Source organism: Entelurus aequoreus, linkage group LG04, assembly GCF_033978785.1.
Source record: "Entelurus aequoreus isolate RoL-2023_Sb linkage group LG04, RoL_Eaeq_v1.1, whole genome shotgun sequence".
Classification (NCBI taxonomy): domain Eukaryota; kingdom Metazoa; phylum Chordata; class Actinopteri; order Syngnathiformes; family Syngnathidae; genus Entelurus; species Entelurus aequoreus.
In genome coordinates this window covers 82,785,477-82,929,655 of record NC_084734.1, presented here as the reverse complement: position 1 = coordinate 82,929,655, position 144,179 = coordinate 82,785,477, and the positions used below count along the sequence as shown (strand labels likewise).

The window sequence follows — 144,179 nt, the reverse complement described above, 5'->3', positions numbered from 1 at the left end:
ATTGATGATACACCAATAGATTATGTTCAACAAAATGCATTCTTAGGAGTGGTAATAGATGAAAATATATCATGGAAGCCTCATATAAGTTACTTGAGGTTAAAGGTTGCTAAATGTGTTGGAATGATGAGGAGATCATGTCATTTATTGAACACCAATGCTCTGCTGTTATTGTACCATTCATTTATTATGTCGTATTTAAATTATTGTGTTGAAGTCTGGGGAAATTGTTATAGATCCCATCTACAGCCTTTAGTCACTCTGCAGAAAAAGGCCATTAGGATTGTGTCCAATGTTCACTACAGACATCATTCAAATCCACTATTCGTGGAGTTAAAGCAACTTAAACTGCACGATGTCATCAAATTTAAAACTGCTCAAATTATGTTTAGGGCATCCCAAAACTCTCTACCATCCAATATACAGAACCTATTCCAGGATAGGGATGCTCACCATAGGTACAGTCTAAGACAGGGGTCGGCAACCCGCGGCTCCGGAGCCGCATGCGGCTCCTTCACCACTCTGATGCGGCTCAGCTACATACATGCCAACCCCCCGATTTTCCCAGGAGACTTATGGATCTCAGTGTCTCTCATAGATTACTCCCAGGGAAAAATTAATCCTATTTACACTCTAATTACTAAATAAAGGGTGTGCCCTAATTGCACTGCAGTAATTGTCCTCTATAGCATTTACATACAGCGTGCCAGTCCAGCCACATGTTGCATGTTGTTATTACTTGCACACACAGGAGACAGCAAAGCATACTTACTCATCAGCCACACAGCTTACACTGACGGTAGCTGTATCAAACAACTTTAACATTGTTACGTTACAAATATGCGCCACACTGTGAACCCACACCAAAAAAGAATGAAAAACACATTTCTGGAGAACATCCCACCGTAACACAGCATAAACACAACACAACCATTACCCAGAATCCCATGCAGCCCTAACTCTTCCGGTCTACATTATACACCCCCGCTACCACCAAATCCCCCCACACATCAACCCCCCACCCCCCCACCCCCCTCTCCGTGCGTTGGTTGAGCGGAAGAGTTAGGGCTGCATGGGATTCTGGGTATTGGTACCGTCAGTGTAAGATGTGTGGCTGCTGAGTTAGTACGCCTTGCTGTCACTTACGTGAGCAAGCTGAAATTGCAATCTACGTGTGGTCGAGCAGGTACACTGTTAGGGCAGACTGTAGAGGGCGCCAAATGCAGTGTCACCACGCCCTGATATTCGGGAGTCTCCCGGGAAAAATGAGAGGGTTGGCAAGTATGACGCTATCAAGCGCCATTCATTCAAAACTCGCGGGCTGTGTGTGTGTGTGTGTGTGTGTGTGTGTGTGTGTGTGTGTGTGTGTGTGTGTGTGTGTGTGTGTGTGTGTGTGTGTGTGTGTGTGTGTGTGTGTGTGTGTGTGTGTGTGTGTGTGTGTGTGTGTGTGTGTGTGTGTGTGTGTGTGTGTGTGTGTGTGTGTGTGTGTGCGTGTGTGCGCGCGCGTGCGCGCGTGTGCGTGTTTGTTTTGTCTCGTCTTGTCTTGTCTGAAAGTAACAGTGGTACTATTGTATTGTTAGTGTACAGGAGCTTTTCTTGTTTTTGTTTGTATAGTATTGTTCTTGTATTATATTGTTTATGTTAAATGTGGAATGAGTGAGAGGGGTTGGGATATTATAAGCATCTGCTTCATCCAACCCCTTTTCAAGCCTTGCATAAATGTCTCTGCCAAAATGTAAAAAAAAAATGTAAAAAAAAATAAAATGTTTTGTTGTACTGTGCAGGTTTGAAATAAATACTTCAATTCAATTCAATAAATTAAGGAGCCTCAGTTGGACATTCGTATGTGGACCGGGTTATCCCTCTCTAGAGAAGAGGCAATAAATTCAGACTTCGGAATACAAAAGTGATAGCTCTATCCTGGAGGAGAGACTCCGTGTCTATCTTCACGTCAACATTTAAGTTACAAAGTGCTTCTTCACCATAGAGCAGGGGCCCATTTGGGGCCGCAAGCGCCTCCGAGATGGCCACCGAGAAAATATCTGTGTCTGTTGTAATATACTTTTCCAACACTTGTGGCAGTAATAACAATAACAAGCAAAAAGCGCAAAAAAATATGACTGAAGTGGTGAAGCTGTATTGTCGTTTGCACATAAATCTTCTTTACAGTTTATTTAAGAATCAAATATAGTGTTATTTATTATTAATTTAGCTAGACATTTTTTTTATTTTAGCACTGCGTAATTTTGTGCACATATTTTTTATAAATTTTTATGAGTTCCTTCTTTTGCTGTATATTTAAATAGTAGCTATTTTTTTTAATCAGTCTGACCTAAGCCTTGATAATAATCCCTGTGATTAACACATGTTTTCATATCATTTGACAAGGTTTATCCAGTTAAACTGTAAGTAAGTTAGATGTAATTATTAAATACCATTAAAATCAAGAGTAAGATGACCAAAATTCCTTGATAATATTTGAGTGGGCCCTGGGCCCTTCTGTAAGGGAAAAGTTGGGCCCCGTGGTCAAAAAGGTTAAGAACACCTGCACTACTGGATCATAACTTATTTTATTTTTATTCTATTCCATAAATAATGTATTCCTATTAACGTGTGCTATTTAGACTACTCTATATTATATTTTATTTAAATTACTTTGTACATACTATTGTTGTTGTGGTACTAATCGGGCTAAATCTGGGACATCGGGTACTAGATTTGGTTCCATCTCATGTGTCTCGTGTGCTGCTATTACAATAAAGTTTCTTGAATTCTTGTTTTGGGTAGCCTGCTCTTTCCAGAGTACACTGTAAACATTTTCATTGTAAATTTAGGGCTAATAATTGCATTACTCTAACAGTAACATTTACAGTAACTTACTGTGAAAAGTTAATTGCTATCGTAACCATGTGTTGTAATATTACACCGACAGTAAAGTTTAAATATATTACTTTACTGTAAAAAAATACTGTTAAATTATGTGAAAAAGTGGTATTTTTTAAAGTGTACCGTATTTCCTTGAATTGCCGCCGGGAATATAGTATTCGCCTGCCTAGAATTACAGCCGGGTCAAACTCATTTCGCAAAATAATTAGCGCATGCTTGGCACTTCCGCCGGGTCAAATATGAGTCATTAAATGACTCTCGCCTCCTGGTGGTAGAGGGCGCTAGTGATCCTTCTTGCGACTACCAGTACTGCAGAAGACCGGTGCTGCAGAAGAAGACAACAAGCAGCAAGCGTAAGCAGCAATCGTTTGCTTGCACTTTTACCATGGAGGATTACATATCTAAAATAAAACAGTTTTCTAAACTGGACTTTCAATCGAAGCAGGAGGTAATTATTAAAGGAAGATCTCCAGAGACTTTTAAAACTGAAGAAACATAAGGAAGACTGCCTTTGATCAGAAGCAGCTGCACATGGACATCATTTATAAGTAAAGGTAAGACCATAATAACGTTTTTTTTATTAAATGTGCTTTTCATGATAAGGTAAGCGCCGGAGTGAGAAGAGGTTTTAAAATAATTAGCGCATGCTTGCCCATCCCGCATGCTTTTGGTAAGCGCAGAAGTGAGAAGAGGTTTTAAATTAATTAGCGCCCCGGCGGCTATTCAAGGAAATACGGTATGTCAATTTGTTTTCACCGAACGATCAGCTTCAGTCTGGCTTTCACAATTTGATTCGATTCCGATTCTAGGGGTGATGATTTGATTCAGAATCAATTCTCGATGAAACTGATTCTCACAATTTATTATAAAAATGATAATATCAACCTTTTCAAAACAGTAGACAGGTTACAAAAGTTCATCTCGGCTAAAACACTTTTTCTTAATTGATAATCCCCCCCAAAAAAGTAATGTTTTTCAAGACTATGAATCAATTTAAAACCGGAATAAATAAGAATCGCAAATCGGACGTAAATCTATTTTTTTTCAACCCACCTACTATTTATTGATTCCGACATTGGGTTAAAAAAAAAGCAAAACACAAGCATTCCGGTGTGGACAGGGCCCCGGTATTAGCATAGGGCTATATAAATAAACATTGATTGATGATTGATTGATCTTCACTCATACCTAAACAATACACACGCCTACAGCTAGGGGGCAGCAGTGCTAAAAATAATCGCAGGCCAACCAGGAAATAGGAAAACGTAGATTGTTATAGTAACAATAGGTTAAACTTTGTCAGAGTGCCATGTGTTCTACCCAGTTTACCCTAGGGCAACAACATTAATATATGTTTTAATATTGTTTTTAATATTGTTGTGCAGCACTTTGGAAACATTTTGCTGTTTAAATGTGCTATATAAATAAAGTGGATTGGATTGGATTGGATTGGGTCCCATTTTTATTGTCTTTGGTATGACTCGGCCAGGGTTTGAACTCACAACCTACCGATTTCAGGGCGGATTAAGTATTGTTATCAAGTATTATTATCACTTTAGGACGGGGCTAAACATATACACGAAGAGAATGCCAGGAGCAGGCACGCTAATAGCTAAGCTAAGCCAGCTTTAAACGACACCAACAAATAAGTGCATAGGAAAGTGTAAGAATGCAGATGGAACCGTGTTACAGCAGAAAGTAAGCAGATATTAACAATAAATTAACAAGTAGATGATACAGATGATCTTTGACTAGCTTTTTTGCAGAAGATCCTTCAAAAGACAAGAGTGCCTGCAATACAGATTATCTTTGACTACCTTTTTTTTCAGAAGATCATTAAAAACACAAGAGTGCCTGCAATACAGATGATCTTTAACTAGCTTTTTTTGGGGAAGATCCTTAAAAACACAAGAGTGCCTGCAATACAGATGATCTTTGACTAGCTATTTTGCAGAAGCTCCTTAAAAACACAAGAGTGCCTGCAATGCAGATGATCTTTAACTAGCTTTATTTGCGGAAGATCCTTAAAAACACAAGAGTGCCTGCAATACAGATGATCTTTGACTAGCTATTTTGCAGAAGCTCCTTAAAAACACAAGAGTGCCTGCAATACAGAAGATCTTTGACTAGCTTTTTTGGCAGAATATCCTTACAAACAAGCGCCTGCAATACAGATGATCTTTGACTAGCTTTTTTTGCAGAAGATCCTTCAAAACACAAGAGTGCCTGCGATACAGATGATCTTTGACTAGCTTTTTTTTTGCAGTCGATCCTTAAAACCGCAAACGAATAGACTAAATTCAAATGTCTACTGTAGAGGACGCTGTCTCCCCGGAACATACAAAATGATAACGCGGCGCCCCAAAAACAATTCCGTCGAACACCCGGATCCACGCGGAAGAGAGGAAGGGGTGCGTGTCACCAAAATGTCATTACGGGAGCACGCTCACACGCGTGCACTCCCACGTGCACGCCCACAGTCGTGCCCGTGCGTCCGAGTGCGCCACTGAGTGTGTGTTTTGAATTCAAATGCAGACACAAGAGCAGGGCTGCAAATGCGGGGCTGAGAATCGCACGCATCTCCTCCACCACGACGATACATGCATCTACAATAAGATATTTGGAGAAGCATGCGCCTACCATGTTGACTTCAGACACCATGTCTATGCTGGATATGTCTATGTTCATGCCCACGGCCACGGGTGCACCTGCAAAGAGACAGGCGGCCATTAGGAGGAGAACAATACTTCATATCAATATAACATCTTCGTGACGCATCATTTTTTTCAACACCCGCGCGACAGCGGGATCGATCATCGTCTAATCGCGACTAAAAAAAAACACACACGTAAAAAAAAAAAAAAAAAAAAAAAAAGCAGATTCTTTTTTTTTTTTTTTTTTTTTTGGTTATATACCTCCAAAATCGGGCCTCAATCGAATATCGTATCCTTTCATCAGCCGGTCCACCGTTTCTTTGACCAGAGGCATGTTGCTGGGGTCTTTCAGATCTTTGACGCTAAGAAAAAAAAAAAAAAGAAAAAAAAAAAAAGACATAAAAGATGGTGTCATTTTTTTTTTTTTTTTAATGAAGGTTATGATGCCGAGCGTGGATTTAAAAAAAAAACACTTTACCTTTGAGTCCCGACAAAAGTCGCCAGTAGGGAGAAAGTCAAAATCCCAAAGTGGTTTTTCCTGATCCTCCCCATCTCAACAGTTTTTGAGGCGGTTTCGGGATGCGAGTGAGGAGCGCGCACATCCAACTTGCCGGAGACGGTGCAGAGGAGCCAATGAGCTGCGCATGCGCACTGCCTGTCCCCGAGATCAAAGCGCGGAGACGGCTGATGGTGCATGAACACCTTCCATTGCAGAGGAGGAAGATGTATGGCAGCCACGAGTGGACGCCACCACTTTCAGTCGGATTTTGGTTTTTGTCCACAACGAGGCAGAACAACACACATGATGTCAAACCTGCAGAATCTAACAGTTTTTGCTCAGATCCTGTCCCATTTCTGCAACCCACTGTCCTTTTACAATGAGACAGTCCTCCATCTTCAACATGCTCACAATAGTAAGTTTTGTACATTTCTGTACAAATTACAGTATTATACAAAACCCAAAACCAGTGAAGTTGGCAGATTGTGTAATTTGTAAATAAAAACATCCATCCATCTTCTTCCGCTTATCCGAGGTCGGGTCACGGGGGCAGCAGCCTAAGCAGGGAAGCCCAGACTTCCCTCTCCCCAGCCACTTCGTCCAGCTCCTCCCGAGGGATCCCGAGGCGTTCCCAGGCCCAGGGCTGGCCCGTGGCATAGGCCGTATAGCCAAATGCTAAGGGCGCCGTCCATCAGGGGGCGCCACGCCAGTGCCACAAATGTTGGAGGAAAAAAAAAAAGAAAAAAAATAAGTTGGTACTATTATTTCTAAATACATAAAATAATCCCACGTTAATTAAAATGCAAAGTAAAGCCTATTTAATAGAAATATTATTTGTTACAACATTACGCCCCCCCTCCCCCGGCACGGTGCGCCCCCTCCCTTCCCGTATCATGACTCTTTTTGGACGTCACCACAGATCTGTTGTGTAGGACTAAATGTTACAATCCCCTAATGCATACTTGAGACACCTATGCGACTTTGTGGGATGGTCAAGTGAGTGAAGGCATCCTCTGGGTTACCAAGTGGGCGCCCCCCATCCTCAGTGTTTCGCTGATAGGCCCACGACACCTCCAGAGGGTTCAGCAGTGAGTCCCCGCGTCCCAGGATCACTCCCTAGATGCCATCACTCACTTGAAAGCCCAGGTGGAGTCCCTTCGCTTGACCCACAGCCACTGACTCCCCTTTTCAGCGGCTTTTGAGAGGTCTTTCACTGCCTGCCGGTGGGCCTTCCCTCGCACTCCCATTTCCCTGAGGAGCCTGGATGTTGAGGTGGCCACGAATCCTCTGCAGCCTACTTCCACTGGGAGTACCCTCGCTTTCCAGCCTTGTTGTTGCGCATCGGCTGCAAGCTCAGTGTACCTCAACTTCTTGCGCTCGTAGGCCTCCTCCATTGCACTCTCCCAGGGCACCGTGAAAAATAAAAAAATCAACACAAGATGTCAAAACGGCCAAAACTGTCAGGTGCCCAGGGAAGAAAAAAGGGAAAAGAAGAGGAGAAACGAGAAAAAGACAGAGGTAGCAGGTAGACGAGTAACGTTAGCCTACATGAAATTATTTGTCTGTTACAGAATGTGATAGTAACCTGGCTTTTTAGCATTAAGCTAATGTTACATGATTCGGCAATTGCTAATCAATTAATAGCTAGTTCTGTTTTAACGTCGGGTTAATATTGTGGAGGGGGCTAAATTGTTATGGAAAATAACAATGTAACGTTAGGTAATTACAGTACTCCCTGGTGTACAGCAATTTGTAAGTCATTCTAGTTAATGCATTATTAAAAAGCACAAATAGAGAACTCTGTAGGATCCCCTTTTTTTGTAATATAGTTGTTAAAGTCATACTGGTTTGAAATCTTGTTTTGTGCAGTGCCTTATTTATATTGTATTTTTAATTTATTTTATGCAACTTGTTGACACGTTTTATTTTGTGTTTATGTATGTAAAAAATATTGTATTTCATATATTAATTTTTTATTTTTTGTATTCATTTATTTATCCATATTTTTTTTTATCTTGTTAACTATTCTGATTGTTAATTTGCTTTCTTTAAGTAAAAAAAAAAAAGGTCAAAGACAAAGCTATTCAGTTTCTTCTGAGTATATACACTTCACTGCCGATGTGGGGCGGGGGGGGGGGGGGGGGGGGTCGCCACCTAAAATCTTGCCTAGGGCGCCAGATTGGTTAGGGCCGGGCCTGCCCAGGCCAGCCGAGAGAGATAGTCTTCCCAACGTGTCCTGGGTCTTCCCCGTGGCCTCCTACCGGTTGGACGTGCCCTAAACACCTCCCTAGGGAGGCGTTCGGGTGGCATCCTGACCAGATGCCCGAACCACCTCATCTGGCTCCTCTCCATGTGGAGGAGCAGCGGCTTTACTTTGAGCTCCTCCCGGATGGCAGAGCTTCTCACCCTATCTCTAAGGGAGAGCCCCGCCACCCGGCGGAGGAAAATCATTTCGGCCGTGATCTTGTCCTTTCGGTCATAACCCAAAGATCATGACCATAGGTGAGGATGGGAACGTAGATCGACCGGTAAATCGAGAGCTTTGCCTTGGGGCTCAGCTCCTTCTTCACCACAACGGATCGATACAGCGTCCGCATTACTGAAGACGCCACAACGATCCGCCTGTCGACCTCACGATCCACTCTTCCCTCACTCGTGAACAAGACTCCGAGGTACTTGAACTCCTCCACTTGGGGCAGACTCTCCTCCGCAACCCGGCGATGGCACTCCACCCTTTTCCGGGCGAGAACCATGGACTCGGACTTGGAGGTGCTGATTCCCATCCCAGTCGCTTCACACTCGGCTGCGAACCGATCCAGTGAGAGCTGAAGATCTTGGCCAGATGAAGCCATCAGGACCACATCATCTGCAAATAGCCTAATCCTGCAGCCACCAAACCAGATACCCTCAACACCCGGACTACGCCTAGAAATTCTGTCCATAAAAGTTCTGAACAGAATCGATGACAAAAACAATGATTTGAAAATCCTTTTCAACTCATATTCAATTGAATAGACTGCATAGGCAAGATATTTAATGTTCGAACTGAGAAACTTAACAATTAACTTAGAATTTAATGGCAAAAAAGTTGGCACAGGGGCATGTTCACCACTGTGTTACATGGCCTTTCCTTTTAACAACACTCAGTAAACATTTGGGAACTGAGGAGACACATTTTTGAAGCTTTTCAGGTGGAATTATTTCCCATTCTTGCTTGATGTACAGCTTAAGTTGTTCAACAGTCCGGGACACATTTTCAATGGGAGACAGGTCTGGACTACAGGCAGGCCAGTTTAGTACCTGCACTCTTTTACTATGAAGCCACGCTGTTGTAACACGTGGCTTGGCATTGTCTCGCTTAAATAAGCAGGGGCGTCCATGATAACGTTGCTTGGATGGCAAACCTACTCAGTGGCTTAGAGTGTCCGCCCTGAGATTGGTAGGTTGTGAGTAGAGATGTCCGATATTATCGGACTGCCGATATTATCGGCCGATAAATGCTTTAAAATGTAATATCGGAAATTATCGGTATCGGTTTCAAAATTATCGGTATCGGTTTCAAAAAGTTAAATGTATGACTTTTTAAAAACGCCGCTGTGTACACGGACGTAGGGAGAAATACAGAGCGCAAATAAACCTTAAAGGCACTTCCTTTGCGTGCCGGCCCAGTCACATAATATCTACGGCTTTTCACACACACAAGTGAATGCAAGCTTACTTGGTCAACAGCCATACAGGTCACACTGAGGGTAGCCGTCTAAACAACTTTAACACTGTTACAAATATGCACCATACAGTGAACCCACACCAAACAAGAATGACAAACACATTTCGGGAGAACATCCGCACCGTAACACAACAGAACAAATACCCAGAACCCCTTGCAGCACTAACTCTTCCGGGACTCTACAATATACACTCCGCTACCCCGTCCTCCCACCTCAAACCCGCCCACCTCAACCTCCTCATGCTCTCTCAGGGAGAGCATGTCCCAAATTCCAAGCTGCTGTTTTGAGGCATGTAAAAAAAAATAATGCACTTTGTGACTTCAATAATAAATATGGCAGTGCCATGTTGCCATTTTTTTCCATAACTTGAGTTGATTTATTTTGGAAAACCTTGTTACATTGTTTAATGCATCCAGCGGGGCGTCACAACAAAATTAGGCATAATAATGTGTTAATTCCACGACTGTATATATCGGTATCGGTTGATATCGGTATCGGTAATTAAGAGTTGGACTATATCGGAAAATCGGATATCGGCAAAAAAGCCATTATCGGACATCCCTAGTTGTGAGTCATACCAAAGACAAAAAAAAATGTGACCCATAACCTCCCTGCTTGGCACTGAGCATCAAGGGTTGGAATTGGGGGTTAAATCACCAAAAATGATTCCTGGGCGCGGCCACCGCTGCTGCCCACTGCTCCCCTCACCATCCCAGGGGATGGGGGTGATGGGTCAAATGCAGAGGACAAATTTAACCACACCTAGTGTGTGTGTGTGTGTGTGACAATCATTGGTATTTTACTTTAACATTTGTTGCTCCAAAACCTGTATGTATCTTTCAGCATTAATGGCACCTTCACAGATGTGTAAGTTACCCATGTCTTGGGCACTAATACACCCCCATACCATCACACATGCTGGCTTTTACACTTTGCATCTATAACAATCCGGAGGGTTCTTTTCCTCTTTGGTCCGGAGGACACGACGTCCACAGTTTCCAAAAAAAATTTGAAATGTGGACTCGTCAGACCACAGAAACACTTTTCCACTTTGTATCAGTCCATCTTACATGAGCTCGGGCCCAGCGAATCCGGCGGCGTTTCTGGGTGTTGTTGATAAATGGCTTTCGCTTTGCATAGTAGAGTTTTAACTTGCACTTAAAGATGTAGCGACCAACTGTAGTTACTGACAGTGGTTTTCTGAAGTGTTCCTGAGCCCATGTGGTGATATCCTTTACACACTGATGTCGCTTTTTGATGCAGTACCGCCTGAGGGATCCAAGATCACGGACATTGCCGCTTACGTGCAGTGATTTCTCCAGATTCTCTGAACCTTTTGATGATGTTACGGAGCGTAGATGGTGAAATCCCTAAATTCCTTGCAATAGCTGGTTGAGAAATGTTGTTCTTAAAGGCCTACTGAAACCCACTACTACCGACCACGCAGTCTGATAGTTTATATATCAATGATGAAATCTTAACATTATAACACATGCCAATACGGCCGGGTTAACTTATAAAGTGACATTTTAAATTTGCCGCTAAACTTCCGGTTCGAAACGCCTCTGAGGATGACGTATGCGTGTGACGTAGCCCGGCGAACACGGGTATGCCTTCCACATTGAAGCCGATACGAAAAAGCTCTGTTTTCATTTCATAATTCCACAGTATTCTGGACATCTGTGTTCGTGAATCTGTTTCAATCATGTTCATTGCATTATGGAGAAGGAAGCCAAGCAAGCAAAGAAGAAAGTTGTCGGTGCGAAATGGACGTATTTTTCGAACGTAGTCAGCCACAACAGTACACAGCCGGCGCTTCTTTGTTTACATTCCCGAAAGATGCAGTCAAGATGGAAGAACTCGGATAACAGAGACTCTAACCAGGAGGACTTTTGATTTGGATACACAGACGCCTGTAGAGAACTGGGACAACACAGACTCTTACCAGGATTACTTTGATTTGGATGACAAAGACGCAGACGTGCTACTGTGAGTATGCAGCTTTGGCTTTTTTTTGCGTATGTACGTAACTTTTTTAAAATATATAAGCTTTATGAACCTTGGGTTAGGTGAACGGTCTTTTGGGCTGAGTGATTGTGTGTGTTGATCATGTGTTTGAATTGTATTGGCGTGTTCTATGGAGCTAGGAGCTAGCAGAGGAGCTAGGAGCTAGCATAACACATACCGTACCGTACGTGCGCGTCACGTACGTAACTTTTTAAAAATATATAAGCTTTATGAACCTTGGGTTAGGTGAACGGTCTTTTGGGCTGAGTGATTGTGTGTGTTGATCAGGTGTTTGAATTGTATTGGCGTGTTCTATGGAGCTAGGAGCTAGCAGAGGAGCTAGGAGCTAGCATAACAAACACGCAGGTGTTATTATGCAGGATTAATTTGTGGCATATTAAATATAAGCCTGGTTGTGTTGTGGCTAATAGAGTATATATATGTCTTGTGTTTATTTACTGTTGTAGTCATTCCCAGCTGAATATCAGGTACCGTGAGTATGCAGCCTTGGCTGCTAAACATTCGATAACTTGACCGTATGTGCGCGTCACGTACGTAACTTTTTAAAAATATATAAGCTTTATGAACCTTGGGTTAGGTAAACGGTCTTTTGGGCTGAGTGATTGTGTGTGTTGATCAGGTGTTTGAATTGTATTGGCGTGTTCTATGGAGCTAGGAGCTAGCAGAGGAGCTAGGAGCTAGCATAACAAACACGCAGGTGTTTTTATGCAGGATTAATTTGTGGCATATTAAATATAAGCCTGGTTGTGTTGTGGCTAATAGAGTATATATATGTCTTGTGTTTATTTACTGTTGTAGTCATTCCCAGCTGAATATCAGGTCACCCCCGGCTCTCACAGCATCTTCCCTATCTGAATAGCTTCAACTCCCCACTAGTCCTTCACTTGCACTTTACTCATCCACAAATCTTTCATCCTCGCTCAAATTAATGGGGAAATTGTCGCTTTCTCGGTCCGAAACTCTCTCACTTCATGCGGCCATCATTGTAAACAATAGGGAACTTTGCGTATATGTTCAACTGACTACGTCACGCTACTTCCGGTAGGTGCAAGCCTTTTTTTTATCAGATACCAAAAGTTGCAATCTTTATCGTCGTTGTTCTATACTAAATCCTTTCAGCAAAAATATGGCAATATCGCGAAATGATCAAGTATGACACATAGAATAGATCTGCTATCCCCGTTTAAATAAAAAAAATTCATTTCAGTAGGCCTTTAAACTGTTCGACAATTTACACGCATTTTTTCACAAAGTGGTGACCCTCGCCCCATCCTTGTTTGTGAATGACTGAGCATTTCACATTAGCCTGTTCACCTGTGGGATGTTCCAAATAAGTGTTTCTTCAACTTTCTCAGTCTTTTTTGCCACTTGTGCCAGCTTTTTCGAAACATGCTGCAGGCATCAAATTCCAAATGAGCTAATATTTGCAAAAAATAACAAAGTTTACCAGTTCAAACATTAAGTATCTTGTCTTTGCAGTCTATTCAATTGAATACAAGTTGAAAAGGATTTGCAAATCATTATATTATGTTTTTATTTACGGTTCACCCAACATGCCAACTTCACTGGTTTTGGGTTTTGTAATAAAACACGGGTTCTTAACCTTTTTGACATCGGGGCCCAACTTTTCCGCCATAGGGGCCCGGATCCCACTGAAATATTAACACAGCAGTAATCTTACTCTTGATTTTCAATCGTATTCAATAATTATATGCAACCTATTTACAGTTTACAATCATGTCAAATGACATGAAACCATGTGTTAATCACAAATATTTTTTACACATAAACCTAACTTAGGCTTAAGTCAGGCCGATTAAAACAGTAAGGACAAACCAAAAGTACTGCATGAAAAAGGGACTCATAAATAACTAACAAGAAAATAAATATACATACAATTACACTACCGTTCAAAAGTTTGGGGTCACCCAAACAATTTTGTGGAATAGCCTTCATTTCTAAGAACAAGAATAGACTATCAAGTTTCAGATGAAAGTTCTCTTTTTCTGGCCATTTTGAGCGTTTAATGTGATGCTCCAGAAACTCAATCTGCTCAAAGGAAGGTCAGTTTTGTAGCTTCTGTAACGAGCTAAACTGTTTTCAGATGTGTGAACATGATTGCACAAGGGTTTTCTAATCATCAATTAGCCTTCTGAGCCAATGAGCAAACACATTGTACCATTAGAACACTGGAGTGATAGTTGCTGGAAATGGGCCTCTATACACCTATGTAGATATTGCACCAAAAACCAGACATTTGCAGCTAGAATAGCCATTTACCACATTAGCAATGTATAGAGCAGGGGTCACCAACCTTTTTGAAACCAAGAGCTACTTCTTGGGTTCTGATTAATGCGAAGGGCTACCAGTTTGATACACACTTAAATAAGTTGCCAGAAATAGCCAATTTGCTCAATTTACCTTTAACTCTATGTTATTATTAATAATTAATGATATTTACACTTAATTGAACAGTTTAAAAGAGGAGAAAACATGAAAAAAATGACAATTAAATTTTGAAACATAGTTTATCTTCAATTTCGACTCTTTAAAATTCAAAATTCAACCGAAAAAAAGAAGAGAACAACTAGCTAATTCGAATCTTTTTGAAAAAATTAAAAAAAGAATTTATGGAACATCATTAGTAATTTTTCCTGATTAAGATTCATTTTAGAATTTTGATGACATGTTTTAAATAGGTTAAAATCCAATCTGCACTTTGTTAGAATATATAACAAATTGGACCAAGCTATATTTCTAACAAAGACAAATCATTATTTCTTCTAGATTTTCCAGAACAAAAATTTTAAAAGAAATTCAAAAGACTTTGAAATAAGATTTAAATTTGATTCTACAGATTTTCGAGAATAATTTTTTTAAATTTTAATCATAATAAGTTTGAAGAAATATTAATAACATTTATTTTATTAATAAAATATTAATAAAAAAATAAATGTACTTGAACATTGATTTAAATTGTCAGGAAAGAAGAGGAAGGAATTTAAAAGGTAAAAAGGTATATATGTTTAAAAATCCTAAAATCATTTTTAAGGTTGTATTTTTTCTCTAAAATTGTCTTTCTGAAAGTTATAAGAAGCAAAGTAAAAAAATTAATGAATTTATTTAAACAAGTGAAGACCGAGTCTTTAAAATATTTTTCTGGATTTTCAAATTCTATTTGAGTTTTGTCTCTCTTAGAATTAAAAATGTCGGGCAAAGCGAGACCAGCTTGCTGGTAAATAAATACAATTTAAAAAATAGAGGCAGCTCACTGGTAAGTGCTGCTATTTGAGCTATTTTTAGAACAGGCCAGCGGGCTACTCATCTGGTCCTTACGGGCTACCTGGTGCCCGCGGGCACCGCGTTGGTGACCCCTGGTATAGAGTGTATTTCTTTCAAGTTAAGACTAGTTTAAAGTTATCTTCATTGAAAAGTACAGTGCTTTTCCTTCAAAAATAAGGACATTTCAATGTGACCCCAAACTTTTGAACGGTAGTATAAAAACAAAAAGAATGATGAATACGTTTCTTAACTAAACTGTCTGTTACGGTTGGGTGGTCACGTGGTTATCGTTTCCCCAAGATGCAGACGGAACTCCGCAGGCAGTGTGCAGGTAGGACAATCATTTGTTATCCATAAATCAGGCAAAATACAAAAGTACAGGAAAGCGTGCCGATAGTACGGGAAGCTACGGAAAAAGCTTAGCATAGAAACAGGAATCAGAAGCTACAATTTACCAACGTAATGTTGCATGAAGCAAACAAAACAGCCAGACCAAGTGTGGCGAAAGGCAGGAATAAATAGCTTAAATTAGTGCCCGGCAGCAGGTGAGCGTCCCGAACACTGATCAGCAGACGTGGGTAGTACCGCGCTACATTTACTCCGCTACATATACGTGAATAACTTTTCGGATGAATTGTACTTCTAAGAGTAGTTTTAATGCGACATACTTTTACTTTTACTTGAGTATATTTATAGAGAAGAAACGCTACTTTTACTCCGCTCCATTTATCTACATTCAGCTCGCTACTCGCTACTGATTTTTATCGATCTGCGAATGCACGCTTTGTTTGTTTTGGTTTGTCAGACAGACCTTCAAAGTAGGATCTATCGCATGCCTGCGTTTCACCAATCAAATGCAGTCACTGGTGACGTTTGACTCCGTTTCACCAATCAAACAGAGCCAGGTGGTCACGTGATTAACTACACATAAAGTTTCAGCGGCAACAAGCTTAAGCTTACATGAACTCAACGTCAAATTTGAGGAAGCACATGGCGGTAAGTAACGTTAGTAGATATTTTGGCTGTCACCATAGGCTGATGTTAGCTTCCCTGCTATGAATCACTGTCAAATGTACATCGTGTGGGAACATTTATTAACGCACTGCTGCCTCATAGACACACACACACACACACACACACACACACACACACGCACAGTCGCACACACACACACACACACACACACACACACACACACACACACACACACACACACACACACACACACACGCATGCATAGAAACACCAATCAGTGTGTTCCCAGGTGCAGCCCACACCTATCAGTTTATGGTTTGCATAAAGGCTAACTTGTTATTTTCCTTTGTAATCTCTGCCTACTGAGCCTATGGTGCTGTTAAGTTATTGTGGCTCAATTTGCCTTAATTTTTTTATGTTAATGTATTATTATTTAATATATATTATTGTTTTAGTTGCTTAAGAGATATTCATGGCTCTGAATTTGCACATTGCTATTTTTATGTTTATGTGCATTATTTGTTGCCGTCATCATTAAACAAACAGGTTACTCATCAGTTACTCAGTACTTGAGTAGTTTTTTCACAACATACTTTTTACTTTTACTCAAGTAAATATTTGGGTGACTACTCCTTACTTTTACTTGAGTAATACATCTCTAAAGTAACAGTACTCTTACTTGAGTACAATTTCTGGCTACTCTACCCACCTCTGCTAATCAGACGCAGGTTAAAATAATCAGCACCCATGGCAACCAAGAAACACAAACCCAGGGGTGCTGGAACAGAACTACGACCGTTTTAAACTAAAACTGTCAATACAATTAAAGTGCAAATAAAAATACAGCTACACCACTTTAGTCATAATTTTTGCGCTTAAGAAACTTCTGTATGACTTTGGCTCCGGACTTTTTCTGTTTGTTTGATATTGTCATTACTGCCACAAGTGGTGGAAAAGTGAGTACCGCTGCAGCCCTACAGACCACAGCTGAGAAACAAATATTTTTTTGGCGCTCACGGCCCAACAATTGGTTAAGAGACACTCTTATCAAGGACATGCCACTGCTTTTGAAACTCTCTCAAAATAAACTTAAATGTCCGAATGTCCTTTGTTAAACTCGAAATCAACTTTTCAAAATGGGTATTGGACCATCTCAAAGTTCCGATGGCAAGGGCGACTCATTTGAGTAACAGGACTGAGAGTAACAGGAGTGAGCTTTTGGCATATACAATTAGCAAATACTTTTAAGTATTGCCACGTGGCATTTGTTCTAACGGCAACAAGCACATATGACCAATGTTCCCTCTAATTGTTCATGTTTCTGAGCAAACACAAAAACTCCCTGAGCACATGTGAGCAACATCAGACGTGGCAATACCAGCAGCACACCTGTCTCAAACCAATCTCTTATAATAACACTCAAATGAGAGGAGTCATTTTCATGAGATTATTTTGTAATATTAGTGATTTGGCCCACTTGTAATGAAAATAAAAGAAATCTTGTTTTTCATAAGCTATGGATTAGTATTGTACAATATGTCTGGGTGGGGGTCCTGCTTTGGAAATCATTTGTACCCCTTTCAGAGATCACATTTAGTTCCCCTTAAACATCCTCATGTTGCACAATGAAATGTAAGCATAGGATGAAGTGTGCATTCCTGTAACTTTCTCTAGTAACAGCATTCCATGATTAATATAAATACCGTAATTTCCGGACTATAAGCCGCTACTTTTTCCCCTCGTTCTGGTCCCTGCGGCTTATACAAGGGTGCGGCTTATTTACGGCCTGTTCTTCTCCGACACCGACGAAGAGGATTTCGGTGGTTTTAGTACGCAGGAGGAAGACGATGACACAATGATTAAAGACTGACTTTTATATATACCGGTAGGCTGGTTATTTTGGTAACGTACAGGCGAGCACTTTGTATTACTTTGCACCGTTGTATTATTTGTACTCTGCACGAATGCTGTTCGCCATGTCAAAGATGTGAAAGTTTGATTGAATGATTGAAAGATTTATTGTTAATAAATGGGACGCTTTGCGTTCCCAAACAGTCATCTCTGTCCCGACAATCCCCTCCGTGGTAGCAGGAACCCCTATATACTACGGTAATTACACATCAAAACCCTGCGGCTTACAGTCAGGTGCGGCTTATATATGGAGCAATCTGTATTTTCCCCTAAATTTAGCTGGTGCGGCTTATAGTCAGGTGCGGCTTATAGTCCGGAAATTACGGTAAATTAACATTACTAATAAATGACAGTAGAATAAGCACACGTATGACTGAGGAGTCATAGTGTAACTTTGTGTAGTGTTTGAGTTGTCCGACTTTTTGTGTGGCCATAAACGCACCAGTGGCTTAGTGGTATGTGTGTTGGTGACAGATGACATGTTGGTTTTGGCCTGGTTTGTACGGCAGAAAATGACTAGTTTTTCGAGATAGAAGTGTTTTACTCATGTTTTTGGTGTGGTTATGGCCGAATATAAACAGTTTTGCTCAATAAAGTGATCGATATAATTCCTGTCACTCTATTGGGGATAGGGCACAAGAGCCACCTTATCTGGCTACAGAAAGTTCAAGAAGAACAATACCCCTAGAGTCTGCGAGAGCAGGGGCGCAAGAAGACTCACAGGCTGATCTCCCGGTAACGACCCTTGGAATGGACACGACAATGAAAGGTAGTAGTAACACTCTTGAGAAACCAGCAGTTGGACATGTTCTTCAGACGTGTGTGTGTGGTTGGGCTAAAGTAACATCAACCCATGGTCTTAAAGTTCACCAAGGACGGAAGAAATGCCTGAAAACCCCTAACCCAGGGCCCCGCATTGACCGGCTTCTGTTAAGAAGAAGGTTAAATCAGTGGGATGAAACTCAGTGGCAGGAAGAAACCCACAGTCCGCAGAGCATCAGCACCCTGCAAGATGAGGGGGAAGCTTCAGGCAGAACCACCAGTCCAAGACCATACCCAGTACACCGCAAAAACGAAAACATGCAAGGACGTAAGCCATTGGTGAAATGGCCAAAGTCTAACAGCAAGGAGTGGGAAACGGAGGGTGTGGCATGGAGGGGGGTGTACCTGGGACGCTAGGTACACCGTTGAGCCCTCTGGAGACGTCGTGGGCTTCAATCAACGAAACGTGGATGAAGCAGGGTGCCCACCCGAAGACCCCAATGACATACTTACCCTCCCTTTCACCACTCCACGCCGACTGCTACCGTCAGGATTGTTCCTACTTACCAAGGGATTGAAACATCTAGTTCTATTTGCTTTACTGTCCTTGATGAAGCATCTCGATAGACGTTACAATAATTGAACGGTGTTCAATTGAACGGTGTTGACGGACACCGTTCGGGCTGCTTGTTGTCACTGTCACTCAGAGTTGCATTGCAAAATGACACAGAATAAATGTGTTTATTTGGTTTGGAATTCAGATGGGATTTGATTTGGTGCGCGGCATGTATTTGCTGTGCGCAGAGGACACTTGAGCAGTGCGCAATTGCGCAGGCGCGCACCTTAGAGGGAACGTTGCATATGACACAACAAATTGATCCAAAAATAGGTGTAAGACTGCACTGCAAAAATGTTACTAGGATTTCACAGCACTTAACAATATATTTTTACAGTAAAATGCTGTAATCAAAATTTACTGTAGTGAATAGTGTAGGAAGAAAAGCTCTGACTTGCTTGAGGACACATAGAATGGTGCCACCTGTTGGTTTGTATCTCTAAAGCCCAAATAGTTTTTTATATAGGTCATACAATTTTATTTGGGGGTTTGGTGAGTGCTTCCAGAAAAGCAATAAAACGACCGTTTTGAAAGAAATACTGTCTTCTATTCAGGCAAATACAGTAATTTAGGCTTGGACCAGAATGGAACCGCCCTTTTTTTTTTTTTACACACAAAATTGTCACATTTTTTGCCTTTTACACAGAACTCAGCAGACAGCACTTTAACATTCTGCAATCTGATAATGAGACTTATGACGATGTCAGCGTTAGTGTGAAGTGGAGTGACGGGTGTCAAACCTAACACTTCTTCTTCTGGCATTGCTGCATTCTCCCACCTCGGAAACTACGTGTGAAAGTGGAATATTGCGTGACTATTGCCACCCCCCCCCCCACCCCCCCACGCCCCCCTCAAATTCTGTCATTGGTGTTGATCCAGAACAAACTAAAGTGTAAAAGTGTCACCCTATGAAGCAGAAAGGAGTTTTATATATATATATATATATATATATATATATATATATATATATATATATATATATATATATATATATATATATATATATATATATATATATATATATATATATATATATATAGGGAGAGAGAGAGAGAGAGAAGACAAGATATTTAATGTTTGAACTGAGAAACTTAATTAATCATTTACTTAAAATTTCATGGCTGCAACACGTGCCAAAGTAGTTGGGAAAGGGCATGTTCACCACTGTGTTACATGGCCTTTCCTTTTAACAACACTCAGTAAAGGTTTGGGAACTGAGGAGACACATTTTTGAAGCTTCTCAGGTGGAATTCTTTCCCATTCTTGCTTGATGTACAGCTTAAGTTGTTCAACAGTCCGGGGGTCTCCCTTCTGCTATTTTAGGCTTCATAATGCGCCACACATTTTCAATGGGAGACAGGTCTGGACTACAGGCAGGCCAGTCTAGTACCCGCACTCTTTTACTATGAAGCCACGCTGTTGTAACACATGACTTGGCATTGTCTTGCTGAAATAAGCAGGGGCGTCCATGACAACGTTGCTTGGATGGCAACATATGTTGCTCCAAAACTTGTATGTACCTTTCAGCATTAATGGTGCCTTCACAGATGTGTAAGTTACCCATGTCTTGGGCACTAATACACCCCCATACCATCACAGATGCTGGCTTTTGAACTTTGCAACTAAAATAATCCGGATGGTTCTTTTCCTCTTTGGTCCGGAGGACACGACGTCTACAGTTTCCAAAAAACAATTTAAAATGTGGACTCGTCAGACCACAGAACACTTTTCCACTTTGCATCAGCCCATTTTAGATGAGCTCGGCCCCAGCGAAGCCGGCAGCGTTCCTGGGTGTTGTTGACAAATGGCTTTTGCTTTGCATAGTAGAGTTTTAAGTTGCACTTACAGATGTAGCGACCAACTGTAGTTACTGACAGTGGTTTTCTGAAGTGTTCCTGAGCCCATGTGGTGATATCCTTTTTTTTTTGTCCTGCCCAGCTTCTCAGGCAAATCATATAGCAGATGTAGATGCCCATATCGGCTGTTCAGATTTACTTTACAAAAGAGAAGTGTAGGATACTTCTCTTGTTGCCTTATTTGTATTTTGACTTTATTAAATGTATTTATATTATCATTTGGTGCAGCCGGGCCGGAGCAGGAGGGGATAGAAAGAGAAAAAAAGGAAGACAGAGGGGGGAATTGTGGGTACAAGAGGGGGATTAGACAGAGAGACAAAAACAACAACATGTGGTGATATCCTTTACACACTGATGTCGGTTGTTGATGTAGTACAGCCTGAGGGATGGAAGGTCACGGGTTTAGCTGCTTACATGCAGTGATTTCTCCAGATTCTCTGAACCTTTTGATGATATTACAGACCTCGGTTGGTGAAATCTCTAAATTCCTTGCAATAGCTCGTTGAGAAATGTTCTTAAACTGTTCGACAATTTGCTCACGCATTTGTTGACAAAGTGGTGACCCTCGCCCCATCCCATCCTTATTTGTGAACGACTGAGCATTTCATGGAATCTGCTTTTATACCCAATCATGGCACCCACCTGTTCCCAATTAGCCTGTTCACCTGTGGGATGTTCCAAATAAGTGTTTGATGAGCATTCCTCAACTTTCTCAGTCTTTTTCGCCACCTGTGCCAGCTTTTTTGAAACATGTTGCAGGCATCAAATTGCAAATGAGCTAATATTTGCCAAAAATTAAGTTTACCAGTTCAAACGTTAAGTATCTTGTCTTTGCAGTCTATTCAATTGAATATAGCTTGAAAAGGATTTGCAAATAATTGTATTCTGTTTTTAATTACCATTTACACAACGTGCCAACTTCACTGGTTTTGGGGTTTGCACATGATCGTCTCCTTTTACCAAATGCAGCCAATTTCCGGGGAGAAAGGGAAGACATGTCTCCTGCATTATTTAAAAAAAAAGTGGTTTACTTTTTACTAGGGATGGGTAGTTTTCACATTTGAATCAATACCGTACCAATTCATGGTCACGTGTTAATAAATGTTTTTTGTTATTTACCAGTGAGATGATAATGATAACTGTGCTGTCCATTTGTTATATCTTGTTTTCTTACATTTCTGAATCTCATTTGCAAGTATTATAGACTTTGCATGCAGTTGCAATTCCAAAACATTAGATGGCAGCAGTGTTTAGACTACAACAGGGGTCACCAACGCGGTGCCCGCGGGCACCAGGTAGCCCGTAAGGACCAGATGAGTAGCCCGCTGGCCTGTTCTAAAAATAGCTCAAATAGCAGCACTTACCAGTGAGCTGCCTCTATTTTTTAAATTTTATTTATTTACTAGCAAGCTGGTCTCGCTTTGCCCGACATTTTTAATTCTGAGAGAGACAAAACTCAAATAGAATTTGAAAATCCAAGAAAATATTTTAAAGACTTGGTCTTCACTTGTTTAAATAAATTCTTTTTTTTTTTTTTACTTTGCTTCTTATAACTTTCAGAAAGACAATTTTAGAGAAAAAATACAACCTTAAAAATGATTTTATGATTTTTAAACACATATACCTTTTTACCTTTTAAATTCCTTCCTCTTCTTTCCTGACAATTTAAATAAATGTTCAAGTAAATGTATTTTTTTTATTGTAAAGAATAATAAATGCATTTTAATTTAATTATTAATTTTAGCTTCTGTTTTTTCGACGAAAAATATTTGTGAAATATTTCTTTAAACTTGTTATGATTAAAATTCAAAAAAAAATATTCTGGCAAATCTAGAAAATCTGTAGAATCATATTTTAAATCTTATTTCAAAGTCTTTTGAATTTCTTTTAAAATTTTTGTTCTGGAAAACCTAGAAGAAATAATGATTTGTCTTTGTTAGAAATATAGTTTGGTCCAATTTGTTATATATTCTAACAAAGTGCAGATTGGATTTTAACCTATTTAAAACATGTCATCAAAATTCTAAAAGTAATCTTAATCAGGAAAAATTACTAATGATGTTCCATAAATTCTTTTTTTAATTTTTTCAAAAAGATTCGAATTAGCTAGTTTTTCTCTTCTTTTTTTCGGTTGAATTTTGAATTTTAAAGAGTCGAAATTGAAGATAAACTATGTTTCAAAATGTAATTGTCATTTTTTTCGTGTTTTCCCCTCTTTTAAACCGTTCAATTAAGTGTAAATATCATTCATTATGAATAATAACATAGAGTTAAAGGTAAATTGAGCAAATTGGCTATTTCTGGCAATTTATTTAAGTGTGTATCAAACTGGTAGCCCTTCGCATTAATCAGTACCCAAGAAGTAGCTCTTGGTTTCAAAAAGGTTGGTGACCCCTGGACTACAATGTGTTGCCTACTCAGGGAGAATTCTTTGCCATTAAGCCGAATCTTGTCTTTTGTTGCGCCCTAAAAGGTGTTTATACCGTAAGTATTGCGCGGATTAAATCACAAGGCGTTGAAATCACCATGTAAAATCGTTAATGCTAATTAGTAGCAGGTCTATGGCAAATCCACTGTGAATTAGTACTGAGCTAATACATTTTGACAAGTAGAGTCGTACCGTCTATTTGAGCGTTTTCTATTAAGCATTCTTGCTTTATTGGCGTAGAAAATTTAAACATTACCTACAGGCAGTTTGGCTGAGTCCAGGTGTTTGAGCAGAGATCTGCACCCGGACATGAAGTCATGAGCAACGAGGGTATAGAAATGTAGTACCATCTGATCTTACCTGACCTTAATTCTAGCCTGATTTGGCCATTCCTTTACCACTTTTGACGTGTGTTTGGGGTCATTGTCCTGTTGGAACACCCAACTGCGCCCAAGACCCAACCTCCGGTTGTCCTGAAGAATTTGGAGGTAATCCTCCTTTTTCATTGTCCCATTTAAAGCACCAGTTCCATTGGCAGCCAAACACGCCCAGAGTATAATATTACCACCACCATGCTTGACGGTGGGAATGGTGTTCCTGGGATTAAAGGCCTCGCCTTTTCTCCTACAAACATATTGCTGGGTATTGTGGCCAAACAGCTCAGTTTTTGTTTCATCTGACATCACATGGACAAAGATAAGAAGAAGGCCATTCTAAAACCTTAATTCTAGCCTGATTTAGCCATTCCTTTACCACTTTTGACGTGTGTTTGGGGGTCATTGTCCTGTTGGAACACCCAACTGCGCCCAAGACCCAACCTCCGGGCATACATGCCAACCCTGAGACCTCCGAATTCGGGAGATTGGGCGGGGTTAAGGGGGGAGGAGTATATTTATAGCTATTTACACATACACTACCGTTCAAAAGTTTGGGGTCACATTGAAACGTCCTTATTTTTGAAGGAAAAGCACTGTACTTTTCAATGAAGATAACTTTAAACTAGTCTTAACTTTAAAGAAATACACTCTATACATTGCTAATGTGGTAAATGACTACTCTAGCTGCAAATGTCTGGTTTTTGGTGCAATATCTACATAGGTGTATAGAGGCCCATTTCCAGCAACTATCACTCCAGTGTTCTAATGGTACAATGTGTTTGCTCATTGGCTCAGAAGGCTAATTGATGATTAGAAAACCCTTGTGCAATCATGTTCACACATCTGAAAACAGTTTAGCTCGTTACAGAAGCTACAAAACTGACCTTCCTTTGAGCAGATTGAGTTTCTGGAGCATCACATTAAACGCTCAAAATGGCCAGAAAAAGAGAACTTTCATCTGAAACTCGACAGTCTATTCTTGTTCTTAGAAATGAAGGCTATTCCACAAAATTGTTTGGGTGACCCCAAACTTTTGAACGGTAGTGTACATGTCCCTAAGGCAGTGTTTTTCAACCACTGTGCCGCGGCACACTAGTGTGCCGTGAGATATTGTCTGGTGTGCCGTGGGAAATTATGCAACTTCACCTAATTGGTCCAAAAAATATTTTTTGCAAATCAATAATTATAATAATGTGCCGTTGTCTAGTGCAGTGTTTTTCAACCTTTTTTGGTATGTAAAAGGTATGTAACGCTTAAACCAAAAATGAACAAAAGGCAAGTCCCGCTAGGAAAAGGCACTGAAGCATAGGGATGGCTATGCAAAACAAAAGTACAACTGAACTGGCTACAAAGTAAACAAAAACAGAATGCTGGACGACAGCAAAAACTTACAGCGTGTGGAGCAAAGACGGCGTCCACAAAGTACATCCGTACATGACATGACAATCAACAGTGTCCCCACAAAGAAGGATAGCGTACGCACAACTTAAATAATCTTGATTGCGGAAACAAAGCAGGTGCGGGCAATAGCGCTCAAAGGAAGGCGTGAAGCTGCTACAGGAGAACACCAACAAAACAGGAAGGGTCACCAAATTAACAGCGCAAGACAGACAAAATGTAAAACTGCACAAAGCCGCGGGCCAAGGTTGAACAAATGAACCTTTTAATAGGGACCCAAACAAGTTTTGCATTGAATATTGAACAAGCAAAGCTTATATAACTTTATAGTGACATGCAAAATCGAGTTTCAAATAATAATAATAATAATAATAATAATTAAAAAATATTAATGGCATATCAAATACAATTTAAACTAGAGCGCAATTTTGAGTTTTGGGGTTGGGTTTTTTTATTAGATCGCAATTTCCGCTAGTCCTGATGTGTGTAAAAAGTTTGGTGAGTTTTGAAGTATTTTAAGGGGGTCAAATTACAGCTCAAAGAGGCAAAAATGACTGTTTTTATGAAACTTTTGTTTTGAAGGGGTGATTGCCAACTTCCTGTTGATTTTTGCTGAAGGATGTTAGTGTATGAAATCTAGCTCTAAGTCAGACCTACATAGAGGTTTGTGTTTCATGTCTCTACGATATTCGTACTGGGAGTTAGAGGAAGTTGTGTCTGTGTTTTTTTCCTAGGTGCTGCGGCACAGTGGTTCTTTTCTTTGAAGGCTCGTAAAATCAAAACCGTAGCACTTATCCAAACTCTTTGAGTATCCTTCAATCAGAAGGGTTCAATCTCTCTCCTGTAGTAGCTTGAAGCCGAAACGACAAACGCTCTCAGAGGAAATAATGTTTGATGTTTGGTGACCGCTTTTTACAAAAATGTTGTTTTGAAGGGGGGATATCAAACTTCCCGTTGATTTTTGCTGAAGGGTGTCAATCTATGAAATGTAGGTCTAAGTGAGACCTACATAGAGGTTTTTGTTTCATGTCTCTACGATATTCGTACTGGGAGTTAGAGGAAGTTGTGTCTGTGTTTTTTTCCTAGGTGCTGCGGCACAGTGGTTCTTTTCTTTGAAGGCTCATAAAATCAAAACCGTAGCACTTATCCAAACTCTTTGAGTATCCTTCAATCAGAAGGGTTCAATCTCTCTCCTGTAGTAGTTTGAAGCCGAAATGACAAACGCGCTCAGAGGAAATAATGTTTGATGTTTGGTGACCGCTTTTTACAAAAATGTTGTTTTGAAGGGGGGATATCAAACTTCCTGTTGATTTTTGCTGAAGGGTGTCTATGAAATGTAGGTCTAAGTGAGACCTACATAGAAGTTTTTGTTTCATGTCTTTAAGACGTTCCTACCGGAAGTTACAAGCAGTTTTGTCTGTGTTTTCCTCTGAGGAGCAGTTTTGTCTCTGTTTTATTCAAAAATTGCTCTAGAGCACAATTTTGAGTTTTGGGGTTCGTTTTTTTATTAGATCGCAATTTCCACCAGTCCTGATGTGTGTGAAAAGTTTGGTGAGTTTTGAAGTATTTTAAGGTGGTCAAATTACAGGTCAAAGAGGCAAAAATGAGTGTTTTTAGTAATTTTTTGTCTTGAAGGGGAAATTGCCAACTTCCTGTTGGTTTTTGCCCGAGGATGTGAAATTATGACCTACATAGAGGTTTTTGTTTCATGTCTCTACGACCTTCCTAGTGGGAGTTACAGGCAGTTTGTTTTTTGTTTTTCCCTAGGGGGCGCTAGAGCGCAATTTTGATTTTTAAATACAATTTAAATAAAAATTGAATGCCTCTTTTCTATTTGCAGCCTTCTTAGGTGAATATCAACATTAACTTTTTCCACAGGCTAATAAATTTGAAACTAAAATAACAATGAACAAACCAACCATTCAGGACTTTAAACTGCTCAGTTTGCAACACACTGATCTAATCTGATGTGCCCAAGCCAGATACCTGCCATCTTTTCTTGGATGCTAGTTCATTAATGTCGGGGCTCAGGCTTTGAGCTGAGGCAACCTTCATTATCCAACAAAGGTGTTCATCAGTCTTGGGGGCGTGCCTTAAAGGCACTGCCTTTAACGTCTTCTACGAGCTGTCGTCACGTCCGCTTTTCATCCAGTCACAAGATATGTGCGGCTTCTGTACGCACACACACGTGAATGCAACGCATACTTGATCAACAGCGATACAGGTTACACTGAGAGTGGCCGTCCCGGAAGAGTTAGTGCTGCAAAGGGTTCTGGGTATGTGTTCTGTTGTGTTTATGTTGTGTTACGGTGCGGATGTTCTCCCGAAATGTGTTTGTCATTCTTGTTTGGTGTGGATTCACAGTGTGGCGCATATTTGTAACAGTGTTAAAGTTGTTTATACGGCTACCCTCAGTGTAGCCTGTATCGCCTTGCATTTACTTGTGTGTGTGTGCAGAAGCTGCACATATTATGTGACTGGGCCAGCACTCGTTGGACTGGATAAAAAGCGGTCGTGACGATTTTCGGGAGGGGCACTGAAATTTTGGAGTCCCCCCGGGAGGGTTGGCAAGTATGAGAATTAGCGGTGAATGTGGTGTTACCGCGCCACCGCCGCTGTATATAATCGACGGGCCAGCTCTAGTGTTAATTTGATATCAACTCAAGGGCCAAATGAAATTACAAATTTGGCCCGCGGGCCAGAGTTTGACACCCATGGTCTAGAACTACAATTGGTAAGGATCTAACAGTGTTTGAATGTAATCATCCAAATATGATCTGCAGCTTATGTGTATTTCTGGTCTTGTCATCCTCGTCCGGACAGAAGGGTGACACGGCAGTGCGGCTGGATCAAAAGAGACGTCGGAGACGCTTTACTGAACCAAAAGTTGCTTTATTACAAGCGAGCGTCATTATACAGGACTGCAGTTCCTGGAGGAGGTCAAGTCAAAAATGAAGCACTCCTAACTTGGAGGAGCCCAACCACAGTCTTATATTCCTTCTTTCTCTTTCTGGGTGTGTGTTAATTCAGGAGAGTACAACCTGACCATGTAAGGAGATGTTCGTGTGTAAGTGACCGTAAAACCACCTCTATATGTTTTAACTTAAATGTTGATGTGAAGATAGACAAGGAGTCTCTCCTCCAGGATAGAGCTATCACTTTTGTATTCCGAAGTCTGAATTCATTGCTTCTTCTCGTGAGAGAATTACCCCAATCCATATGCGAATGTCCAACTAGGGCTCCTTAATTTATTATGCGCTCAACCATTATTTACTTAAACCTGGTGGTTCGCTTTCTCCAAGTTGAATATAAACATTCCCCATATGTAGAACATCATGAATTACTTTATTCATTTCACAGCAAAACAGACAACGTCGTGGCGAACGAGAGTGAACGCAGGCGACAACAAGTAAGCTAGCTAGATGCTTCGCTAACTAGTGAGCTAGTTTCCGTGCACCTGATCGTCTCCCCGTCCTGCAACTCAGTGAGGCGTTCAGGCAAGGGGAACAGCGAGTACCTGTTCAACAAATTTAGTTTAAAAAAAATGTGTATGGATATTTCATCAGAAATATTTTACGGTAAATTTCTGGCCACTTCGATGCCATGGTTTTTTACAGTCAAAATCTATAGCCACTCCCCCTAGTGTAATATACCTACGCTTTTGTGACCTCTGTTTACAATCCACAATCTGTTAATTCAAAAATATACCTTCTGGCTGGCTACTAATAAATACTCTTGAACTACAATCGGTTAGGATCTAACAGTGTTTGGATTTTAATCATCCAAATATGATTAGCAGCAAAATAGACAGCGGTCAACGTTGTGGCGAACGAGAGTGAACGCAAGCGACAACAAGTAAGCTGGTGAAGTTAATTAACTCATATTATGTTTTGCATATGGTGAATGTTTATATTCATCTTGGAGAAAGCAAACCAGCAATTTAATTAAATAGTGGTATTTCAGTTTGAGCACGTAATAAGATAAGGCCCCTTAGTTTGATATTCGCAGGTGGATTGGATCAATTCTTGTAGGAAAGAGTCCCTAATTGGGACTTTGGAATGCAAAAGTGATAGCCCTAACCTTGAAAAGAGACTACCTGTCCGGCTCAACGCCAACATTTAAGTGATGACTTAAAGCAGATGTTTTCCAGACACTTACACACAAATATCTCCTTTTATGGTCAGGATGTGCTCTCCTGACTTAGCACACACACTTCTTCAAGTTAGGAGTGCCTCATTTTCTTGACCTGACCTCCTCCAGGAACTGCAGTCCCTGTATAATGACCCTCGCTTGTAATAAAGCCACTTTTGGTTCAGTAAAGCGTCTCCGACGTCTCTTTTGATCCAGCCGCACTGCCGTGTCACCCTTCTGTCCGGACGAGGAAGACAAGACCAGAAATACACATCACTAGCTAGTTTCCGTGTACCTGATCGTCTCCCCGTCCTGCAACTCAGTGTGGCGTTCAGGCAAGAGGAACAGCGAGTACCTGCGGCTGAGGCGAGCGTTCAACAAATTTTGCTTGGATGGAATTTTTATGGATATTTCATCAAAAAACATTTACGGTAAATTTCTGACGACTTAGCTGCCATGTTTTTACAGTTAAATCTACTGACTTTTTTTTCCAGGTACTTTTTTTTACATCAATGATTATACAGCTTGAAAGAGGTCAATCTAAACATTTCTTAAATTTGGTAGCCACCAAACAAAATGACACGACGGGGCAAATTTGTCAGGCAGGCCCCACTTGGGGCGTCCCTACCCTGCAGTGGCGTGCAGTCACTAGAGGCAGGGGAGGCACAGCCTCACCTGCCATCATGGAAAGAAAAAAAATGTAAAAAGAAAAAAAAATTAATTAAATTGTTGTTGTATGTATCCAGTGATTATACTAAAGTTATTTTCCATTTAACTTCACCAGTTTTAGATTATTTTTATTTTTACATTTGCCGTTCAAATACTGAGCAGCCAGTTGAGGCACGTCACTGCGTTGTGCCTCAACGTGGATTGTGCGCAATGACTCGGCTAACTGCTGACCTGCTGTGCAGTGAGACTGTATTGCTATATGAATTATATTATACATCTCCATAGTTTAGTTAGCAGAGGTATATAACGTCCAGTGTATTTTGTCAACAACCGTACGTGTGTAAAGTATTTCTTGTGCTGAGCGATCATAAAACTGCTGCGAAGACGCACTGTGAGAGGCTCGCCTCATAACCCCGCCTCCTGGTGCCAAGCACCTCCGCCGCAGAATGCACCGCCCGGCGGGAGCGCCACACCAACCAAAGCCCACACCCAAACCCTCCACGTGCAAGACCGAATCCACCCAAAAAAAAAGTCACTTAACAAGAAGCCAAAAAGTGCAAAAACAACAATGCACGCGCCGGAGGAGATGCGAACGACCGCAGGGACACAACATTAGGTACACCTGCAGACTGCAGTACGGATTTCATATTTCATTCATTTACAACTCCTCCAACACGAACACCACTGTTCCCGCACTTATAAGTAAAGGTAAGACCATAATAACGTTTTTTTTAGTAAATGTGCTTTTTTGTGTGCTACAGTTTCTATGTGTAAAGTTAAAGTACCAATGATTGTCACACACACACTAGGTGTGGTGAAATTTGTCCTCTGCATTTGACCCATCCCCTTGATCACCCCCTGGGAGGTGAGGGGAGCAGTGGGCAGCAGCGACGCCGTGCCCGGGAATCATTTTTGGTGATTTAACCCCCAATTCCAACCCTTGATGCTATGAGTGCCAAGCAGGGAAGAAGGCTGGTATGAGCTTTTAAACATAACCCGTTAACTGCTGCCAATCAAATGGTGAATAAGATACTATTTAGGGTTCATATGTTTGTAAATCTGACTGTGATGAAGTCAGTGCCTCACCTGACATGAACCTCACCGCACGTCACTGCTACCCTGTACCCTGCTCAGTGGCCTAGTGGTTAGAGTGTTCACATTTGGGAACTGAGGAGACACGTTTTTGAAGCTTTTCAGGTGGAATTCCTTCCCATTCTTGCTTGATGTACAGCTTAAGTTGTTCAACAGTCCGGGGGTCTCCGTTGTCGCTTCATATTGCGCCACACATTTTCAATGGGAGACAGGTCTGGACTACAGGCAGGCCAGTCTAGTACTCGCACTCTTTTACTATGAAGCCACGCTGTTGTAAGACATGGCTTGGCATTGTCTTGCTGAAATAAGCAGGGGCGTCCATGATAACGTTGCTTGGATGGCAAACCTACTCAGTGGCCTAGTGGTTAGAGTATCCGCCCTGAGATCGGTAGGTCGTGAGTTCAAACCAAAGACTATAAAATGGACAGGAAAGGACAGAGCAGGCTGTACTTCCTGAGGAGGCTGCACTCCTTCAACATCTGTAAAAAAACTCTTGTGGATGTACTACCAGTCTGTGGTTGCCAGTGTTCTGTACTACATCGTAGTGTGCTGGGGGGCAGCATATCTAAGAAGGACAGCTCCGGACTGGAGAAACTGATCAGACGGGCCGGTTCTACGATCGGAATAAAACTGGACTCACTGGTGACGGTGGCAGAGAAGAGGACTGTGGAAAAACTAGTGAGCATCCTGGATTATGCCAGTCACCCTCTGCATACCATTGTCAGTAGCCAGAGGAGCCTGTTCAGTGCTAGACTGCAGGACTAATAGACTCAAAAACTCCTTTGTCCCACACTCCATTAGACTGTACAACTCCAATGTTTTCCCACGGAAAGGATCCCAGCCGAGCCACTCGGGACACAAAGGGGGGGACGCGATGTCCACTCTCACTCTACATTTTCTGCGCTTTGAGCACATTTTTGAGGCGTGAGGAAGGATGGCAGCCTCCTCCAGTCATCTTTGATGTGCTTGCAGTGAGCCCTGCGCCTCTGTAGAGGGCGCCCTTCTGAAAGCGTTGGTTCACCCTTGCATCACAAAGCAGGTGCAGCCATCATAGATGATATCATCCGCTTCCTTTTTGATGTGTCTTGCGAGCTTTTCGGGGGCGGCGGGGGCGGGGGGGGCCTGTATCGCCCCCTGTCGTCATCTGGATTGAGGAGTGCAGGGATGTGAAAGCGACGGAGGGCCCGTGAAGGGCGGCTGTTCAGCGTACTGATCAGAACACAAGTGGGCAGCGGTCACAGCCTGTGAAATGAATAGATGTGCGGCGGGAGAATAAATGAGTTTCTGATTCATTTCCTCTGTCAGATGAGAGCAGAACAAATGCTGAGAGCTTCAGAGAGAGAGAGATGATGGGGGAGGGTGGTCTCTCTTCCTGCACGTGCCCTTTCCCCTGGTCCTCTTGCTTTTCATGAGGTTGGATCAAAATCCCCGCAAGACCAGCATACATACGTGCAACGGAAAAACACACAAACGCACGTGACAAGGCTCCTGCAGCAAAGTTATGCAGGGAAAATATGTAAAGATGTGATTCAGCGCTACTCCATTCTCACATCATCCGCCATACAAAACCACCACGGGGGGAAAAAACTAGTTCTCTGATAGGAACACGAGGAGCATGATGAGCAGATTTGCACTTCCCGGGCGTTACGTAACACAACGCTCCGCCTTCTCGTTCTTGGTTGCGTTGGAGAAGTGGCCCACTTATTATGAGGAGTCCCTCATTTATTTGCCCGTGTGGCCAAGGCCCCGTGGAGAAAGAGTTTCCATTGAAGTCTTTGGGGGGGGGCTCCGGTAGCCTTCAGGTAACCGTTACATAAAAGCATGGTGCATTCAATGGCCTGTGTGGAGGGAGAGTGTGACCAGCGCGCCTGCAGGAGCAAAAGTCACCGCCTCTGTCCATGGTGCTGAAGACAGAGCACCATCAGACGGGGGCGTGGCAGTGTTGACGGCGAGACACAGCTGGCAGGTGATTAGATTTCCCAGGTGGTACGAGTTGTCTAATCATCTGTTGTCTTTAAAGGCCTACTGAAATGAGATTTTCTTATTTAAACAGGGATAGCAGATCCATTCTATGTGTCATACTTGATCATTTCGCGATATTGCCATATTTTTGCTGAAAGGATTTAGTAGAGAACATCGACGATAAAGTTCGCAACTTTTGGTCGCTGATAAAAAAAGCCTTGCCTGTACCGGAAGTAGCGTGACGTCACAGGGTGTGGAGCTCCTCACATCTGCACATTGTTTTCAATCATGGACGCCAGCAGCGTGAGCGATTCGGACCGAGAAAGTGACGATTACCCCATTAATTTGAGCGAGGATGAAAGATTTGTGGATGAGGAAAGTGAAAGTGAAGGAATAGAGGGCAGTGGAAGCGATTCAGATAGGGAAGATGCTGTGAGAGGCGGGTGGGACCTAATATTCAGCTGGGAATGACTAAAACAGTAAATAAACACAAGACATATATATATATACTCTATTAGCCACAACACAACCAGGCTTATATTTAATATGCCACAAATTCATTGCGCATAACAAACACCTCCCCCCTCCCATCCATATAACCCGCCAATACAAATCAAACACCCGCACAACACACTCAATCCCACAGCCCAAAGTACCGTTCACTTCCGCAAAGTTCATACAGCACTTATATTTCCCCAAAGTTACGTACGTGACATGCACATAGCGGCACGCACGGACGGGCACGCGATCAAATGTTTGGAAGAAAGCTTCGTACTCATGGTAGCGCGTCTGCTATCCAACTCAAAGTCCTCCTGGTTGTGTTGCTGTAGCCAGCCGCTAATACACCGATCCCACCTACAGCTTTCTTCTTTGCTGTCTTCATTGTTCATTAAACAAATTGCAAAAGATTCACCAACACAGATGTCCAGAATACTGTGGAATTTTGCAATGAAAACAGAGCTGTGACTCTGTGACGTCACGCGCAAATGTCATCATACCTAGACGTTTTCAGCCGGATATTTCCCGGGAAATTTAAAATTGCACTTTATAAGTTAACCCGGCCGTATCGGCATGTGTTGCAATGTTAACATTTCATCATTGATATATAAACTATCAGACTGCCTGTTCGGTAGTAGTGGGTTTCAGTAGGCCTTTAACAGTAAGCGGCCGGGAGCAGAGAGGGAGAGAGGATACGGACGTGACTGAAAAGTCACGTTCTGAGAGAGAAAACTTTGGATAAAAACACATGATAATTAAAATTCTGTTGAAACCTGCACGCTGGGATTCTGTGAAGTGTCTGTCAGTGGGACCGCTAGGAAGCGACTTCCACAGCCTGTTTTTATGCTGTGAATCTATTCAGTCGTTTGTATCTCCAAACTGTCAAGCAAGTCATCACCGTGTCAGATATGGGCTTGAAACGGCACGTGGTTTCGCAATGCATTCTGGGAGCTGGGTAGTCATTGTCGCTGGACAAAGTTTTGGTTTGCATGGCTGTACTCAACCAGCGGTATTGGGAGAGAGCAACAAATTGGTTAAAATGGATCGTACGAAGGAAAAAAAAAAACTGTACCCAAACAAACTGGACCCACGTTTGCCACCTGAAAAATAAGTGAAATGGGTGGACTTGATCCTTATCAGCACGTCCAATAGACGAGATTTGAGCAAGCTGCCGAACGTGTTCTGTATCTCCTTCGTCAACCGAGTCGGTTTTTATACAGGCCAAACATTTCGGAATTCCCAGTCAGTAAAGGCTCACGAACAAAAGCAACTTTTTTGGGTATGTGCAAGACCTCGGAATTTTACATCAGAGTCCCTAATTTATTTGCCCGTGTGGCCAAGTCCCCTTAGAGAAAGAGAGTTTCCAATTCAAGCCTTTGGGTGGAGCTCTGGTAGCCTTCAGGTAACCGTTACATAAAAGCATGGTGCATTCAATGGCCTTTTTTTATGCTGTGAATCTATTGCAGTCGTTTGTATCGCCAAACTGTCAAGCAAGTCATCACCGTGTCAGATATGGGCTTGAAACAGCACGTGGTTTCGCAATGCATTCTGGGAGCTGGGTAGCCATTGTCGCAGGACAAGGTTTTGATTTGCATGGATGTACTCAACCAGCTGTATTGGGAGAGAGCAACAAAATGGTTAAAATGGATCGTACGAAGGAAAAACAAACTGGACCCACCTTTGCCACCTGAAAAATAAGTGAAATTGGTAGACTTGATCCTTATCAGCACGTCCAATAGACGAGATTTGAGCAAGCTGCCGAACGTGTTCTGTATCTCCTTCGTCAACCGAGTCGGTTTTTATACAGGAATTCACCAGTCAGTACAGGCTCACGAACAAAGCAACTTTGGGTATGTGCAAGAACTCGGAATTTTACATCAGGAAGAGAAGACCGTCGTCCCATTGAATGTTCTCATTCATCCAGGTCGTTGTCATCTCAGGGTGTTCAATCGTTCGCAACTGGACTGCTTGGTTTGTATAGTTTTGGTGGAAGCAGTTCATGAGGAGGTGCCCCCGTCCCTTTAAACACAATCTCCCCAGAAAAATGTTCTCCTCACAATAACAGCACTTTATTCATACTAAGTACATTTCCTTGACTTTCCGCGTTTGATTGTAGATTCCCTTTATATTGACCAACACCGTTATTCCGTTACATTCCGTGACCACGCAAACTGATTAGTAACACAACGAAAAAACATGATCTGAACAACACTTGTGCTCCGAACTGTCAGGTCAACCAAATGCTTAGGATTTTTTTTTTACTGAAATGGAGAACAACCATGTCAACAAACAGCTGTAGGTAAAAAACATTTCATCGCCCATTCTCCTTATGTCTCTGGCTAAAGTCATAAAGACATTACTATCCATTTTATTCAATGTTTTTTATATGCACACGTGGCCAAAAAGGATGGAAGTTACTTCCCAACTAGAAAGGGCAAATGTAGGGCCAGGTTAGCTTATTTAGCATTCTGGAAGTAGGTGCTCCCTGACTCGTGTTGGGGTTAAGCCGTCCCATCCGTCAACGCGGTGCCAATTTGCTCATGAATATTAGTGACCGGTCGCCGTTCCTGATCTCATCAGGCTCAAAGGCCAACTGACATGTCCGCTGCATGATACAATACACGTGCGGAATACAATAATGATCCGTTCATTTTCTGGCCATGATGTTAAACAATGGGAAATCTCTTAATCCGAGATCCCAAATCCCCTGAAAATCAACAACATGACACTGAGCTGTCAGTGTTTATACCAACCTTAACACGGCTGAGATCTTCCAGTACGGCATTTGACCAAAATGTTGACTCACGAAACCGCCATGCTGCATCAAGTCACTTGAAACCTTGGAATTTCAACCATTAAAGAATGAATTCTGTCTTTTTCTTTGGCTTTTGTGTGACACCAGCCTCAACCAGGGGACCAATATACCTGAATAAAAATATAAAAACAACTCTTGCGTTTTTACTCACATTTTCCTTTAGTTTTCCTTTACTACATACACAAAATACCCCTTCCTCTCAAATATTGTCACACAAATCTGTGTCAGTGAGCATTTCTTCTTTGTCAAGCTAATCCATCTCACCTCACATGTGTGGCATGTCAAGGTGCTGATTAAACAGCATGATTATTAGTCTCCTTGCCCGTATGTGGGCTCTGTACCGAGGATGTCGTTGTGGCTTGTACAGCCCTTTGAGACACTTGTGATTTAGGGCTATATAAATAAACATTGATTGATTGATTGATTGATTATTGCACAGGTGTGCCTTTGGCCGCCCACAATAAAAGGCCACGTTGAAATGTGCAGTTTTATCACACGGCCCAATGCCACAGTTGCCGCAAGTTTTAAGAGAGCGTGTAGTTGGCATGCTGACTGTAGGAATGTCCATCAGAGCTGTTGCCCATGAATTCAATGTTCATGTCTCTACCATAAGCCGTATCCAAAGGTGTTTCAGAGAATTTGGCAGTACATCCAACCGGCCTCAAAACCGCAGACCACGTGAAACCACACCAGCCCAGGACCTCCACACCCAGCAGGTGCACCTCCATGATCGTCTGAGACCAGCCAACCGGACAGCTGCTGCAACAATCGGTTCGCATAACCAAATAATTTCTTCACAAACTGTGATAAACCGTCTCAGGGAAGCTATCTATGGTTATGGTTTAATTTATTTTTCGAACATGTAAACAGATACAATTTGATACATCATATAACAATTACATATGTTCATTTCTCTTTACAACATGTTCGAAAAGGAGTAGGAAGAAGCAAAGCTTATTTAATCCTACCCCTTTTCCAAGTCATAGCAATTCCTAACATATTTGTTCGCTTCCTGTTCTGATCTTGGAATTGTAACAAAATGTACACTAAAGAATCCAACAGTTCTCTTAAAAGTGAAGCCAGTCATGATTCACATATGAGATGAATACCTCATTTTCAACAAAGTTCAAGATGTTTATCCAGATTCTTCTTCCGTGTACTTTATAAACACTTTTAAATTGGATCATATTAGTACATTGTTTGACATCTTTGCATAATCTGTTCCAAAATTGAATTCCACATACCGTAATGCTAAATGTCTTCAGTGATGTTCATGCATACAAATGTTTTAGATTAGATTTTCCTTTGAAGTTATATTGTTGTACATTTTTGGGTAGCAGGTTATAGTTTGCTTTGTACATAATTTTAGCTGTTTGCAAATGCACCAAATCATTGAACTTCAATATTTTTGATTCAATAGATAAAGGGTTTGTATGTTCTCTATAACCAATATTATGTATTATTCTAACTGACCTTTTTTGGAATACAATTAGTGAATGAAGTGTACTTTTGTAATTATTTCCCCATATTTCTACACAATAACTCAGATATGGTAACAATAGCGAGCAGTAAAGAATTATGAAACGATTTTTGGTCCAGAACATATTTTGCTTTGTTCGTTATATAAATATTCCCTGCCACCTTGTGTTGTATGTTTCTTATATATGCGATTTCCAGTTAATTTTATAATTTATTGTGACACCCCAAAATGTTATTTATTTCACCCTTCCAATATCTACTCCGTCTATTTGTATTTGTGTTTGACTTTTTTTTCTATTTGTTACCAAATAGCATTATTTTCGTTTTACTGAGATTCAAGGATTGTCTTTTTATATCGAACCATCTTTTTAATTTGTTTATTTCTTCTGTTATTTGTATTAGCTTCTGTGTGTTTTCTCCTGAACAAAACGCAATTGTGTCATCTGCAAATAATACGAGTTGTAAGTCATTTCTAACTTTGCAAATGTCGTCTATATATAGATTTAATCATTTTGGTCCCAGTATTGATCCCTGGGGTACAAGATATGTTTAGTTCTCTTGAGGAATTTTCATCGAGCTTTACATATTGCTTCCTGGTGGTTAAATAGCTTCTTACCCAGTTCAATACCAACCCTCTGATGCCAAATTGTTCTAATTTATTGATGAATATATTATGATTGTGTGCTTTAGTTAGATCCATAAATACTGCTGCTGCACACTGCTTACCATCTATTGTATTGTTTTTTTCCCATTAATGCCATTTATGTTGAGATGTTTGCTCTGTATCTGTATAGGTTATCCTCAAGTGTTCCACTTTTGTTAATGAATTTGTCTAATCCGTTATTGAATAGTCTTTCAATCATTTTAGAAAATTGTGGAAGTAACGAAACAGGTCTGTAATTTGTAAATTTGTTTGTCTACAACTTTTGCTATTGTTTGGGAATTTTCCTGTTTGAAATTATAAAATACTGAAGAAATGTTAAAGGTTCTGAAATTTTTGCAATAACTTTTTTGATCTACTCCGTGACAGTCAGTCAAAGTCTTGGATTTGCATTTCTTTACCATTTTGATTATTTCCTCTTTTGTCACAATTTTAAGGAGCATAGGGTTGGGATTTCGATCTATGGTATCACTGATCCATTATCTACAGCTGGAATCCTTTGTTCCATATTGATTCCAATATTACCAAAAGCAGTTATTCAAGTGCTCAACTACTTTGTCCATGTTGTAAATTTGTATATTTTTGTGTAGAAATGATTGTGGGTACTCTTTCTTAGTACCATTTTTAATGATACTATTTAATACGCCCCATGTCACTCTCATGTTGTTTTTGTTCTTGTCTAATAAATGACTGTAGCGTTCTTTTCTACATGTGCGAAGTACGCTAGTTAGCTTGTTCTTATATATATATGAGCAGTGCAGGTGAGCCTATACTGGCTCACCTGCACTGGCTTCCTGTGCACTTAAGATGCGACTTTAAGGTTTTACTACTTACGTATAAAATACTACACGGTTTAGCTCCAGCCTATCTCGCCGATTGTATTGTACCATATGTCCCGACAAGAAATCTGCGTTCAAAGAAATCTGCGTTCAAAGAACTCCGGCTTATTAGTGATTCCCAGAGCCAAAAAAAAGTCTGCGGGCTATAGAGCATTTTCTATTCGGGCTCCAGTACTCTGGAATGCCCTCCCGGTAACAGTTAGAGATGCTACCTCAGTAGAAGCATTTAAGTCTCATCTTAAAACTCATTTGTATACTCAAGCCTTTAAATAGACTACCTTTTTAGACCAGTTGATCTGCCGTTTCTTTTCTTCTCTCCTCTTCTCCCCTGTCCCTTGCGAGGGGGAGTTGCATAGGTCCGGTGGCCATGGATGAAGTGCTGGCTGTCCAGAGTCGGGACCCCGGGTGGACCACTAGCCTGTGCATCGGTTGGGGACATCTCTGCGCTGCTGACCCGTCTCCGCTCGGGATGGTTTCCTGCTGGCCCCACTATGGACTGGACTCTCGCTGATGTGTTGGATCCACTGTGGACTGGACTTTCACAATATTATGTCAGACCCACTCGACATCCATTGGGGGGGGGGGGGGGGGGTTACCCACATATGCGGTCCTCTCCAAGGTTTCTCATAGTCATTCACCGACGTCCCACTGGGGTGAGTTTTTCCTTGCCCGTATGTGGGCTCTGTACCGAGGATGTCGTTGTGGCTTGTGCAGCCCTTTGAGACACTTGTGATTTAGGGCTATATAAATAAACATTGATTGATTGATATATTTTTTTTGTGCCTCTATAAATCTTTGTGTTATGAATGTTCTGTATAATGCATTTTTTTTTGTTACAAACATATTTCGAACCCTACGTCATTCGTGGTTGACTGTTTTTTTGGGGGGCTTGGTACTAAGTTGTTTCCATGGACAATATTTTTCATAAAACATCAGGAAAGTATTTTAAAAAAGGTCATATGCATCATCTACATAATTTTCACTGTACGCATTGTCCCAACTTTGTTGTCTTAGTTCATTCTCAAAAGCGATCATATTTTCTCTGTACAGTCTTTAAAAATGTCCTTTTGTCATAGATTGTGAAAACTGGTAGATGATCGGCGATGTCTGTAGCAGACTACTTGTAGTCTTATTATCAAAGTTATTAGTAAATATATTATCAATAAGTGTAGCACTGTGACTTGTTTTTCTTATTGGCTTAGTGATTTTGGTGTATAAACTCATGCCCCCCAGGGTGGGGGTGGGGTTATGGTATTGGCAGGCGTATGTTATGGACAACGAACGCAAGTGCATTTTATTGATGGCATTTTGAATGCACAGAGATACCGTGACGAAATCCTGAGGCCCATTGTTGTGCCATTCACCCGAGACCATCACCTCATGTTGCAGCATGACAATGCACGGCCCCATGTTGCAAGGATCTGTACACAATTCCTGGAAGCTGAAAACATCCCAGTTCTTGCATAGCCTGACATGTCAGCCATTGAGCATGTTTGGGAAGCTGTGGATCGGCGTATACGACAGCGTGTTCCAGTTCCTGCCAATATCTAGCAACTTCACACAGCCGTTGAAGAGGAGTGGACCAACGTTCCACAGACCACAACCGACAACCTGATCAACCCTATAAAGCAAAACTGCACATTTCAGATTGGCAGTTGGTATGCAACAATCATGCTGTTTAATCAGCTTCTTGATATGCCACACCTGTGAGGCGGGATGGATTATCTTGGCAAAAAAAAAATAAGTGCTCACTAACACAGATTTAGACAGATTTATGAACAATATTTGCGAGGAATAAGTCTTTTGTGTACAAACCCCGTTTCCATATGAGTTGGGAAATTGTGTTAGATGTAAATATAAACGGAATACAATGATTTGCAAATCCTTTTCAAGCCATATTCAGTTGAATATGCTACAAAGACAACATATTTGATGTTCAAACTGATAAACTTTTTTTTTTTTGCAAATAATCATTAACTTTAGAATTTGATGCCAGCAACACGTGACAAAGAAGTTGGGAAAGGTGGCAATAAATACTGATAAAGTTGAGGAATGCTCATCAAACACTTATTTGGAACATCCCACAGGTGAACAGGCAAATTGGGAACAGGTGGGTGCCATGATTGGGTATAAAAGTAGATTCCATGAAATGCTCAGTCATTCACAAACAAGGATGGGGCGAGGGTCACCACTTTGTCAACAAATGCGTGAGCAAATTGTTGAACAGTTTAAGAAAAACCTTTCTCAACCAGCTGTTGCAAGGAATTTAGGGATTTCACCATCTACGCTCCGTAATATCATCAAAGGGTTCAGAAAATCTGGAGAAATCACTGCACGTAAGCAGCTAAGCCCGTGACTTTCGATCCCTCAGGCTGTACTGCATCAACAAGCGACATCAGTGTGTAAAGGATATCACCACATGGGCTCAGGAACACTTCAGAAACCCACTGTGAGTAACTGCAGTTGGTCGCTACATCTGTAAATGCAAGTTAAAACTCTCCTATGCAAGGCGAAACCCGTTTATCAACAACACCCAGAAACGCCGTCGGCTTCGCTGGGCCTGAGCTCATCTAAGATGGACTGATACAAAGTGGAAAAGTGTTCTGTGGGCTGACGAGTCCACATTTCAAATTGTTTTTGGAAACTGTGGACGTCGTGTCCTCTGGAACAAAGAGGAAAAGAACCATCTGGATTGTTATAGGCGCAAAGTTGAAAAGGCAGCATGTGTGATGGTATGGGGGTGTATTAGTGCGCAAGACATGGGTAACTTACACATCTGTGAAGGCGCCATTAATGCTGAAAGGTACATACAGGTTTTGAAGCAACATATGTTGCCATCCAAGCAACGTTACAATGGACGCCCCTGCTTATTTCAGCAAGACAATGCCAAGCCACGTGTTACATCAACGTGGCTTCATAGTAAAAGAGTGCGGGTACTAGACTGGCCTGCCTGTAGTCCAGACCTGTCTCCCATTGAAAATGTGTGGCGCATTATGAAGCCTAAAATAGCACAAGGGAGACCCCCGGACTGTTGAACAACTTAAGCTGTACATCAAGCAAGAATGGGAAAGAATTCCACCTGAGAAGCTTCAAAAATGTGTCTCCTCAGTTCCCAAACCTTTACTGAGTGTTGTTAAAAGGAAAGGCCATGTAACACAGTGGTGAACATGCCCTTTCCCAACTACTTTGGCACATGTAAATAAAGTTTATGAGTTTGAACATCAAATATGTTGTCTTTGTAGTGCATTCAATTGAATATGGGTTGAAAAGGAGTTACAAATCATTGAATTCCGTTTATATTTACATCTAACACAATTTCCCAACTCATATGGAAACGGGGTTTGTATATAATAAAAGTTTTAGATCTTTTAGTTCAACTCATGAAAAATGGGAGCAAAAACAAAAGTGTTGCGTTTATATTTTTGTTCGGTATAGGTGTCGTCACTTTTTATCAAGGTAGCGCGTCATAATTGTACCAATACCAGCAAGTACCAAAGTTGCGGATCATGCACTGCAAAATCTAAAATAGATGAAATAGGATCAAACAAGGCTAAATTGGGGCCCGAAGCAACATTTTATTTTGAGCCCCCACATTACAATTTGTTTCATTCTTTATTCAAGTGACATTTGCAATCTTAAGGGAACACCTCCACAAACAATCAGCTTGCAGACATACGCAGGGAGGGGTTGTCATCTGAGGTCAAATACCTTCAAATTGACCTGTACAGATTAATGACGGCCACAGGTTAACTTCTTTCGATTATTTCCTACAGTTCGTTAACCGGCGCCTCGTAAAGGATTACGTTGTACCTTATATGTTCTTCTGTATTATTTTAATGTAGCTGTTTCATGCAAAAGTAAATTATGTATATTTATGTGGGTTGTTGATGATGATGATGTATCACTTCACTTAGCTGACATCAGTTCCAACTCAGTTAATTGTCTCTACAATGTGACTGACTGGCTACACTCGGGGTCAGCAACCCGTAGCTCTTTAGTGCCGCCCTAGTGGCTCCCTGGAGCAATTTTAAAAAAGGGTTGAAAATGGAAAATGACGGGGAAAAAATATTTTTTTTTGTCTTAGTATGTTTTTTGCTTGAGGACAAACATGACACAAACCTTCCCAATTGTTACAACTACCACTGTTTAATATGTTTGTGTGTATGCTACACTGATGAGAGTATTTGGTGGACATCGTTTTGTCCTATTAATTTCTGCTGTTCTTGAACTCACCACAGTTTTACGCAACAGTTTTTTTACATATAAAATCTTCCCCTCCTTCTTTGTCTCATTTTGTCCACCGAAAGTTTTATATTGTGCGTGAATGCACAAAGGTGGGCTTTGTTGGTGTTATTGACTTATTGGAGTGCTAATCAGGCATATTTGGTCAGTGCATAACTGCAAGCTAATCAATGCTGTCATGCTATTTAGGCTAGCTGTATGTACATATTGCATCATTATGCCTCATTTGTAGGTATATTTGAGCTCATTTAATATCCTTTACTTTTATCCTCTTTGTATATACTTTATATTTGCATGTCTCAAGACATTTCAGATAGTTGTTTGTGTGCCATATTGTTCCAGACCACAGCAAACATTACCTAGCTTGCCAAATATTGTAATAAATCTATTAAAAGAAGACAGCCTGTCGTTTCTTTTAACTTGGACACACACATCTATACCTTTGGCCATTAAAAGCCAGTAATTTCCAGGAGTTATCTCACCTTCTGAGTAGCCTGTGATTTACTAATGGTTTCTAATGTGTAAAAATGTGTAGAATAAATATTACATTTCAACATTTCTGTCAACAAAGATTTGCTCCAGCCTGCTACACGTAGTCATTTTAATAGTAGGCTATTATAGCTAATATAGACACTTACGTCATGTGTTGTCTTCATTACAAGACTAATATAAGGTAAGATAAGATCATTGTCTCCCAAAACATTATTAGTTAATGAGGTCAGTAGAGACAACAATCTTAACATCATTGGTTTCAGCGAAACCTGGCTCAAACCAGACGATTTTTTTTGCGCTGAATGAGGCATCTCCTCCTAACTATACGAATGCGCATATTGCCCGTCCCCTTAAAAGGAGTGGGGGGGTCGCACTAATATACAATGAAAACCTTAACCTCAACCTAAGTAATAAATATAAATCGTTTGAGGTGCTTACTATGAGGTCTGTCGCACCGCTGTCTCTCTACCTGGCTGTTATCTACCGCCCCCCAGGGCCCTATTCAGACTTTATCAGTGAATTCTCAGAGTTTGTCGCTGATCTAGTGATGCACGGCGACAATATAATCATAATGGGGGACTTTAATATCCATATGAATACCCCATCGGACCCTCCGTGCACTATTATGTTAGATCCACTATGGACTGGACTCTCACAATATTATGCTAGATCCACTCGACGTCCATTGCACCGGTCGCCCAGGGGGGTGTCCCCACATCTGCGGTCCCCTCCAAGGTTTCTCATTGTCCCATTGGGTTGAGTTTTTCCTTGCCCTGATGTGGGATCTGAGCCGAGGATGTCGTTGTGGCTTGTGCAGCCCTTTGAGACACTCGTGATTTAGGGCTATATAAATAAACATTGATTGATTGATTGATATACGGCTTTTCATTTTTTGCGGCTCCAGACAGATTTGTCTTTTGTATTTTTGGTCCAATATGGCTCTTTCAACATTTTGGGTTGCCGACCCCTGGGCTACACTTTGAACAGGATCAATTGGAGAAAAATAGATAGTTGTTGCTGTATGTGTATGTATATACTCAGTATTCTCTACTGCAGGGGTGTCCAAACATTTTCCACTAAGGGCCGCACACTGAAAAATCAAAGCAAGCGGGGGCCATTTTCATATTTTTTATTTTAAAAACCAATACAATATATGTATAAAAAAGATACATTTAGGCCTCCACTCAGACTTGATCCCGGGGACCCCAAAAGGTTTTGGTCCAAAAAAATATTACATATGTGTCATTATTTAGTATTATTATTATTATTATTATTATTCAAGGTTTAAATCTCTAGATCAACATTAGGTCTATCTGTCAATATAACGCTTTTAAAGATTTAAGTTGTATGCCATTTTTGTCAAGGAAAACCGTGTTTTTATATGGAAAAAAACACAAAATATGCAATATTTTCCCCAATAAAATTTTAAAGTGGAATATTTGAGATTATATAATAATTGGAGTCTTAAAAAGGTCAATAACTCATAACAACATTGATTTTAATTCATTATTTTTTTGAGCAATGACACTTAAAAAAAAAAAAAGTCCCACTAAAATTATTGGGGATCCAAAAAGGTACGTTTAAAAAAATAAATCCAACATTTTTTTAAACTTTTACCACAATAGTCTCAAGATCAACTTCAGATCTATCCGTCAATTATACGTTTTATTGTTGTTTATGTTTTTTGTTTGTTCTTTTTAGGCCCTTCTTTAAAAAAACGTTGTTTTTTAAATGGCAACCAAAAAACATGCAACATTTCCCCCCCAAAATATCTCAAAGTGGAATATTTAATGTGAAGTAAATGGAGCCTTGAATAGGTCAATAATTCATAATGAAATTGATTTTGATTCATTATTATTTTTTAAAGAAAGAAACAGCCTGCATGACAGATTTGTGTTATTAGAGTAAATAATGCAACATTTTCTTGTTACATTTCACCTGTCTGCTCTTTTATACCACTTTTTATGTTTTTTATATTTTTTTCATCATATTTTTAGAATGTGCCGTGGTGCCGTTAAAAAATGACCTGCGGGCCGCAAATGGCCCCCGGGGGCCGCACTTTGGACACCCCAGCTCTACTGTATAACAAGGCATCTCTGCGATGGTGAAGATGAATCCATTTGGTGGGTGCTGATTGTAACAGATTGATATCCGTTGACAGACAACAGCAGAAAAACGCTCATTCCGTCATTCCGGGCGTGTACCTGGCTCTCTCCATGGTGTCCTTGGCCAAGTAGACGTACCAGTAGACGAGGTTGAAGAGTGCAAAGGTCAGGGGGAAGAGAATGCGGGCGTACTTATCGATGGGGCTGGTCCCCGCCAGCTGTGGAATTTGAGGAAAAGCTGAGCCCTGCTGAAGGAATATGGGCAGTGGCGGAGGCTCCGCTGGCTCACTGGGACACACTGAGTGGTTTCTCCTCTTCAGGCCCTCTTGAGGGCCGGTGGTGGACTGCTGAAAGGCAGGGGGAAACAAAATGATGTTAGCCTTTATCCAGCCGGCCGGCCAGTGTGTATACAGAGTGCAGAGTTAGTGGTGTCACGTACACCAGGATGAGAATATTGTTTGCTCCCACAGGAGCTTTCTCCCAGTTGCATTCCAACAGCCGTGTAGAACACAGCAGGCCCTCTGATGGAAGCCCATAGGATGTTAGCAGATTATCCAGGGAGGAGTGCTGGAGTTCTTCTCTCACTCGGGCTATTTTTAAAGCACGTGAGACACATCCCAAGAGGACGCCATGGTGGCTTACTGTATTAGCATGAAGCCTATAGCCACTGATGAGAGCGCTACAATGGAACATATTATTATTTAATGTCTAGTGTGCTCGGAATGGGAATACATGGAAGAAGTGGGAGGTGATTATGGAAGTTGAAAATGCATTTTTTTTTTTTTAACTCCTTTTCTGAAGCACGGCCTGTTTTCTTTGAAGCTTCCTGATCATCATTGACATTCTCAGCAGCACAGATGACAGCCGATGGCCGCCATTGGTAGTGACTATGTTAATGCAGAGGAATATCTGAGGGCGTATGTTGCTTTCACAAATGATTAGGACTAGAGATGTCCGACAATGGCTTTTTTGCCGATGTCCGATATTGTCCAACTCTTAATTACCGATTCCGATATCAACCGATACCGATATATCGTGGAATTAACACATTATTATGCTTAAAGGCCCACTGAAATGATTTTTTTTTATTTAAACGGGAATAGCAGATCCATTCTATGTGTCATACTTGATCATTTCGCGATATTGCCATATTTTTGCTGAAAGGATTTAATAGAGAAAATCGACGATAAAGTTCGCAACTTTTGCTCGCTGATAAAAAAAAGCCTTGCCTGTACCAGAAGTAGCGTGACGTCACAGGAGCTAGTATTCCTCACAATTCCCCGTTGTTTACAATGGAGCGAGAGAGATTCGGACCGAGAAAGTGACGATTACCCCATTAATTTGAGCGAGGATGAAAGATTCGTAGATGAGGAACGTTACAGTGAAGGACTTGAGAGGCAGTGATGGACGTATCTTTTTTCGCTCTGACCGTAACTTAGGTACAAGCTGGCTCATTGGATTCCACACTCTCCTTTTTTTATTGTGGATCACGGATTTGTATGTTAAACCACCCCGGATACTATATCCTTTTGAAAATGAGAGTCGAGAACGCAAAATGGACATTCAGTGCCTTTTATCTCCACGACAATAGATCGGCGAAATGCTTTAGCTACGAGCTAACGTGCTAGCATCGTGCTTTAACTGCATATAGAAACAAAAAAATAAACCTCTGACTGGAAGGATGGATAGAAAATCAACAATACTATTAAACCGTGGACATGTAAATACACGGTTAATGCTTTCCAGGCTGGCGAAGGTTAACAATGCTGTGCTAACGACGCCATTGAAGCTAACTTAGCAACTTAGCAACGGGACCTCACAGAGCTATGCTAAAAACATTAGCTCTCCACCTACGCCAGCCAGCCCTCATCTACTCATCAACACCCGTGCTCACCTGCGTTCCAGCGATCGGCAGAAGGACGAAGGACTTCACCCGATGCGTTTGGCGGCCCGGAGACGTAGGAAGTCAAGGTGAGGTCGGCGGCTAGCGCGGCTAGCGAGGCTAGCGCGGCTAGCGCGGCTAGCGCTCCAACAAAGTCCTCCTGGTTGTGTTGCTGTAGTCCGCTGCTAATACACCGATCCCACCTACAACTGTCTTCTTTGCAGCCTTCATTGTTCACTAAACAAATTGCAAAAGATGTCCAAAATACTGTGGAATTATGAAATGAAAACAGAGCTTTTTGTATAGGATTCTACGGGTACCATAACTTCCGTTACTCTGACTTCGTCACGCGCATACGTCATCATACCGCGACGTTTCAGCCGGATATTTCCCGGGAAGTTTTAAAAGTCACTTTATAAGTTAACCCGGCCGTATTGGCATGTGTTGCAATGTTAAGATTTCATCATTAATATATAAACTATCAGACTGCGTGGTCGGTAGTAGTAGGTTTCAGTAGGCCTTTAATTTTGTTGTGATGCCCCGCTGGATGCATTAAACAATGTAACAAGGTTTTCCAAAAAAAATGCCAACATGGCACTGCCATAATTATTGTTGAAGTCACAAAGTAACGTTTTTTTAACATGCCTCAAAACAGCAGCTTGGAATTTGGGACATGCTCTCCCTGAGAGAGCATGAGGAGGTTGAGGTGGGCGGGGTTGGGGGGGGGGGCGGGGTTTAGGGGGGTTGCGGGGGGTCTACACTACCGTTCAAAAGTTTGGGGTCACATTGAAATGTCCTTATTTTTGAAGGAAAAGCACTGTACTTTTCAATGAAGATAACTTTAAACTAGTCTTAACTTTAAAGAAATACACTCTATGCATTGCTAATGTGGTAAATGACTATTCTAGCTGCAAATGTCTGGTTTTTGGTGCAATATCTACATAGGTATATAGAGGCCCATTTCCAGCAACTAGGCCAGCCGGGAGACATAGTCTTCCCAACGTGTCCTGGGTCTTCCCCGTGGCCTCCTACCGGTCGGACGTGCCCGAAACACCTCCCTAGGGAGGCGTTCGGGTGGCATCCTGACCAGATGCCCGAACCACCTCATCTGGCTCCTCTCCATGTGGAGGAGCAGCGGCTTTACTTTGAGCTCCCCCCGGATGACAGAGCTTCTCACCCTATCTCTAAGGGAGAGCCCCGCCACCCGGCGGAGGAAACTCATTTCGGCCGTGATCTTGTCCTTTCGGTCATGACCCAAAGCTCATGACCATAGGTGAGGATGGGAACGTAGATCGACCGGTAAATCGAGAGCTTTGCCTTCCGGCTCAGCTCCTTCTTTACCACAACGGATCGATACAGCGTCCGCATTACTTAAGACGCCACAACGATACGCCTGTCGATCTCACGATCCACTCTTCCCTCACTCGTGAACAAGACTCCGAGGTACTTGAACTCCTCCACTTGGGGCAAGATCTCCTCCCCAACCCAACAAATGCCCGACCAGATGCCCGAACCACCTCATCTGGCTCCTCTCCATGTGGAGGAGCAGCGGCTTTACTTTGAGCTCCCCCCGGATGACAGAGCCTCTCACCCTATCTCTAAGGGAGAGCCCCGCCACCCGGCGGAGGGAACTCATTTCGGCCGCTTGTACCCGTGATCTTGTCCTTTCGGTCATGACCCAAAGCTCATGACCATAGGTGAGGATGGGAACGTAGATCGACCGGTAAATCGAGAGCTTTGCCTTCCGGCTCAGCTCCTTCTTCACCACAACGGATCGATACAGCGTCCGCATTACTGAAGACGCCACAATTATACGCCTGTCGATCTCACGATCCACTCTTCCCTCACTCGTGAACAAGACTCCGAGGTACTTGAACTCCTCCACTTGGGGCAAGATCTCCTCCCCAACCCAACAAATGCCCGACCAGATGCCCGAACCACCTCATCTGGCTCCTCTCCATGTGGAGGAGCAGCGGCTTTACTTTGAGCTCCCCCCGGATGACAGAGCTTCTCACACTATGTCTAAGGGAGAGCCCCGCCACCAGGTGGAGGAAACTCATTTCGGCCGTGATCTTGTCCGTTCGGTCATGACCCAAAGCTCATGACCATAGGTGAGGATGGGAACGTAGATGGACCGGTAAATCGAGAGCTTTGCCTTCCGGCTCAGCTCCTTCTTTACCACAACGGATCGATATAGCGTCCGCATTACTTAAGACGCCACAACGATACGCCTGTCGATCTCACGATCCACTCTTCCCTCACTCGTGAACAATACTCCGAGGTACTTGAACTCCTCAACTTGGGGCAAAATCTCCTCCCCAACCCAACAAATGCCCGACCAGATGCCCGAACCACCTCATCTGGCTCCTCTCCATGTGGAGGAGCAGCGGCTTTACTTTGAGCTCCCCCCGGATGACAGAGCTTCTCACCCTATCTCTAAGGGAGAGCCCCGCCACCCGGCGGAGGAAACTCATTTCGGCCGCTTGTACCCGTGATCTTGTCCTTTCGGTCATGACCCAAAGCTCATGACCATAGGTGAGGATGGGAACGTAGATCGACCGGTAAATCGAGAGCTTTGCCTTCCGGCTCAGCTCCTTCTTTACCACAACGGATCGATACAGCGTCCGCATTACTGAAGACGCCACAATTATACGCCTGTCGATCTCACAATCCACTCTTCCCTCACTCGTGAACAAGACTCCGAGGTACTTGAACTCCTCCACTTGGGGCAAGATCTCCTCCCCAACCCAACAAATGCCCGACCAGATGCCCGAACCACCTCATCTGGCTCCTCTCCATGTGGAGGAGCAGCGGCTTTACTTTGAGCTACCCCCGGATGACAGAGCTTCTCACCCTATCTCTAAGGGAGAGCCCCGCCACCCGGCGGAGGAAACTCATTTCGGCCGCTTGTACCCGTGATCTTGTCCTTTCGGTCATGACCCAAAGCTCATGACCATAGGTGAGGATGGGAACGTAGATCGACCGGTAAATCGAGAGCTTTGCCTTCCGGCTCAGCTCCTTCTTCACCACAACGGATCGATACAGCGTCCGCATTACTTAAGACGCCACAATTATACGCCTGTCGATCTCACGATCCACTCTTCCCTCACTCGTGAACAAGACTCCGAGGTACTTGAACTCCTCCACTTGGGGCAAGATCTCCTCCCCAACCCAACAAATGCCCGACCAGATGCCCGAACCACCTCATCTGGCTCCTCTCCATGTGGAGGAGCAGCGGCTTTACTTTGAGCTCCCCCCGGATGACAGAGCTTCTCACCCTATCTCTAAGGGAGAGCCCCGCCACCCGGCGGAGGAAACTCATTTCGGCCGCTTGTACCCGTGATCTTGTCCTTTCGGTCATGACCCAAAGCTCATGACCATAGGTGAGGATGGGAACGTAGATCGACCGGTAAATCGAGAGCTTTGCCTTTCGGCTCAGCTCCTTCTTCACCACAACGGATCAATAAAGCGTCCGCATTACTGAAGACGCCACAATTATACGCCTGTCGATCTCACGATCCACTCTTCCCTCACTCGTGAACAAGACTCCGAGGTACTTGAACTCCTCCACTTGGGGCAAGATCTCCTCCCCAACCCGGAGATGGCACTCCACCCTTTTCCGAGCGAGAACCATGGACTCGGACTTGGAGGTGCTGATTCCCATCCCAGTCGCTTCACACACGGCTGCGAACCGATCCAGTGAGAGCTGAAGATCCTGGCCAGATGAAGCCATCAGGACCACATCATCTGCAAATAGCAGAGACCAAATTCTGCAGCCACCAAACCAGATCAACACCCTGACTACGCCTAGATATTCTGTCCATAAAGGTTATGAACAGAATCGGTGACAAAGGACAGCCTTGGCGGAGTCCAACCCTCACTGGAAACGGGTCCGACTTACTGCCGGCAATGCGGACCAAGCTCTGACACTGATCATACGGGGAGCGAACCGCCACAATAAGACAGTCCTCGCAGTCCTAGCTTTGGAAAAAAAGGTTTTTATCATCTGATGAAAATTTTGTGTAAAAAGCCAATATTGGATACATTTTTGAGAAAGTCACTAGCATGAAAACTGAAGCAGTAAAGTTGGTGAAACACGTAAGTCTGTACCTAGCATAAACAATGTTTTGTTGGTGCTCACCGAAATTGTGTCGTCGTCGTCGTCACTGGCCGTCGCTAAAACCTCCAGCTTGTCTTGTCGGGCTTTCTTCTTCTTCAGGCGGTTGGCCTGCAGCGTGGCAAAGTAGTTGACAGCCGCAAACTCGACGAGGGCCGACGCCACAAAGGCGAAACACACGGCGATGAACCAGTCCATGGCTGTGGCGTAGGCTACTTTGGGCAGTGACTGGCGGGCGCTGATGCTCAGGGTGGTCATTGTTAGCACGGTGGTGATGCCTGAGGGGGAAACCAACATAAAGTGGGAGAAAATATTTTTTTCTCATCTAAAAAAAAGCAATGTTTACATCAAGTATAAGCAGATGTTTTATTATGTCTTCGCCATTTCTTACTATTGCTGGTATTATTGCCATCTGCATTATTATATGGTTTTCTACACCAAAATGTATCTATTTTATATACTTCTTCTCCAGATTTTGGCACGCTATACCTTCCACATTTTTCATCCGATTCAAACCGTTCCAACTTCAAACTGTTCGACCTATTCGGGAATCGTGGGATTTCCCTTGACAAATTCCAAAAATTCCCAGATTTCCCAGAATTCCAGGTTTTCCGGGACATTTTTCCCATTCAAAATGAATTGGCCAATTTTCAAACTTCCACCATTTCCACATTTTTAACCGATTCAAAACATTCCACCGTCAACACATTCCAACATTCTGGAATTGAAAACCCCTTTTTCCAAGTTCAAAACCATTTCAGGATTTTCCACAATTCCTGGTTTTCCAAAGCCCTATTTCCACCCTTTTTTCTGCGACAACTCCTTCCACATTTTTCAAGCCACTTCAATCGTTCCACCGTCTAAACATTTCTCTTAATTAGGACAAAAAATGAAGTTGTTTTTTTTTAACTGGAAAAATTCAAGGTTTTCCCAAAATTCAGGATTTCCGTAATACCATTTCTCAATTCAACATGTTACTACTTCAACATTTCTCGACCGATTTCAAAAATTTCTACACCAACCATTTCAACTTATTCAGATATTTCAAGTTTTTTACCTTTGTCAAAAAAAATTCCAGATTTTCCCGAAATTCCCTAATACCATTTACTACTTCAACATTTCTTGCCCAATTTAAACAATTCCAACACCAACCAATTCAGCTCATTTAGGACATTCATGCTCTTAATCATTTTCCAAAAAATCTCGCTTTTCCCAAAATTCCCAGAATTCCAGGTTTTCCGGGACATTTTTCCCATTCAAAAATGAATTGGCCATTTTTCAAACTTCCACCATTTCCACATTTTTAACCGATTCAAACCATTCCACCTTCAACACATTCCAACATTCTGGGAATTGAAAACCCCTTTTTCCAAGTTCAAAACCATTTCAGGATTTTCCACAATTCCTGGTTTTCCAAAGCCCTATTTCCACCCTTTTTTCTGGCGACTACTCTTTTCCACATTTTTCAGGCCACTTCAATCGTTCCACCGTCTAAACATTTCTCTTAATTAGGACAAAAAAATGAAGTTGTTTTTTTTTAACTGGAAATATTCCAGGTTTTCCCAAAATTCAGGAATTCCGTAATACCATTTCTCAATTCAACATGTTACTACTTCAACATTTCTCGACCGATTTGAAAATGTCAACACCAACCATTTTAACTTATTCAGATATTTCAAGTTTTTTACCTTTTTCAAAAAAAATTCCAGATTTTCCCGAAATTCCCTAATACCATTTACTACTTCAACATTTCTTGCCCAATTTAAACAATTCCAACACCAACCAATTCAGCTCATTTAGGACATTCATGCTCTTAATCATTTTCCAAAAAATCTCGCTTTTCCCAAAATTCCCAGAATTCCAGGTTTTTCGGGACATTTTTCCCATTCAAAATGAATTGGCCATTTTTCAAACTTCCACCATTTCCACATTGTTCAACCGATTCAAACCATTCCACCTTCAACACATTCCACCATCCTGGCAATTGAAAACCCCTTTTTCCAAGTTCCAAAAAATGTCAGGATTTTCCAGAATTCCTGGTTTTCCAAAGCCCTATTTCCACCCTTTTTTCTGGCGACTACTCCTTCCACATTTTTCAGGCCACTTCAATCGTTCCACCGTCTAAACATTTCTCTTAATTAGGACAAAAAATGAAGTTGTTTTTTTTTAACTGGAAAAATTCCAGGTTTTCCCAAAATTCCAGGAATTCCGTAATACCATTTCTCAATTCAACATGTTACTACTTCAACATTTTTCGACCGATTTGAAAAATTCCAACACCAACCATTTTAAATTATTCAGATATTTCATATTTTTTAACTTTTTCAAAAAAATTCCAGATTTTCCCGAAATTCCCTAATACCATTTACTACTTCAACATTTCTTGCCCTATTTAAACAATTCCAACACCAACCAATTCAGCTCATTTAGGACATTCATGCTCCTAATAATTTTCCAAAAAATCTCGCTTTTCCAAAAATTCCAACATTTCCAGGAAGTTCCCCTTGAAATGAATGGGACATTTTTCCAAGTTGCACAATTCCCACATTTTTCAACCTATTCAAACCATGTATGTATAAATCGGCTATTATTTCAGTATAAATAATATTATAATGTGGCGATTTATTTTTTTATATGCAACTGCACACATTTTACAACTTTAGTTAATTATGACAAATATTTACAGTGACAAAAAATTGACAACTGCAAAGACTAAAATATATAGTATTTAATAATGTGACCTCTACATACCTTGAACAATTCAATAACAATAATGCAGCCTTTTTGTAGTATTAAACACGTTATGTATAGTATTGATGTGAAATAACAATTTATGTATTTGATCTATGAGTTGTACTTTTGTATACAGTTTATACTTATACACTATATTATTTATTTATTTTTATTTATTTACAGACAGAGATAATTTTGTATACCATTATTGTTTCTTTTGTTAATATCAGAGTCCGTTCTGCGAAAAGGTAATCCCTAGAAGCACACAGTTTATGGACAGGGACACAGTTTAAATATACATCATCATATAATATACAAAATACAGTACAATACAATTCATTTCAAAATCTACCCACCAAATACCCATTGACAATTTCATACCAACCTACCAACAGGTTGACATTTATAAAGAAGGAATCTTTAAAACCTTCAAATCAGTCTGGATATCCTATTATTCAAAGTTGATTAAAAGTTGCATTCTGAAGATCTACGATAATCTCATCATACATACAGAGGTCAAGACCAAAATGTATATATAAATATATTTATTATAGAATTTCCTTCTCATGGATGTTATTATTTTTCCATCTAGTGGTGATAGATTATTATTGAAGTGTAAAATGGTTTAACATGGTCTTATTTTGTGCAACTTGAGGGGTGTGTTCACGTTCTAATTACAACATGCACACATGAATGGATGCATGCTTATTATTGCCTTAAATCACAGGTATCAAACTCAAGGCCTGGGGGCCAAATCTGGCCCACCACATTATTCTATGTGGCCCGCGAAAGCCTGGAAATAATATGCGTTAACAAAATGCTTAATCTTTTCTTACTAAATATATTTGTTCTTTCCCTTTTGACATTAAAAATCATGTACTGCATGCAATTGCATATATTTTTAAAATTCAATATTATCAAAATCAAAATATTATACTATCATGTATTCCAAAAATATTTTTTGTTAAAATAAAGATAAATACTGTACTTAAATGTATGCTTGACTTATGATTTCAAAACAAATTATCAATCAAATTGTAGTCTGTAAAATTGACAATAGATTTTACGGTTAAATTCCCTTTTTTTAACCGTAAAATCAACTTTCGTACTATTTTTTTTTTTTCATATACAGTAAGACACAAAACAAAACAAAAAAAACATTAAAACAACAAGATTTAACAGTAAAAAAAAAAAAAAACTGGCAGCTCTGTTGCTTGAATTTTACCACTAAAAACAGTGGTGTTGTTTTTCCATTCAATTCCATTTATTCAAATTTTTTATATGCTTTAAAAAAAAAAATACTGCTTTTACTGTAAAATTCCGGTGACTGAGCTGCCAGTTTTTAAAGTAAAATTAAAAAAATGTTTTGCAGCTTATGTAAAAAAAAAATGGTTAATGTATTATATATATACACATGTATATTCATATATTACTCATTGTTAAAAGCGGCCCTCTGAGGGCAACCCTAACTGCGATGTGGCCCTCAATGAAAACAAGTTTGACAACCCTGCCCTAAATGATAGCGCAGGTAACATACCGGCCACTGTACGTGCAGGAACGGACTCCTTATTGATCCAGAAAGAAACTTGTGACAGCACAACAACCATGATAAGCGGGATGTACGTCTGGATGAGGTAATATCCCAGCTTCCTCTGCAGGTGGAAATGGACCACCTGCACGGAGTAGTGACCTGTAAGATAAACAGCATGTGTGAAGACAGCAGCCCTGAGGGACAGAGCGGGGGTGAGTGCACAATCAATGCCCTTGCTTGCTCTTGAAACTAAATAACTGCCGGGGCATAGAGCTACAGTATATAGAAACTGTTGGGATTGCACTAACATCGCACATCAAAAGGACGGAGAGAGTGCAAGAGAGAGGATGTGACCTCCAGTGTCATTATGCGCGACGTTGCTCTGTCTAAACCAGATTAAAAGAAAAAAAATTGTCTGGGGGGCCAATGAATGTGTGTTTAAATTATATGTACACAATTAGCTGTAAAAATCTGCACTGCAAAAACTGAAATCTAAGTAAGATGAAATATCTCAAATATATTTTCTGTCTGATAAGATAATTCTTCTCACTAAGCAGATTTTATGTTAGAGTGTTTTACTTGTTTTAAGGGTTTTGGTCCTAAATGATCTCAGTAAGATATACTAAAATACTTGAATTTCAGTGTTCTGGAGGCTATCCAGTAGATGGCAGTATTGTCCTGTTTAAGAGTGTCACAACATTGCTGTTTACGGCAGACGAACTGCTTTACGGTAGACTAAACGTGACTGCTGTTGTTGTGTGTTGTTACCGCGCTGGGAGGACGTTAATGAAACTGCCTAACAATAAACCCACATAAGAAACCAAGAACTCGCCCTCGATCATTCTACAGTTATGACGTCATTGGGCAGGCAAGCTGTTTATATTGTGGGAAAGCGGACGTGAGAACAGGCTGTCTCCACTCAGGTCCGCACTGAGCTGGAGGGGGCGTGGCCTCCATGCTCCGGCTGAATACCGGGAGTTTGTCGGGAGAAAATTTCTGCCGGGAGGTTATAGGGAGAGGCGCTGAATACCGGGAGTCTCCCACTAAAAACGGGAGGGTTGGCAAGTATGAATCAGAGGCAGGTGGAACTAATCGGCAGTCATGGCAACTGAAACACAAACCCAGCGGTGCAGAAAACTTAGGTAGTCAAAACTAATAGAACAAAACATGATCCGGGCAACGGATCGTAACACAAAAGCGCAGACTTCAACCATTGAAATAATTTCTATAGTTCAAGACTTACGGTAATTTAAAAACTGCACTGCACATCATAATGGCGGCTACAGTTTTGATGTTAAAGGTCTAAAAAAAAATAATGTAGAACGTCCGACGGGCCGGATTGAAAATCTTAATGGGCCGTATTTTGCCCCGGTCCGGTCTAAACACATGCATGCTTTAACAGACCATATTACCACACACACACACACACACACACACACACACACACACACACACACACACACACACACACACACATTCTCTGCCTGCTTTATAAATGAATGACTGACAGATCAGTCTTTTTTCAGGATTTTGCAAGGTTCCTACAGCGGGACAACATTTCTTCATGATGGTGAAAAGACAAAACGCTCCCGCACGTTGCCATCTTTCCTCAGTGTGAATTGCTTCCCGAGACCTTCAAAAGCCTGTACAGTCGCTGCTGAAGGCACGCCATTAGGCCCGACCACATGACATATTATGGAGAGGCGCCCGATACATTACAGTTAGCTCTCAAGCCAAAATAGCAAGCTTTGCACTTACTTGAAGGCAGCAAGACCCACAAAGACACAACAAGTGAAGGCTTGGTGAATCACCCACACACGGAACCAGGGCCCCTACCCATACGCAGATCGTGCACTGTGTACATTTTGCAAGAATACGCGCATGTAAATGTCAATCAATGATTTACAGGGCGGTTTATACGAAATTTTACCGCAAACCAGTTCCTAGCCTCTTTTCTGCTCCGTCAGTGATAAGAATATAGTGGTAAGTTTCCCCAGCATTGTGTTAGTACTGGGCTCCAAAGCAGAAATACTTGGTTCGAATACCAGCTGGACAGGTGTTGGGAAAATATGTACATTTATGTTATAAAGGAGGGATATGTAATCATTTAAAGTCAAGTCATCATTAAATGACCCTGATATGTCGAAAGGCATTAATAAATCATGTTATTTTCCAATACCTCTATAACTGATAACAGTAGTTCAGTCGGGATATGCTCATTTCAAAATTAGATTTACAGCCCCGAAATCTTGTTATTGTTTTCATTTCTACCGTTTGACCAATTAGAAAGTCTGTGAGTGTGTCACATCCAGGTTGTCAGTTACGCACCGCCACCTTCGTCTGGCTACTGCCACTGGTAAAGTTACTAAACATGTCAGACCTTAGTAAAACCAAAAGGCGTCGTTACGATTCTCAACTTATTCACGACAAAGCCAGGAACAAAACGAGGATTTGATGCCTTTGAAAGATGGAGACGATTGAAGGCAGTGAAGATTTTTTTATCTGAAGCCAAACTTGCTAATTTCCTCCTTCATAGGTAAGTAAGGCATTTATGTTTTCTCATTACTTGTAATAAATGGAAATGGCCATTTCGTATGTAAACTATATTGTCCAATACAGTCTATGATCTTGTCCAACAAAGCTAGTATGTTCCTGCAACGAATGCTTAGCATGCTAGCCCGGTCAATGACACATCGACATATAAGCTAATGTGTGCCCGTTAGCCTGTATGTCGATGTGTCATCCAACTGAGAGGGCAAAATATATTTTCGACGAATAAAACCTATGTGGATATGGGTAGTGTCAGTACCTATTTCGTTCTCAATATGCCGACACGCTGAGGAAATGGGTTCCAACATTAGCACGGCTGTCGTGGCAATGTGAAACGTACGGAGACAGCCAAATCACATGATAAAAGAATTCCTCATTCGTGTTTGCATATTATGGACTACATGTACAAAGTTATATGGCAATCTGAAACGTTTGAAACAGTAGCCTATAGGCATACCTTGGTAAAATGTCTCCACTTTAGGTTTGGGATAACGAAGCATGCTGTACTTATTTTCAACAGTATAACCATTGCTAGTGTTGGTTGTAGTTTGTTTTAGTCTTTGTTTTCTGATAGTACTGACAATAACCATATGATTGCCATTTGTTGTGATATTGTACGCAGGCATGATGTGGCGGGGGCGGTATAGCTCGGTTGGTAGAGCGGCCGTGCCAGCAACTTGAGGGTTGCAGGTTCGATCCCCGCTTCCGCCATCCTAGTCACTGCCGTTGTGTCCTTGGGCAAGACACTTTACCCACCTGCTCCCAGTGCCACCCACACTGGTTTGAATGTAACTTAGATATTGGGTTTCACTATGTAAAGCGCTTTGAGTCACTTGAGAAAAAGCGCTATATAAATGTAATTCACTAATTCACATGTACTTCTTCCCCGACGGACTAGAAGAGAGACGCTGCACTCCCGTGAACTTCGACAAAAAGTGAGTAATTTGCTTGAAGTACAGGAAAGAAAATGCAACAAAATTATCAATCCCATCATGCCAGTATCGCACTGATACCAATACCCACCTCGGTCACTGTTTGTACAAGCAATGTTATGCACTTTAAATCTATGCATAATTTATGTTTGTTTTTCTTAAATTCAGCTTTATTTTGTTCTTATTACAATACTGCTTACAAAATGTACTATTGTGCTGATGTAACATGTTGTTGTACATGTACTGTAAATATCAATCTGTGGAGTGTGCCTGGTACCTGTGTTTGACTTGAAAACCTCGCTGGACAAAGTCTGTCCCACAAGGTCATACTGCAATAGACTTATGGACTCTTTGGGACAGTCCACAGACGCTACCGGCCCCTTCCTCCAGGTGAAGATGATTTCACTGCTGGTGTAGGCGTCTGAAAAGTCAGTTTTGTTTTACAAGAAAAGTGAATATTCCTTTTACTCATGGTGTTGACTGTGACTGTTAACAATGTGTGTTACTCACAGCTTCCAAACCTGAGAGGACAAGTGTGACCATCCATGGGGAAGTCCATAAGCCACATTGGACACTCTGCACTTATTGTCAGCCTGACAACCAGAAGTCAAACAGGAGTCAATTGGTTGTTGCCCATGAATAACAACCTATGCGACGTATACTGTAGGCTCACTTCATCGTGTAGAGGACGGTTCCGTTTTGCATGATACGGAAAAGCTTGTTAGGTGTGGTCATGTTGTGGGAAATGGACCTTCTGGAGTTACGGAAGAACGTGTCCGGTGTCCAGATATTGTCTACCATTAGGTTGTTCAACCGCAGGATTTCAATGGGACCCTCAAATTTAAGCCTTTCGTCAACCCACATCTGTCGAAAGAACATGTCCATGGTGTATTCCTGGAATACAAGGCGGTGGTACGTTTTTCAGTGGGATAAAATAAACACAACACTAACAATCCACACACCAGCATGCATCATAACACCATAAGGACATTTCAACTTTCTCCACTTGGAGAAACAAGACCGGCCAACGACAGTTGCTTGTCACTCATTAGATAAGCATGAATCAGTCCATTAAGCGCTCTGTGGCTGACATGTTGTCATATTGATTCAGAAGCCATCAGTAATGGCGTTATAGAGCTGGTCAAACCGATTAGAGCTCATTAGGTGGTCTCATGGCAGGATGCCCAAAAGGCAGGCAGTCATTGGTCGCTGTCATGCTTCTTTTTTTTTTTTGTCTCACACTACTGTCACCTCGGGTTGTAACGGGCAGGGCATCCTCACAGTTCTTTGCGTATCTCGGTATCAAAGACACGGTTTGGTCAATTTCGGTACAGACAGGAAGTGAGCAAAATGCAAAACGTATGCTTAGCTATTGTGTTCACTGATTATTATAATTTTAGTCACAATACCCGGGCTTGTGGAGGCGTACTGAGTGGAAAATCTTACAGCGCTTTTTGGTTCAGTACAGTTTCGATCCAAATACACGTACACTACCGTTCAAAAGTTTGGGGTCACATTGAAATATCCTTATTTTTGAAGGAAAAGCACTGTACTTTTCAATGACGATAACTTTAAACTAGTCTTAACTTGAAAGAAATACACTCTATACATTGCTAATGTGGTAAATGACTATTCTAGCTGCAAATGTCTGGTTTTTGGTGCAATATCTACATAGGTGTATAGAGGCCCATGTCCAGCAACTATCACTCCAGTGTTCTAATGGTACAATGTGTTTGCTCATTGGCTCAGAAGGCTAATTGATGATTAGAAAACCCTTGTGCAATCATGTTCACACATCTGAAAACACTTTAGCTCGTTACAGAAGCTACAAAACGGACCTTCCTTTGAGCAGATTGAGTTTCTGGAGCATCACATTTGTGGGGTCAATTAAACGCTCAAACTGGCCAGAAAAAGAGAACTTTCATCTGAAACTCGACAGTCTATTCTTGTTCTTAGAAATGTATGCTATTCCACAAAATTGTTTGGGTGACCCCAAACTTTTGAACGGTAGTGTATACGGTCACCACATCTCCTCGTACCATCTCAACATCTGACACAGGTCCGAAACTTGTGACAAAGATGTCTGTTTTCACTTCAGTAATACCACCTGCAACACAAATCAAAATTGCACAATAATACAAGATAGAGCAAATCATGTGCATTTTGTACGCAAGGTTTCCATGCGTACCTCCTGATCCAGGTCGTAGTCTGTTGTCATAACCATCCAAGAGTCGATCCAGAATGCGAGTGATGTTGTCCGAGTAAATCTTTTCATTTGCGTTCCCGTTAGCGAGACTGGAAATAACACGACACAATATTTAATGTTTAAAGTGTCCGGCATTTGATTGACCAGACTTACCTTATCCCACAGATACAGGCAAGAAGGCAGTACAGGAAAAAGATGGCCATCTTTATTAATAAATGCTCGACAAAGTCTTCTTTTTGATTACATATAATTAAAAAAAATAGGTATGTAAAAAGGAGCAGAAAATAGTTACGTTCCTTTTGGTGCTGTGACCTGTACTTGTGCATAAGGGCACTATGGACATCAGGAAAGGACTAGTAATCCAATTAACAGATTAGGAAATCCTTTAGACCAGGGGTGTCCAAACTTTTTCCACTGAGGGCTGCACACGGAAAAATTTAAGCATGCAGGGGCCATTTTGATATTTTTCATTTTCAAACCATAACAAAATCTATGCATTTTTTATTTATTTTACCTTTAGGGGTCCCGGGGACCATAAAGGGTCTCAAGTCATTAAAATGTTAAAAATAAATCAGATTATTATTTTTTTATTATTATTTAACGCTTACAGTAAATCTCTATATCAACTTCAAGTTGATATAAAGTAATACAAATTTTAAAAAATGTTTTATGGCTTTTCTGTTAAAAAAAAAACTTAGTTTTTTTATAGTAAAACTGAAATTTGCAGTATTTAGTAATAAAAGCCCTAAAAGATCAATAATGCAGGACACCATTGATTTTAATTATTTCATATTTTTGAGTAATCACAGTGAAAAGATAAATAAAAAATCACTTAATATATTTGGGATCCAAAAGGTGCCCCACTCATAAAGTGATACATTGTTATTAGGTTTTTCTTTTACTTTCAACACTTAAGTTACGAGATCAACTTCAGATATATCTGTCCATTTTATGCTGGAACTATTATTTTGTTTGTTTTATGCACTTTTGTCAAAGAAAACTTTGATGTTTTTATATGGCTACTACACAATATATGCAATATTTACCACATAAAACATTTTAAAGTGAAATATTTGAAGTATTTGGAGCCCTGAAAATATTTCATTATAACATGGATTTTTTTTTCATTATTTTTTTTTTTTTGAGCAATGGCAAAAAAAGAAAAATGAAGAAAGACAAAAGGAAAAAAAACAGCCTGCATGGCAGCTTTTGTGTCAACATTGCAACTTTTTCTCGTTAGATTTCACTTTATTCCACTTTTTTTAATGTTCTTTTTTATTTTTACAATAGTATTTCCAGAATGTGTGGCGGGCCGGTAAACAATTAGCTGCGGGCCGCAAATGGCCCCCGGGCCGCACTTTGGACACCCCTGCTTTAGACAAACGGTGCATTCTTTTGGATCCATAAGCAACAATCAGATGGGTGATACACCTTGATTGGTCAAAATGAGATACCAAGTAAAAGTAAGCTTTAAAAAGTTTAAAACCCTTCTTTCATTGATCTTAACAAGGCTGTGTCGTTTATAATGGACACTAGATGGCGCTCCGGCATTAATGCCCTACAGTCCAGTATTAGAGATGCGATGTATGGCTCTTTGACGGGAGTCGGATCTTGAAGAGTCGTTTCTTTAAAAGAGCTGTTCAAAAGACTGGCTCGTTCTTATATTCATTCTTTTAGTAACTTGTTTTCATCTTAACTAACTTGTTTTCACCAATGAATGAATCAACCACTCGTGGGAGTAATAAGCTAAAAGTTTGGTCAATAAATCAAAATGTATACATTACAGCAATACAGATACTATTGGTGAAAATGATTGTAAAATATTGGTAGTAATTTAATTTGGCTTTTGTTTTCAGAAATATTCCACAAGATGGTGCCATTTCCCCGTTGTTTGACGATGACGTCACGAAGTCCGCTTTACATTGTCATCTTTAGTCTACGTTTCCTTTGGCTTTTGTTCATTTTGGGTTGTTTTACAGTTGCTGATATTTATTTATAAATCTAAATACAGCGGCTAAAAGGCCGTATTTGTAATAAAAGGCTAAAAAGTTCAGGTTTTTAGTATAACTCCTTCTTTAAGATAATAGTTTATAATTAGTACAAAGGTTTAACTAACATGTGTACAAGGATATTTCACATGTCTTTACTGTGTATATAATTGAACAGTGTTTATGTTGTGTACAAGGTGTATTTATAATATGTTGTGCAAAGAAAATTTCATAATTTTTGGAAGCTCATCTTGTATTTGACATTAGGCGCAATAAGTGTTGATTGATTGTTTGATTGATTGAAACTTGTATTAGTAGATTGCACAGTACAGTACATATTCCGTACAATTGACCACTAAATGGTAACACCCGAATACATTTTTCAACTTGTTTTAAGTCGGGGTCCACGTAATTCAATTCATGGTACAAATATATACTATCATCATAATACAGTCATCACACATGTTAATCATCAGAGTGTATACATTGAATTATTTACATTATTTAGTAGGGCTGTGAATCTTTGGGTGTCCCACGATTCGATTCAATATCGATTCTTGGGGTCACGATTCGATTCAAAATCGATTTTTTTTTTTTTCAATTCAACACGATTCTCGATTCAAAAACGATTTTTTTTTCCCGATTCAAAAGGATTCTCTATTCATTGAATACATAGGATTTCAGCAGGATCTACCCCAGTCTGCTGACATGCAAGCAGAGTAGTAGATTTTTGTAAAAAGCTTTTATAATTGTAAAGGACAATGTTTTATCAACTGATTGCAATAATGTAAATTTGTTTTAACAAAAAAGGGACAAGCGGTAGAAAATGGATGGATAGATATTAAATGTACCAAAAATATGACTTATTTTATCTTTGTGAAAATATTGGACACAGTGTGTTGTCAAGCTTATGCGATGCAAGTGTAAGCCACTGTGACACTATTGTTCATTTATTTTATTTTTTTATAAATGTCTAATGATAATGTCAATGAGGGATTTTTAATCACTGCTATGTTGAAATTGTAACTAATATTGATACTGTTGTTGATAATATTCATTTTTGTTTCACTACTTTTGGTTTGTTCTGTGTCGTGTTTGTGTCTCCTCTCAATTGCTCTGTTCATTGCAGTTCTGAGTGTTGCTGGGTCGGGTTTGCTTTTGGAATTGGATTGCATTGTTATGGTATTGCTGTGTATTGTTTTGTTGGATTGATTAATTTAAAAAAAATTAAAAAAATTAAAAAAAATTAATAAAAAAATTAATCGATTTTTTTTAAAAATGAGAATCGATTCTGAATCGCACAACGTGAGAATCGCGATTCGAATTCGAATTATTATTATTATTATTATTATTTACATTATTCAACTTCAGCCCTAAACCCTTTCGGTCTGCAACATTTTCTATTTATGAATGTACAACTGTTTGTTTATGTAAAACTGTTTGTTTTTTTTGTTGACCACTGACCGAAGAAATAATAAACTAACTAACTAACTAACTAACTAACTAACTAACTAACTAACTAACTAACTAACTAACTAACTAACGTTCTGCGCCATCTTGGACAATCCTGCCCACCCACTCCACCTGACAATTAAGGGACAGCGGAGCTCATACTCCAACAGGCTCCTTCAACTTCCTTCCCGCACTGTGCGATTCAAGAGCTCCTTCATTCCGTACTCCATCCAGCTGTATAATTACTCGCCATACAGCAATAGACGACATCTGCCTATTACCTGACACCTGACATCTTAGCTACTTCTCTTAGTTTATAATGTTTATAATGTCTATTTTCTATTTCCTGCAGGACCTGCTCTCTATTTTATGCTGCTGCTGTCATATATACTGTATATACTGTAATATTGTACATGGTCATTGGTTTATATTGTATATATGTAATAGACATAATATAATATATCTGTATATAAATTATTCTGTACACATATTATGTATATATTCGTATATATGTTAGATTTTTTTATAGCTATATTAGTCTATTTCAGGGGTCACCTACGCGGTGCCCGCGGGCACCAGGTAGCCTGTAAGGACCAGATGAGTAGCCCGCCGGCCTGTTCTAAAAATAGCTCAAATAGCATCACTTACCAGTGAGCTGCCTCTATTTTTTTTATTTTTTTTATTTACTAGCAAGCTGGTCTCGCTTTGCTTGACATTTTTAATTCTAAGAGAGACAAAACTCAAATAGAATTTGAAAAGCCAAGAAAATATTTTAAAGACTTGGTCTTCACTTGTTTAAATAAATTCATTATTTTTTTTACTTTGCTTCTTATAACTTTCAGAAAGACAATTCTAGAGATAAAATACAACCTTAAAAATGATTTTAGGATTTTTAAACATATATACCTTTTTACCTTTTAAATTCCTTCCTCTTCTTTCCTGACAATTTAAATCAATGTTCAAGTAAATGTATTTTTTTTAATTGTAAAGAATAATAAATACATTTTAATTTAATTCTTCATTTTAGCTTCTGTTTTTTCGACGAATAATATTTGTGAAATATTTCTTCAAACTTATTATGATTAAAATTCAAAAAAAATATTCTGGCAAATCTACAAAATCTGTAGAATCAAATTTAAATCTTATTTCAAAGTCTTTTGAATTTCTTTTAAAATTTTTGTTCTGGAAAATCTAGAAGAAATAATGATTTGTCTTTGTTAGAAATATAGCTTGGTCCAATTTGTTATATATTCTAACAAAGTGTAGATTGGATTTTAACCTATTTAAAACATGTCATCAAAATTCTAAAATGAATCTTAATCAGGAAAAATTACTAATGATGTTCCATAAATTATTTTTTTTATTTTTTCAAAAAGATTCGAATCAGCTAGTTTTTCTCTTCTTTTTTTTGTTTGAATTTTGAATTTTATAGAGTCGAAATTGAAGATAAACTATGTTTCAAAATTTAATTGTCATTTTTTTCGTGTTTTCTCCTCTTTTAAACCGTTCAATTGAGTGTAAATATCATTAATTATTAATAATAACATATAGTTAAAGGTAAATTGAGCAAATTGGCTATTTTTGGCAATTTATTTAAGTGTGTATCAAACTGGTAGCCCTTCGCATTAATCAGTACCCAAGAAGTAGCTCTTGGTTTCAAAAAGGTTGGTGACCCCTGGTCTATTTATACCTGCATTGTCCTTTCCATCCTTACACTTTCCATCATTGTAACTGAGCTACTGTGTTGAACAATTTCCCTTGTGGATCATTAAAGTTTGTCTAAGTCTAATAGGAGTCGTCCACAGACGACTCCTATTAGACTTAAACTCGGTCATGTCATTACTCCTTCAATAAATAAAGCCAAAACATGCTAATAGTAATTCTTCTTATGGTTCTAAGGGGGCAGCGTGGGCAATGTTCGTATAGAACGGCTCTCAAACGAACAAATTACGACTGCAAATCGGTTCTCATCGGTCACTTGAAAGAGCCGTTCAAAAGACTCAACTCGGTCGCGAACGTTACATCTCTTACCGGATATGACATCACCGCCTTGCGAGCAACATTTTTGCCCGAAACAGTGGCAACACAACTAATCAACAAAACATTCAAGATGTGCGGAACTATGGTAAAATAATTATTACGCTAATAGCTATTAATAAATTAACTTTACGCCCAATTCGTTGAATCCACGAAATGTCGGTGCACTTCGACGAGAAGAGCGGGGTTGTCCCATGCCAGACAAGCTGGGGCTCCTGGAGCCAAACTATGGAGGAGATCTTCATCGAAGTCAACGTTCCTCCCGGGACATCTGCTAAAGAAGTCCAATGTCGTCTGGGAGCCAGAGACATGGAGCTACACGTCAAAGGGAAAGAGGTTATAAAGGTAGACTGTCATTGTGGTAATGTTGAGTCAGTCAGCCATACCACGACCAAAGTATAGTTCATCTTGTTTGTAGCAACAAGAAACCCGCAACATACTTAAGCGACATTCTCAAAACTTTGCAGACGAACTAGCCGAGGAATAAAAGGTTGAATATTGGCGTTGAACTGTGAGCAATAGATATATATACATTATTGTACAGTACTGTATTTATGTGAAGACCTACCACCTCTTCTTCATCCATTAATGTGCGTTGGCAGCCATTTTGTAGTGAACATTACCGCCACCTATAGGACCGGAAGCAGAAACTCTTATTACATTTGTATGTTTATTCCAATATCTTAGTTTTCCCTTAACATTGCCCAAGGTTATGTACTGTCATTTTTTTTCTCATATTTGCTTGATACATTTTTTTCAATAACCTTTTCCTTATTACTGTAACGTATTATTTTCGGGCCTCCCTATGTCTAGCATTAAAAGATTACAGTTGGTACAAAATGCGGCTGCTAGACTTTTGACAAAAACAAGAAAGTTTGATCATATTACGCCTATACTGGCTCACTTGCACTGGCTTCCTGTGCACCTAAGATGCGACTTTAAAGTTTTACTACTTACGTATAAAATACTACACGGTCTAGCTCCAGCCTATCTTGCCGATTGTATTGTACCATATGTCCCGGCAAGAAATCTGCGTTGAAAGAACTCCGGCTTATTAGTGATTCCCAGAGCCCAAAAAAAGTCTGCGGGCTATAGAGCGTTTTCTATTCGGGCTCCAATACTATGGAATGCCCTCCCGGTAAAAGTTACAGATGCTACCTCAGTAGAAGCATTTAAGTCCCATCTTAAAACTCATTTGTATACTCTAGCCTTTAAATAGACTCCCTTTTTAGACCAGTTGATCTGCCGTTTCTTTTCTTTTCTCCTCTGCTCCCCTCTCCCTTATGGAGGGGGAGGACCCGGAGTCGGGACCCGGGGTGGACCGCTAGCCTGTCCATCAGATGGGGACATCTCTACGCTGCTGACCCGTCTCCGCTCGGGATGGTTTCCTGCTGGTCCCACTATGGACTGGACTCTCGCTGATTCTCTGTGGACTGGACTTTCACAATATTATGTCAGACCCACTCGACATCCATTGCTTTCGGTCTCCCCTATAGGGGGGGGGGGGGGGGGGGGTTACCCACATATGCGGTCCTCTCCAAGGTTTCTCATAGTCATTCACATTGACGTCCCACTGGGGTGAGTTTTTCCTTGCCCGTATGTGGGCTCTGTACCGAGGATGTCGTTGTGGCTTGTGCAGCCCTTTGAGACACTTGTGATTTAGGGCTATATAAATAAACATTGATTGATTGATTATATTTAATTCATCACTGCACAAACCATTAATTCATTGCGACCAGTGTTGCGTTACAGTAAGTAACGCCTTATTTTTTATATTCAGTAACTTAGTTACCGTTACTACATGATGCGTTACTGCGTTATTTTACGTTATTTTTGTATGTAGTATCGGCTAGAAACAGAAGATCTGAGTGTGTTTTAATGGAGTGCTGCAGTGTCGTCCTTCTGAATGTTCTTGTGTCACAAGCCGGAGGCGCGTTCTGTGTGTGTCTGGGTGTGGGTGTGGGGAGTGGAGGGGAGGGCGTGTCTGTGTTTACTAACAACGAAGCCGCAGCTCTCGACACTCGACTCGAGTGTCTTAACATGGAGATATTCTCACTTTTTTTTTTTGTTGAGCACAAAGAAAAGAACATTTTAGTTAAATGTAAGTTGTGTCTTGGATTAAAGATCCCGTCTACTGCCCAAAACAACAATTCAAATCTGCCTGGTTAGGCTTTGTGTATGTCACGTGTGCCTTCCTTAGGTGAAGCCAGGGGCCGTATTTATCCAGCGTCTTAGAGTGCCATTTTACACTTAAGTCCTGAGAATTTGCGGAATTTAGTCCTACTCTCAAACTTAAGAATAAAAGCTTTTTATCAACTTTCTTAAGTCTAAGAATCACTCCTACTCTCCACGATATTTAAGAGACCTTCAGAGGTGTCCTGAGTGGTCAGGAGGGGCCGTACTTATCAAGCTTCTTAGAATTACTCCTAAGAAGTCTGCTAAGAGTTGACTTAAGAGTAAATAAATTCTTCGCTGAAAGCTGCACTTAAAAGTTAGTTGTCAAGCGTCTTACTCACACTTTCAGCGAAGTGTAGGACTGAATCTTAAGTGTCACACTCAGAGCTGAATTACGACATTACTATGTGCCGTAAACGCAATTTTAGGTGACGTCATTTCTGTGTCCATAGAAATGACCAATCACGGAAGGGAATCCGTTGTCTAAGAATAAAGAAATATCTTGGAAATATTTAAGTGGACAATGGGAGTGTATATTTTGACAATAAACTACAAAATAATACAAAACAAACTAGTCCCCGCCGGCACTCACGCTACCGCTCCCTCTCTTCTACCGCCCACACACTCACTGACATCACTCACCTCACGGCCACACACATACGCTACTGTCATAACATTTTCTTTCCAATTCATTAATTAGGCAACTAATTTGAAACTGGTGTGGGTGGCTCTATATATACTAGCCCACTGCAGCCACATGCAGAAATCAACAAGGAATCGAAAAGTATTAAATCTGTGACAAAAATAATATCCGCTCTGTCTAAACGATACCGTTTGATCAGCTGCTCGTCATCAAAAAAAAAAAAAACATTGTTCCGTTCCCTGAACGTTCGCGCACGTCTCTCTCGCCTCAGTGCCATCCCCTGCTGGCAACTCCTAACCACTTAAGACACCTCTGAAGGTCTCTTAAATATCGTGGAGAGTAGGAGTGATTCTTAGACTTAAGAACATTGATAAAAAGCTTTTATTCTTAAGTTTGAGAGTAGGACTAAATTTCGCAAATTCTCAGGACTTAAGTGTAAAATGGCACTCTAAGAAGCTTGATAAGTACGGCCCCAGGAGTTGCCAGCAGGGGATGGCACTGAGGCGAGAGAGACGTGCGCGAACGTTCAGGGAGCGGAAGGATGTCCTGGCTTTGTTTGATGACGAGCAGCTGATCAAACGGTATCGTTTAGACAGAGCGGGTATTATTTTTGTCACAGAATTTAATAAGGGGCGTCATCTCATCAGCAACATCACGCAGCAGAGCTTTCACAGCGGAACTAAAGGTCATCACAATGCTTCAATATCTCGCCACTGGGAAAATGCACATTTATTTTTGATTCATTGCCAATATTGTTTGTTTTGTATTATTTTGTAGTTTATTGTCAAAATTCACACTCCCATTGTCCACTTAAATATTTCTAAGATATTTCTTTATTCTTAGACAAGGGATTCCCTTCCGTGATTGGTCATTTCTATGGACACAGAAATGACGTCACCTAAAATTCCGTTTACGGCACATAGTAATGTCGTAATTCAGCTCTGAGTGTGACACTTAAGATTCAGTCCTACACTTCGCTGAAAGTGTGAGTAAGACGCTTTATAACTAACTTTAAAGTGCAGCTTTCAGCGAAGAATTTCTTTACTCATAAGTCAACTCTTAGCAGACTTCTTAGGAGTAATTCTAAGAAGCTTGATAAATACGGCCCCAGGTTTACAGCTATGTTGTTATTATGCTGTTTGTTACTTATGTATGTTATGTTGCAGCTATTTAAAATAGTTTTGTCAATTTGTTCCGGCCTGAAATAAATTGGCCCTTTGAAACATATCTTTGTCTTTGTGTGTTGTATGTAGACCACATTGTTTGTGTGTTGTATGTAGACCACATTGCTTAGCAGAGTTCAGTGATGCAAATGTATGTCAAGTTGATCAACACATTGTATTATTCTCCAGTGCAATAACAGTACTGAAATGAAGGCTAAAAGGGCATTAATGGGAGCTTTTAAAGAAAAAAGCTAGTTAATTTTCACAGTAACGCATTACTTTTTGGTATAAGTAACTGAGTTAGTAACTGTAACTAGTTACTGGTTTTCAGTAACTAACCCAACACTGATTGCGACACACTCCTTTCTCCTTAAGAAATAACGAAACTCATAAACACAGGACGTGAACAAACTTTAAATGACGAAAATGTAAGTAAACAAATTATTTTGGGAAATATTCCCGAAAGGCAAATATGGACAAAATGGTAGGAATAGTCTCTTTTTTTTTTGGACATGTTAAATTGTGCAAATGTGACCATGTGATGTTCTTTAATGTAACTTGTCAATCATGTCCAAAACAAACGACCGTGGTCACTCGTTTATCGAGGAATCATTCATTATAAATCAAATATTTTTTACAGCAACCTGTTAACAAGTTTCTAAATACATTTTAAACTTCATAAGAGCCCTTTACACACAAAATAACACCCTTTAGTCACCTTTTCAGTCTTTTAATCCAATATATCTCTATCCTCCTTCAAAACCGCACTAAAAGAACACATCCAGGCAACTACAACCCTAAACTAACACCCTCCCTTCCACATCCCCGGATTATAAATAATCAAATGTAAATAATCAAATGTAGATAATTATTCTTATGCTTTCAGATCTCTCTCTCTCTCTATGTCCACTACTTGCTGTACATATCCTACCAAGTCAGTCCTACACTGTTCCAATGTCCATTTCTCGGATGATGCAATTGTTGATGACTGAAGTGTTGATACCAATCAAACCTAACACCCCCCCCCCCCCCCCCCACATATCCCACACCCCGGATTGTAAATAATTCAATGTATATACTCCGATGATTATCTTGTGTGATGACTGTATTATGATAGTATATATCTGTATCATGATTCAATTTAAGTGGACCCAGACTTTAAAAAGTTGAAAAACTTATTCGGGTGTTACCATTTAGTGATCAATTGTACGGAATATGTACTGCACTGTGCAATCTACTAATAAAAGTTTTAATCAATCAATCAATCAATGTTGTGAGGCTGAGCCAATCAGTGGCCATGATACGGCACAGCACGTTCTGATTGGTTGGGTCTCCTTTAGTGGCCAATGGTATTGTAGTATTTAAAGTTTTAGTTTATTTAGCCATGTTTATGCTTGAAAATGTTTAATTTGCAACCCCAAAATTGTGATGATTTTTAAAAATTGTTTTTTTTAATCTGCGATTCGGTGAAACAAAGTTTGAAACGTGGTGTGGCAAGGGACGACCCTATATCAAACCATGAGAGGAGGTAATATCTTAAGGCTGTAAAGTGCATGCCCCTTTTAGAGGATAAAATTGCATTGTTAGGTTTCATGAGGAATTTTAAACATTTATGCAGACATGTTACAAATATTTCATTTCACCGTGCACACACTTTTACATTATGTCAATCTTTTGACAGGGGCGGTTGTTTGGCACAGCTGTTTCGGATGAGGCCACATGGACACTGGGTAGGACAAGCGCAAACTGTCATCCAGCTAATTCTACAGTTGATTCTGCCACGTCACTCATGTTCACTTGCTTTCTTTATAGAGGATAAGTGTCTCATCCGAATTGTCCTGATGAAGACCAACAGAGAGGCTGGGAACTGCTGGTCTTCCTTGTTAGAGGGAGAGTACTCTGCCAATGCTTGGGTCCAGGACCAGATGCAGAGAAAGCTCACACTGGAAAGGTTCCAGCGAGAGGTTAGTGGTTTTCATGCTAAAACTGTTGATCAAATGGCTTCCACTTCCAATTATAGCTATGAATTAATTGAATGTCCTCTCCAGAATCCTGGATTCGACTTCAGCGGGGCAGAGATTTCTGGAAACTTTGCTGGTGGTGGTCCAGACTTTTCCGGTTTACAAAAGTGACCTGCCACAGTAAGCTAATACTAAGGTTGTCAGGTCAGCCTAATGAACACTATTGCTCATATCAATGGCACACTAGAGCTGTAGATCAATTGGATCTAATAATTTGGGAAGCCAAGTTTCACTGCCAATGGATATTACTTTGAGTTTTGTCCCACCACTCAGAAGCAGATTAATGTTGACTTAATAGTGTTGCACCTGAATTGACAAGGACTCAAAAATAGCTTTCCAATAAAGTTTTATTGAAAGGTACAAGAACATCTTTAGATGGTGTATTCAGTCATTTTGAAGTCAAAGAGACACTTGGCATACAACATAAAGAAACTGGCTAAGGAAATGCAATGCAAATTCCAAAACGTGTGGCGCTTCACTCTGTGCCATCGTATGCATCAAATGGCGAGAACAACTCATCGTTAACAGCTGAAAACCGCACACGTTAACCGTATGCGGTGGGTTCAACAATAGCTTCAACTTGCTGTTTGAAGGGGGGGAAAAAAATCACCTTGGGTAGGAAGGAGGAGTGTGCATTCAAGACAGTTTAGCAACCTAGGGTGGAAGTTAAGGATTTTGGGCCCGATTTCTTGGTTCCATATTTGTATTTCTCAAAATCCTTCTCCCTCCTCTTCCACATGGTGGACTGAGGACCTAGGTGGTTCAATACTTATTAGCTTAAAACCAACAACCCGTTCCAGGAAATACACCATGGTACGGATTTGAACAAGATCATACTCGTGCACTCGCACACCCGCAAAAGGAAAAGTGACTAGAATAGTTTTTAGTAATATAGGGAAACAGTTTTAACTTAAAGAACACCATCTCACTGATGATGATCTTTAAGTTAAAACAGAGATGTTGTGTGAGCCGGATCACCTGATAATTTACATCCAATCAAATAATAATTTGGGGCGTCAGGTGATGGCGCGGTGGCCAGAAGTTTAGCAGGCAGACTCGGGTATGGTGGGAAGATGAGTGATCTTGTAAAAGCTGGGCTTCAGCTGGCGAGCGGTTCTTCCCGAAATTGTCCAGCGAAGTCTCTGGCTGTTCGGCCTGGAGCACTTGGCGGCGGCGTATTCAGTCAGGCATTTTCCCACCAACTCCCGCACACAAACAAGATCGCCATCTTTGATCTGTGAACAATTCCCACGTTTGTTCAGAGTTAGACCGTTTTTACTGAAAGGCAGTGTTGACCTAACATGTTACTTACAGTCAGTAGCTTCTGCAGATTGTTCAGGGCCTCAGAAATGTTCTCGCTGTGCTGCGGGTCATGTTGGTCCTCAACCCCAAAACACAAGAGAGCCATAGCAAGCAGAGAGGGCTGCAAACAGATAAGACAAGGCGCTCACTGTAACAGTGCAATAAAACCTCAGGATCTGCCCAGGCACTTTTTAGCCTTCAAAATAAACAGTGTAGTGAAGCCTTGGTTTAGCATGCAAGTAGTTAACATGTTACATTGCAGTATGGTTTTTTTTCTACTTTAATCCAAAAGTATTGTTTGCTCATGATGACCCCTTCGAATGTACTGTAGATTGATTGTCCACGTTACTTCATGTTGTTTATTAGCGTGGTTTCACTGCATTTGTCTATTGTGCCGATCGGTATAACAATTTTCATGTAAAAGTATATTGGCCGTTGCCGATTTATGTATTTTAATGCCAAATCACATAAACTATTTATTTTTGGTCCCCCAGCAAACGGCCAACAGCTAATTATTTGTCTCTATACATAGTGTGGAGCCGCTCCCCCTAAATGAATAATAATTACCTCCATTACTGCTCATTAACAGAAAATGAAATTCTATTTTTTTTTGTATCATTATCAAGTGTCATTTTTATCATTATCACTGAAGGATAAGGCTAAACATGCATGCTAATAACTAAGCTAGCTTGAAACACCACCAAGAAATAAATGCTTAGATTTAAAAGAAGTGTTGATGGAACCGCGTTGCAGCAGAAAGTAGGCAGATATTAACAAGTAGATTAATAAGTTAGAGCGAGGATATTATAACAATTGTTGATGTGTCAGCATTGTCAGTCAGTACAAGACACATAGGGTGGATTGATCATTAACTTGGGGGTGTCGATACCAGAGTAGTATCAGTATATAATCAATATAAGAGTAATTCGATTTTTTTCCCATCAAAAATGTGGTTGTTTTTGTTCACGTTTACAAACTCATGGATAAAATATTTGGACCCAGGAAGACTGAGGGCAAAAAACCAAACGATATAAATAAGTAATAGAGTAATTTGTGTTCTTTTTTTTTAGTTAGTGTATTGCTCAATTAATGTATGTATAAAAAAACAAACAACAAAAAAAAGACATGAACAAACTATTTTACATATTGTGTTGATATTGTTAAAATGTCATTTGCACTCACCACAAATAAATAGAAAGATGTACAGTTAATACATGTGATCAGTTTTGGTATTGATATCTGCTGATCTCACTCATGGAGGATCGCAGCAAAACAAATGATAGGAACATCCCTAATTTTTCTGTTTTTTTCACATGGTAATGAGAAATTGATGGCACTAGTTGACAAGCCCATTAACTGAGTCTGACCCGAGAGAACAAGCTGCAGATGTGAAAGCACCTTCAGTGAGCATTTAGCAGGACACCTACCTTCAACTTGGAAAAGACAAAAGAGCAGTGACAAGCTTTCAGTTGAGCCTCCAGTCGATCAAGGCTCAGGATGTCGTCACTGTGTTAAAACAAGACATATCGTCAATAACGACAGCTTTGATCTTATTGGTAATATTAATGAATCTACTGAATAATGACATGCATTCAAAAATGGAGTGTGTCCGGTGTCTAGTTGAGTGCTGACATATAAACTTGTCCTCACCTCTCAGTGCCAATCTGCTCTTGGACATAACTGTGGAAGAGGCGCAGGAAGCGCAGAGAAGTGGGCGCCTTCACCTTCCAGTTGACCTTCTCCATAATGATCTTCTCCATCCGCATCATGTCGGACACGGTGAAGCGGTTCTGACTGATGCGGATCAAGTCGGCGGCGAGGGGGACACTTTTCTTGTCTTCTGAAGATTGAACAGCGATATAGAAGCAGCAGAGACCCACACAGGACAGGTGCTTTGGCTGAATCTGTGGAGAACAGGAATTGTGGGCAGTCCTGTAACCGTCAACAAGACCAGAGTTTTACTGTACAAACCTTCATGACCGAGAGAAAGCGGTCTAGCAGGCTGATGGCCAGAGAGAAAGTCTCTGAGCTGAAACCAAAGAACCTGGTTAGGGTGAGCAGGTCCTTCACCTCCAGCTCTCGCAGTCTGGTCGTCATCCTGATCCCGTTGTCCTGTGCGCTCTCAATGATCCTCAAACCGCTCAGCTTTGGCTGGTAGCGGCCCTCCAGGTCGGTTAAGGCCTTCAATTGGACTGCAAAAGGCAGTGCTGCTGGTCCTGTCACTGTGTCAATCATCTGTGTGGATGGACATCATAGTTATTCATATGCAAGTACACCATTCCCTCACCCTCAATGCATCTCTTTAGGCATTTTGTGATAAGAGGAAAAGAGAAATGAAACCACATATGTCACTTACAAAGACAGCATGGATATACACACCAATCTGTTCTGGCTACGCAATACTAAAGCAACAATAAGCCCACCCACACTACAATAATACAAACAATGGAATGTACACTTCAAACTCTGCTGGGTTTAGCAGTAATATTAGAAGACTCACCTTTCAGACATGTGTTAATGCTTAGTACGCCCTTTATCTTTTTCAAAATTAACTACTACACTTTTTTACAACTTTATTGAAATTGTATGGAGCTCTCAGCCTTCCCTAAATCCTATGGCAACATATTAGCATGATCAGAGGTTGAGTAATACACATTTATTTTACTTACTTTAAACATTACCAGTATACAACTTAAAAGGGAACTGCACTTTTTCTGAAATGTTGCCTTTTGTTCACAATCATTATGAGAGACAAGAACAGATGTCTTTTTTGGGAGAGAGGGTTTTAAAGATGATAAAACATGCTTGCAAGATGCAGCTAATGGGAGTCACCGTTGTAGCCTTCAGAGCCCTCTAAAACAAGGTTTTATATACACACTGCAACAGACATTCATAACAAAGCAATATGTACAATATTTACTGCATTTTGGTCATTTTAATCAATGCGCTGGTTTCTTTAGCGCATTGATTTCCGTTTCAATAGCAACAAATGTGTTCCTACTTCCGGATACAAAGGCGTGTGTGTGTTTTAATCATGGCAGATACGGTAACAAACAACGAAGACTATTTTTGGACAAATGAGGATTCACAACCTTATCTTTTTGAAGCTGAATATACTGAGGATGAACTACTACTACTGAAGCCAGCACTAAGAATGGGTGAGACGTTGGAGCAGACGGAAGCTTGAGAGTGTGAGGTCGGCGTGACTCGAAGCTGCAAAATGTGGAACTTGAAGCCATGCTATTACTACATAAATGGAGTTTCTTATCCAACTCAACCGGAAAAAAGTGCGTCCTTGGCCAGCTTGACCAAACGCACAAACTGTCCATTGAGTGAGTCACACTTTAAAATTTATCATGATAACATTTTCTTTTACACTAAAGAAGGGTTCGGTGAATGCGCATATGAAACTGGTGGGGTTCGGTACCTCCAACAAGATTAAGAATCACTGGTTTAAGCATTAGACACCCTTTTACCTGCACACTGCCTCCCGCTGTTTCCGACAGCAATTAGCTACCTGCTGCCACCTACTGATATGGAAGAGTATTACACGGTTACTATTAGGGTTGAGTATCGATTGGAACCGGGACTAACTTTCAGATTCTCCCGGAATCGTTCAAAAGTTTAAATTTCGATTCCTAGTTTCGATAACCAATCCGCCGACCAGAAAAAAAGAATAAGTCCGCCGACCGGAAGAAGAAGCCGCTAAACACCAACGAAGAAGCGCCCACCGCCGGAAGTGTTAGCATAGCCAAGCCTATGTAGTCGAGCGAGTCAGTCAAGCATGGATAGCGGGCGTCGGCGGTCGAAGTGTGGCTTTATTTTACTAAAAAAAATGAAATATCGGCGAAATGTAACACGTGCGACAGGACTGTTTTGTGCTTAGGAGGATGCACGTCGAACATCATGAAGCACCTCCGAGTACAAATAAATGCGTGTCCCGTCTTCGACGCGCTGCGCCGACCGTCCTCCTGTTCCTCTTCCTCTGGCTTCGACGCCCAGCCTGGCACCTCGGTGACTGCATTGCAGTCCGAATCCGGTAAGTAAAACAATATATATGCAATAAATAATGTGTTTTGCGCCAACGTCGAGGCAGCTAACAAATTCGCCCGCATATTTTTTCATAGACAATTTACAACCTGCTAGCCAGGCTCCGCGATGTGCTCAGCGTACTCCGTTCACCGTAGCGGCAATGGGGTAAGATGTCGGTGCCACAGACGGAAGAGTGCCACAGAAAGGTCACTGCACACATAGTCAAAAGACTGCATCCCTTTTCATAGGTGGAATCTCCAACATTTAGGTTAGTTAAAGGCCTACTGAAACCCACTACTACCGACCACGCAGTCTGATAGTTTATATATCAATGATGAAATCTTAACATTATAACACATGCCAATACGGCCGGGTTAACTTATAAAGTGACATTTTAAATTTGCCGCTAAACTTCCGGTTCGAAACGCCTCTGAGGATGACGTATGCGTGTGACGTAGCCCGACGAACACGGGTATGCCTTCCACATTGAAGCCGATACGAAAAAGCTCTGTTTTCATTTCATAATTCCACAGTATTCTGGACATCTGTGTTCGTGAATCTGTTTCAATCATGTTCATTGCATTATGGAGAAGGAAGCCGAGCAAGCAAAGAAGAAAGTTGTCGGTGCGAAATGGACGTATTTTTCGAACGTAGTCAGCCACAACAGTACACAGCCGGCGCTTCTTTGTTTACATTCCCGAAAGATGCAGTCAAGATGGAAGAACTCGGATAACAGAGACTCTAACCAGGAGGACTTTTGATTTGGATACACAGACGCCTGTAGAGAACTGGGACAACACAGACTCTTACCAGGATTACTTTGATTTGGATGACAAAGACGCAGACGTGCTACTGTGAGTATGCAGCTTTGGCTTTTTTTTGCGTATGTACGTAACTTTTTTTAAATATATAAGCTTTATGAACCTTGGGTTAGGTGAACGGTCTTTTGGGCTGAGTGATTGTGTGTGTTGATCATGTGTTTGAATTGTATTGGCGTGTTCTATGGAGCTAGGAGCTAGCAGAGGAGCTAGGAGCTAGCATAACACGTACCGTACCGTACGTGCGCGTCACGTACGTAACTTTTTAAAAATATATAAGCTTTATGAACCTTGGGTTAGGTGAACGGTCTTTTGGGCTGAGTGATTGTGTGTGTTGATCGGGTGTTTGAATTGTATTGGCGTGTTCTATGGAGCTAGGAGCTAGCAGAGGAGCTAGGAGCTAGCATAACAAACACGCAGGTGTTATTATGCAGGATTAATTTGTGGCATATTAAATATAAGCCTGGTTGTGTTGTGGCTAATAGAGTATATATATGTCTTGTGTTTATTTACTGTTGTAGTCATTCCCAGCTGAATATCAGGTACCGTGAGTATGCAGCCTTGGCTGCTAAACATTCGATAACTTGACCGTATGTGCGCGTCACGTACGTAACTTTTTAAAAATATATAAGCTTTATGAACCTTGGGTTAGGTGAACGGTCTTTTGGGCTGAGTGATTGTGTGTGTTGATCGGGTGTTTGAATTGTATTGGCGTGTTCTATGGAGCTAGGAGCTAGCAGAGGAGCTAGGAGCTAGCATAACAAACACGCAGGTGTTATTATGCAGGATTAATTTGTGGCATATTAAATATAAGCCTGGTTGTGTTGTGGCTAATAGAGTATATATATGTCTTGTGTTTATTTACTGTTGTAGTCATTCCCAGCTGAATATCAGGTACCGTGAGTATGCAGCCTTGGCTGCTAAACATTCGATAACTTGACCGTATGTGCGCGTCACGTACGTAACTTTTTAAAAATATATAAGCTTTATGAACCTTGGGTTAGGTAAACGGTCTTTTGGGCTGAGTGATTGTGTGTGTTGATCAGGTGTTTGAATTGTATTGGCGTGTTCTATGGAGCTAGGAGCTAGCAGAGGAGCTAGGAGCTAGCATAACAAACACGCAGGTGTTTTTATGCAGGATTAATTTGTGGCATATTAAATATAAGCCTGGTTGTGTTGTGGCTAATAGAGTATATATATGTCTTGTGTTTATTTACTGTTGTAGTCATTCCCAGCTGAATATCAGGTCACCCCCGGCTCTCACAGCATCTTCCCTATCTGAATAGCTTCAACTCCCCACTAGTCCTTCACTTGCACTTTACTCATCCACAAATCTTTCATCCTCGCTCAAATTAATGGGGAAATTGTCGCTTTCTCGGTCCGAATCTCTCTCACTTCATGCGGCCATCATTGTAAACAATAGGGAACTTTGCGTATATGTTCAACTGACTACGTCACGCTACTTCCGGTAGGTGCAAGCCTTTTTTTTATCAGATACCAAAAGTTGCAATCTTTATCGTCGTTGTTCTATACTAAATCCTTTCAGCAAAAATATGGCAATATCGCGAAATGATCAAGTATGACACATAGAATAGATCTGCTATCCCCGTTTAAATAAAAAAAATTCATTTCAGTAGGCCTTTAAGCCAGTGGTTCTCAAATGGGGGTATGCATACCCCTGGGGGTACTTGAAGGTATGCCAAGGGGTACGTGAGATTTTTTTTTAAATGTCTGTCAAAAAGAACTGTGAAAAGAAATGCAACAATGCAATATTCAGTGTTGACAGCTAAATTTTTTGTGGACATGTTCCATAAATATTGATGTTAAAGATTTATTTTTTTGTGAAGAAATGTTTAGAATTAAGTTCATGAATACAGATGGATCAATCCCCAAAGAGGGCACTTTAAGTTGATGATTACTTCCATGTGTAGAAATCTTTATTTATAATTGAATCACTTGTTTATTTTTCAACAAGTCTTTAGTTATTTTTATCTTTTTTTCCAAATAGTTCAAGAAAGACCACTACAAATGAGCAATATTTTGCACTGTTATACAATTTAATAAATCAGAAACTGATGACATGGTGCTGTATTTTACTTCTTTATCTCTTTTTTTCAACCAAAAATGCTTTGCTCTGATTAGGGGGTACTTGAATAAAAAAAAATGTTCACAGGGGGTACATCACTGAAAAAAGGTTGAGAACCACTGAGTTAAGCAATAACGTTAGAGCTAAGCTAATTGATACTGGGCTAAACAATAACAGCAACATTACATGTTTGTTTATGTTTGCAGGGATATGGTGAAAACTCTCAACCCAAAATACATACCACCTTCCAGGGACTACCTGTCAAACACATTGATCCCGGCATGGTACAAGAAGAATCGGAATCGAGAATCGTCAGGAATCGGAATCGAAACAAAGAATCGGAATCGTTCGAATTCAAACGATACCCAACCCTAGTTACTATGCCGAGCTCTAGACAGCACCGACACTCAACAACACATCATTTGCAGACTATAATCACTGGTTTGCAAAAAATATTTTTTTACCCCACACCAGACTGTATCTCACGGCATGCTAGTGTGCCGCGGCACAGTGGTTGAAAATCCCTGCCCTATATAATAAATCAACATGTGAAAAGCAGCTTGTTTACGTCCAGTTTAACTTGCAAGTGAGACTTTTCACAGCCAAGTTATTCTTGTGACTCAGCAGCTGTCAAACTGGACTCAACTGGACTGGAGGGTCAGGGTGGGGGGCTACAGCGAAGATACGTCACAGGGACGGGTATTATAAGGTTTATTTACAATACAAGTACTTTGTATTTCAGGGTAATGTCGGGAAATGTGAAGGTAATAAAATAATAAATAATGGTGGGTGTGTTTGAAAACAGTAGGGGGCGTGCAGTCGTTCAAAGAGTGAAGCCGTGCTAACATGCCCGGACATATCCCCTGCCCATACAAAGCAATAGTGAGAACCATAGGCCTGATTACGACAACAACAAACCGGTGTCATATAACAGTTGTCCACTGTAGACATTAACATTCAACGCCATGACAGTTTTACTAAGACGGTTGTCATGGCGGTAAATTAAAGCTAACGTTTTGAGTGTTAGCTAGCAACAGAAGTGCTCGTCGAGTCCACTTACCTTGGCTCAAATTACGTTGCTTGAAAATTCCAAAAAAATAAAATCCGTAAGAGGAAAAGTGGGTTGAATATGTGTGAAGCAGAATAAATGTATGAAGTTTCCCTAAATAACGTTTTAAGCATAGATTTACACCCGCCTTCGCACACCCCCTACCCTTGGAGTTAGGCGACGGGGAAAAGGACAGTGCAGGATTTAATACGGGTATTAAAGCAAGCCCATGCCCTAACATGGTGAGTTCTCATTGGTCACCAATGAGCGAGATTGTGTAATCTGTATTTTCATTGGACGTTTTTCCTGTCATTCACAAATACGCCTCGCCTTTCACTAACCGGAAAGCCAATCGTACGACAGGAAAAAGCGACATGGTTCAACAGTATGTTAATTAGAACCAACATGTCCAGGGTGTACCCCGCCTTCCGCCCGCCTTCCGCCCGATTGTAGCTGAGATAGGCTCCAGCGCCCCCCGCGACCCCGAAGGGAATAAGCGGTAGGAAATGGATGGGATGGATGGATTTTACACATTTACTTCACAACTAACACAAAAGTCGGTTATAGTTTATATAATATATCTTTTTTCGAGCACTTATACTATTCTGAAAGCCACATACTAAAGGTGTGTACATGCATTAGACACCCAGTGGCAGCCTTCTAGAACAGTCTAGAACACAGGTGTCAAACACAAAGCCCGGGGACCAGATCTGGCCCGCAACATCATTTTATCTGGCCCGCAAACACATGGAAATGATATATGTCAAAAAAGTTAATATTATATTATATTATATTACAAACCCCGTTTCCATATGAGTTGGGAAATTGTGTTAGATGTAAATATAAACGGAATACAATGATTTGCAAATCATTTTCAACCCATATTCAATTGAATGCACTACAAAGACAAGATATTTGATGTTCAAACTCATAAACTTTATTTTTTTTTGCAAATAATAATTAACTTAGAATTTCATGGCTGCAACACGTGCCAAAGTAGTTGGGAAAGGGCATGTTCACCACTGTGTTACATGGCCTTTCCTTTTAACAACACTCAGTAAACGTTTGGGAACTGAGGAGACACATTTTTGAAGCTTCTCAGGTGGAATTCTTTCCCATTCTTGCTTGATGTACAGCTTAAGTTGTTCAACAGTCCGGGGGTCTCCCTTGTGCTATTTTAGGCTTCATAATGCGCCACACATTTTCAACGGGAGACAGGTCTGGACTACAGGCAGGCCAGTCTAGTACCCGCACTCTTTTACTATGAAGCCACGTTAATGTAACATGTGGCTTGGCATTGTGTTGCTGAAATAAGCAGGGGCGTCCATGGTAACGTTGCTTGTATGGCTACATATGTTGCTCTAAAACCTGTATGTACCTTTCAGCATTAATGGTGCCTTCACAGATGTGTAAGTTACCCATGTCTTGGGCACTAATACACCCCCATACCATCACAGATGCTGGCTTTTCAACTTTGCGCCTATAACAATCCGGATGGTTCTTTTCCTCTTTGGTCCGGAGGACACGACGTCCAGTTTCCAAAAACAATTTGAAATGTGGACTCGTCAGACCACAGAACACTTTTCCACTTTGTATCAGTCCATCTTAGATGAGCTCAGGCCCAGCGAAGCCGACGGCGTTTCTGGGTGTTGTTGATAAACGGTTTTCGCTTTGCATAGGAGAGTTTTAACTTGCACTTACAGATGTAGCGACCAACTGTAGTTACTGACAGTGGGTTTCTGAAGTGTTCCTGAGCCCATGTGGTGATATCCTTTACACACTGATGTCGCTTGTTGATTCAGTACAGCCTGAGGGATGGAAGGTCACGGGCTTAGCTGCTTACGTGCAGTGATTTCTCCAGATTCTCTGAACCCTTTGATGATATTACGGAGCGTAGATGGTGAAATCCCTAAATTCCTTGCAATAGCTGGTTGAGAAAGGTTTTTCTTAAACTGTTCAACAATTTGCTCAGGCATTTGTTGACAAAGTGGTGACCCTCGCCCCATCCTTGTTTGTGAATGACTGAGCATTTCATGGAATCTACTTTTATACCCAATCATGGCACCCATCTGTTCCCAATTTGTCTGTTCACCTGTGGGATGTTCCAAATAAGTGTTTGATGAGCATTCCTCAACTTTATCAGTATTTATTGCCACCTTTCCCAACTTCTTGGTCACGTGTTGCTGGCATCAAATTCTAAAGTTAATGATTATTTGCAACAAAAAAAAAAATGTTTATCAGTTTGAACATCAAATATGTTGTCTTTGTAGCATATTCAACTGAATATGGGTTGAAAAGGATTTGCAAATCATTGTATTCCGTTTATATTTACATCTAACACAATTTCCCAACTCATATGGAAACAGGGTTTGTATATTATATTAATATTATAGTTAATATTTTCTCACTAAATAGATTTTTTTTTTTGACTGATAAAATATATGTACTGTTTGAAATTGCATACCTTTTCAACTTTAATAGTATCCAATATTGCAACACATATTACAGTATATTATCATACTTTCCAAACATGTTTTTGTCTAAATAAAAATACTTAACTTTACAGCAAATTACCCATCAAATGAATAAAAACGACAATACATTTTATGTTGTTCTTTACAGCATATTACTGCAAATTGAAAACAACTACTACTGTTCTTTGCGTCAAAATTCTGTTGACTGAGCTGCCAGTTTTTGACTGTAAAATCTATGGTTTTTGTTTTTAACGGTGTATTACTGTAAATGGAAAAACGGTACATTTGTTTTTACGGTAGAAAAACTGGCAGCTGAGTTGCCAGAATAAAACAAGAACTTGAACTGTTTTTCCATTCACAATATGATGTAAAAAACAATGTATATTTAACACAAACATTCTGCCAACTTTTTCCATAACCCCCCCCCCCAAAAAAAAAATTTGTAATACTGTTTTTTCATTTACCGTAAAATGTTGTAAAAAAAATGTTTTTTTTTAAATACTATATTTTACAGTCAAATTTTGTAAAGTTTTTACTGTAAAATCGACACTTTACTTTAAAAAAATATAGAATTAATAATGAAATCCAGAGGCAAATTCATACAGTATTTGCTGTTGCAATTGGCCCTCTGATGGCAGCCATAACTGCGATGTGGCCCTCAATGAAAACGAGTTTGACATCCCTGGGAAGGAGGCTGAACCCGGTGGAGAAATGGACCATACAGGATACATTTTCAATAAAGTTAGTCTTTATTACATTAAACACATAACAAATATTAGATTTGACATAAGATAATATGGCAATTTCAATTTTAACTTCAGACACAACTGTACCTTCAAATGCACATTGATCTGCCAGCTAATTAAATGTACTTTAAATAAAATTAAAAAAAATTAAAAAAGCACCGTAAATTCTCACTAGTTGTGACGTTACTGTTTTTGTTGAGATTAGATAATTATAGGCTACTTTGCTATTGACAGAAGTTTGTGGTGGTGTTGAACTGGGTTAAAATGTATGTCTAATATCTGTTCTTATGTAATGTACATGGGCAATAACTATCATTTTAATGTATAATTAATTACACAGCTCTTTTAGTGAATCATGTTGGATCAAACAGGTGAACATAGATGCTAAAAAAGATATAATAGTATGATAAGGTACTGATATGCTAATCAAAGCCTATTATAATCTCTGTATATAGAATAACAATTATTCAAAAATAACCTTAATGATTCAATGTGACTTCATGGTATATAATATACATCATTTCACAGTGTCTTTAGTCAAAAGTACATTGGAGATTAAAGATGGGCACATTTATCTGAAGGCTAAGAGAGATGGTTATACTGACTATGACATGCACGTTCCATGCTACAAAGCGCTGCTGAAAAGCTTTGAGAGAGCAGAACACATGGAGGAAGACTCTTGGCGATGCAATCCCAGGGATGGAAGTGCATTTCTGGAAAAGTGCTAATTTCAATAGGCAAAAACAATGAGCTGGCAAGTCAGTCTGTGAGCTTTCCATGTAGTTAGTAGAAAGTCCTCTAGTTCAAATTCCTTGACGAGGTTAAGGAGCACGCAGAGGGAAGACTAAAGAAGCTAAAGAAAGAAAAGAGAAAACGTGTCATTTACTTATACAGCATTTAGGTACATTATAAAGGATGCATGTTATTGGTTAGCCGTTAGTGAAGACAAGATGCAAAGGTCAGATTCTGGCTGGTAACAAAGAAAATAGCAGCACATTTACAGATCCAAAATATGTTCAGTCAGCCATAGATTTAGTGATTCCATTGCAATTAAAGGCCTATTAAAATGAATTTTTATTTATTTAAACGGGGATAGCAGATCCATTCTATGTGTCATACTTGATCATTTCGCGATATTGCCATATTTTTGCTGGAAGGATTTAGTAGAGAACATCGACGATAAAGTTCGCAACTTTTGGTATCTGATAAAAAAAAAAGCCTTGCCCCTACCGAAAGTAGCGTGACGTAGTCAATTGAAAGGCTCCTCACATTTTTCTATTGTTTTCAATGCAGCGAGAGCGATTCGGACCGAGAAAGCGACGATTACCCCATTAATTTGAGCGAGGATGAAAGATTTGTGGATGAGGAACGTTAGAGTGAATGACTAGAATGCAGTGCAAGACATATTTTTTCGCTCTGACCGTAACTTAGGTACAAGCTGGCTCATTGGATTCCACACTCTCCTTTTTCTATTGTGGATCACGGATTTGTATTTTAAACCACCTCGGATACTATATCCTCTTGAAAATGAGAGTCGAGAACGCGAAATGGACATTCACAGTGACTTTTATCTCCACGACAATACATCGACGAAACACTTTAGCTACGGAGCTAACGTGATAGCATCGTGCTTAACTGCATATAGAAACAAAATCAATAAATCCCTGACTGGAAGGATAGACAGAAGATCAACAATACTATTAAACCAGGGACATGTAAATACACGATTAATGCTTTCCAGCCTGGCGAAGGTTAACAATGCTGTTGCTAATGACGCCATTGAAGCTAACTTAGCAACCGGACCTCACAGAGCTATGCTAAAAACATTAGCTATCCACCTACGCAAGCCAGCCCTCATCTGCTCATCAACACCCATGCTCACCTGCATTCCAGCGATCGACGGTGCGACAAAGGACTTCACCCGATCACAGATGCGGGTGATCGGGTGAAGTTAAGGTGAGTTCGGCGGCTAACGCGTCTGCTATCCATCTCTGTCTTCCTGGTTGTGTTGCTGTAGTCCGCCGCTAATACACCGATCCCACCTACAACTTTCTTCTTTGCAGTCTCCATTGTTCATCAACACAGATGTCCAGAATACTGTGGACTTTTGAAATGAAAACAGAGCTTTTTTGTATTGTATTCAATGGGGTACCAATACTTCCGCATCAACTGATTCCGTCACGCGCATACGTCATCATATCTAGACGTTTTCAACCGGAAGTGTGGCGGGAAATTTAAAATGTCACTTTATAAGTTAACCCGGCCGTATTGGCATGTGTTGCAATGTTAAGATTTCATCATTGATGTATAAACTATCAGACTGCGTGGTCGGTAGTTGTGGCTTTCAGTAGGCCTTTAAAGTACTGTAAAATCAGATTGTTTTCATTTACATACAGCAGGGCTATTCAACTTGCTGCCCAGGGGCCAAATCCGGCCCAGGAATTACAACACACTGACCCCCGAGTTCAGTTCAAAATTTGGCAGGCAAACATTTCTGCAGAAAATTCCTAAAAACGCTAGAGTGCTTCTTTTGTATAGAGGAATTAGACCTTGGCAGATCCATCCATTGATATTGTAGCCTTGCTAGCAAACATAGAACACTGGGGTCTAAACTTGTGCTTTACATAACTGAGGACGTTCCTCAAGGCACCCCTTTGAGTCCTCCCCTTTTTGGCAGTTACAAATTGTTTGGATTTATGTAACTAAGGTGTTGCTGTAGCTTGTTTACTTCAGATGCAGTCAGTAATCATTAGTTCGACTTCTTTAGTTATACCAGAGGTGTTCCTCAAGGTTCCATTTTAGGTCCTCTCTTATTATCATTTGGGCTATTCAACTGAACCCGCGAGTTCAGTTAAAAAAACTTGTGAGAAACTAACAGATTCTTAAAAACACTCGACTACTGTCATAGAGATTATATTTAAAGGCCTACTGAAAGCCACTACTACCGACCACGCAGTCTGATAGTTTACATATCAATGATGAAATCTTAACATTGCAACACGTGCCAATACGGCCGGGTTAGATTAGTAAAGTGCAATTTTAAATTTCCCGCGATATATCCTGCTGAAAATGTCTCGGTATGATGACGTTTGCGCGTGACGTCACGGATTGTAGCGGACATTTTGGGACACCATTGTGGCCAGCTATTAAGTCGTCTGTTTTCATCGCAAAATTCCACAGTATTCTGGACATCTGTGTTGGTGAATCTTTTGCAATTTGTTTAATGAACAACGGAGATAGCAAAGAAGAAAGCTGTAGGTGGGAAGCGGTGTATTAGCGGCCGGCTGCAGCAACACAAACACGTAGCGGCTACGTCGTAGCCGGTGTTTCATTGTTTACATTCCCGAACGATGACAGTCAAGCTTTACCATTGGCCTGTGGAGATGGGACAACAGAGAATCTTACCAGGAGGACTTTGAGTTGGATACGCATGCTTGTGGAGATGGGACAAAAGAGACTCTTACCAGGAGGACTTTGAGTTGGATACGCGCTACCGTGGGTACGCAGCTGCGGCTTCCAAACATTTGATCGCTTGCCCGTACGTGCGTGCCGCTATGTGCATGTCATGTACGTAACTTTGGGGAAATATATGTGCTGTATGAACTTTGCGGAGGTGAACGGTACTTTGGGCTGTGGGATTGAGTGTGTTGTGCGGGTGTTTGATTTGAATTGGCGGGTTATATGGACGGGAGGGGGGAGGTGTTTGTTATGCGGGATTAATTTTTTGGCATATTAAATATAAGCCTGGTTGTGTTGTGGCTAATAGAGTATATATATGTCTTGTGTTTATTTACTGTTTTAGTCATTCCCAGCTGAATATCAGGTCCCACCCGCCTCTCACAGCATCTTCCCTATCTGAATCGCTTCCACTGCCCTCTAGTCCTTCACTCTCACTTTCCTCATCCACAAATCTTTCATCCTCGCTTAAATTAATGGGGAAATCGTCGCTTTCTCGGTCCGAATCGCTCTCGCTGCTGGTGGCCATGATTGTAAACAATGTGGAGATGTGAGGCGCTCCACAACCTGTGACGTCACGCTACTTCCGGTACAGGCAAGGCTTTTTTTTATCAGCGACCAAAAGTTGCGAACTTTATCATTGATGTTCTCTACTAAATCCTTTCAGCAAAAATATGGCAATATCGCGAAATGATCAAGTATGACACACAGAATGGACCTGCTATCCCCGTTTGAATAAGAAAATCTCATTTCAGTAGGCCTTTAACTAGCTGTTTTGCAGAATGTCCTTTGAAAAAAGCAGAGCACTCCTGTAACTCGGACAAAATCAATAGACCAAAATCAAATGTCTATTGCTGGTTCTCCGGAATACACAAAAAAAGCAAAGGACCCCCCAGGTCCTTAGCTTTCTGGAAATGTGGCCCCCAAAACAATTCAGTTGAATATCCCTGACATACAGTAAGGTTTTCTGTGTTTGGTACCATTTATTTGTCGATCCTGCAACCATGCTCCTGCAAATATGTTTTCTTCTCATCTTATTAGAAAAAGCCTGTTTATTTCAAATGTCCTATTTAAAGGAAACATGCATTCGTGGAATGCGGACTATGTGTGTTGCGCTCATGTCCATTTCAGCAAGGGGCAAGACTTTAGAAATGAAATTTGGATATGCTGTACTTTAAGAGGAGTAGTCGGCGTACAACTTGCGGAGCAGAATATATTCACCTTCCATTGAGAATGACTTCGCGCACAGCTATTATTGTCGAACCAGCAGACAACACAAGTGAGTACTGAGACGATTGTCTGGGGCTGCATGAGTGCTGCTGTGGCGGCATGCGTGCTGCTGGCACTGCCGAGGAGAAACATTAATTCCAACTAGTACAGTATTTTTCGGACTATAAGGCGCACTTGAAATCTTTTAATTTTCTCAAAACTCGACAGTGCGCCTTATAACCCGGTGCGCCTAATCTACGGAATCATTTTGATTTCGAAGCTATTTTATTTGGTACATGGTGAAATGATAAGTGTGACCAGTAGATGGCAGTCACACATAAGAGATATGTGTAGACTGGAATATGACTCAGGTAAACAACACTAAAATTGTATATGTTCCATTGAAAATATAGAACATTACACACCACGCTCAAAAATCCATCAAAATGTTTTAGTAGGACTTTGGTAAGCTATGAAGCCGCACCACTAGATGGATTGTACTGTGCTTCAACATACCAGTATTATTATGGTGTGTGTATAAGGTAAGACATTATCTGGCGTTTTGTTTTGCAATATTATGCAAAAGCAACTTTTCTTACCTTGTAGTATCTGTATTTGGGATCTGCATAAGTCCTGAAAATTATCTATCTTATCAGACAGAAAATAAGCAAATATCACCCTTATTTGAGATATTTGATCTTACTTAGATTTCAGTTTTTACAGTGTATAAGGCGCACTTCAAATCATTTCATTTTCTCAAAACTCGACAGTGCGCCTTATAATGTACAGAGCTATTTTATTTGGCACATGGTGAAACGATAAATTTGACCAGTAGATGGCAGTCACACATAAGGAGATACGTGTAGACTGCAAAATGATGGCAGTCACACATAAGAGTTACGTGTAGACCGCAAAATGATGGCAGTCACACATAAGAGATATGTGTAGACTGCAATATGACTCAAGTACACAACATCAACATTTTATATGTTCCATTGAAAGTATAGAACATTACACACTGCGCTCAAAAATATATCAAAATGTTTTAGTACGACTTTGGTAAGCTATGAAGCCGCACCGCTTGGTGGATTGTACTGTGCTTCAACATACGAGTATTATTATGGTGTGTGTATAAGGGAAGACATTATCTGGTGTTTTGTATTGCAATATTATGCAAAAGCAACTTTTCTTACCTTCTAGTATCTGTATTTGGGATCTGCATAAGTCCTGAAAATTTGCGCGCGTCTGCCTTTGTAGTACGTGACAACAACATAGTCGATAAGCTTCTTCTTTTTCTCTATCTTCTTGTTATGGCACATACATCCTCCGCTGTTGCCATTTCTAATATAGAGTAGTGTAAAGTTCTTACTTATATATGTCAGTAAACTCGCCATGAAAGCGCTAAAACATACCGGTGTTGTGAGTTTACATTATTCACCCAAGGAACTTTAGTTATTAGAGAGTTCCGGTCGGACGTTTTTTCACGGGACACATTTCCGGCCTTGTTGTTGCACTAGTGAGCCACGGATGAGGAGATGCTGCTCCGTTATGGATTGAAGTAAAGTCTGAATGTCATTAAAACAGTTAGCTCGCCAGACATAAACCCAATTGAGCACCTCAAGCAAAAGGTGGAGCAGCGTACCGTACCCTTTTGTGCCTTTCAAGTTGTAACCTGACTACTCTAAGTTGAATTCAAGTTTCATTTATATCGCTGAACTATAAAGGAGTGTAAAAAATTGAAATAAACAGGCTTTCTAGATGTAAACTGTCAAGAAGCGTTGTTACAACTAAGAAATAATCTAAATGTATGGACATTTGAGGTTTTGACACAGTAAATATTCTTTGTTAACATAGAACACATGTAAAGTAAATGATTAGTTCTTTCAACACATTCTTGACAACATGAAACACACATGACAAGTATTAAAAACAGTCCGTGGATTAGTGATTGTGTGTTTAGCGGAGTCTCTGTATCAATACGTGGAGCAAAGCTGGCGTTATCATCAGTAAGTACACAGTCACATTCATATTCCGCCTCACACGCCCCAGCACCGCCCGTCTCTTTTACCCGTGCTGATGACAGCCACATTCTTGGTTTCCCTGGGTGACTTTTCCATACATCAACTGAAAAGGGACAAGAAATACAACAACAAAATGTGGCGGGAGGATAAAACACACATGTAAGACTTCAAATGGGGTACAAGTAAAAAAAAAAAAAAGTTAGACATGAAACCAGGGGTGTCCAAACTTTTTCCATTGAGGGCCGTACACGGAAAAATTTAAGCATGCGGGGGCTATTTTGATATTTTTCATTTTCAAAGCTTAACAAAATATATGGATTTTTTTTTTTTTTAACCTTTAGGGCTCCCGGGGACTATAAAGGGTCTCAGTCATTAAACTGTTAAAAATGAGTCAAATTATTATTTTTTTATTTTAATTAACGCTTACAGTAAATCTCTATATCAACTTGAGGTTGATATAAAGTATATAAAAAAAAAAGGTTTTCTGTCAAAGACAACTTTGTTTTTTATAGTAAAACTGAAATATGCAGTATTTAGTAATTAGAGCCTTAAAAGATCAATAATGCAGGACACCATTGATTTTAAGTCTTTAATATTTTTGAGTAATCACAGTGAAAAGTTAAATAAAATCCTACTAAACATATTTGGGATCCAAAAGGTCCCCCACTCATAAAGTGATACATTTGTATTAGTTTTTTTTTTACTTTTAACACTTAAATTATGAGATCAACTTCAGATACATCTGTCAATTTTACGTTTGAACTATTATTTTGTTTGTTTTATGCTCTTTTGTCAAATAAAACTTTGATGTTTTTATATGGCAACCACACTATATATGCAATATTTTTAAAGTTATATTTTTTAAGTAATAATTCATTATAACATAGATTTTTAGTCTTTTTTTTTTTTTTTTTTAGCAATGGCAAAAAAAAGAAAAAGGAACAAAGACAAAAGAAAAAAAACAGCCTGCATGGCAGCTTTGTGTCAACATTGCAACTTTTTCTTGATAGATTTCACCTCATTCCACTTTTTTTAAATGTTTTTTTAAATTTTTGCAATATTATAAATTTTGCCATTTTTGCAGAATGTGTGGCTGGCCGGTAAACAATTAGCTGCGGGTTGCAAATGGCCCCCGGGCCGCACTTTGGACACCCCTGCTTTAAACCAAATATATCCAAAGTGCAGCCCGATGCTCGTCTTTTAATGGCATATAAAATCGAAAAATTAAAAAAACAGCAACAATTAAGAAAAATAAAGCAAACACGCACAAAGTAAAGAGAAAAAGCTGAAATATTGAAGCACAATCATAAACGCTTATAAGGCTAAGAATGTTCCAGACACCAGAAAATGCATATTGCATAGATAAGTTAATAATATCTCAATACGAAAAAACAAACATTAAAAAAACACCAGCAGACACCAAAACGCATACAGTATTTTCCGGACTATAAAGAGCACTTAGAATCCTTTTCCCCCCCCTCAAAACTCGACAGTGCGCCTTATAACCCGGTGCACCTATTGTAAGGCATAAGTTTGGTTGAGCTTACCCACCTCGCAGCAATTTTATTTGGTACATGGTGTCATGATAAGTGTGACCAGTAGCTGGCAGTCAAACATAAGAGAGGCTGCACCGTTTGATGTGCTTCAACATACGAGTATTATTACGGTGTGTGTACAAACCCCGTTTCCATATGAGTTGGGAAATTGTGTTAGATGTAAATATAAACGGAATACAATTATTTGCAAAGCCTTTTCAACCCATATTCAGTTGAATATGCTACAAAGACAACATATTTGATGTTCAAACTGATAAACATTTTTTTTGTGTGCAAATAATCATTAACTTTAGAATTTGATGCCAGCAACACGTGACAAAGAAGTTGGGAAACGTGGCAATAAATACTGATAAAGTTGAGGAATGCTCATCAAACACTTATTTGGAACATCCCACAGGTGAACAGGCAAATTGGGAACAGGTGGGTGCCATGATTGGGTATAAAAGTAGATTCCATGAAATGCTCAGTCATTCACAAACAAGGATGGGGCGAGGGTCACCACGTTGTCAACAAATGCGTGAGCAAATTGTTGAACAGTTTAAAGGCCTACTGAAATGAATTTTTTTTATTTAAACGGGGATAGCAGATCTATTCTATGTGTCATACTTGATCATTTCGCGATATTGCCATATTTTTGCTGAAAGGATTTAGTATAGAACAACGACGATAAAGATTGCAACTTTTGGTATCTGATAAAAAAAAGGCTTGCACCTACCGGAAGTAGCGTGACGTAGTCAGTTGAACATATACGCAAAGTTCCCTATTGTTTACAATGATGGCCGCATGAAGTGAGAGAGATTCGGACCGAGAAAGCGACAATTTCCCCATTAATTTGAGCGAGGATGAAAGATTTGTGGATGAGTAAAGTGCAAGTGAAGGACTAGTGGGGAGTTGAAGCTATTCAGATAGGGAAGATGCTGTGAGAGCCGGGGGTGACCTGATATTCAGCTGGGAATGACTACAACAGTAAATAAACACAAGACATATATATACTCTATTAGCCACAACACAACCAGGCTTATATTTAATATGCCACAAATTAATCCTGCATAAAAACACCTGCGTGTTTGTTATGCTAGCTCCTAGCTCCTCTGCTAGCTCCTAGCTCCATAGAACACGCCAATACAATTCAAACACCTGATCAACACACACAATCACTCAGCCCAAAAGACCGTTTACCTAACCCAAGGTTCATAAAGCTTATATATTTTTTAAAAGTTACGTACGTGACGCGCACATACGGTCAAGTTATCGAATGTTTAGCAGCCAAGGCTGCATACTCACGGTACCTGATATTCAGCTGGGAATGACTACAACAGTAAATAAACACAAGACATATATATACTCTATTAGCCACAACACAACCAGGCTTATATTTAATATGCCACAAATTAATCCTGCATAAAAACACCTGCGTGTTTGTTATGCTAGCTCCTAGCTCCTCTGCTAGCTCCTAGCTCCATAGAACACGCCAATACAATTCAAACACCCGATCAACACACACAATCACTCAGCCCAAAAGACCGTTTACCTAACCCAATGTTCATAAAGCTTATATATTTTTTAAAAGTTACGTACGTGACGCGCACATACGGTCAAGTTATCGAATGTTTAGCAGCCAAGGCTGCATACTCACGGTACCTGATATTCAGCTGGGAATGACTACAACAGTAAATAAACACAAGACATATATATACTCTATTAGCCACAACACAACCAGGCTTATATTTAATATGCCACAAATTAATCCTGCATAAAAACACCTGCGTGTTTGTTATGCTAGCTCCTAGCTCCTCTGCTAGCTCCTAGCTCCATAGAACACGCCAATACAATTCAAACACCCGATCAACACACACAATCACTCAGCCCAAAAGACCGTTCACCTAACCCAAGGTTCATAAAGCTTATATATTTTTAAAAAGTTACGTACGTGACGCGCACGTACGGTAGGTACGTGTTATGCTAGCTCCTAGCTCCTCTGCTAGCTCCTAGCTCCATAGAACACGCCAATACAATTCAAACACATGATCAACACACACAATCACTCAGCCCAAAAGACCGTTCACCTAACCCAAGGTTCATAAAGCTTATATATTTAAAAAAAGTTACGTACATACGCAAAAAAAAGCCAAAGCTGCATACTCACAGTAGCACGTCTGCGTCTTTGTCATCCAAATCAAAGTAATCCTGGTAAGAGTCTGTGTTGTCCCAGTTCTCTACAGGCGTCTGTGTATCCAAATCAAAAGTCCTCCTGGTTAGAGTCTCTGTTATCCGAGTTCTTCCATCTTGACTGCATCTTTCGGGAATGTAAACAAAGAAGCGCCGGCTGTGTACTGTTGTGGCTGACTACGTTCGAAAAATACGTCCATTTCGCACCGACAACTTTCTTCTTTGCTTGCTCGGCTTCCTTCTCCATAATGCAATGAACATGATTGAAACAGATTCACGAACACAGATGTCCAGAATACTGTGGAATTATGAAATGAATACAGAGCTTTTTCGTATCGGCTTCAATGTGGAAGGCATACCCGTGTTCGTCGGGCTACGTCACACGCATACGTCATCCTCAGAGGCGTTTCGAACCGGAAGTTTAGCGGCAAATTTAAAATGTCACTTTATAAGTTAACCCGGCCGTATTGGCATGTGTTATAATGTTAAGATTTCATCATTGATATATAAACTATCAGACTGCGTGGTCGGTAGTAGTGGGTTTCAGTAGGCCTTTAAGAAAAACCTTTCTCAACCAGCTATTGCAAGGAATTTAGGGATTTCACCATCTAAGCTCCGTAATATCATCAAAGGGTTCAGAGAATCTGGAGAAATCACTGCACGTAAGCAGCTAAGCCCGTGACCTTCGATCCCTCAGGCTGTACCGCATCAACAAGCGACATCAGTGTGTAAAGGATATCACCACATGGGCTCAGGAACACTTCAGAAACCCACTGTCAGTAACTACAGTTGGTCGCTACATCTGTAAGTGCAAGTTAAAACTCTCCTATGCAAGGCGAAAACCGTTTATCAACAACACCCAGAAACGCCGTCGGCTTCGCTGGGCCTGAGCTCATCTAAGATGGACTGATACAAAGTGGAAAAGTGTTCTGTGGTCTGACGAGTCCACATTTCAAATTGTTTTTGGAAACTGTGGACGTCGTGTCCTCCGGACCAAAGAGGAAAAGAACCATCCGGATTGTTATAGGCACAAAGTGTAAAAGCCAGCATCTGTGATGGTATGGGGGTGTATTAGTGCCCAAGACATGGGTAACTTACACATCTGTGAAGGCACCATTAATGCTGAAAGGTACATACAGGTTTTGGAGCAACATATGTTGCCATCCAAGCAACGTTACCATGGACGCCCCTGCTTATTTCAGCAAGACAATGCCAAGCCACGTATTACATCAATGTGGCTTCATAGTAAAAGAGTGCAGGTACTAGACTGGCCTGCCTGTAGTCCAGACCTGTCTCCCATTGAAAATGTGTGGCGCATTATGAAGCCTAAAATAGCAGAAGGGAGACCCCCGGACTGTTGAACAACTTAAGCTGTACATCAAGCAAGAATGGGAAAGAATTCCACCCGAGAAGCTTCAAAAATGTGTCTCCTCAGTTCCCAAACGTTTACTGAGTGTTGTTAAAAGGAAAGGCCATGTAACACAGTGGTGAACATGCCCTTTCCCAACTACTTTGGCACGTGTTGCAGCCATGAAATTCTAAGTTAATTATTATTTGCAAAAAAAAAATAAAGTTTATGAGTTTGAACATCAAATATCTTGTCTTTGTAGTGCATTCAATTGAATATGGGTTGAAAAAGATTTGCAAAACATTGTATTCCGTTTATATTTACATCTAACAGAATTTCCCAACTCATATGGAAACGGGGTTTGTATAAGGGAAGACATATTATCTGGCGTTTTGTTTCGCAATATTATGCAAAAGAAAAACAAAACAAAACAGCGCATTCTGAAGCGACTGTCAGAAAGCGGCTGGAAGATGATCTGTAAAACATCATCTACGCAACATTTTGACCAAAGAACCACCATTACATGTTATGTAGACCACAAGGAAGTGTTTTCTATTTAGAAAAAAATAATAATAATATGACTCCTTTCATGCGCCATATAATCCGGTGCGCCTTATATATGAAAAAATATTAATTTTTTTAAATAGACCATTCATCGGCAGTGCCCCCTATGGTCCGGAAAATATGGTCAATTTAATTTGTTTCAATCAGCCAATTAAAGTCAACCATCAGCTAAAAAAAAATATAAAATGATATTGCTGAATAGACATTTTCAGATTACTGACATGAAATGACTCGTTATTTTTGACAGCTCTTTAAATATATATAAAACATTTGTTGGGTATTTTTACTAAAAACAGATTTAAGACCCCCAGTGGAAAAAATTTGGTACTACCACTTCCGTGATATAGCACTCGATTTAATTCCTTTCTACCCGACTATATATTTCACTATTTGCATCGCTCAGCCCCGACCACCAGGTGTGTATATTTCCTGGCAACAATTCCTCCTGACATATGCTTGTCCTCCTGCGCTTCAGTGAGGCCATCCGTGTCAGCGGTGAGACCAGTCGCATGTAAACACGATTGCTCTTGCCTGATACCGTCTGGCAGGTCCGCCCGCAGACAGAAAGAGAAGGATCAGGCTGTCGCAGTAGCGTCACTCTCAATCTGTCCCTGAATCACCATCTGAGCAATACATGGCTCCTGGGAGCATGCCACTACCTCATTAATCACGTTCTGCAGTCCCGTACACGGAGGAGTCACTGACAATACTGCCCACGCTTGCATGATATCGTCATTATTCAATGTTGAACACAAACCTTGCCGAGTTGCTTAAAAACAAGAACCTTTGATCATATTACGCCTATACTGGCTCACCAGCATTGGCTTCCTGTGCACTTAAGATACTACTTCTGTTTAAATCACTAAACGGTCTAGCGCAGGGGTGTCCAAACTTTTTCCACTGAGGGCCGCACATGGAAAAATTAAAGCATGCGGGGGCCATTTTGATATTTTTCATTTTCAAAACATAACAAAATATATGGATTTTGTTTGTTTTTTACCTTTAGGACTTCCGGCGACCATAAAGGGTCTAAGTCATTAAAATGTTAAAAACAAGTCAAATTATTATGTATTTATTTATATAACGCTTACAGTAAATCTGTACAGTATATCAACTTCAGGTTGATATAAAGTTTAAAAAACCAAAAAGGTTTTATGCCTTTTCTGTCAAAGACAACTTCGTTTTTTATAATAAAACTGAAATATGCAGTATTTCCCCCACTGCCCAAAACATTCAGAAAGCAATGTTTGATGTGAAGTAATTAGAGCCTTAAAAATATCAATAATTTAATTCATTATTATTTTTGAGTAATCACAGTGAAAAGATAAATAAAATCCCATTAAATATATTTGGGATCCAAAAAGTGCCCCACTCAGAAAGTGATACATTTTTATTAGTTGTTTTTTTTTACTTTCAACACTTAAGTTACAAGCTCAACTTCCGATATATCTGTCGATTTTACGTTTGAACTATTATTTTGTTTGTTTTATGCTCTTTTGTCAAAGAAAATGTTGATGTTTTTGTACGGCAACCACACAATATATGCAATATTTTCCACATAAAACATTTTAAAGTGAAATATTTGAAATAATTGGAGCCTTGAATAGGTCAATAATTCATTATAACATTGATTTTTTGTTTTTTGGAGTAATGGCAAAAAAAGAAAAAAGAAAGATGGACAAAAGGGGGAAAAAAAGCCTGCATGGCAGCTTTGTACGGAGACCCTAAAGGGACATGGGGATTTTTTTTTTTTTAGACATGTATCTCGTGCGCACGAGAAACTTTTTATTAAAAAAAAAAAAAAAAAAAAAAAAAATTAATATTTATTTATTTTTATTAATTTTTTTAATAAAAAGTTTCTCATGCGCACGAGAAACTTTCTCGTAGCCACAAGAAAGCATTGGAAGCGTGTGCATGGTTTGAGGTGTGTGTTAAAATGGCAGTTTAGGAGTTAATTTGGCTGTATATCCAACTAGGACTTTCCCCCATGTGTGTTGTGGCAAAATGTGAATGCCTGATTAGCAGGTGTGAGACAAACACTTTATCTTCCTGGTTATTGTATCACTACGTGTTTGACATTATTTAAGACTTTATCGTGCCTGGAAAAGGATAGTTTTCCTCTTCTGTGGCTGTGGGGGGTGGGCGTGGCTTGCGGACCTGCTGCGAAGCGGGGTGTGCCAATTAGTCCCATGTTGATGTGATAAAACTTATTTCTTGTTCGGAAGATACACACACACAATTGTAACTGTTATTTCTTCCTGCACATAATAAATATGTACAACGTGTTTGGATGTATTCATTCATGTAAAATTGTCATTAAATGTAATATTGCCTGACAAAAAGTGATTTGACGTAATATTTTGATATTTACACATCGCATATTTACACACGCGCATCTGACTAGAATACCCTTATGTGCATTACATATATCAACATCAACTACCTACTGTACTGTTTACTTGTTGAAATACCCTTTTTAGAGAAAAAAATTAAAGCATGCGGGGGCCATTTTGATATTTTTAATTTTCAAAACATAACAAAATATATGGATTTTGTTTGTTTTTTACCTTTAGGACTTCCGGGGACCATAAAGGGTCTAAGTCATTAAAATGTTAAAAACAAGTCAAATTATAATTTTTTTATTTATATAACGCTTACAGTAAATCTGTACAGTATATCAACTTCAGGTTGATATAAAGTTTAAAAAACCAAAAAGGTTTTATGCCTTTTCTGTCAAAGACAACTTAGTTTTTTATAATAAAACTGAAATATGCAGTATTTCCCCCACTGCCCAAAACATTCAGAAAGCAATGTTTGATGTGAAGTAATTAGAGCCTTAAAAATATCAATAATTTAATTCATTATTATTTTTGAGTAATCACAGTGAAAAGATAAATAAAATCCCATTAAATATATTTGGGATCCAAAAGGTGCCCCACTCAGAAAGTGATACATTTTTATTAGTTTTTTTTTTACTTTCAACACTTAAGTTACGAGCTCAACTTCAGATATATCTGTCCATTTTACGTTTGAACTATTATTTTTAGGGATGTCCGATAATGGCTTTTTGCCGATATCCGATATTCCGATATTGTCCAACTCTTTAATTACCGATACCGATATCAACCGATACCGATATCAACGGATATATACAGTCGTGGAATTAACACATTATTATGTCTAATTTGGACAACAAGGTATGGTGAAGATAAGGTACTTTTAAAAAAAAATTATAAAATAAAATAAGATAAATCTATTTAAAACATTTTCTTGAGCATCAGCACGCACAATCATGTGTGCTTACGGACTGTATCCCTTGCAGACTGTATTGATATATATTGATATATAATGTAGGAACCAGAATATTAATAACAGAAAGAAACAACCCTTTTGTGTGAATGAGGAGGGAGGTTTTTTGGGTTTGTGCATTAATTGTAAGTGTATCTTGTGTTTTTTATGTTGATTTAATTAAAAATAAAAATTAAAAAAACGATACCGATAATTAAAAAAAACGATACAGATAATTTCCGATATTATATTTTAACGCATTTATCTGCCCTAATTATTTTGTTTGTTTTATGCTCTTTTGTCAAAGAAAATGTTGATGTTTTTGTACGGCAACCACACAATATATGCAATATTTTCCACATAAAACATTTTAAAGTGAAATATTTGAAATAATTGGAGCCTTGAATAGGTCAATAATTCATTATAACATTGATTTTTTTTTTTTTTTTGGAGCAATGGCATAAAAAGAAAAAAAAAATGGACAAAAGAAAAAAAAAAAGCCTGCATGGCAGCTTTGTGTCAACATTGCAACTTTTTCTCGTTAGATTTCACCTCATTCCACTTTTTTTAAATGTTTTTTTAATTTTTGCAATAGCATTTCCAGAATGTGTGGCGGGCCGGTAAACAATTAGCTGCGGGCCGCAAATGGCCCCCGGGCCGCACTTTGGACACCCCTGGTCTAGCACCATCCTATCCTGCTGATTGTATTGTACCATATGTCCCGGTCAGAAATCTGCGTTCAAAGAACTCCGGCTTATTAGTGATACTCAGAGCCCCCCAAAAAAAGTCTGCGGCCTTTAGAGCGTTTTCTATTCGGGCTCCAGTACTTTGGAATGTCCTCCCGGTAACAGTTAGAGATGCTACCTCAGTAGAAGCATTTAAGTCCCATTTGTATACTCTAGCCCAGTGGTTCTTAACCTGGGTTCGATCGAACCCTAGGGGTTCGGTGAGTCGGCCTCACTTTCTGTTTAGTTTCCCGCCAGCACACCTGTTTTGTATTTCTAATCAAATCTATTGAAGTTCATCTGTCGCTCTGTGCATACTTAACTCTCTAAAGAATTGTATTTTTTGACCTGCACGCCACCTTCTGTCTCTGCACCCCGGAGTCACAATTTTGGCTATGTTGACAACCACTAAAATAAAATGTGATCAATAAACATAAATCAAAAAGGGGGGGGCTTACTTTTTCTTGTCCTTGTCCTTCTTGAGGGGCTGAGCGCCGCCTTGGAGAGCCTGGCCCATCAGTGTCTCTGCAGCCACCCTCCTCCTGTTAAAGGCATTCATCTCCTCCTCCAGCTCTCGTTTTTTCTCTTCCAGGTTCTTCTTTTCTTCCTGGTGCAGCCGTTTGAGCTGCTCAAACCTCTCGTGGAGCTGAAAGCCAAAACAGAATAGAATGGGCACATGCCTGCCATGTCTTACTGTGTCATTCGGGCCAATAATCATCACCTCTTTTTCCTTTTCTTTCAGCTCTGCTTCGGTCTCCTTCACTTTGTTGACAAACATCTGCCTCATTTCTTCTTCCTTGATTTGCAGATCTCTAATGAACTCCCTCCTCTTTGCTTCATACGTCTCCTGCAAGCTGCAGATTAAAGTAAAATATTAGTTTTTACTAGTGATGCCGATAAATGCTTTAAAATGTAATATCGGAAATTATCGGTATCGTTTTTTTATTATCGGCATAATTTTTGTTTTTGTTTGTTTTTTATTAAATCAACATAAAAAACACAAGATACACTTACAATTAGTGCACCAACCCAAAAAACCTCCCTCGCCCATTCAATATCAATATATATCAGTACAGTCTGCAAGGGATACAGTCCGTAAGCACTAGGGATGTCCGATAATGGCTTTTTGCCGATGTCCGATATTCCGATATTGTCCAACTCTTAATTACCGATACCGATATCAACCGATACCGATATATACAGTCGTGGAATAACACACTATTATGCCTGATTTGGACAACCAGGTATGGTGAAGATAAAGTCCTTTTTTTAAATAATAATAAAATAAGATGAATAAATTAAAAACATTTTCTTGAATAAAAAAGAAAGTAAAACAATATAAAAACAGTTACATAGAAACTAGTAATTAATGAAAATGAGTAAAATTAACTGTTAATGGTTAGTACTATTAGTGGACCAGCAGCACGCACAATCATGTGTGCTTACGGACTGTATCCCTTGCAGACTATATTGATATATAATGTAGGAAGCAGAATATTAATAACAGAAAGAAACAACCCTTTTGTGTGAATGAGTGTGAATGGGGGAATGAAGTTTTTTGGGTTGGTGCACTAATTGTAAGTGTATCTTGTGTTTTTTATGTTGGTTTAACAAAAAAAACAAAAAAAACAACAAAAAAAAACAACGATACCGATAATAAAAAAAACGATACAGATAATTTACGATATTACATTTTAAAGCATTTATCGGATTTCTCTAGTAAGCACTAGGGCTGCAACAACTAATCGATTAAATTTGATTATAAAAATTAGAGATGTCCGATAATATCGGTCTGCCGATATTATCGGCCGATAAATGCGTTAAAATGTCATATCGGAAATTATCGGTATCGTTTTTTTTATTATCAGTATCGTTTTTTTTGTTTTTTTTTGTTTTTTTATTAAATCCACATAAAAAACACAAGATACACTTACAATTAGTGCACCAACCCAAAAAACCTCCCTCCCCCATTTACACTCATTCACACAAAAGGGTTGTTTCTTTCTGTTATTAATATTCTGGTTCCTACATTATATATCAATATATATCAATACAGTCTGCAAGGGATACAGTCCGTAAGCACACATGATTGTGCGTGCTGCTGGTCCACTAATAGTACTAACCTTTAACAGTTAATTTTACAAATTTTCATTAATAACTAGTTTCTATGTAACTGTTTTTATATTATTTTACTTTCTTTTTTATTCAAGAAAATGTTTTTAATTTATTTATCTTATTTTATTTTATTAATTTTTTAAAAAAGTACCTTATCTTCACCATACCTGGTTGTCCAAATTAGGCATAATAATGTGTTAATTCCACAACTGTATATATCGGTTGATATCAGTATCGGTTGATATCGGTATCGGTAATTAAAGAGTTGGACAATATCGGCATATCGGATATCGGCAAAAAGCCATTATCGGACATCCCTAATAAAAATAGTTGCCGATTAATTTAGTCATCGATTCGTTGGATCTATGCTATGCGCATGCGCAGAGGCTTTTTTTTATTTTATTTTATTTATTTATTTTTTTATTTAAATAAACCTTTTTTTATAAACTGCAACATGTACAAACAGCTGAGAAACAATAATCAAAATAAGTATGGTGCCAGTATGCTGTTTTTTTTCAATAAAATACCGGAAAGGATCGAAATGTAGTTTGTCTCTTTTATCCGATTATTAATCGATTAATCGAAGTAATAATCGACAGATTAATCGATTATCAAATTAATCGTTAGTTGCAGCCCTAGTAAGCACACATGATTGTGCGTGCTGCTGGTCCACTAATAGTACTAACCTTTAACAGTTAATTTTACTCATTTTCATTAATTACTAGTTTCTATGTACCGGTAACAGTTTTTATATTGTTTTACTTTGTTTTTGATTCAAGAAAATGTTTTTAATTTATTTATCTTATTTTTTTTTTTTTTTAAAAAGGTCCTAATCTTCACCATACCTGGTTGTCCAAATTAGGCATAATAATGTGTTAATTCCACGACTGTATATATCGGTATCGGTTGATATCGGTATCGGTAATTTAAGAGTTGGACAATATCGGAATATCGGATATCGGCAAAAAGCCATAATCGGACATCCCTAGTTTTTACTTTATGTAGTGGTGAACTATTTCTAAGTGGTTTGAGCACAGGCCACAGGGGGCGCCAAAAGGTCATTCAGACAGTTGCGTATAAAAAGTATGGCCAACTCCCGTTTCAGGCGACAGGGCGTCTTGACTGCTTCTAAGTTTGAGCTGATGCTATGTGCTTCCTCGTTAGTTTTTCAAGGTGTAAAAATGCCCTGTTATGCAGCATCCATGAGAATCGTACAAAACCCAAAACCAGTGAAGTTGGCACTTTGTGTAAATGGTAAATCAACACAGAAAACAATTATTTGAAAATCCTTTTCAACTTATATTCAATCTAATAGACTGTAAAGACAAGATATTTAATGTTCCAACTGAGAAAATTACTTTTTTTTTTGCAAATAATCATTAACTTAGAATTTAATGGCAGCAACACGTTGCAAAAAAGTTGGCACAGGGGCATTTTTACCACTGTGTTACATGGCCTTTCCTTTTAACAACACTCAGTAAACGTTTGGGAACTGAGGAGAACAATTTTGGTAGCTTCTCAGGTGGAATTCTTTCCCATTCTTGCTTGATGTACAGCTTAAGTTGTTCGACAGTCCGGGGGTCTCCCTTGTGCTATTTTAGGCTTCATAATGCGCCACACATTTTCAATGGGAGACAGGTCTGGACTACAGGCAGGCCAGTCCAACACTCTTTTACAATGAAGCCATGCTGTTGTAACACGTGGCTTGGCACTGTCTTGCTGAAATAAGCAGGGGCGTCCATGATAACGTTGCTTGGATGGCAACATATGTTGCTCCAAAACCTGTATGTACCTTTCTGCATTAATGGTGCCTTCACAGATGTGTAAGTTACCCATGTCTTGGGCACTAATACACCCCCACACCATCACAGATGCTGGCTTTTCAACTTTGCGCCTATAACAATCCAAATGGTTCTTTTCCTCTTTGGTCCGGAGGACACGACGTCCACAGTTTCCAAAAAAAATTGGAAATGTGGACTCGTCACACCACAGAACACTTTTCCACTTTGTATCAGTCCATCTTAGACGACCTCAGGCCCAGCGAAGCCGGCAGAGTTTTTGGGTGTTGTTGATAAATGGCTTTCGCTTTGCATAGTAGAGTTTTAACTTGCACTTACAGATGTAGCGACCAACTGTAGTTACTGACAGGGGTTTTCTGAAGTGTTCCTGAGACCATGTGGTGATATCCTTTACACACCGGTGTCGCTTTTTGATGCAGTACTGCCTGAGGGATAGAAGGTACGTAATATCATCGCTTACGTGCAGTGATTTCTCCAGATTCTCAGAACCTTTTGATGATATTACGGACCGTAGATGGTGAAATCCCTAAAATCCTTGCAACAGCTGGTTGAGAAAGGTTTTTCTTAAACTGTTGGACAATTTGCTCACGCATTTGTTGACAAAGTGGTGACCCTCGCCCCATCCTTGTTTGTGAATGACTGAGCATTTCGTGGAAGCTGCTTTTATACCCAAACATGGCACCCACCTGTTCCCAATTAGCCTGTTCACCTGTGGGATGTTCCAAATAATCGTTTGATGAGCATTCCTCAACTTTCTCAGTCTTTTTTGCCACTCGTGCCATCTTTTTTAAAACATTAAATTCCAAATGAGCTAATATTTGCAAAAAATAAAGTTTTCCAGTTCGAACGTTAAATATCTTGTCTTTGCAGTCTATTCAATTGAATATAAGTTGAAAATGATTTGCATTGTATTCTGTTTTTATTTACCATTTACACAATGTGCCAACTTCACTGGTTTTGGGGTTTGTAAAAACAGCTTTTACATCGCTTTCCCCACAACCAGAAAAGACGACAAGTATGGGAAGTGAAGGTTCGCAATCAACACTGGAGAGCGACCATTACAATGTCTTTTTTTCAGGTTTGAACACACACAAGCTGGTAAGTAAAAAAAGAAGAAATCAACAAATTAAAAAGATGGTTTGAATTTCAGTAAAACTAGAATAATGCAATTCGGTAGCAGCAGAAGAGAAAAGTCAAACACAAATACAAATGGACGGACATTGAAAGAGTAAAAGAAACCAAATTTGGGGTTTAGTAGATGATAAAATTAACCGTAAATCTCATTAAAAATGTACAACATAAAGTGGCAAGAAATACGTCAATAAAGACTAAAGCAAAATATGTTCTGAATCAGAAACACTCCATGGTACCATAGTTGAGTTATTGCACAGAAATGTAGGGAAATACCTACAAAGGAACACTTATTCACTTAGCATGTTACAAAAAAAAAAGATTAGTTATAATAATACAGACCTGGGCAAATTAAGGCCCGGGGGCCACATGCGGCCCGTTAAGCTTTTCAATCTGGCCCGCCGGACATTCCCAAATAAGTTTTTTAGATCTTTAAGATGGAAAGTGTAGCTGCCATTATGATGTGCAGTGATGTTTTCAAATGACCGTAAGTCTTGAACTATATCAAAAGTGTTTCAATGGTTGGAATCTGCGCTTTTGCATGATACTAGTTACACTGGTAATCTAATTAGTTACTATGGTAATCTAAGTCACAGCAATTCAGAAGAGGCACTGAGCACTGTGGGCGGGGAGCGTTTCCACACAGCGTTTCTCCAGAGCGGCCAGCTTGAAATGCGGGTGTCAGGGACAGACGCGGAAAGAGATTTTTTACAACAAAGTTCTAAAGCTTAGTGATATATCAGATGTATGTTTGTATGTGTATTATTATTATTACCGTAATTTCCGGACTATAAGCCGCTACTTTTTCCCCTCGTTCTGGTCCCTGCGGCTTATACAAGGGTGCGGCTTATTTGCGGCCTGTTCTTCTCTGACACCGACGAAGAGGATTTCGGTGGTTTTAGTACGCAGGAGGAAGACGATGACACAATGATTAAAGACTGACTTTTGTTAGGCTGGTTATTTTGATAACGTACAGGCGAGCACTTTGTATTACTTTGCACCGTTGTATTATTTGTACTCTGCACGAATGCTGTTCGCCATGTCAAAGATGTGAAAGTTTGATTGAATGATTGAAAGATTTATTGTTAATAAATGGGACGCTTTGCGTTCCCAAACAGTCATCTCTGTCCCGACAATCCCCTCCGTGGTAGCAGGAACCCCTATATACTACGGTAATTACACATCAAAACCCTGCGGCTTATAGTCGGGTGCGGCTTATATATGGAGCAATCTGTATTTTCCCCTAAATTTAGCTGGTGCGGCTTATAGTCAGGTGCGGCTTATAGTCCGGAAATTACGGTATTATTAAACATACAGTAAGTAATAAGAGGGGTGGGAGTACATACGTTTTTACTTCTTCTCACTCCTTTTCAGATATGTTTACATTAATGTTTATTTTCATTTCTTGTTTCTTTTTGCTTTTTATTATTACTATTATTATTGTTTTTGTTATTCATTCTTGAATGGCTTTTTTGTTGTTTTTTGCGAAATTTGTTTGTTTTTGTTTTGTCTACATATTCGAAATAAACATGAAACAAAACAAAAACAAAAAACAATGTATCAGATTGTAGGTGGGGTTTTTTTTTTTACCCTTCACGTTCATATTTCGCTGTGTTTGTTGCATTTTCGTCGCGTTTCGTTTGATTGTAAAATATGTCGATCAAGAGGGGGTGTGACGTTCAAATGTTGTCAATATTCAGTGTTTTATCGTTCATAGTTAATATTGTAAATCCCACATTCTTTATTTTCATGTACATTCTGGGTGTCTCATTCAGTAAAAAAAATTAAAATTCCATTTCGTTTTTTTTAAGGCGGTCTGTCGTAACGTTTTTAGCTTTCAGTCAGAGATTATTGTGAGGTTTTGTACTAGTGTTCCTAAAAATAGGACCCAAGCACACATACTGTATGTCACACCTGGGTGAAGTCTTGTCTGGGTTTCGTCTGGTTTCATGTTGTCTTGTCATTTCCTGTTTTATTTTGAAAGGTTAACTCTCCCTCTCGTTTCAGGTCACTTGCTCTTCCTCCTGTCTCACTGGTCTGATGTCTCTCCTGATTGCCTGATTGTGTCCACCTGTGTCACCCACCCTCATGTGTATAAATGGCTCGTCTTCCTTCTGTCCTGTGCCAGAGTGTTTTTGTATCATTTGTGCGAACCTCCAGCGTTCCATGTCCACAGCCATTGCCACGTTCTTCCTACCCTTTTTGTCAGGTAAGATTAGTTGTTTAGCATTGCCTCCCTTGGAGCGCCTTTTGTTGTTTTTTGCATATTGTGTCCAGAGTCTTGTTCTGGTCGTGACACTGTACAGCAGATTTTCACAGCTTACATATATATATATATATATATATATATATATATATATATATGTGTGTGTGTTTCCCATAAACTGCCAAGATACCTGTGGGGGCGTGGTCATCATGACATCATCGAGTAATTTGCATAATTTACTACAATGATATGATTTTCTCTAAAAAGGCTCAAAAAATGTATACTTACTAATTAATAACAGTTTTGTTTTAAACGTTCATCCATCCATCCATTTTACAATATAATTACAACACTTTATGTACATATTTATATACAGACTTGAACAATAAGTTATTCACTGAAATATATTTATTAATTGTGGTTCTTACAAAAAATATATCTTATAAAATATAAAAGCTAAAATGTCTCTTAAAGCTCTGCCCCTTTAATTAGTGCATACTAAATCATTTAACTTTAGCCTACTACTACAACCATATTATTTACCAGCAACATAAAGTGAAACAGAGGCAGAGGTGTCCTGCCACAGTCAGTAACAAATAAACAGAAAACAGTAGTGGTCAAATACAAATAAGGCAACAAGAGAAGTATCCTACACTTCTCTTTTGTAAAATAAATCTGAACAGCCTATATGGGCATCTACATCAACTACATGATTTGCCTGAGAAGCTGGACAGGACAAAAAATATATATATATATATATATTTTTTTTTTAAATTTGTGACGGACGTAATTCTTTCGTGGCGGGCCGCGACAAATAAATGAATGTGTGGGAAACACTGATATATATATATATGTATATGTATATATATATGTATATATATATGTATATATATATATATATATATATATATATATATATATATATATATATACTGGCCCCCAGACACATTTTTTTCTCTAAATTTGGTCCCCCGGATCAAAATAGTTGCCCATGCCTGTAATAATACATATTGAGTGATACATACAGTCATTGCAAATACATTGGAGGCAACCATTACATGACATATTTTACATAAAAGTCACAATTTCACCGCGATTGTTGGCAAAATAAAGATATCTGTTATTTTTACATCGTTCTGTGTATTTTTTTTTACATTTATTGCGCCGCCAGGTGCGTGTTAAAGTGCCTGCTGGTCACGATGCACTGCAGGAAGAGTAGCAGGTAGCAGCAGAGTGCGAACAAATACGGCCGCAAAATGATACTTTCATGAAATAAAAGCATGTTATATTGTATGTTTAGAACTATATGTAGATGTATTATTTTTGGTTTATTTCTTTAGAAAAACTAATGTCAAAACGACAGCGACCACATGCATCCTTGGTAGCAGTCATGGCGTCTCTTGTGTAGTTGGTCATACTCTCTTTATACACAACTCTGCATTCAGAGTCCTAGGACAATTTGACCGTCATCCTCTTCATAACCTTTTTAAGGCCCAAGCTGTTTGTTTACATGCTTTTTTTATTTCTCTTTGCTATTTGGGCTTATTGGACCCTAATTAGAATAAAAACTAAGAATCATATTTGTATATGTTGTACTCAGTCCATAAGTACACAAACGTGTACTTCATGTTTAGTGACATGCTAATTCTTATTTTTACACTTTTTTCCCCCAAATTCCATTGTATGTTATACTCTGCTGACACCACCAGATGGCAGTATAAGTGTCCACATAAGTGGCCATAAGACCCCAATTCAGTAGTGTACACAATTTTGGATATAAGAGCTAAAAGGTGCTGTCCACGCATGTGGCCACTAAGCCTTTTTAATGACTAAGCAATGATGTTCACCTGAACGACTGACTGTTAGGGTCTGCGTCCTTGAAGCCCATCTCCTCCAGCTTGCAGCGGCGGTAGAGCTCATAGTGGCGCGTGTGTGTTTGCTCACGGAGATCCTCCATGTTGACACGCAGCAGCATCTCCCTCAGCTTCACAAAATCACAATGGTTCTCGTTCTCCACTGGCAGGCAGAAGGACGAACATAAGTGATGTGTGGACTGAACATCTTGTGAGGTTACTGAAGACTCACCTTGTACTGTTCCCCAGGGGTACAGCCTTGCTTTGACCATCTTATTGCCGACTTTGACTTCTTCCACACTGCCCACCACAGCAAAGGGGAGGTGCGTCTGTAATGGAGTTCAAACCACAGCTCGAGTCACTCCGCCGCGTTGATTGATGAAGAGGGCCATTACCCGACATGATGACGGCACACATTCAAATGGAAAAGACATACCAGGGCCAAGAGATCAGAGTGCCTTCGACAAAACAGTCCGATTTAAAATGTCTAAACACGGAAGTATTTATTTTATACACATCACAGTGTTTCCCACACATTCATTTATTTGTGGCGGTTCGCCACAAAAGAATTACGTCCGCCACAAATTAAAAATAAAAAATAAAAAAAATAAAAAAAAATTTTATTTTTTTTTTTGGCCTGTCCAGCTTCTCAGGCAAATCATATAGTTGATGTAGATGCCCATATAGGCTGTTCAGATTTACTTTACAAAAGAGAAGTGTAGGATACTTCTCTTGTTGCCTTATTTGTATTTGACCACTACTGTTTTCTGTTTATTTGTTACTGACTGTGGCAGGACACCTCTGCCTCTGTTTCACTTTATGTTGCTGGTAAATAATATGGTTGTATTAGTAGGCTAAAGTTAAATTATTTAGTATGCACTAATTAAAGGGGCAGAGCTTTAAGAGACATTTTAGCTTTTATATTTTATAAGATATATTTTTTGTAAGAACCACAATTAATAAATATATTTCAGTGAATAACTTATTGTTCAAATCTGTATATAAATATGAACATAACGTGTTGTAATTATATTGTAAAATGGATGGATGGATGGACGTTTAAAACAAAACTGTTATTATTAATTAGTAAGTGTACATTTTTTTAGCCTTTTTAGAGAAAATCATATCCTTGTAGTAAATTATGCAAATTACTCGATGTCATGGTGACCACGCCCATAGCCACGCCCCCACCGCCACAGGTATCTTGGCAGTTTATGGGAAACACTGTATAGCCTATACCAGGGGTCGACAACCTTCAGCATACAAAGAGCCATTTAATCCCATATACCCCCAAATAAAACCCACCTAGAGCCGCAAACTCTGTTCGATTCCTGAACCTGTTCAGTGGCCTAGTGGTTAGAGTGTCCACCCTGAGATTGGTAGGTCGTGAGTTCAAACCCTGGCCGAGTCATCCATCCATCCATTTTCTACCACTTATCCCTTTCGGGGTCACGGTGGGTGCTGGAGCCTATCTCAGCTGCAATTGGGCGGAAGGCGGGGTACACCCTGGACAAGTCACCACCTCATCACAGGGCCAACACAGATAGACAGACAACATTCACACTCACATTCAGACACTAGAGCCAATTTAGTGTTGCCAATCAACCTATCCCCAGGTGCATGTCTTTGGAGGTGGGAGGAAGCCGGAGTACCCGGAGGGAACCCACGCAGTCACAGGGAGAACATGCAAACTCCACACAGAAAGATCCTGAGGGCAGGATCGAACCCAGGACCTTCGTATTGTGAAGCAGGCGCACTAACATACCAAAGACTATAAAAATGGGACCCATTACCTCCCTGCTTGGCACTCAGCATCAAAGGGTTGGAATTGGGGGTTAAATCACCAAAATGATTCCCGGGCGCGGCCACCACTGCTGCTCACTGCTCCCCTCACCTCCCAGGGGGTGAACAAGGGGATGGGTCAAATGCAGAGGGTCATTTCACCACACCTAGTGTGTGTGTGACAATCATTGGTACTTTAACTTTTAACTTTAATTTTAAAATGACGATAACACCACTTATAGTTTCGTTACACTTGTAGAATTTATGAAATCAAACACATGACAAAAAAACTACTCACATTTTATTTCTGGGTATAACGAAGCAAATCACCAAATTATTTGGAACATTAGAGAAAAATGCAGCGGTACTTCCCTTATTAATGAATAAAAATAAAAAATTCAACTCGCTCCAATATTCTTCGGCTAATTTGACTAAAAAGGGAAAACAACAACCTTGTCATCAATGAAATAAAATTAATAAATGTGGAAATAAATAAAATTATGATGAATCTGTGACATACATTTCGATCGACAATATATCAAAATATGTTTTATTTTCATATGACAAAATCCCAGAACTCTCCAAAAATAAAAACTGTTGAATTAAAATAAAATAGAATTTAATAAATTAAGTAGCCATTATTTGTTGACATTGTGTTTCACAGCCAAAGGGAGCCACGGTGGAGGCATGAAAGGGCCGCATGCGGCTCCAGAGCCGCAGGTTGCAGACCCCTGGCCTATACATACAGTATATGTGTACATATTATATCGATATAATGGATACATAATTCATTTGATATTAAGAGTGCGCGAAATTTTGACTTCTACGTTGTTTAATTCTGTGACGTCCTCCTTAAAGTTTTGTACTCTATCAGAAATATCAAGCAGCTAAAATGCGCCAAACATGGATAAGTGTGGAGAGTGTTTTGTATTTTCCCCCTTCATGCTTTGTATTGGCAAAAAACGGAAACTTTGATAGTTGCCCCCAATAAAAATATCCCCCAGATCAAGAACTCCCTTGGTGCTCTGGATGCATCTGTTAAAAGCAGCCTCAGAAACCTTGGGGTTGTGTTGGATCAGTCAATGTCTTTGGAGATTCACTGCCGTCAACTGACCAAAAAGCTGTTTTTATCATCTCAGAAATCATTCTAAAGTGAGAAATTTGTTGTCAAAATTGTATCTCGAAATAATCATTCAAGCGTTCATGTTACTTCTAGACCTCCACCCCAGATCACACCTCATTCCTACCCACTTCTCCAAAGTGGGCTGGCTCAGGGTGGAGGACAGAGTAAAACAACTTGCACTGAGCCTAGTCTATAAAATCCGCTACACCTCCCTGATACCGAAGTACATGTCAAACTACTTCCTTAACGTAAATGACCGCCATAACCACAACACCAGGGGGAGCTCCACTAACCACGTTAAACCCAGATTCCGATCTAACAAAGGTCTTAACTCATTCTCCTTCTATGCCACATTAATATGGAATGCACTCCCAACAGATGTAAAAGAAAGGGCATCTCTATCCTCCTTCAAAACCTCACTAAAAGAACATCTACAGGCAACTACAACCCTAGACTAACACCCTCCCCCCTCCACATCCCACCTCCCCGGATTCTAAATAATCAAATGTAGATACTTGTTCTTATGCTTTCTGAACTCAGTATGTTCACTGCTTGCTGTACATATCCTACCAAGTCAGACCTACTCTGTTTCAATGTCCATTTCTCAGATGATGCAATTGTTGATGACTGAAGTTCTGATATCAACCAAACCTAACCCTCCCACCCCAAACCCCCCCTCCACATCCCACCCCCTGGATTGTAAATAATGTAAATAATTCAATGTATATACTCTGATGATTAACTTGTGTGATGACTGTATTATGCTGATAGTATATACCGTAATTTCCGGACTATAAGCCGCACCTGACTATAAGCCGCACCAGCTAAATTTAGGGGAAAATACAGATTGCTCCATATATAAGCCGCACCTGACTATAAGCCGCAGGGTTTTGATGTGTAATTAGCGTAGTATATAGGGGTTCCTGCTACCACGGAGGGGATTGTCGGGACAGAGATGACTGTTTGGGAACGCAAAGCGTCCCATTTATTAACAATAAATCTTTCAATCATTCAATCAAACTTTCACATCTTTGACATGGCGAACAGCATTCGTGCAGAGTACAAATAATACAACGGTGCAAAGTAATACAAAGTGCTCGCCTGTACGTTATCAAAATAACCAGCCTACCGGTATATGAAAAGTCAGTCTTTAATCATTGTGTCATCGTCTTCCTCCTGCGTACTAAAACCACCGAAATCCTCTTCGTCGGTGTCGGAGAAGAACAGGCCGTAAATAAGCCGCACCCTTGTATAAGCCGCAGGGACCAGAACGAGGGGAAAAAGTAGCGGCTTATATTCCGGAAATTACGGTATTTGTACCATGAATTGATTTACGTGGACCCCGACTTAAATAAGTTGAAAAACTTAATCGGGTGTTACCATTTAGTGGTCAATTGTACGGAATATGTACTGTACTGTACATTCTACTAATAAAAGTTTCAATCAATCAATCAATCAATTTCGTCTCGTATTGACTGTTGCAATTCTCTCTTCACCCTTTTCAACAAGTCAACGCTAAAGAGACTTCAGACTACAAAATGCGGCTGCCTGACCCACAACAGCCCATATCACCCCCGTTATATCCAGTCTTCATTGGCCTCCAGTTAAATTCCGCATTGAGTTTAAAATTTTAGTCCCGACATTCCGTGCATTGCATGGTGGGGCCCCTCAGTACATCACTGTCTTGTTATGCCCCTACTCTTCTGGGCGCAGCTTCCCGTCTTCAGGCCAGGGTCTTCTAAAGATCCCGAAAACTTGTTTTAAAACCTGTGGAGACCTGGCATTCCAGGCTATAGCTCCCAGACTCCGGAACAATTTGCACCGGTCCCTTCGTGATCTTGACTGTGTTGAAACTTTTAAGTAACAATAGAAAACTTATCTTTGTTGTTATTATCGAATTCTTACTACTATTTATTTATTTATTTTTATTGTGATTACTTATGGAGTTTATTGTGAATAAATTGTGAACAGGAAGTGAACAAAACGTTTTGCAACTGCTATGTAAAGAAAAGGGGTAGGATTAAATAAGCTCTGCTTCTTCCCACTCCTTTTCGAACATGTTGAAAAGAGAAACTGGAAATTGTGATGTATCATGTTGTATGCTTGCATGTTCGAAATAAACTCAAACTCAAACTCTTTTTAGTAAAGCTTTTAGTCAATGCACCTTTTAACTATCATTTTTAATCCACTTTGTATCCTTTTTATGATGTTGCCCCTGTTATTTTAATTTGAATTGTTGTTTTACTTCACCTACTGTATGTTTTGTACAGTGCTTTGTGGTTTTATCTGTGAAAAGCGCATTATAAATAAACATTTACTTACTTACTTACTTACTTACTTACTAAATGTGTGTAATTTTGAATTTAAGGTGAATGGACATATTTTTATTATATCCACAAAGTTCAGTGACCATGTAGGTTGACATTTTGTGTTGGGGGGATTTTTTTATTTATTTTTTGCACCCAGGCATTGTTGTTTGCATTGGGTCCTATAAATAAATGCTGCACAGGATTTCATCTAAAATGTAACAAAAGGTTAATGACCAGGAAATACTAAAGCTGTCCACTGGATGGCGACAAAATAACAACTTCAAAGTTGTTGGACTTCTAAAATGAATGCAATCACCCTGCGGGCAAGATTCCTTATTAATAAACTCACGACGTTTCGTGGGCCTATTTGAAGACGTCGGCGGGTCGCACTTGGCCCGCGGACCGTAGTTTGGATACCCCTGGTTTAGAGGCTTCCAAAACTGCATACAAGCTCAACCCCAAATACATGAACCTTATGATTTGTTTACGCTTTGTCATTGTTTAACACGAGTGTCCAACATTGTTACATTCATCTGGCAGAAAAGAGTACATTTTCATAGGTTCCCTTTTTAAAGTAACCACTTTCCATCTAGTGGCTCTTCTTTAAATTGCAACACGCCCTGTGTCACTTTTCGACATTGAAGCGAAACTAAAATTCCAGGCATAAAGAAAAAAGTTATTTTTTGCAAACACGTTAACATTTTAATATATTTGTTCAAGGTAAGGGTGATTGTTTAGATATACTGTACTGTAGGGCTGTAAATCTTTGGGCACCACATGATTCGATTCTTGGGGGTAACGATTCGATTCAGAATTGATTCAAACCGATTTTCGATTCAAAATCAATACTTTTTTTAATAACCTTGGTGCCAGTTCTATGATTAACTACATTCCTCCATGAAATAAACAAACAGCTGTGATATATATTTTTTTAATTTAAAAGAAAACTGGTTTTGTTAAAAAAAACAATCTACTCAAACAATTAATTAATTGATTAACTAACTAATTTAAATACAAATAAGACAACAAGAGAAGTATATTCTCTTTTATAAAGTAAATCTGTACAGCAGATATGTGCAGAGTGGAATTGTTATTGAATTGGGGAAAGAATTGTTAAAAATAAGATTTGCGATTCATTAAAAACATTTTTTTTTTGGGACACACTTAATGTACCATAAAACCTCCCTTGCGAGTGGTGGACGATCTCCTGGTCTTAGTGAGTGTCCCATTTTCAAACAAAACACCACGCTATGCATGTGTGTGTGTGTGTGTGTGAGTTCTTGTATTTCTACCCTTCTTGAGACATCAACCAGGAAAAGTACCTTCCATATGAGGACCGGTGAACAACTTAAGACCGAAATCATGGTCCCGATACGGAAAAAACATTGCATGTAATAGAGATTGTCTCATTTGCACCCCTAGTGGTGAAATCTATCAAAATTAGGGTGGTCCCAAAAAGGAGGGATTTTCCAAATTGACTGTGTGTCGGATTTAAAAGTGCTCCCCCTCTGGTCAACATATGTAAAAACAAGTGTGTGTAAGAAATTAAAATGCGCCCCCTCTGGCCAACATTAATTAAAAAAAATTAAATAAATATGTGTTCGTCAGGATCGCATGTTACTGCGGGGTCGTTCTCCCGGGATGCAGACGGACAACTCCGGACGAAGCGTGCAGGTAGGATATAATTTATTGTCATAAAATCATACCACATACAAAATACAGGGAACAAACAAGAGGGATGCGTGCCGATCGCACGGGGAGCTAAGGCAAAAACTTAGAACAGGAATCATGAACTAGAAACCAAGAATACCAACGCAAATAACGAAGCCAGACAGTGTGTGGCGAGCAACGTGAATAAATAGCTCTCTGATTAGTGCCCGGCAGCAGGTGAGCATCCCGGACACTAATCAGAGGCAGCTGAAACCAATCAGCACCCATGGTAACCAAAACAGGAACTGCGGGAGTCCAAAACTAACAGAACAAAACCTAAACAAAACATGATCCGGGCCACGGATCATGACAATATGTATATAGAGACATACTGTAATTACTTGAAGCAAATAATAAAGATTAAAAACCAATTACAAAAAATAAACAGAGGTGGGTAGAGTAGCCAGAAATTGTACTCAAGTAAGAGTACTGTTACTTTAGAGATTTATTACTCAAGTAAAAGTAAGGAGTAGTCACCCAAATATTTACTTGAGTAAAAGTGAAAAGTATGTTGTGAAAAAACTACTCAAGTACTGAGTAACTGATGAGTAACCTGTTCGTTTAATGACGGCAACAAATAATGCACAAAAATATAAAAATAGCAATGAGCAAATTCAGAGCCAGGAATATCTCTTAAGCAACTAAAACAATAATATATATTAAATAATAATACATTAACATAAACAAATTAGGGCAAATTGAGCCACAATAACTTAACAGCACCATAGGCTCAGTAGGCAGAGATTACAAAGGAAAATAACAAGTTAGCCTTTATGCAAACCATAAACTGATAGGTGTGGGCTGCACCTGGGAACACACTGATTGGTGTTTCTTTGCATGCGTGTGTGTGAGTGCGACTGTGCGTGTGTGTGTGTGTGTGTGTGTGTGTGTCTATAAGGCTGCAGTACGTTAATAAATGTCCCCACACGATGTACATTTGACAGTGATTCATAGCAGGGAAGCTAACATCAGCCTACGGTGACAGCCAATATATCTACTAACGTTACTTACCGCAATGTGCTTCCTCAAATTTGACGTTGAGTTCATGTAAGCTTAAGCTTGTTGTTTGCCGCTGAAACTTTATGTGAAGTTAATCATGTGACCGCCTGGCTCTGTTTGATTGGTGAAACGGAGTCAAACATCACCAGTGAATGTATTTGATTGGTGAAACGCAGGTATGTGATAGATCCTACTTTGAAGGTCTGTCTGACAAACCAAAACAAACAAAGCGTGCATTAACAGATCGATAAACATCAGTAGCGAGTAGCGAGCTGAATGTAGATAAATGGAGCGTAGTAAAAGTAGCGTTTCTTCCCTATAAATATACTCAAGTAAAAGTAAAAGTATGTTGCATTAAAACTACTCTTAGAAGTACAATTCATCCCAAAAGTTACTCAAGCAGATGTAACGGAGTAAATGTAGCGCGTTACTACCCACCTCTGAAAATAAATAAAAAAGAAGTAAAAACGTAACTTTTTTATATACACCCCTGTTTGTCACTTCACCTGTCCAGTGTCAAGGTGCACTGGGATAGGCTCCAGTAGATTTATGCTGCTTTAACATCTGCTGACTGAAGAATCCTCCATCAAGTCTTTTATTGGGCGCCAAACAATCATACATGCCACACCCACTTCAAGTCCATAGTAGGGGTGTGGGAAAAAATCGATTCGACTTTGAATCGCGATTCTCACGTTGTGCGATTCAGAATTGATTCTCATTTTTTTTAAATCGATTTTTTTTTTTTATTATTTGTATTAATTTCATTTTATTTTTTTTAGTTTATTTTTTAAATTAATCAATAAAACAAAACAAAACACAGCAATACCATAACAATGCAATCCAATTCCAAAACCAAACCCGACCCAGCAACACTCAGAACTGCAATAAACAGAGCAATTGAGAGGAGACACAAACACGACACAGAACAAACCAAAAGTAGTGAAACAAAAATGGATATTATCAACAACAGTATCAATATTAGTTACAATTTCAACATAGCAGTGATTAAAAATCCCTCATTGACATTATCATTAGACATTTATAAAAAATAAATAAAAAGAGCAATAGTGTCACAGTGGCTTACACTTGCATCGCATCTCATAAGCTTGACAACACACTGTGTCCAATATTTTCACAAAGATAAAATAAGTCATATTTTTGGTTCATTTAATAGTTAAAACAAATTTACATTATTGCAATCAGTTGATAAAACATTGTCCTTTACAATTATAAAAGCTTTTTACAAAAATCTACTACTCTGCTTGCATGTCAGCAGACTGGGGTAGATCCTGCTGAAATCTATGTATTCAATGAATAGAGAATCCTTTTGAATCGGGAAAAATTCGTTTTTGGATCGAGAATCGTGTTGAATTGAAAAAAAAAAATCGATTTTGAATCGAATCGTGACTCCAAGAATCGATATTGAATCGAATCGTGGGACACCCAAAGATTCACAGCCCTTTTGCATAGTATGTATATATTATCAATGTTGTAAATACAAATCTTTATATATCTATAAAGTGTGGTCGTAAAGAGGTAGGCATTTTTCGGAGGTCTCAAGAAGGTAACAAGAGTGTGTGTGTTTACGTGTGTGTTTACGTGTGTGTGTGTGTGTGTGTCGCTCACGTTCATGGAAGAGTTAATCTCAGCCACAGCCTCATCCTCCGTGGGAAACTGGTATATCTGCACTCCATTGCTGACCAGCTCGCTCATAATTTTGATCTTGAACTTGTCCAGTTCGCTCCTGGATACAGTGTCCGCCTTTGCAATGACAGGGATGACGTTCACCTGCGAACAAACTGCAATCAGTAATTGAATAATTGCACTAACTTCAAGTGATCCCATTCTGCGCTCACCTTGCTGTCCAGCTTCTTCATGGTGACGAGATCCAGAGACTTGAGGGAGTGGCCGTTGGGAGCGATGAAATATAGGCAGATGTGGATTCTCGTGTCATGGAAATTGCACAGGGAACGTTTTATTTTGAGCTCTTCTTCCAGGTATGTTGCAAACTGAGCGTCAATGTAATCCAGTATGGGTTTATAGCTGCACGGGAAAGAAGGAAAAACACAAACCCTCGTGTTTTTTTTGGTCTTACATTTGTTCTGGCGGTGTTTTTCCCAAGTTAACATAAACATCCCCTTCATTTGTGCAATACCCCTCACCTTTCTTCTTTGTTGATCTGGTCGCCGAAGCCGACTGTGTGCACGACGGTCAGCTTGAGGTTAACGTTGCTCTCCTGCAGATCGTATGTCTGTGGTCGTAGAAGCACTTCTTCCTCATAATGGCTGGCTTCTTCACTTTCAAACCTCGTGTTGAAAAGCGTGTTCATTAAGGTGGACTTGCCTATCCCCGTCTCCCCTAAGGACACAGAAATGACAAGTTGGAAAGCGAAGGGGGGATCTCAAATTCACAGTTCAAAAATGTGCGTGCGATATTTGGACTTACCTACGCAGAGGATGTTGAAACTGAAGCCCTGTGCAACGTATTTGCTGACCAACTGATCTGGGAAACTATCAAAGCCCACATGGCCCCCGAGCTCCAGGGTTCGTTTTTCTTCATTCTGTAGGCAAGGAAAACAGACGAGACACAGTTTAGTCTAAGTCAGGGGTCGGCAACCCAAAATGTTGAAAGAGCCATATTGGACCAAAAATACAACAACAACAAAAATCTGTCTGGAGCCGCAAAAAATTAAAAGCCCTATATAAGTCTTATAATGACAACACATGGTGTAAGTAGGGATGATGTTCGAAACCGGTTCTCCCGGTTGTTCGATAAGAAAAGAACCGATTCCATGGACTGTTAGCTTTCACTGTTATGCTGATGACACTCAACTCTACATGCCCCTAAAGCTGACCAACACGCCGGACTGTAGTCAGCTGGAGGCGTGTCTTAATGAAATTAAACAATGGATGTCCGCTAACTTTTTGCAACTCAACGCTAAGAAAACGGAAATGCTGATTATCGGTCCTGCTAGACACCAACATCTATTTAATAATACCACCTTAACATTTGACAACCAAACAATTAAACAAGGAGACTCGGTAAAGAATCTGGGTATTATCTTCGACCCAACTCTCTCGTTTGAGTCACACATTAAGAGTGTTACTAAAACGGCCTTCTTTCATCTGCGTAATATCGCTAAAATTCGTTCCATCTTGTCCACTAGCGACGCTGAGATCATTATTCATGCGTTCGTTACGTCTCGTCTCGATTACTGTAACGTATTATTTTCGGGCCTCCCTATGTCTAGCATTAAAAGATTACAGTTGGTACAAAATGCGGCTGCAAGGCTTTTGACAAAAACAAGAAAGTTTGATCATATTACGCCTATACTGGCTCACTTGCACTGGCTTCCTGTGCACTTAAGATGCGACTTTAAGGTTTTACTACTTACGTATAAAATATTACACGGTTTAGCTCCAGCCTATCTCGCCGATTGTATTGTACCATATGTCCCGACAAGAAATCTGCGTTCAAAGAACTCCGGCTTATTAGTGATTCCCAGAGCCAAAAAAAAGTCTGCGGGCTATAGAGCGTTTTCTATTCGGGCTCCAGTACTCTGGAATGCCCTCCCGGTAACAGTTAGAGATGCTACCTCAGTAGAAGCATTTAAGTCCCATCTTAAAACTCATTTGTATAATCTAGCCTTTAAATAGACCCCCCCTTTTTTTAGACCAGTTGATCTGCCGTTTCTTTTCTTCTCTCCTCTTCTCCCCTGTCCCTTGCGAGGGGGAGTCGCATAGGTCCGGTGGCCATGGATGAAGTGCTGGCTGTCCAGAGCCGGGACCCCGGGTGGACCACTAGCCTGTGCATCGGTTGGGGACATCTCTGCGCTGCTGACCCGTCTCCGCTCGGGATGGTTTCCTGTTGGCCCCGCTGTGGACTGGGCTCCCGCTGATGTGTTGGATCCACTGTGGACTGGACTTTCACAATGTTATGTCAGACCCACTCGACATCCGTTGCTTTCGGTCTCCCCTAGAGGGGGGGGGTTACCCACATATGCGGTCCTCTCCAAGGTTTCTCATAGTCATTCACCGACGTCCCACTGGGGTGAGTTTTTCCTTGCCCGTATGTGGGCTCTGTACCGAGGATGTCGTTGTGGCTTGTACAGCCCTTTGAGACACTTGTGATTTAGGGCTATATAAATAAACATTGATTGATTGATTGATTGACTCAAATCCCTTTTTGAGAACCGGTTCCCGTTAACAAGGCCACTAGAGTAAAGAAAAAGAGTTGGTTCTTTATTCGAATCCCTGGGAACGAATCCCGTCCCACAGGAAATGCCCTGTGGGACATCCCAGGAAATGAGATAGCTCAGTCATCAGGCGGTAGATACAGAAAGCAGCAACAACAATGGACCGGAAAAAAACGCCTCAAGGCATTGCTTCATTTTACAAAAAAATACGACTAGGAAACGGATATCTGCAATTATTTCCAGGCTTCGCTCTCATGTAAGGGGGGGAAGTACAACAAGCATGTTGAAACATGTTCAGGCTGCACATAACCTGAAGGTTAGAGAAAGGTGTCGTGGAGAAGCAGTGACGACGCCCGCCCCTCTTCAACCTGCAGCGCCAATTCCAGTGATAGTGCTGGTGAGTAACTAATGTTAACTGTTGCCGGTTAATTTCCATAACTGCTCACTCGTAGCCTTTAGGCTAAAATAACGTTACCTCGTATGTCAATCCAGGATTGCAGTAATGTTAGCTAGACTAACGTTAAATAAGCATAGTCAGTGGCTAACGGTAACGTTAACGTTAGCCTTTTTGTATGTGTCTGACAACGTTAACGTCATCTTTTAGCCTACACCAGTGGTCCCCAACCACCGGGCTGCGGCCCGGTACCGGTCCTTAGATCGATTGGTACCGGGCCGCACAAGAAATAAAAAAATATATATATATTTTTTAAATTTTTTATTTATTAAATCAACATGAAAAACACAAGATACACTTACAATTAGTGCACCAACCCAAAAAACCTCCCTCCCCCATTTACACTCTTTCACACTCATTCACACAAAAGGGTTGTTTCTTTCTGTTATTAATATTTCTGGTTCCTACATTATATATCAATATATATCAATACAGTCTGCAGGGATACAGACCGTAAGCACACATGATTGTATTTTTTTATGACAAAAAAAATAAAAAATACCATACCATGGGTAACAACAGTCAATATTTATTTATTTTTTAAAAAATTGTATTATAACATAAAAGTGAGCTTTTTTTAAACAAAATATTGTGTTTTTTTCCATGTACAACAACCTATCTGGATTCGATAAGAGAATCGATAAGGAATCGGTTCGATAAGAGGATTCGATAATGGGCTTGAACTCGATAATTTCTTATCAAACATCATCCCTAGGTGTAAGTGTCTATATTAGCCTTACTAATGTGCAAGTTAATAAGCAACTAATTAATGGTGAATATGTTACCCATACTAAAGTGTTACCATGTTTTTTTACTGGTGCACAAAATGAACCGTGCATGATCATCACCTTGTTCAAACAACAAAACCAACACAGTTCATAAACTCACAACAAATTACACACCTGCAAATCAGTCTGACTTCTGCTGTTGCCGTATCCGTAATACGGCGATAGGGAAAAGTTTTTATTTACACGATGAGTCGGGTTGTGTTTTGACCTCCGCCGAACCCCTGAAGCCGACTCACCGAACCCCTAGGGTTCAATCGAACCCAGGTTAAGAATCACTGCTCTAAGGCTTAGTGATAAATCAGATGTATCAGATTGTAGGTGGGGGTTTTTTCGTACCATTCGCGTTCATATTTCACTGTGTTTGTTGCAATTTTGTTGCGTTTCGCTTGATTGTAAAATATGTCGATCGAGAGGGGGTGTGACGTTCATTTGTTGTCAATATTCAGTGTTTTATCGTTCGTAGTTAATATTGTAAATCCCACATTCTTTATTTTCATGTACATTCTCATTCAGTAAAAAAAATTGAATTCCATTCTGTCAAGACGTGGACTGTGATGACGCAAATTACTGCGTGGATTGTTTTCCCGTGGTGCAAATCGACTGGATTGGACATGGCTTGAAGGTAAATACATGTTTAATTTATCACTATAAAAAGAACAAACAAAAGGCGCACACAAGGCGGAGAACAAACTTGGCTAAGAACAAAACTAACACTTAGACAGAAACTATGGACATGAAGCAAAACTACACTTACTGTGACGTGAAAAAACAAAAACTTACGTGGCATGCCATGAAGCATAAACTATGGCATCAGGAGTAATCAAAAGTATCATGGGGTATCATCAGGTAACAAGGGTAATGTCGCCAGGCCGACTGCCTGGCAACTACAAGCTTAAATAATAAGGACATGATTAATGACAGGTGCGTGAGTCCGAACACATGACAGGTGAAACTAATGGTCGTCATGGAAACAAAACAAGGGAGTGAAAAAACAGGAACTAAAAGTGTCCAAAAACTAAACAGAACATAGCCAAACAAAACATGATCAAAAGACATGACACATTCCCCTTTTTCAGGCGGTCTGTCATAACGTTTTTAGTATTCAATAAGGCATTATTGTGAGGTTTTGTATTAGTGTTCCTAAAAATATACATACCGGCCCCCGGACAGATTTTTTTTCTCTATATTTGGCCCCCCGAGTCAAAATAATTGCCCAGGCGTGGTATACAGACTTTAAAGGCCTACTGAAAGCCACTACTACCGACCACGCAGTCTGATAGTTTATATATCAATGATGAAATCTTAACATTGCAACACATGCCAATACGGCCGGTTAACTTCCATCCATCCATCCATCCATTCATCTATCTTCTTCCGCTTATCCGAGGTCGGGTCGCGGGGGCAGCAGCCTAAGCAGGGAAACCCAGACTTCCCTCTCCCCAGCCACTTCGTCCAGCTCCTCCCGGGGGATCCCGAGGCGTTCCCAGGCCAGCCGGGAGACATAGTCTTCCCAACATGTCCTGGGTCTTCCCCGTGGCCTGGGTTAACTTATAAAGTGCAATTTTAAATTCCCCGCTAAACTTCCGGTTGAAAACGCCTTTGGATGATGACGTATGCGCGTGACGTAGCCAGTGAAACAGAATTATCGGTACCCCATTGAATACAATACAAAATAGCTCTGTTTTCATCTCATAATTCCACAGCATTCTGGACATCTGTGTTGGTGAATCTTTTGCAATTTGTTTAATGAACAATGGAGACTGCAAAGAAGAAAGTTTTAGGTGGGATCGATGTATTAGCGGCTGGCTGTAGCAACAAAACCAAGACGACTTACTTGGATAGCAAACGCGCTAGCCGACGCTAGCCGTCAACCGCACGGATGATCGGGTGAAGTCCTTCGTCGCGCCGTCGATCGCTGGAACGCAGGTGAGCACGGGTGTAAATGAGCAGATGAGGGCTGGCTGGCGTAGGTTGAGTGCTAATGTTTTTATCATAGCTCTGTGAGGTCCGGTTGCTAAGTTAGCTTCAATGGCGTTGTTAGCAACAGCATTGTTAAGCTTTGCCAGGCTCAGAATTATTAACCGTGTAGTTACATATCCATGGTTTAATAGTATTGTTGATCTTCTGTCTATCCTTCCAGTCAGGGATTTATTTATTTTGTTTCTATCTGCACTTGAGCCAGATGCTATCACGTTAGCTCCGTAGCTAAAGCGCTTCGCCGATGTATTGTCGTGGCGATAAAAGTCACTGTGAATGTCCATTTCGCGTTCTCGACTCTCATTTTCAAGAGGATATAGTATCTGAGGTGGTTTAAAATACAAATCCGTGATCCACAATAGAAAAAGGAGAGAGTGTGGAATCCAATGAGCCAGCTTGTACCTAAGTTACGGTCAGAGCGAAAAAAGATACGTCCTTCACTGCCTCTCTAGTCATTCACTCTAACGTTCCTCATCCACGAATCTTTCATCCTCGCTCAAATTAATGGGGTAATCGTTGCTTTCTCGGTCCGAATCGCTCTAGCTGCATTGAAAACAATAGGAAAATATGAGGTGGCGAACAACTGACTACGTCACGCTACTTCCGGTAGGGGCAAGGCTTTTTTTTTATCAAACACCAAAAGTTGTGAACTTTATCGTCGTTGTTCTCTACTAAATCCTTTCAGCAAAAATATGGCAATATCGCGAAATGATCAAGTATGACACATAGAATGGATCTGCTATCCCCGTTTAAATAAAAACAATTCATTTCAGTAGGCCTTTAATGACTGTTACCATTGTAAAAGCTTATTAGCTTGTGCAAGTAGACATACAGTATAATGGTGAGGCCATGTTGTGTTGCATAATAGTGCAAATGACTTGCAGCATTATGCATGCAAAGCAGCACAAGCGTGATGGGACACTGGGCTCAACATGATGGGGTCAATGCAACATTCATCTGTCTCGGCCTCTTTAACACACAAATACAAAGAGCTCTTTATCTGGACGTTATTTCACAGGGTGGGAGGCTATCCAAGCTGCTACCCTGGTGGTACCCAGCAGGCCCTCCTCAGTCCTCCCAGTGCAAATATTCACCACACTCTGCTACAAAAAGATGTTAAAGCAAGTCACTTGACTGGGCTGCCACTTTATCCTATAAGCTGCTGCTGCTTGGCTTCGTGGCTTCATTCACATGTTTGCTTTCCAAATGTTGGTCCACACGCACGCACGCACACGCACATGTTCATGACAGGCCTGCGTGCGCAACAACCAAAAAAAAACAAAAAAACGCGCATCTTTTCTCTGTGGGCAGCCGCCGCAGAAAATGCGCATTTATCTCGAGTCATTGCGCACACTCTCAAAACACCGCAGCCCTCCTTGTTGCATGCACGCATCCACGCACTTCCACACCGAACTCGAGTGGGGATCGAAAGAAGCAATGCACGCAAAAGACGCGCGTACTCACCGCAAAAACGTCCACCTCGCTGGCGGCCATCGTCACAAGTGTGACGGCGTCCCTCCTCATCACAAGGTTGAAATATGGCCACTTGGAGGCGAAACCCCGTCAGCGCTGGAGGACATGACAGCCCTCCTTCTATGTGCTAGTCCACAGTCCAATGGAGGTTGTTGTACTTAATCCTATAAAATAACTGCATTTCCAGCCAAGGCCACTGGATGTCGCTGTTGCCATGGGAAACAAGCTGGCACCGAGTGGTCGGCAACCCAAAATGTTGAAAGAGCCATATTGGTCCAAAAATACAAAAACAAATCTGTCTGGAGCCGCAAAAAATTAAAAGCCATATCACATGTGTCATGAGATATACATTTAATTAAGAGGACTTAAAGGAAACTAAATGAGCTCAAATATAGCTACAAATGAGGCATAATGATGCAATATATACATATAGCTAGCCTAAATAGCATGTTAGCATCGATTAGCTTGCAGTCACGCAGTGACCAAATATGTCTGATTAGCACTCCACACAAGTCAATAACATCAACAAAACTCACCTTTGTGCATTCACGCACAACGTTAAAAGTTTGGTGGACAAAATGAGACAGAAAAAGAAGTGGCATAAAACACGTCCTAGAAAGTCGGAGAAAGTCATACATGGACACAAACTATACGGTGAGTTCAAGGACCGCCAAAATTAGTAGGACAAAACGGCGCTCGCCAAATACTCGAATCAGTTAAGCATGTTTAATACAAACAGTGTGATTTATAACAATTAGGGAGGTTTGTGTCATGTTTGTCCTCGTACAGAAACCATACTAAAACAAAAAAATGGATTTTTTTCCCCTCATCTTTTTCCATTCTTCATACATTTTTGAAAAATCTCCAGAGAGCCACTAGGGCGGCGCTAAAGGGCCGCATGCGGCTCTAGAGCCGCGGGTTGCCGACCCCCGACTTAGGAAGTGATGGTTAACCCTTGAAATAAGTTTTACCGAGGGGCGTCCAAACTTTTTTTCACAAATGAAAGTAAGCGAGGGGGCCACTTTTATACATTTTGCACAAAACCCAAAACCAGTGAAGTTGGCATGGTGTGTAAATCGTAAATAAAAACAGAACACAATGATTTGCATATCCTTTTCAACCTATATTATTGAATGATATTTAACGTTCGAACTGGTAAACTTTGTTATTTTTTGCAAACATTGGCTCATTTGGAATTTGATGCCTGCAACATGTTGCGAAAAAGCTGGCACAAGTGGCAAAAAAGACTGAGAAAGTTGAGGAATGCTCATCAAACACTTATTTGGAACATCCCACGGGTGAACAGGCTAAATTGGGAACAGGTGGGTGCCATGATTGGGTATAAAAGCAGCTTCCGGGGCGGTGTAGCTCGGTTGGTAAAGCGGCCGTGCCAGCAACTTGAGGGTTCCGGGTTCGATCCCTGCTTCCGCCATCCTAGTCACTGCCGTTGTGTCCTTGGGCAAGACACTCTAACCACCTGCTCCCAGTGCCCCCCACACTGGTTTAAATGTAACTTAGATATTGGGTTTTCACTATGTAAGGCGCTTTGAGTCACTAGAGAAAAGCGCTATATAATATAATTCACTTCACTTCACTTCCATGAAATGGTCAGTAATTCACAAACAAGGATGGGGTGAGGGTCACCATTTGTTTGAATATTTAATTAAGTTATTATTTGGCATACCACTACCTGGAGCCCACGTACGATTCACAGTTTGAGATTCACTGATCTACGTGTATCATGATTAATGCAATCATTGTTTTGTGATTAATTGCATGGTTGACTCATTATTAACGGACAACCCTACTTTTTACATTACTAGTTCATGTTCAATATGGGTCGGTCCATTATTCGCCATCTGATTGTGTGTACATTTATATTAAAGGTCATTACAACTTTATAGAGCAGTGGTCGCCAAACTACAGCCCGCGGGCCGGATCCGGCCCACCAGCATCCAAAAACCGGCCCGCGGGAAGTCCCAAGTTTAAAAAATGTGTATTTGTTTATTTATTTTTATCATTTTTTTTCATCTGTCCTTTCTAATACATTTTTTACCGCATGTTACTCTCTGTGTCTGCTAGCCGCTCAGGGAAATCATATTGTCTAAAAATGCATTGTCCCATCGATAACGTGACATCATCGCCTTCTGAATATATATGTATATATATATATATATATATATATATATATATATATATATATATATATATATATATATATATATATATATATATATGTATATATACTACCGTTCAAAAGTTTGGGGTCACCCAAACAATTTTGTGGAATAGCCTTCATTTCTAAGAACGAGAATAGACTGTCGAGTTTCAGATGAAAGTTCTCTTTTTCTGGCCATTTTGAGCGTTTAATTGACCCCACAAATGTGATGCTCCAGAAACTCAATCTGCTCAAAGGAAGGTCAGTTTTGTAGCTTCTGTAACGAGCTAAACTGTTTTCAGATGTGTGAACATGATTGCACAAGGGTTTTCTAATCATCAATTAGCCTTCTGAGCCAATGAGCAAACACATTGTACCATTAGAACACTGGAGTGATAGTTGCTGGAAATGGGCCTCTATACACCTATGTAGATATTGCACCAAAAACCACACATTTGCAGCTAGAATAGTCATTTACCACATTAGCAATGTATAGAGTGTATTTCTTTCAAGTTAAGACTAGTTTAAAGTTATCTTCATTGAAAAGTACAGTGCTTTTCCTTCAAAAATAAGGACATTTCAATGTGACCCCAAACTTTTGAACGGTAGTGTATATATGTTTATATATATATATACATATATATATATATGTATGTATATATATATATATAGTCTTGTGATTTTTTTTCCCACATATATATATATATATATATATATATGTATGTATGTATGTATGTATGTATATATGTATGTATATATATGTATGTATATATATGTATATATATATGTATGTATATATATATGTATGTATATATATGTATATATATGTATGTATATATGTATGTATATGTATGTATATATATATATATGTATATATATATATATATATATGTATATGTATATATATATATGTATATATGTATATATATATATATATATATATATATATATATATATATATATATATATATATATATATATATATATATATATATATATATATATATATTTATATATACATATATATATATATATATACACTACCGTTCAAAAGTTTGGGGTCACATTGAAATGTCCTTGCTGAGTGCCAAGCAGGGAGGTAGTGTGTCCCATTTTTAAAGTATTTGGTCATACTTTTGTTTGCTAGCGGCTACGATTTCAATACTACACCTAAATTTCGTTGGACCTGTACCTGTACATGCACAATGACAATAAAGATAATTCATTCATTCATTAGGGGCTATTGAAGATCTTTGCTCCTTCTCAACTCTGTGGTAATATTATTTTCACAAAATACAATCAATAGTATGTTAATAACACCGTGGGGCAGCACGGTGGTAGAGGGGTTAGTGCATCTGCCTCACAATACGAAGGTCCTGAGTAGTCCTGAGTTCAATCCCGGGCTCGGGATCTTTCTGTGTGGAGTTTGCATGTTCTCCCCGTGACTGCGTGGGTTCCCTCCGGGTACTCCGGCTTCCTCCCACCTCCAAAGACATGCACCTGGGGATAGGTTGATTGGCAACCCTAAATTGGCCCTAGTGCAGGGGTGTCCAAAGTGCGGCCCGGGGGCCATTTGCGGCCCGCAGCTAATCGTTTACCGGCCCCCCACACATTCTGCAAAAATTGCAAAATTGATAGTATTGCAAAAATAAAAATAAAAACATTTTAAAAAAGTGGAATGAGGTGAAATCTAAAGAGAAAAGGTTGCAATTTTGACACAAAGCTGCCATGCAGGCTGTTTTTTTTCCTTTTGTCTTTGTTTATTTTTATTTTTTTTGGCATTACTCAAAAAAAAAAAAGACAAAACATCTCTGTTACAATGAATTATTACTTTAAAAATTTCACTTTAAAATGTTTTATGTGGAAAAAAATATTGCATATATTGTGTGGTTGCCATAAAAAAACATCAAAGTTTTATTTGAAAAAAGAGCATAATACAAACAAAATAATAGTTCAAACGTAAAATCGACAGATATATCTGAAGTTGATCTCGTAATTTAAGTGTTAAAAGTAAAAAAAAACTAATAAAAATGTATCACTTTATGAGTGGGGGACCTTTTGGATCCATAATATATTTAATAGGATTTTATTTATCATTTCACTGTGATTACTCAAAAATATTAAAGAATTAAAATCAATTGTGTCCTGCATTATTGATCTTTTTAGGGCTCTAATTACTAAATACTGCATATTTCAGTTTTACTATAAAAAACAAAGTTGTCTTTGACAGAAAAGGCATAAAACCTTTTTTTTTTTTTTACTTTATATCAACCTGAAGTTGATATAGAGATTTATTGTAAGCGTTAAATAAAAAATAATAATAATTTGACTTATTTTTTACATTTTAATGACTGAGACCCTTTATGGTCCCCGGGAGCCCTAAAGGTTAAACAAAAAAAAACATATATTTTGTTAAGGTTGTAAAATGAAAAATATCAAAATGGCCCCCGCATGCTTAAATTTTTCCGTGTGCGGCCCTCAGCGGAAAAAGTTTGGACACCCCTGCCCTAGTGTGTGAACGTGAGTGTGAATGTTGTCTGTCTATCTGTGTTGGCCCTGCGATGAGGTGGCGACTCGTCCAGGGTGTACCCCGCCTTCCGCCCGAATGCAGCTGAGATAGGCTCCAGCGACCCCCCGCGACCCCAAAAGGGACAAGCGGTAGAAAATGGATGGATGGATAGTACTGTAACGACCTGCTGAAGTTGATGTTGTGTTCTTGAGTGAGTGAGATTTAGAATTCCCATTGTTGTGAACGTAGCACGCCTGTAAGATGATTGGCGAAGAAGGAGGAAGGTTGTTGTTGCGGAAATGAGGAAGAGGATAGACGTGTGTGTGGGAGGAACAAGATAAGTTGAGCTGTGTTATTATAGGTTGCTCAATAAAAGATAAAAAAAAAGAGCGTCAGACTTGGTGTACACTTCTTCTGGACGTTACAGTACGTTAATGTTAAATCTTACTTGTGAAAAGTAACCCCCCGATTCTATTTTCAACAGTCCGCTCATTTGAGCAAGAAAACGCTGAACACCTTGTTTTCTACCTGTCAACTGTCAGTTTAGGGCTGCTCGCCGGCTCCACCTACCTAGGTTCCATTCTAGAGGCTAACCTTTCCTGTGATAAAATGGCAACCAAGGTAATCAGAAAGGTTAACCAACGAACGAGATTTCTCTACAGAATCTCCTCTCTGGTCAACAAAAACACCTTGAGGATTCTGGCGGGAACTCTCGTTCAACCCTTTTTCGATTACGCATGCACCTCCTGGTACCCTAGCACCTCCAAAACCCTCAAATCTAAACTCCAAACATCTCAGAACAAGCTAGTCAGGTTACTTCTAGACCTCCACCCCAGATCCCACCTCACTCCTACCCACTTCTCTAAAGTGGGCTGGCTCAGGGTGGAGGACAGAGTTAAACAACTTGCACTGAGCCTAGCCTATAAAATCCGCTACACCTCCCTGATACCGAAGTACATGTCAAACTACTTCCTTAACGTAAATGACCGCCATAACCACAACACCAGGGGGAGCTCCACTAACCACGTTAAACCCAGATTCCGAACCAACAAAGGTCTTAACTCATTCTCTTTCTATGCCACATCAATGTGGAATGCGCTCCCAACAGGTATAAAAGAAAGGGCATCTCTATCCTCCTTCAAAACCGCAATAAAAGTTCACCTCCAGGCAGCTACAACCCTAAACTAACACCCTCCCCGGATTGCTAATAATCAAATGTAAACAATCAAATGCAGATACTTTTTCTTATGCCTTCTGATCTCTCTCTCTCTCTCCCTCTCTCTCTCTCTCTCTCTCTCTCTCGCTCTCTTTCCCTCTCTCTCTCTATATGTCCACTACTTGCTGTCCATATCCTACCCAGGGGCGGATTAAGAAATTTTGGCCCCCTGGGCCTGACATGGTCTTGGCCCCTCAACCCCCCGCGCGTGTGGGCGCACACACACGCACGCACTATGCAAGAAATACTGTATACTGTGAACAGACATGCACACTGTACTGTACAGAAGAGTGCACATACTGCACACACACTATTAGGTATACCACACAGACACTGACAAGCACAGGTTTCACACAGACACAGGGGGAGGGGATAAATGGCCTAAAAATAAACATTTTTGAAAATGATTACGCCCACTTCAGTGATGGTGCATTGGGTCATTTGAGAGATATTATGTATTGGAAGTTGGTAGCTATCATGAAATAAACCCCCCAACCCACCCAAAAAACTAAATCGGACATGATTTTTGCCCCCTTTTCCTCCCTTCTATCATTAAAAATAAAATAATATCTTAGGAAAACACATTGGCATAACGGCAGCTGTGCAGCAAATTGAGGCTCAAAGTCTGTATCTATTTGTGGTTAAGCTTGAGGAGAAGGAGAAAGGTAAAATGATAACATGCATCGGAGAGCACCACAAAGAAAGGTGTAGGCCAGTTCATGGTACAAGGGCTGCATGCAGGTCAAGATAGCCCATTTCCAAGAATGCTATAGTGGCTGGACAGGCACTGGACATGTCCTGAACTCAGTGTCAGACGTGGCTGCCGAATACTTGGATGAAGTGAAGCAGCTGACAGATCTCATGCTGCCCCATCTGAAGACTGTCCTGGCCAGGCAGAGGATGGATGAGGAGACCTTCCCAATGGACCCTGTCAGTGAACAGGCTAGTAACATTGATGGCACCCCTGTGCACAACATTGGGATGGAGAGACAATGTGGCAAGGTGGACTACAAACTGAAGAAGTTGGGCACACTGAACGCAGTCAATAGGTCAATAATTTTACAGAAGAGCCAGGAGCTTCAGAGGTTTCAAGGCAGCAGCACAAGCAAAAAGGGAGGTTGAACTCAACTGGAGTAAATTCATGAAGGCAAAATTCGAGAGTAGGGCAGATGAGAAACAAGAGATGGCTCAAAGAAAGGAGAGTAAGAGACTAGACATGCTGGACACACTGAAATCTTTTGATGGCCCCTTCACGATAGTGGGGAAGTTGAAAAGTTCCTTGTGGATGAAAGTCTGCACAAGAATGCAAAGCTGCAGAGAATGAAGCTTGAGGTTCAGTTTGCCAGAGAAAGCACCAAGCTTCTGCCTAAAGTCAATCCTATCTTCACAATCCAGGTGACACTTCCCAGAAATGGCAAAAGTGCAATTCTCCAAGTCATAATGGATACTTAGAATTTTATGGTGGTGGTAAGTATTCATGAAAACAGGTAGCCTAACATTAGTGAATGGGTGAATTCTGGAAATAACCTAAAAATCTTACACAGTGCACCTTTAAGCAAGGGGTTTCTTTCGTGCTTTCAATTTTGCAAAATCATCCACCACATCATTGAAGTCCAACTCTCTTGTCAGCTCACTCTCAATTGCCATTAGAGATAACGCATTTAATCTTTTCTGAGTCATTCTTGTGCGCAGCTCATTTTTTACTCTTGACAAAAGAGAGAATGAGCGTTCTCCCTCACAGTTACTGACCGGTAGAGTGAGAAAAATCTGTAGCGCAATGTATGTATTAGGAAACGTAGGCTGTAGTCCAAAATGTATTATTGTTTTGAGCAGTCCTGAAGGGGTCCTCTCCTCATCAGTGTTGTTGAGCTGTATAAAAGATTTGAACTGTATAAGCTCCTGTCCAAGACTTTCATTGAGGTCAGATGGGTATGATTCAGTGAGAATCTTGGCCTTGTGAAGGACTGAAGCATTGGACTCTGTATCCAAAGAGAAAAGGACACTGAACAAATTGTTCAGATGTTTGTAGGCCTCCAGACGGTGATTAAGGCTTGAACTCAGTTGATCAATAGAGGCAATAAATGTCTCTATTTGAAACAGTTGCCTTCCCTCAAGCACAACATCTGGGGATGCTGATTCATCAGCAAACTTTTTACGTTTCCTCGTCCGTTCAGCCCTGTAAGATGGGGTGCCACCCAACATGTTTAAGGCTTTCTGCTCAAAATGATCAAATAGATCTCTTTGGGAGAGAACAAAGGTGCGCAGAGATTCCAGCAATCTAACTGCTGTACCAAGGTCCATGTCTGCTTTTTGAAGTTGCAGACTTGTGGCCTGAAATCTGGACAGAACAGTGTCCCAAAAGCCTGCCATGAAGGCCATCTCAAGTGAATCCAGCTTCCGCACTAGACTGTCAGCTTCAGTTCGTGTGTCTCGTTTCTCTGTGTCATCAGTGGAAATAACCTGTAGTGCTGCTTTTATTTTACTGTAGTTCTGCCACAGTGCTTTGGTAGATTCTGCACGGCAACTCCAACGCGTGTTGGATAAAGCTTTAAGTGTGAGATCTATGTTGGAATTGCCAAATACCCTGTCCCATCGGTGTGTGGATGCAGTTGTGAAGTTGTAAATAGACTGAATCAAGTCAAAATACTTAGAGACTTCATTTCCACATCTGCCAATGCTGTTGACTCCCACCAAATTCAAAGAGTGAGCTGCACATGGAATATAGTGTATTAATGGGTTGCTTTTCTTTAAGTGAGCCTGCAACCCATTATACCTCCCTGACATGTTGCTGGCATTATCATAAGCCTGCCCCCTGCAATTTGACAGCTCTAACCCTAGATTTTCCAACACAGACATGACACAGTTAGCCAAACTTTCACCTGTATGGCTAGTAATGGGCTCAAAACCCACAAAGCGTTCAACAACACTGCCCTCTTTGCTAACAAAACGGAATATGAATGTCAATTGGTCCACATGAGATAAATCTGGGGTTGAATCCACAATGATAGAGTAGTATTTGCTTGCTTGCAGTTCATCTGCTATAGCCTGTTTGGTTTTTGCACCCATCAATTCAATGAATTCCTCACAAATGGTGGAGGACAGATATGAGGTATTACCTCGACCCATCTGCCCAAACTTTCTGATGTGATCCTTTAGAAAGGGATCAAATTCAGCCAGGACCTCCAGAATACCAAGGTAGTTCCCATTGAGAGGAGACCCTAACGATTCATTTTTACCCCTAAATGCAAGGCCCCTTTCTGCAAGGAATTTAATGACTGCAACAACTCTTTGTAACACCTGCCTCCAATAGCTGCTCTCTGCCTGAAACTGTTTGAACAGGTCTGCATCAACTGTGGCACCTTTGGCGCGGTTCAAGACTGCTTGCATGCAGGTTATGTGCTCAGCACTTCGCTCATGTTCACCAAATCTTTCTGAGTGTTTCCAATCACAATAGCCTGTCACAAAAGAATGCGTTTTTGGGGAAAACAGTTTGCATGCAAAGCAGTAAACATTACCAGTAGAGGGAGAGTACATCAGCCACTCTCTTTGTACTCGTTGTCCATTGGGCAAGTGTGAAGTAAAATGTTCATTGTTTAGGCATCGGGTTTTGCCTCCTAGCCCACTGTTCCTCACAGAAGCTGGATAATGGCTGTGACGGTTGTGAAATGATTTTGCACCTCTTTGAATAAGAACTTCCTTCATTGACTCAGTGAGGGTCTCAGCCCATTTAGCGGGATCACTAGGTAGAGTTGTCACTGTAGATGGTGTTGAAGAAAGATTCAGCTCATTTTCTATGCTGTCCAGAGGTGCAGTGACCTCACATTCATCCGAGCAACTGGCTACTGCTGAATTGGTTGAATCATAAGCATCAGAAGCATTTGGTTCAGTGTCTACACTTGTAGTGGTCTCAGGATCTTGGGAGCTACATGCTAGCTCAGGTGCATTGCTAACCTTAGCTGAATTTGCAGTAGCATTTATAGAATTGCTTTCAGCAGATGTCTTTGTACTGAAGAAGCTGGAGATATTTGGAACACTCTCAAGTAAAACTGATTCCTTTTTTTTCTTTTCTTGCTGAATTTTTTTTCTAGCTCCTCCACTTAAACGTTTATGATCCATATTTCCCTTCTTTCTTTGCACATTGGCTCTTTGCCTATCACAACAGATAAACCAACTATGTGTGTGTGTGTGTGTGTGTGTGTGTGTGTGTGTGTGTGTGTGTGTGTGTGTGTGTGTGTGTGTGTGTGTGTGAGTTTGTTTGTGTGTTTATGATCGGTGCTGCTTCCTTCAAGTGTGTGAGGTGATTTAGAAAACTAGCAACCCAGCATCAACACTCCAAAGCAGAGAATAACAGCTTACTAGCATAGACAATTGAGAGCAGAGAATCAACTGATTCGTCTGATAGACAGCAGGAGAGCAGAGTGGTCAGTGATGATCGAATCAAGAAAATGTCTAAATGGCAAGGGAACAGACTGATTTGTACTGAGGAGAAAGAGAGAGAGAGCCAATTACAGTGAAATATATTCCAAAAGAGCCAAGTGACTAGCTGAAGGCAGGGACAAATGCCTTGGAGTGACCAACAAGAGTGCAAAGTACCAAATGGCAAAATGTGGAAAGACCAACAGGCAGATCTGCTTTTACCTCTTATCTTCACAACCAAAAAGTTGCTAAATGATGTTTTCAGTCGCTAGCCAGGTATGGCCAAAAGACGCGAAATCTAGCGGCAAAGTCGGTCAATCACACTGACAGTGAAACAAATATTTTGAAAAGATAATAATTGTACACCTTTGTGCACTTTAGTCTTCTATCTAAATATTTTCACAAAGGACACCAAGGCAGCTTGCTAGCTATGATGGGAGCAACAATGTCTGATAGACAGCAGGAGAGCAGAGTGGTCAGTGATGATCCAATCAAGAAAATGTCTAAATGGCAAGGGAACAGACTGATTTGTACTGAGGAGAAAGAGAGAGCCAAGTACAGTTAAATATATTCCAGAGCCAAGTGACTAACTGAAGGCAAAGACAACAGCCAGATACCTTAGCAGAGACCAACAAGAATTCAAAGTACCTAATAGCAAGATGGCGAGACCAACACAATAAATTGTATTAGGATTTAATTTATTAACGTTAATCTTAACAGCCAAAAAGTTGCTGAATAATGTTTGTAGTCGCTAGCCAGGTATGCCCAAAACAAGAGTCGCTAAACCTAGCAGCAAAGTTGCTTAATTGCAACACACTCTAGGATTCAGGGGAATTAAGGATAATAAAGATATTAATTGTACAACTTTTTGTACTTTTTTTCTAGTTTTTTGAGTCGCCAGCCATGTATGGCCAAAAGTCGCTAATTGAATGCCAACGTTGCTTAATCGCCAACACACTGGGACTCACTGAAGGACTGACTGAATAAAAAAGATAATTAAGATAATTGTGTACTTTTCTCTTCTGATATTTTCTCTAAGGACCCCAAGCTATCTGCAAGCAGCAATAATGTCTGACAGACAGGAGAGCAGAGTGGTCAGTGATGAATGGCAAGGGAACAGGCTGATTTGTACTGAGGAGAAAGAGAGAGAGAGAGCCAATTACAGTGAAATATATTCCAAAAGAGCCAAGTGACTAGCTGAAGGCAGGGACAAATGCCTTGGAGTGACCAAGAAGAGTGCAAAGTACCAAATGGCAAAATGTGGGAAGACCAACAGGAAGATCTGCTTTTACCACTTATCTTCACAACCAAAAAGTCGCTAAATGATGTTTTTAGTCGCTAGCCAGGTATGGCCAAAAGACGCGAAATCTAGCGGCAAAGTCGGTCAATCACACAGTGAAACAAATAATTTTAAAAAGATAGTAATCGTACAATGTCTTGTACTTTTGTCTTCTTTCTTAATATTTCTCAAAGGACACCAAAATGTCGCTATCTGCAGGCAGCTTGCTAGCTATGATGGCAGCAACAATGTACCTTAGAGTGACTGACCAACAAGAGCTCAAAGTACCTAATGGCAAAATGTGGAGAGACAGACACAATAAATTGCATTAAGATGAAGAGAACTGTTGCTATTATTAATCTTAACATCAACCAGAAAGTCGCTAAATGTCACCAGCCAGGTATGGCCAAAAGTCGCTTAATTGGCCACACACAGTAACAGAGAAACTAACAAAAAAAAGATCATAAAGATAATAGTTGTACAACTGTGTGTACTTTTGTCTTCTTTCTAAATATTTTCCCAAAGGACACCAAAATGTTGCTATCTGCAGGCGGGAGCGTGCCTATGTTCCCCGGGTCCTATGTTCCCCGGGTCCTATGTTCCCCGGTTGTTCCTGGGTCTTTGTATGCGACCGGGGAACTTAGGACCCTTTTTCTAAAAAAGGGTCCTATGTTCCCTGCATTGTATCTGGCGAAATTGCGAAATTGTGCCCTGACCAAAACCATCCCTAAACCTAACCTGTCACAGGGCGTTGTGGAGCACTTTTTTTTGGCGAAATTGTGCCCTGACCAAAACTATCCCTAAACCTAACCTGTCACAGGGCGTTGTGGAGCACTTTTTTGGCGAAATTGTGCCCTGACCAAAACCATCCCTAAACCTAACCTGTCACAGGGCGTGCGGCAGCAGATAGAGCAACTCAAACGCGAACTTCCTTCCTTCGACAACTTAAACGCGTCTCTGTCATGCGTGTCTGCGTGCGTCTTACTTAGTCGCGCATTGGAAGCAGCGGGGAACATAGAACCCTTTTCTGGAAAAAGTGTTGTACGTTCCCCGCAGCGGGGAACATAGAACCCTTTTTTTTAAAAAGGGTCCTTAGTTCCCCGGTAGAGGGGAACATAGGACCCGGGTAACATAGGGACGGGGAACATAGGGATGACCCGCTGCAGGCAGCTTGCTAGCTATGATGGCAGCAACGATGTCTGCCAGACAGGAGAGAGTGGTCAGTGACGATCGAATCGAGAAAATGACAAAATGGGTCAAAGACCAAAAAGTTATTAACTGACAGCAGTGACAAATGTCAGACTGTAAACTTTCTCGAAAGAAAAGGACAAAATGGGAAGATGCTGATAATAACAGCAAAATGGAAAATATAAGAATTTCCAAGTAATGCTCAACTCAAGTGTGTGTGTGTGTGTGTGTGCGCGCGTTAAACTTCTTGTTGAATGATTTCAAATTATCTCTGAGTCTGAACTGAGGGAAAGGAAACCAAATTTTGAGCAGTCTCTCACGAGTTCAAAATACCAAATGAGGAGATTCTAAAAGAACAGACCGGTTTATGAAAGACTTGATGGGGGAGGGGCACAGCTAAGAATACTTGAGTGAGATTCTGTGATCCAAATTCGAGATAGAGCTTTTTGATAATGATAATTTGTCAGAGTAAGGTTGTGTAATCAAAATTTGAGAATGAGCTTTGTCAATCAATCAAGAATATTTGTATTAAGTTCTGTGATCAAAATTCAGAAACAACCTTTAATAATTGATAAAGAATATGTGAGTGAGGTTGTGTGATCCATCCAATTTGAGAATTAGCTTTGATAATAATGATTGAGAGCCTCTGGCCCTCTGTGGATCATGGCCGCGGGGCCAATTTTGCCTGGCCCCTTGGGGCCTCTGTGGGTCGTGGCCGCGGGGCCAAGTTGGCCTGGCCCCTTGGGGCCTCTGACCCTCTATGGATCGGGGCCAAGTTGGCCTGACCCCTCGGGGCCTCTGGCCCTCTATGGATCATGGCCGCGGGGCCAAGTTGGCCTGACCCCTTAGGACCTCAGGCCCTCTGTGGGTCGCGGCCGCGGGGCCAAGTTGACCTGGCCCCTTGGGGCCTCTTACCCTCTATGGATCGTGGCCGCGGGGCCAAGTTGACCTGGCCCCTTGGGGCCTCTGGCCTTCTGTGGCTCGCGGCCGCGGGGCCAAGTTGGCCTGGCCCTTTGGGGCCTCTGGCCTTCTGTGGGTCGTGGCCGCGGGGCCAAGTTGGCCTGGCCCCTTGGGGCCTCTGACCGTCTATGGATCGTGGCCGCGGGGCCAAGTTGACCTGGCCCCCTGGGGCCTCTGACCCTCTATGGATCGTGGCCGCGGGGCCAAGTTGGCCTGGCCCCTTGGGGCCTCTGACCGTCTATGGATCATGGCCGCGGGGCCATGTTGGCCTGGCCCCTTGGGGCCTCTGGCCCTCTGTGGGTCGCGGCCGCGGGGCCAAGTTGACCTGGCCCCTTGGGGCCTCTTACCCTCTATGGATCATGGCCGCGGGGCCAAGTTGGCCTGGCCCCTTGGGGCTTAAGATTATTATTTTTGCAAAAGTAGTTTTGCTTGGGTCGCGGCCGCGGGGCCAAGTTGGCCTGGCCCCTTGGGGCCTCTGGCCCCCTGGGCCTGGGCCCGGTAGGCCCGGTCATTAATCCACCTATGATCCTACCCCCACCCCCTCCACACCCCTGATTGTAAATAATGTAAATAATTAAATGTGATTATCTTGTGTGATGACTGTATTATGATGATAGTATATATGATAGTATATATCTGTATCATGAATCAATTTAAGTGGACCCCGACTTAAAGAAGTTGAAAAACTTATTCGGGTGCTACCATTTAGTGGTCAATTGTACGGAATATGTACTTCACTGTGCAACCTACTAATAAAAGTCTCAATCAATCAATCAATCAAATCCTCATCACCACTTCAAGATGGCGGCCGAATTTCTCGCGTCACAGCAGCCAATGCTGCGTCTACTTATAAGATGTCTATGAGCATAACGGTAACATCTTTGTTCGGCAGGAGTCTTATTGTCGTTTAAAAAAAAAAAAGTGTCATTAAATAGTTGTCCGACTTTTGCTTCAGAAATGAAAATAGAAAAAATTGTCCGAAATGTGTTTTTTGATTTGCATTACACGGACCCAAAATCAACACTTTTTTTGTTTGTTTTAAAAATCTGCCATCTATAATAAACATCGAAAAACGGTCCTAATTTAGTTTTTTGATTTGCGTTTTACATTTGGAAATAGAAGAACGGAAGGTACACGGACCCATTCCAATCCAATAATAGCGTTTATCCGATACGGTATCAGTATTGGTATTTGGATCGACCCGTTCCTATTATCCACACACCGGAAGCGGCAGGTTGGCGGAGGGCGAACAGGGAGGCGGTAATCCGTCCTTTCCGTCATTGAGGCTTTATTTTCTTTCTCCGGCAGCGCTTAGGCGGCGACGCGATGGCTTTGACCCAAGAGTCCGTGTTATCCTTCTTACTGGAGCGGGGAGGCAGAGTGAGCAACGCCGAGCTGCTCAGCCACTTCGGCGGCCTCATCCACGGCGGCGCCGCGGCCGCGAAGCAACACAATAGGGAGCTTTTCAAGAAGTTGGTGAACAGCGTGGCGGTGGTTCGCCAGACGGACGGCGTGAAGTTCGTGGCCGTGAAGAAACGCTACCAGGACTTCGTGGTGCAGGAGGAGCACGCTCAAAACTCCACTGCTCAAACACTTTATCCGGACATGGAGAACAACAACAACAACAAATACCCGTCACGCGTGGACCTTCACAGGGCTTTGTCCAACACGACCGTCCAAGTCCTGAACATTCGTGGAGATCAAGTGGGTAGAGCGTCAGGTGCCGTGTTTGCCGTTATTGCTGTGACCTCCCCTAAAGGGTCCACACCTCCAGAGAAAAGGTCTCACCCACTGTGCGACGAAAATGAAGCCCCACCAAATTGGGCAAAGATGGAGAAAGATGACCCCGACAAAGGCCTGAGGCAGGAGGACGCCGCCGACT

At 40.4% G+C, this 144,179-nt stretch overlaps 5 protein-coding genes across 8 annotated transcripts in view; 1 reads left to right on the top strand and 4 right to left on the bottom strand.

Moving 5' to 3' along the window:
- The window catches only part of gabrb2a (gamma-aminobutyric acid type A receptor subunit beta2a), a 171,636-nt gene extending 165,375 nt beyond the window's left edge, over nt 1–6,261 (bottom strand). Inside the window, exons 1-3 of one of the 2 annotated variants that reach the window (XM_062045873.1) lie at nt 6,019–6,261; nt 5,802–5,902; nt 5,527–5,594 (exon numbers count right to left, since the gene is read on the bottom strand). In XM_062045873.1, coding sequence (XP_061901857.1) covers nt 5,527–5,594; nt 5,802–5,902; nt 6,019–6,236 — 387 coding nt within the window. In that variant the 5' untranslated portion in view covers nt 6,237–6,261. The remainder of the gene's footprint in view (nt 1–5,526; nt 5,595–5,801; nt 5,903–6,018) is intronic. The other variant, XM_062045872.1, reaches the window with a different exon arrangement.
- Nucleotides 6,262–44,674: 38,413 nt separating this feature from the next.
- gabra6a (gamma-aminobutyric acid type A receptor subunit alpha6a) lies at nt 44,675–62,673 on the bottom strand. Of its 2 annotated transcripts, none has more exons than XM_062045869.1 (9): nt 62,490–62,673; nt 62,319–62,425; nt 62,170–62,237; nt 60,804–61,024; nt 60,641–60,723; nt 60,408–60,551; nt 56,655–56,807; nt 52,409–52,662; nt 44,675–46,729 (listed from the first exon to the last, which is right to left on the bottom strand). In XM_062045869.1, exons 1-9 carry the CDS (start codon nt 62,660–62,662, stop codon nt 46,460–46,462), a joined length of 1,473 nt encoding a protein of 490 aa, XP_061901853.1. In that variant the 5' UTR covers nt 62,663–62,673; the 3' UTR covers nt 44,675–46,459. The 2 variants fall into 2 exon arrangements, with proteins under 2 accessions (XP_061901853.1, XP_061901852.1); XM_062045868.1 differs by having other exon boundaries at nt 44,675–46,732; nt 62,490–62,672.
- A 5,140-nt stretch (nt 62,674–67,813) lies between these two features.
- Nucleotides 67,814–74,343, top strand: nudcd2 (NudC domain containing 2). The gene is made up of 4 exons (XM_062045871.1): nt 67,814–68,158; nt 73,476–73,524; nt 73,607–73,758; nt 73,843–74,343. Exons 1-4 carry the CDS (start codon nt 67,970–67,972, stop codon nt 73,924–73,926), a joined length of 474 nt encoding a protein of 157 aa, XP_061901855.1. The 5' UTR covers nt 67,814–67,969; the 3' UTR covers nt 73,927–74,343.
- ccng1 (cyclin G1) lies at nt 74,145–83,311 on the bottom strand. Its single transcript, XM_062045870.1, has 6 exons — nt 83,114–83,311; nt 77,089–77,352; nt 76,768–77,021; nt 76,545–76,623; nt 75,128–75,238; nt 74,145–75,050 (listed from the first exon to the last, which is right to left on the bottom strand). Exons 2-6 carry the CDS (start codon nt 77,350–77,352, stop codon nt 74,859–74,861), a joined length of 900 nt encoding a protein of 299 aa, XP_061901854.1. The 5' UTR covers nt 83,114–83,311; the 3' UTR covers nt 74,145–74,858.
- A 3,003-nt stretch (nt 83,312–86,314) lies between these two features.
- On the bottom strand, nt 86,315–128,820 carry LOC133649087 (septin-8-A-like). 2 transcript variants are annotated; one of them, XR_009825980.1, is made up of 11 exons: nt 128,563–128,820; nt 122,130–122,244; nt 121,847–122,042; nt 121,541–121,727; nt 121,311–121,472; nt 111,994–112,090; nt 111,756–111,924; nt 103,379–103,511; nt 103,116–103,303; nt 93,055–93,110; nt 86,315–87,174 (listed from the first exon to the last, which is right to left on the bottom strand). XR_009825980.1 is itself a non-coding variant. In XM_062045866.1 (10 exons), exons 1-10 carry the CDS (start codon nt 128,620–128,622, stop codon nt 87,120–87,122), a joined length of 1,362 nt encoding a protein of 453 aa, XP_061901850.1. In that variant the 5' UTR covers nt 128,623–128,819; the 3' UTR covers nt 86,315–87,119. The 2 variants fall into 2 exon arrangements, 1 of the variants encoding a protein (XP_061901850.1); XM_062045866.1 differs by lacking the exon at nt 93,055–93,110 and having other exon boundaries at nt 128,563–128,819.
- Nucleotides 128,821–144,179: the final 15,359 nt, after the last annotated feature.

Bases quoted from the DNA above. Each gene is read 5' to 3' on its own strand.
- gabra6a (XM_062045868.1), bottom strand. From the start codon at position 62,662: ATGCACAAGTACAGGTCACAGCACCAAAAGGAACGTAACTATTTTCTG. The intron at 62,238-62,318 runs GTACGCATGGAA...TTTGTGTTGCAG, and splicing joins ACTACGACCTGGATCAGGAG to GTGGTATTACTGAAGTGAAA. The intron at 46,733-52,408 runs GTGAGCACCAAC...CCTGCCTTTCAG, and splicing joins ACGACGACGACACAATTTCG to CAGTCCACCACCGGCCCTCA.
- nudcd2 (XM_062045871.1), top strand. From the start codon at position 67,970: ATGTCGGTGCACTTCGACGAGAAGAGCGGGGTTGTCCCATGCCAGACA. The intron at 73,525-73,606 runs GTAGGACAAGCG...CTTTCTTTATAG, and splicing joins TGAGGCCACATGGACACTGG to AGGATAAGTGTCTCATCCGA. The intron at 73,759-73,842 runs GTTAGTGGTTTT...TGTCCTCTCCAG, and splicing joins TGGAAAGGTTCCAGCGAGAG to AATCCTGGATTCGACTTCAG.
- ccng1 (XM_062045870.1), bottom strand. From the start codon at position 77,352: ATGATTGACACAGTGACAGGACCAGCAGCACTGCCTTTTGCAGTCCAA. The intron at 77,022-77,088 runs GTTTGTACAGTA...TGTTCTCCACAG, and splicing joins GCTTTCTCTCGGTCATGAAG to ATTCAGCCAAAGCACCTGTC. The intron at 75,239-76,544 runs GTAGGTGTCCTG...ATCTGTTTGCAG, and splicing joins TTGTCTTTTCCAAGTTGAAG to CCCTCTCTGCTTGCTATGGC.
- LOC133649087 (XM_062045866.1), bottom strand. From the start codon at position 128,622: ATGAGGAGGGACGCCGTCACACTTGTGACGATGGCCGCCAGCGAGGTG. The intron at 103,512-111,755 runs GTGAACATCATT...TTTAATCTGCAG, and splicing joins CCTAACAGTCAGTCGTTCAG to CTTGCAGGAGACGTATGAAG. The intron at 87,175-103,115 runs GTAAGCCCCCCC...TTCTTTCTTTAG, and splicing joins AAGGACAAGGACAAGAAAAA to CTTCTTTAGTCTTCCCTCTG.